Consider the following 129,659-nt stretch of genomic DNA (forward strand, 5'->3'; position numbering starts at 1 on the left):
CCTTCCACCAGCCATTTTGGTTAAGCCTATAGGCACCTAAAAGGGCAGCTTCCTCAATAAAAAGGTGGAGAGGAAGCATATTCAGGAGTATTTCCAGAGAAGCGCTTGGGGCTGTTCTCATGGCTCCTGTAATGCCGACACAAGCCAGCCTTTGCAGAGTGCGGAGATCAAACTGCACAGTCCTTAAAGTAACTCTTGGCCACCAGACCACAGCTGCATAAGACAGGATAGGTCTGATGATCATGGTGTACAGCCAGTACACCATGATCATCAGCCCCAGGTCTTGCTAACTGCACTTCTAGTTCTCCAAAATAACATTTTGCCCCTCTTGACTATGTAGTCAAGGTGTGGTTTCCATGTTAGTTTGCTATCCAGGATGACCCCGAGGTACTTCACCTCGGTGCTCTCCACTAGGTCCTTTCCAAATAAGGAAATACCCTCAAACATACCTTTTATCCTTCTACGAGTAAAAGGAACCAAGACAGTTTTATTAGGATTAACCATGAGGTTGACCTCCCTGCACCAGCTCTCAACTGATGCTAGGGCCCACCTCATTACGTCCTTCACTGTTGCCGGGAATTTCCCAGTAATGATGATAGCAATATCATCGGCGTAACCGAAACAGCGGAATCCTCCCCTGTTCAACCTCCGAACGAGTTCATCCACCACCAGGCACCACAGAAGGGGAGAAAGAACGCCCCCCTGTGGGCAACCACGACTGGTGGAGACCATAAGGGAGTCACCCAGCAAGGAGGATACCACTTTTCGGTCAGTTAACATAGATTTGATCCAAAGGCACAATGTGTCATTGATACCAAACCTTTTCGAATCCTTAAGTATGACTGCACTGGAGACCTTATCAAAGGCTCCCTCAATATCAAGAAAAACTGCTAACGCAATTTCCTTGTGCTCAATTGCTTTTTCCAGGCAGCTGCTGATACCATGCAGGGCGGTCTCAGTAGACCTGCCCTTCTGGTAAGCATGCTGCGCAGCCGACAGAGGAGAGTTGCAAAGAACCTCCTCCCTAATTTTTAGGAGAAAAGAGGTAAGACTAATTGGCCTAAATGCCTTAGCTTCCAGGTAATCAGATTTACCAGGCTTAGGTATGAAGATCGCTTGAGAAAGCTTCCAGGTGCTAGTTAAATGCCCTAGAGCAATACAAGCCCTGTAGATTATCAGCAACATAGGGCATAGAATATCAATGCCCTCCTGTAAGAGGATAGGAAAAATCCCATCCGGTCCCGGGGACTTACAGGGTTTAAATGACTTTACAGCCCATATAAGTCTGGAATGCGTGGCGACCTTATTCGCCACTGCCCAATCTTCCCTTTTGGTTCGATTGATCCTCAAAGGGCGATTGTCAGTGTTACCATTGCTAGTGAGTTTAGAGTCCGGAAAGTGTACATCTAACATATGTGTCAGAGTGTCCTTACCGGACGTGGAAAAACTACCATCTTTCAACTTAATGGTGTCAAGATGCTTAGTATTATCGTGTGCCAAAATTTTCATTAATTTGGCCGAACTGGGAACATCCGCTATGTTCTCACAGAAGTCTCTCCATGAAGCCTTCTTGGCATCGCGGATAGACTTGTGGTAGGTGGTGAGGGTGCGTTTATAGGCATCCCAATCACCCTCCTTCTTTGCCCTATTAAAGAGCCTACGAGTTTCCTTGCGCAGCCTGCCAATCTCGTTGTTCCACCAAGGCACTAGCCTTGGCCGGTTGGCAGGCTTAGCCGGACAGTTGCGGTGATAGGAGTCGATAATGGACTGCTGAACGCGTTCAACAGCCAAATCAAAATCCAACACCGATGACAGCCGTGGCTTATCACCCTTTAGGAAGAAATTTAAGTCTTCCCTGTAACCGGACCAATCTGTGCCCCTAGGGTTACGAATAGTGGCACAAGCCCATACAGGTTTGACCAGAATATTGAAGCAAATGTGTCTGTGATCCGACAAAGACGGTTCGTTAGACACATGCCAGTTCTTGATTTTATCCGCGACATTTACTGTACACAGTGTGAGATCAATGACCTCACTTCTGTTAGAAGTAACAAAAGTTGGTACATTGTTCTTATTCAAAATGCGAAGTCTGGTACTAACCAGATATTTCATTAAGTCGTTACCACGCTGGTTGCAGTCTGAGCTGCCCCAGATTTCGTGGTGCGCATTAGCATCGCAACCGATGACTAGCCTCCTCCCTGAACCCTCACAGTAGCTGACCAATCTGGTCACCCCTGTGAGGGAGGGGGGAGAGCATCGTCGTATGGTAGGTATGCCGATGCCATAGTAACCTCCCCACCTTCCGTGATGAGCTTTACCGTGGCAATATCCCTGGAGGTGTGCACTGAGAGCGGAAGGGCATGAATGCCTTGCGAACCACCTACAGAGAACTGCAGTGGCTGCCTTGCAGTGGTACAAATTAATTTGCAGCACCTTTACACTCATCTTGGTTTAAGGTGAGCTCGGTTGCAGGCCTTAGATGTCTATTCAGACACAGTGGTGGTTGTGTTTGTGGAAACCCCAACACACCCACCGGTCTGACTTACATCCCTAGCCTGCCCCCCTGTTGCACCCTCCAGTGGTACAACCTCTTTGATCTCGTCGGTGTCCGACAAAGCAAAGGCCTTTAGCTCCTCCACGAGATTATCTTCCATTGGAATGTCCTCTCCGGAGTCCCCGCCAGCCAGAGCCTCATCTTCCATCCTTGAGATCTCCAAGACAGAGGGTTCGACTGAACCACCCTCCTTTACAGGATCCACCGGAGCTGTCGGGTCAGGTTCATGAAGTATCTTAAAGATACCACTGTCCAGACCCGTTAAGGCTCGTTGTCCTGCCTCCTTGATAGCCTTAACCGACTCTCCGTCCACCTGGAAGATCCAGCGGATGGCAGTCGGCTCATCGGCTTTATTTACGACCTTCCAACATTGCGTATTTAGCGCGTTGTTGTAGGTCCTGAGTCTACGAAGGAGGACATTGCCATCCTTGGTGTAGAGGTCCTTGGTGCGGAAGGCTACCTTGAAAGGTTTCGGTAGGTCGACGGCCTTCATTACTGAAAGCCGTGACCCCCCGAAGACCAATTCCTTCTGGTCAAATCCTCCCACCAACCAATCCGCTGTAAACGCATCCTTACAGAGGTAGTGAATGGCGCCCCCAACCAGCTGAAAGTTCCCAAAACGAGGTAGAGGGTCTCCCGAAGGTGACCCATCTATCCGCTTCAGGACCTCACGCTGGATGGTGCCCATTTCCTCTGCGGATATGGTCTTCACAGGATAGCCTTCTTTAACGATGGCCATCTTTGTGGAGCTTAAGGTTTCGCTATAGGTTTGGTCGTGAGACTTCACCTTTTTGGAAACCTGAGACTGGGAATCGGGGGAGTCATTTTCCCTGGAACGTTTTAAAAGTGATGGCGGGGGGTCGTCCTTACCAGGGACCTCCTCCTGCATCAATCTTTCCCTGCGGCGTCGATTCCGCTTTTGAGTTTTACTGAGGGGTTTATCCCCCTTGAACCCTTGCTTCACCGACTGGGTCTTGCCAGAGACAGACTCTTGAAGGCTAGGCCGGGTTCTTGTAGGGGAAAGTCACCCCTCCAGGTTAGAAACAGGGGGGGTAACATCCGAAGATGAACCCGCCCCTTGCTTTGGGTTGGGTCCTTTCGAACCCTCCCCTTGCTTAAGGCCGGGTTCTTTCGAACCCTTGCCCGGTTTTTGGTTTTTTTGTTTGTTATTTTGTGTTTCCATTTTGGTCCCACGAGAAAAGAGGAAAGTAAAAAGTCACCGCCCTGAATCCTCTGTCCGGACGGAAGGCTAAAATACAACGGGGTGTCGCCTGGTGCCCCGAGGGGATCGTTCACGATACCGTATTTACGCTTCCCCGATACCACTCAGCCCTCAGCACGATACCTCACATCTTAGCTTAAGGAAGAAGCAGAGCCTTAGTTGGCCAGCATGAAGGGTTTCCCCTCCACCTGTTACTCCCTTCCACCACGAAGAGGTACAAGGTTGCAGTTTATGGAAGGGAGGGATGATAGATAGATATATCTATATAGATGAACTAGAACTAATTGCCTAGGCCTACGAACACCTAAATCCGCCACTGGCTGTACGAGACTTCAACGACAATGGAGATGTCAATACCAGGTTCCGTGGAGCAGCTAGGTCGTCAAAACCTCTCAAGGAAGACGTCGTTCTGGCTTACTTTACTGTGTATTCTCAAGCAAGCGTTAGAGGCGCAAGTGACGATCTTGGTTTGTCAAGGTACTACGTGTGGAAAACTCTTCGCAATCACCACTTCCATCCGTTTTGAGCGACCCTCCACCAAGCTCTGCATGAAGGAGATACGGAACGTCGATATGATTTCTGTAACTGGCTATTTTTTCTCAATCAACTTCTGGTGACCAACAAGTGTTCCTTGGCTAGATATGGGCCTTTTAACAGACAAAATAACCACATATGGAGTGATGACAATCCCCACTGGGGTTTTCCTCACCATCACCAGCAACAATTTAAACTAAATTTTTGGGCAGGTTTGCTCGGGGATCGAGTTATCAGCCCAACCTTTCTTCCAATTCGTCTAAATGGACAAAATTACTTGGAGCTTTTTCAGAACGAAGTAGCAAGCGCTTTAGAGGGCGTTCCGCTGGTTACTTACAGGTGACTAAGGTACCAACATGACGGTGTGCCACCTCATCAAAGTTTTGTGGAGCATCTGAACAACGATTTCCCTCAGAGTTGGATTGGTCAAACGGTCCCGTTCAATGGCCTCCGAGGTCTCCAGACCTAACGCCGATGGACTTTTTCTTGTGGGGTTTCGCCTGTGGGGTTTCGCATCGAAGTTTTACGACAACGAATCATTGAAGCCTTCGGACTTCGCACTCCTGATATGATTGCACACTCGTTTAGGAGAAATAATAGAACCTCACTTGTAAATTTTGTGCATTTGAGTAAATACAAATATCCTTTTGTTTAAAAAAATGAACTATTTAAGCCATTTTTTACATTTTACAAAAATCTGAAAACTATTGGCTTCTCTGACGAGCTTTTTTTTCCATCCACTCATATCTCCGTGAAAAATTGGTCTTTTTCAAACAAACCAACTTTATTGTACATCTCCGATAATTCCCTACAACTTTCTCCTTGAAGGTTTTCTTCTAGCATTTTCCCGCCCAAAAAATTAATTTTTTAAAAACTTGAAAATATGTATAGTGACTGATTGGTTAGCCGAGAAAAGCGTGTATCACCCCAAAACACACACTTAAAATCTAAGGGGTAAACTGCTCTGGCTAGGAGAAATCGCTAAATAGCCGCCAATTATTTCATTTCGAACAAACGTCGATTTCAGGCCACCTTATGTAGACTATTTATCTCTTAAATAAAGACAGCAGTCGGTTTATTTGTAGTATTACATTGGAAAAATGGTATGAAAAACTGATAACAAAAAATATATTACGAATGAAATAATGGTAGTTAATATTTCATTTTAAAACGCTTCCTGACTTGACAAGAGGAGCCGGGTTCGATACCAACTTGTGGCACTGGGTGAAAACTCGGATCTACTCCTTCTTCGTTGAGTTTGCAAGTTCTTTCCCCACCGGTTAAGGAGTTTTCCCGAGTTCTTCTGTTTATCTTTTCCATAGAACTTGTAGAGGTTAACGGTAATAGTTAGTGTTGGCTCGCGTGGCATGAAGGGCTTGTCATCACCTCCTACGCATTGTAACCCGGCCACCTTTTTAAAAGGCATTATAAGTCGCTAGATGACTTGGGCCTAAGGTGGTGCCTTGGGTATTAGCCTTACAATTGATTATTATTAAAACTGGATGACGCTTTAAATCTAAGTTTTACAAGGCACGGATGTAAAAGGGTATTAAAAATATTTGTTTTCTAATTACGACGTCCGTATTGAACTTAAAACTAAAACTTTTATTACAAAACTAAACTCCAATCAGTTACCCTTTACAGTTTACATTGAGCCAACGCGAGATGTTCATAAACCTCAATATTTTCGTATTCACCAAACACAAATCGTCAAGCCAATGTTACCATAAAATGTTCTTAGGGACGTAACTATGTTTTTGGTAAAACTACGTTTAATTCATGTACCATTAAGCTACGTCTAAACCAGTACAGATTGTTATTAAAAGATATTTACCTAGTTACATTGACTAAGAACTTCCGTAACCTATATTTACTAAAAACATTTTCGCTTTAATTGTAATTGCAGAGGGTCGAGAGTTTACTTGATGAGTTGCAACTCCCAACGAATCTTGGAAGAATTTTTGGAACACTAAAAATTGAAATCAAGTGGCATCGCTAGGATTTTAATCTTGGTGGGGGACCTAATTTGGGGTACCATTTTATGATGGTGGTGTAATTCTCGGAGACCAATCAAAATTTGTGTTATAGTTTTTGTTGCTTTACTTTCGAACTACCGTAAAGTACGTAATTGTTTTCATTTTTGATCGAAAATAACTAGGAATTTAAAGAAAGGACTATATTATGAAGTACTGTGATTAATGAGGTAGAAACTAAATCAAAAAATCTTCTGTTAATACGCGTTATGACTTGTTTTTAACATAATTAGAGCCAATCACACCACTTTTCTGCTAAACCGGTTGGGGAAAATGTGAAATTTGGTTAATCACCATAAATATGGAACCTTATATTCAATATAAAAATAATTATATCTATAAGCTGAACTATAATTGCAAATGGTAGGCGAAGTTATTGTAGGAATGTATATCTTACAGCTTGGAAATGTATTTAAACTTATTCAAATAATCCATTTTATCTTCGATTTATATTGAAATCTCTAGCATCATAGTTTTGAAATCTTCTTCTCCGAAATATAAAAGTTAATATTTTTTATAATTTACTTTTTTTAAGGTACTTGTGGAAATTTTTGAGGGTAAAGGTGCTGGATTTGGAGGCGGGCTACTCTTGCCCTTCCACAACAACTTTCTTAAAGACGCCACTGTAAGATCGTTTTAGGGGTGGGGTGATAATTTATGCTATTTCTCAAGTGTACAATCTCAAATATTGTCAGTACAAATAACGAGACAAATAAAATTTATCATCAGAACATTTTATTTTGAGTTTCATACAGAGATTCGGCAAATTTTATTTCCCAAAGAGGACTGCAGAGCTCTACTTTGCCTGTATCGAACGCTCAAAGGTCGTCCATTAGTCACTGGTAACTTTGTCTCCTTACGTTTCAACACCGAGATAAATCATATTTTTTAGTACGTAGTACTAGCCGCTTCGTGGAATATGTAAAGTCCATGCAGACATATTCAAAGTACATGTGTACTCGGTCAAAGTTATTCTATATCAGAGGTGCCCAAATTTCCAAATTTTCAAGGTCGACATCGCCATTTCAAGGTCAAAATCGCCCTGTTTATAGCAGTTACTTTTATTATAATATCAGTACATTTTCAAGATTAATATTTTGAAGGTCATGATCGCCATTTTCAAGGTTGACATCCCCATTTGCAAGATCTAATTTGCCATTTACTGAAGATCGTCCATTTGGACACCCAGGTTGTATATAAAGAGCAGAGCCAAAACTAGTACAGAATTTAATTAAGAGTACCTTTAGGTTATACAAGTGATTACCAAAATTTTAAATTAACTACCTATACATTTGATTGATATCTTCCAGTGAAGCTTTCAATTTCATACTTAAAATATATCATATTTATTTGGTTGATTTATTATTTCATTCAACTGAAATATGGGAACTGAATTTTGAATCGAGGTTAATTTGGAGAGCAATTAGCACGAATTTCGTTCTTTGTCTCTTTTGGAGTCTTTACTCTCAGGTGCTGCCGGTGTTGCCCACGGCTGCAACTTGGCCGATCCGAATAAAACGAATATAATGATTCCGGCGGCGCAGATGGCTCCAGAGCTGTAGAAGACGTAACTCCACTGTGTTAAACTTGACGCTTTATCTTCCAGAATAAATCCGACAACTAACGGCGCTACCACTCCAGTTGACGCCGCGTACGTGTTTATAATGCCAAATATGGTTCCTAATTATAACAAAGGATCAATATTAGCAAATCGATTCGCAAATCTGAGAGAAGTTAATGATTGGAGTGTATTTTTAAATAGGACTCTCTCTGTAAAATATCGTATAAATATTTGCAAACCCACTTTAAAAACGTGTTAATTCGCAGATTTTAGTGGGTCAAATTTCCCATGAAATTTACTCATTTCTAAAGACTTTTTCCCAATGTAATAGCTATAGAAAGTCAGTATTTGAGGTATATCTCCTTGCACTATTTGGATAAATCAGAAGGGGCCTGCGAAAGTTTAATTCTTGTAACATTAGCTGTCGAGTAGTGAGATGGATACTTCTTTTCAAGATAAACTTCTTAACGTATAATAGAAACCCCTATAGTTTAACTTTGTATGCGATTTCGCCGGTAAATTATGGCCACTGCCGTATTTCTTTCAATTTCAATTATTGAAATATATTATGCCTATTGCAAAACTTGTTCTATAAGTGAAAAGGGGGCTTATTTATGAATTTGTCGTATGTCGATTTAAAATCCTCGATGTTGACGAAATAAAATATAGGTATAAATTAGCGTAGTGGTAACGTTGTGGGGTCACGTGAATCATTGAGGTTCAACACCTAAGGTTGTTTTGAGTACGTTTTCTTTACTCCTACGTTCGTACATTTATTTATAGTTTTTCACGACTTCGCTGATGTTTACATCGCCATAAAGAAATATGTATTTTCGGATATAGTTTAATATTCAACATTTAACTGAAAATGCGCATATTTTCTGATACCACATTTCAATGACTCTAGTGCCTTTTTAGAGTTATATTTCACGGACATACTATCGCTTTAAACCAGTGTTCACGCGAGTTTCACTCAATCAAACCGACTTACTTAAAGTTTAGTGTGACCGTGGCTATCGAGCCAAAACCTCACTTATAAGCCTTTATAAAGTGTGAGAGCTGCATGAAAAAAGTTTTTAAACCATTTACCTCGGTAACTTTGTGAATGGACGGTGGTCAGATTGATATCTTTTTTTCGGTTACGGAATGGGTATTTAGGGGCTTGGAGATGCATTTTCCCTAAGTTTAATCGGGAATGGTAGGGAATGGATGGGCATGAGAAAATTGATGTCAAATGAAATGGCAATGCTTGGAAGACGAATATTTGAAGTGACATGGTATGAGAATGGAAGTTGTTTCAGTGGGTAATGGGTAACGTTTTTTTCTTCAAATGCAGCTCTCTACTAAGGTGTATTGATTGGACTAGTGTTGGGAATTTCAAATGATCGTTTTACCAGAAAATACTGGAGCCATGTCGGAGGGTGCTGGATAGTCCCCGCCACAATTGAATCCAGACATGAACAGAGCCAGTCCGAGCATTACAATTACGGACGTTGGATCGCAACCGAAAAGTGGAATAAGAACCATGAATAATCCCATTCCGATCAAGGCTGAAAACCAATCATACGTTGAGAATATAAATAAAATTAGCATTCATTTAATAAATGTATTGACGCAAAATTAACATACATTACTATTATTCAACAATATACGCTACACTCAACAAGCGAATTTTTAAAATAACCCGACACTAGGTTTATCAGAAAAACTTGCTTGTTGATACTCTTCCGATACATAATCAGATACGAATTAAAAGGTTGTTACGCGTACCCATAATGTGGTGCTATTGATGCTAAAAAAAGCGCCCCTTGAAAAGGTAACACAAGTATTTGAAGAGAGAGATTTATCACCCAAAAAAAATTAAATAGAGGGGTGAGCCACCCCTGTTTAATTCTAACAAATTATTAACCAAACGATACATTTCTATACTTTCAAATTCTTTGTTAAATATGTATTATATATTTTATCAGAAGCTTCAAAAATATATCATACTATGGAAAGATCACGAAAATGGCCTATCGGTTTAGGCTAATAAAATTAATCATTTACCTTCACGGGCTCAACGAGCATTACGTTTTGTGCTAATTTCCAACATCACATCAATCAAGGCTCAAAATTTACCTAGTATATTACTTCAATTAATCGGCTAGGCTAATACCCAAGGCACCACCCTAGGCCCAAGTCATCTAGCGACTTTTGATGCTATTTTAAAGATGTAGAATGTAAAATTTACACTGCGTAGGGCTTACCTTTTAATAACTTATATTTTATCAATTAAATAGTATTATAAAATCAACACATGACGGCCTTCCCAAATATGTTTTGGAAAATCAACGGGAGCGTGCGTAGGGACATATGTTTTTAGCGAATAATATTAGAAAGACAAGTAAATGAATACTTCTCTCGAAAGATATATATTATAAACTTCTGATAATATATAAAAATATCCCTAAATGATATTCATATAGGCTTCACACTAGGTACAAAGAGTCAGAAACTTACAAAATGCTTGAAATATTTTTCGAGTGGGATCCGAAGTTAAAATATTCTTTTTCTGAACCAGATCGGACAAATAACCAGCCAACACGCCGCACATACTTTTCATCGCGTAAAGTAAGGCATTTATCATCCCATTCTGCAAGAAAAACAAAGTGTATCACGACCTTAAACCTAATTTATATTTAATATTGCCATTGACAGGAATAGCTAAGATCAACGCTGCGTATAGCAAATACGGTTTAATTGCGTGTGTATCGATGAGTACGTACCGCTTCTACGGAAAAATGCAAGACATCGTCAAGATAAGCTGGAATCTTGGTTAAAACGACGTGATAGGCGTAGTACGAAGACATTTTGGAAATTGATAATGCAAACACTGGCACTGATGTTAATATCGCCTTCCATGGCACTGGCGGATTCTAAATTGTAAAAGGTCATCGAGTCAGATTTATTATAGATTGGTATAGTAAATCATGTAGACATTTGTCCTCAATATCCAGAAAATCTACCACTAAACAAATATATCTTAATCTCTGATTATTTCATTCTATAGTGGGCAGTTGTTTGAAAATATAACACTTTTTTTGCCTTTCTTCCTTCCACTCCCAACCAAATTCCTGACTACACCACTGGTTACTTACAAGGAGAGTACCCGAGGTGTTTATGGCCGATTTTTTCAAACATTTTCGGTTGCCATGGCAAATCGAATGGGTAGTGCAACGTCTCCTTTTGGGAAATTTCACATCTTATATAGACTTTGCCCGACTTTGAATAAAATCGCCAATAAACACCTCGGGTACTCTCCTTGTTAGTTCAAATATCAACTTCCGCTTCGGTTTAATGTTTTATTGTAATAAATATAGCCTTCAATAATAGAACTCACTTCTTCAGTAGATCGCGAGCCTCGTCCCTTCTGAATGCGAGTAAGCTCTTTCTCCGAGACCCACGGATGAATGTCCGGCTTGTCCGAAACGAAAACGAACAGAGCGACGCAAAACAAACAGCCAACTCCGCCTGAATCATTTCAAATCCAAATATACGAAAATAAGTTGAGGTTCAAAGCAACGCGTCAATGTTTAATAAAGAAAAGCGACAGTACCAAATAAGTAGAATACCGACGGCCAACCTCCGGCAAAGCCGTGGTCACACAGGTACCCCGCTATTGGCATGGCAAATATATTGCCCACGTGATTTCCAGTCATGATGATGGCCAAATGAGTAGAAACTTCTTGCTGGGTGTACCAGAATGGAACGAAGCAATATATAGCGGGAACGGCCAAACCCTGTACATTCCACATTTAGTTAGTAATTATTTGAATTATTTATGTCACGAAGGTGAATCCGAGTTTACCTGAAATATCCCAATCAGTACTCTCAACCCCACCAGCAACGCGATGTGAGCGTTGGCAGCCACGGGTGTCAGCAATGTTAAGATGGAAGACAGAAGTATTCCGCCGCCGTAAACGAGTCTCGGCCCAAATCGTTCAGAAAGTCGTCCACCGAGGAGCTGAGTTGAAAGATAACCGTAATAGAATGCTCCTAAAATGGTTCCTTGTTCCGCCGGGCTCCAATCAAATGAACCTTGTTCCCCGAGCTATTACCGGCCAAACAAATCAGTCTTAAACCACCAGTATTTTTAGGAATTTTCGTAAAAATAAAGTATTCATTGGTTACGCTTCACGATGATAACGCAAACTAAATTTTAACCATTATCTAAAGTAATCGAAAGCGGATATTGAGGTCACTCACCAGAATCTCATTTGATTCAATGTCTCCATCGATCCCAATTGAAGTGTCATCCTCACTGGGGCAGATATCTGCACTATTATTTAACGAGTGTAGAAACGCTTTCGAAGCATTGGTCTCTTTTATCATGGCCACTATGGCGATGTTCAAGTTCACTCTCAGAGCGTACACGAAAGCGCTTCCAACGAAGAGCAAAAACGTCAGAACGAATCGAGCTTGAATCCGATCTAGATATTAACAAGTTGGGTGGGAAAAGTTTTACTTTTGAGATCATAATACCATATTAGTATAAGCAGAATAACTATAAAATAATTAGCTATTCGATCAATGCCAAATTTCATTTAAAAATATATGTCTGGTCTTCATGAACGACGATAATAACTAGAGATTATAATTCTTTCGGTTTTATAGTAATTTGTTTTGTGTTAAAATTAAACATTTGGGCCTATGATATTTAAGTCATATTTATGACAAATGAAAGGCAAGTGTTTAATACAAAAGATATTGAAGTTTAATTGGTTGTTAAATGCTAAATTAAAGTCTTTTTAGGCTTTTGACAATAAGTTTTATTTGATTGAAGTTATTTTTAAAACAATATCTTTGTATAAAATAATTTTAAAAGTTTAGTGTTAGGATGTCAATTTTGAACATTAACTATTGTAGAATGTCAAATCTTAAATATTAGTAAAATGGCACATTACTACAAAACAATTTAGTCAAAATAATGCACTAAAGAGATTCAATCAGCACGCGGGTGGGAAATGAGGTATTCACGTAAATACACGTTTATTTTATTCTTATTTTGTTTTGTAACATTTATTACAACCTATTAACGGTATTTGAAGACAAAAAATCAAATTAATAACTAAAAGTCGAAAACGTAGACCTTATCTCCTAGTTTACCCTACAAGATTTATTGGACGGGAATAATACATCTACTTTAGAAATAATTCAAGAGAGCTATTAATAGATGTACTATAATAAATTTTATCTTCCATTAGAACCAGCTCGCGGAATTTATCACGAGTGTTTTACAACCATAGTTACACCGTCTACAAATTTACATAATCTGTAAATTTCCATGTTTTGAAGAATGCTTTTAAAAATTTCCGCGATAGTGAAATAAAAAGATAAAACGGAAATTTTATGGCACTTTCCCTCCGGCCTCTTTCAGAGTAAAACCGCGACCTTACTACGACTGAGCAATGTCAAATACTTTTTCCAAGTTCAAAACAACAATTAAATTTACAACACCCCTATTAAAATGTTTTCCCACTTGATAATGGCCATTTATACCGTAATTGATGGATTGTAAAATCACATGATTATATTCCTTTAGGTGGGTATTAACCTGTTATGACTGGGTATCCATCACGTATATCAAAAAAAAAGATAAAGGATGTTATTTCTCAAATAAGGTCTATGACACTAACCTATAATGAGCTTCTATTCCACTGTTTCAATTTAAATTAATTAATAAAATGTTTTTCAAGATAAAAACAAAAACACTATCACATTGAGACTTAATTTGTTTTACTTATTTGAAATATGTCGTCAGAAATATATGATTGAATTAGACAGATTAATCCCGCGGCAGCAAACGAGTAGGGGTAGCGTGAAGGATTGCGTTCTTCATAAGCAAGAGACGCGTTAAGCCTTAACCCGCTCATTTTCTGAAAAATGCTTGAACCCTTTTTAAAAACGTTCGCGTAACCAATTTTGAAAATAAATACATTTTAGTGCAATTTTCTAATTATCTAAATAATTTTCAAAAATGAGTGATTTAACGTAGCCAGTAGCATAGAGAGAATTTTCAATCGGGTAATGCACACAATTGAAAAAAATAGTTGTACAAACAACCACACGTTACAGGGGGCACTTGCCCTGGTTACGCCACTGAATGTAGGTTCACCATTATATACACTGATTATGAAATTTATAATCAATTTCACTTAATTTTAATGATTGGGATATTACTAACATGAAACATTAACAACTAATAAACCTTAGATCTCTACATTAAAACACATAACAATTTGATTTTCACAATCTCCCCCTAAACGACACATTTCCAAGAAATTTCAAAACGGCTGGATTTGTTGAAATTTGTTTGATAAATAACTACCAATATAGAGATGGTTCACTCAAGCTCTGAAGGAAAAAAACAATGGAAAAAACCGTGTTAAATTAGATAGAAAAATCAAGCGTTTTCGGTCCTTTAGAGTCGCTCTTATACGTTTTTCAGACCAAAAATTAGAGAGTTTCAGCAAAACCATTTCTAGGCGTTTAAACGAACGTCTGCAGGGTTTAGGAGATTGGTAGATGTTCGAATAAACGCCTAGAAATGGGTTTGCTGAAACTCTCTATTAACCTAAAACGGACGATTTTAATATGTAAATTAATTTGACTTATGAGCTTGCAAAATCCACGTTAACTATAGTAATTGTTGTACAAATGTTTCAAGAATGCGACCTAACTGACTGACAATTATTCTAGATATTGATTGGTCGGTATGCAACTAAACTCAAAAAACCTACCATAAAAAGTAAAAAAAATGACTAGGAGCGGGATTTAAAGTACATCAACATTTCCATAAACAGCGTTTCTGAATACAGCGTTTCTCAAATTATCGATTTTGAAACAGCGGTTTTGGTCAAGACAGCGGTTTCTTAAAATTTATATGAATTGACTATGGAAAATGTATAACATACATATGAACTTCAGGGGTTAGGTTAGGTTAGGTTAGGTTAGGTAAGTTTGCAATACTAACTATCGGCAGAAACCATTAGGTAATTAAATTTGCCGAAATTCCAGAAAAATATGTATTACAATAGGCCTATATTATTAGTGCTATAGAAAGCAGCGCCGTTTTGGGAAACGCTGTTTCGACAAAATACGGTTTTGAGAACCGCCGCTTTGACAAAGCTCCGTTTGAACAATTTGTTGTTTTGGGAAACGCTGTATAAAGAAACGCTGTTATGACAAAGCACCGTTTGAACAATTTGTTGTTTTGGGAAACGCTGTATAAAGAAACGCTGTTATGACAAAGCGCCGTTTGAACAATTTGTTGTTTTGGGAAACGCTGTATAAAGAAACGCTGTTATGACAAAGCGCCGTTTGAACAATTTGTTGTTTTGGGAAACGCTGTATAAAGAAACGCTGTTATGACAAAGCGCTATTTTGACAAAACGCTGATTTGAAAAACGCTGTTTTGGAAAATGCTGATTAAACAAATGCTGTTTAGGAAAGCGCTGTAGTCCCTAAAAATCGCGACAATAGAAGAAAACTCCTACTATACTTTCTATTTTAAAGTAATAACAACGACTTTATAACTAAATTCGATTTGTTCTCTCAAATAATAATTAATGGGTACTTTATTAGTGATATCACTTAAAGGGCTTTCTCCAAAAAATTTCAAAAAAAATCAAACGTTGCTTTTTTTTAATTTTCTATGGAAGGAATTGATTGTAGATTTCCATAGATCGATTTGAAATGCAACAACTCTCATATCCAATATTATAATTTAACAAACAGAACCATTTCTCAAAACTCGCACGCTTTAAAGGAAATATAATGTAAGACAGTCTTTTTATTTACAAAAAACCGTGTCCAATAGGAAAAGTAGACTTTTCCAATGTGATATTCTTTACTTTTGATATAAATATCAATAGTATCGGAAACCTAATCAAAACTTTAGTCTTTAAGACTAGAGCTGGGTTTCCAAAGGTACTTGAAAATTAAAACCAAAACGGACTTGAGTGGTTCACCGATCCTCGTCTTTGGAAATTTTCCATTGCACCACAAACAAATCATCGGCAGAAGACCGCATTTGTCGTATTTAAAGCCCCTTTGGAAACCTATTTTTACGACAGGTGCATATAAAAGACCTGTTTTTTTAAACGTTTGTCGCCGGTTGACAATCTTCCTTGTAATTCTAAGCAAATCCTAACCACTTATTGATATCTCCGCGCGTGCGACCTCTAATTATTAAGCGAAAGTGCGCTATACGACTCTAATTACTTAGTGCATATATAACATTTGTTTATTTTTTCGATAAGACAATCGCCTAATGGTTTGACGTTGGAAATCGTTGTTAAGATTACGCGCTTTTTAAACGCTTAAAGTATTTATCGTTTTCACGGATAAAAATCAAAGAAAAAATGAACTCAGAAATATATAATATATCTTGGAAGAAGTATTTATCTTCATAACGATATTTTCTCGAAATTTGTACCTCCCTTCTTTTTTTAAATTTAGTTGGGTAGAAAAATCATCACTTTATGAACTGAGGGGGCGAAATTCATCATAAACCGCTTTTGTATTAATATACCAATGGGAAAATTTAGTTAATCATTAAGTAATCATTAGCATTCAGTGTAATTTTTAGAAACGCGAATAACACACGCGGTAAATTTTGGCCGACAATTCGTTGTATGCTTCCGCAGTTTCACATTTTTGCCTTTAATCGATATATATTATATACTTCTGGTTTAAAATATATAATGCAAATACCATTACAAAACCAAGGTGGTCATGAAAGCTATTGGACCAAATTACTTCATTTGCTTTAAAAATAAAAACAGAGATTCACAAAGTAATAGCTTGATGCGTTTAGCAGGCGGGCCCTTTTGTTTGCAAATAAGATTAAAACGAACTAATAATCTTTAATAATTTAGTATTTATCAAAAAAATCTGTGGCTGTGTTCACAGATTCGGCGCATTTACTTTTGTCTTTATTGTTTGGTTTAATTTTGCGGTCCAACATATTCAGTGACTGTAATTAGTGACAGTTGCGCTTTCCTTGGTTTTCCAATGGTCGAACAGAATCGTTATGTATTTTCGTTTTGGATTGATTTACCTTTCCATGTAGACGATGAATCCAATAAATTGGATTGCGAATTTTCTTTGTTTAAACCACGAGTCGCTCCGTTTTGAAACGCTTTCATTTTGATCAGCTTCTAACAGCAAAAGAAAGCTTACCGCTTCGGGGAAGGTCCTTTTATAATTTCGCGGTGGCAGTAAAACTCATAAAGTCCGTCGATAAGAATCATAATATACAATTCAACTTATATTTCCGTTTATCGGTTTATCACTGCGTGACCTAATATATTGCAACGTCTCGGGGTAGTATAAAATGTACCGTCGTGGAACAATTAATATTTAACAATCGCGTTCCCTTTTTATATAATATTTTGTATTATAATCACGAAGACTATTACGAGTTCAAATTGACATACCAGCGAATACGTGCTTTATCCGCGAGCAGCTGACGAGAAACCAAGATTATTCCGTGGAACCTAGCCAAAACAATTGGCATCACCAGAAGAGCATTTTGACGGAGCAGTCACTCGTTAACATTTTGTAAACTTGAGTATTAAATTTTCTACAAAACACTCTGCGCTTTCACCCTTTTTTTCATTGATAACTACCGAGTTCTCTTACTATTTCGGTCATTTCCAGTGATTTCCTACGTTAATTACTTAAATGACTTACCCTTCAGTAAATTTACTTTTGGATCACTTTTGAAGAACATTAAATGGAGAATAAATTAAGACTTTCGATGGCTGATCATCGAAAAATAATGCTTTTGTTTGTCACTAGAAAGGGTGAACTTTTGGGTGGAAAAGTCTCGAATTCTACCACCTTAGGACCCTTTTCTATGGGAGTTACGCTTAGCTTAGTGGAACACTCTGCTAAACAATTCAGCCATAACGTCCCATACCAGAGCGCAGTTTTTTCTGAGTGGGAACTAAATTAATAACAGCAATTGTAAAAACTAGTTATACTGCTTTAAAAGGGTTATTATAAGAAGGGGTCGCTTTCGTTGACCTCACCACTCAAAAAGCGTTAAATATTTTATTAGTCGCTTTCATACCAGCTATATACTGCGACGGAATGGCGAAAATTTCCGATATTCAACCCAAACAGAGAATATATACATATCACAAATCGTCATCTACCGTAAAATCTACCACACATTGCAATACACCCATCAAAATGAAAAAGCAGTATAAATTACAATTACTTTATATAATTTAAATTAGTCATAGTTTCATTTAAATGTTTAGCTTAAAAATGAACAGTCACGTTATTTACTTCACAGCGCGAGAGTTTAGCCGAGAACTTTGACTAAAACTGAGATTATAACGACACTATCAAATTGAAAGGGGTTAGTCAATTGATTGGAATCACGGTAGCAAGTTTATGAATTAGTACAGGAGAATAAGATAGATTATATTGAAAGAAGTGCCTCTTTTTAACCCAGGAATATCTAACATTTTCTAAGCGCGAAAGTAGACTTACAAAATGGTAGCCAATATTAATCTTCGCAATTGCGACGTCTGGGATGAAATCAGGGCCAAATTAAGACCTTTAGAGACCCTAAGCACTTACATGTACGTATAACGAAGTATACCTTCTGCTCAAGTATTTCTATATAAAAGATGATATCACGTTTACATCACGTGAAACTTCTTTATATGCGTCGATACTTTTATTGAAAATTAAGCGAGAGTAATGCTCATTTTCACATGTTTAACCAAATGTAGACCAACATTTTAAAATTATTGGAGCCAATGCGCGTCGAAAGTTACTGTGAAAACGTCACCCCATCGACCATAAAATTCCCAGGATTTTAATTTGCGGGATTATATAATGAAATAGCTTTACGAACGATAATAGAGAGACTAAACAGCCTAGCTTATGAACGCGAACGTTGATACTGCCGCAATGTTCAGCGAGCGTTTCGTCACGTTAACTTGGTAGTGCCGTTAATCAAGGTAATCAGAAGTTGCCGCTTAAACTTCTAAAAGGCTTTGCTTAGCCTCCGTCATCTTCATATCTTCGAGTGCGGCAATTGTAAAATTGGCGCATAGATCCCCACCTTCAAATTACTAAAAGTCATTGGTTAAAGTTTTTACAATGACTGATAATATTTTATGGCCAAGAGGTAAATTCTTTGTCATTTGACAAGCCACAGGTTTTGAATGAAAGCAGAAGTAAATGAAAAATTATATTTAAAAGATGAAGCGGCATTTTCCATATCACGATACACCAGAAAGAAACAAAATATTTGCATAACCCACTCATGCAAGTAATGAGACGCGTTGCAATCAGGGAAAAAGCGACACCAATGTTTTGGGGCGCTGATGCGATAAGTCAAATGGCTTATTTTTATTACTGTGGTTTATTTGCTTCACATATTAAGGAAAATATGTGAAAATCATGCCAAAGCCAAACCAGAAAGCTATAACGCTTCAAAATATTTAGAGATTTTCGAATAAAATGTAATCTAATATGGGCTACAGTCAGTAACAGTCGACGTCGGATAAAATCCGGTTTCTAAGAAAAGAATACGATGAGCTCTGTAACGTATGAAGTTACTGTACGATTTGTTTCGAAGTTTGGTATATAAAACTAGTGAAAAATAATAATAATAATTACATAAAGTAGTATTGTAAGTTGGGAAAGATTCCGCGGAAAATGACAGGGGCCTTTTTTCCGGAAAATTTCCGTATTTTTCCGAAAAAATAAAAACAAGTTTTCATTCCATGATTAGACTAATATATTGTTTGCAAATTTAAATAAAGCGGCATTTTCAACTAATTTTTTCGAATATAAGAGTAAAACTAAACCTTTAGACTAGTTTAAACTGATTAACAATGTAACACTTTTAATGTTTTGTAGTATGTTTACTGATCTTAGACATTTTATATCGATAAAAAGTTAAAAACATTAAAAACCCTTTAAAAGTAATTTATGTTTCAATTTTTCATTTTTCCGATTTGCGGAAAATTTCCGCAATTGCTTATAGGGGATATTGGATATCCCCTTGGGCCTTGGCTGATGCGACCAATCCCTCATCCAGATAGTCCAGCTCAATAGAGGTAGGTTTGATCGCTGCTTCAGAAAGAGTAGAAGTTGCATCGAAAGACGTAACGGATTACTCAACTCTCTGTGGCGAGCATTGAGTGATTATGAAGGCAATTTTTTGTATACCCCTAAAACGTTCTGCTCATTTGTACACGCTGGTGCCATCTTGTATAACTTCTATCTCGACGAGGGTGTGGAAATGCCCAATTTAAATATTGGTTTATCAATGTTCTATTCCTCGATTTATGTCAATTGCTCTTCGAAAAGTTTTGAAATAAACATTTTTCATAAAAAACCAAAGGATGTGGTTCATTTTTTACAAGTAAAAATGGGTAAAAAATTAGACTTTTAATCAAAAAGACCGCTAATTCCACTGTTTAAAAAGACATTCAAAAATGGAGGCCTATTATCAACAATGTATACGAATAAAAAATAGCAAAACCTAGGGTTGATGAAAAGTAACTGAAACATTTAATGAAACAATAAGTTTGTAGTAAGTACAGTAGGATAAAGCTTAAGTGCGATATGTGAACTATAATGAAAATGATGAAGTTGATTATGATAAAAATCTGAAAATGATAAAGGTAATTGTTTTATACCCTATAAAGGTATTAACCTGTGAATAAACCTACTAATTATTTCCCATTTAAAACAGAATTACCCGGTGTTTCTTTGGATGGTTAGCCTTTCATCTGAAAATAATAAAAATAACAATATATGAGTCAGTTAACAATCTTACGAGCGAGGTCAAAAAAACGCGTTCTTTCATAAATTGCGCCTAAAAGGTAAGAAACGTGATCAGGCACTTACCACATGGACTAATCAATACAAGGACGGAAGGCAGAGTAAGAGTTCTCATAGAAAGCCGCGGCCAACACTTGTTAAATGTTTTGCCCCATTTTTACCCACTTCACTGTAGTTTATGCTTAGTCAAAAAGGAAACAGATTGCCGTTGGTCGTCTGCTATATACCCTGGCTGTCGAAAGGCCCTAACTCTGCTCTAACGGATAAACGGTTTCAAGTTGTCTTTAATTACAGAAATACGGCTGAAATATTATATTTTAATAGTTTGATTGAAATTCTAGTTTAAAATATGAGGAACAAGTTATGTGTCTACCCCACTTGCAAAAGTGACTCAAGATATTATTATAAAGAGTACATGAAAAATATTTCCTTTGTGCCTTTCCCCAAGCCTAAGATAAATTTTGAAAAGTGCCAAAAATGGATAAATTGGTTAAATCGAAGCGACTATCCTTTAAGCAGAATTAATAACAATACCTACTTGTGTTCAATAAATTTTGTGGAAAAAAATGGGCCTTCTAAACAATTTCCCGACCCTATTCATGATCATTCGGTAAGCATTACGTTTATTATTTTAAAATGTCTTTTCTAAATAATTAAACATAATTGGTTTTTCATTGTTTAGGAGTAGGTATCAATTCTGAGGCAAAACACTGCAGCTACAGTAATAATGATGATTACTATAATATCTTTGGTAAGTAATTTACCATAATGGGTTTTTGTTGTTTAGGACTCGGAGTATGTATCAGCTTCGAAGCAAAACAAGGAGGCTACAACGACGTTAATACATCATGATCATTCGGTATTTGTAATGTGTACTAAACTATCCCTTACGAAAATGACTTGATCCAATTTTGGACATTGGATCCAATTTGTATCAAGCTATATCCTGAAGGGATCAAATAAGGATCAACTATTTCTTGATCAAATAATCTTTATCAAATTAGGATCCAAAAAATCTTTAAACTAAGAACTGGATCCAAATTTGATCAAAATTGGTTTGATCCAATAGCATTGGATCCAAATTTAGATCCAAATTAATTTGATCAAATAAAATTGTATCAAATTTAGATCCAAAAAAATATTAACTAAGAATTGGATCCAAGTTTGATCCAAATTAATTTGATCAAATAAAATTGTATCAAATTTGGATCCAAAAATCTTTCAAGTAAGAATTGGATCCAAGTTTGATCCAAATTAATTTGATCAAATAAAATTGTATCAAATTTGGATCCAATTGATATTTCGCCGGGACACTTTCTTGGAATCGTGTATGGAATATTGTACGGTGTCGTCATGTACCGCCAGCGGTTAGAAACACTGAGAATAACTTAAGCCGGTGGCTTAAATATATTATTTCTAAAATAGATGACGGCACCGTATAATGATAAATGACAGCCGCCGTAAGGGTTTCTAGAAATTGGTCCCAACCTAGACACCATAGCGGATATCAATTGAGTGTTCAAGAATCTAGAGTATATATTCCTAAGTCAATGGTATAAACATGATTAAAGAAGGCGATAGGAGATTAGATGACTACTTTTTATGTCTGACGAGACCGCCAGAACAATATCGATCTCAGTAAATATATATATTTTTTTCAATAGTTAAATTTATCGAACAACTGGCAACATTTCGATAAAACTCTACAGCATAGAAATCAGAATGTAACTAGAACGATTTTTGCAATGGACCCCGCGCCGATTTGAAACTGGCGGATTAGTCAGTAACGCCCAAGGTTAGTAAAAAATGCTATAAAAGGTAGCCTCGTTTGGGTGGTTTTGGTTTACGCATCGTCTTATTTTAAGTCTGTTCCCTGCCTTCTACACTCTAGTCGGTTCTCTAATAGTTAGCCTTCCCAAAGTTACAGTGACGTCACTCGGTTCTGGCCAATTACATTTGTTTGTTTTATATACTCTACCATCTAAGCGCAACCAGGTGTAAAAACAAGGGATTTGGGTGGGGATATAATTCATTGATTTTGTTAATTATTGTTATATTTACCTCAATTATTTTCGTTTACCGCGTTTTGAGCACTTAGAGCACGTGATGTACGTGCCATCTTTTGGTCAGTTTCTTCATTTTAGGCCAAAGTAGACGTCTTTTGGCAGGTTTTGTAGGTTTCCTAGCTTTTTGGCCTAAAGATTAGATTTTCTTTATAGTTTCTTATCGTTTCTTGGCATGATTTGTTATGTATGTAACCAATTTTTCCTAAAAGTTTGATAATTCCCGTCCTTTTGGCTATGGTTAATTGTTACATGTGCTACACTGTGAGTGACTCTCACAGCTAAGTGAAAAGTGTAGTATCTGCTAATAAGGTGATTTAATTACAACTCATGCCACCAAAATTACCTTTTTTTCAAAGTATCTCTTTGGGTCCCAATTTGATCCAAATCTCTTTGAATGCCAACTGGATTCAAATTTCATCGAATTAAGAGCTGATCCAAATCTAATTGGATCAAGACCGGATCCAAATATCATTAGATCCAGTCGGGTTCCAAATCTCATTGGATCCCAATTTGATCCAATCTCATGGGATCCCACTTTGATCCAATCTCAATGGATTCCAATATGTATAAAATTGTGATATATATTGGATCTCAACTTAGGAAATTGGATCAAATTGTGATATACATTGGATCCCAATTTACGAAATTGGATCCAATTGGCATTCAAATTTCATAAAATCTATCCTTACTTGATCCAATTTGGATCCCAATTTGATATAAATTGGATCCTAAATTTTATCGAGAGGTCTTAAAGTAAAAACAAAATTGGATCCAACTGTAATTGGATCTCCGTTTGATCTGTCCAATTTTTGATCACATTTGGATCCAATAAATTAAATCAAATTTGGATCAAATTATGATCCTCCATTTTCGTAAGGGATCTTATTAGGTTATTTAACATATTAGGTTTTTCCTTGTTTATTAGTACACAGCAATTATGATGCAAAACACCGAAGCTACAGCGCCACTAACACCCACTGTAAATGGTAACAAGCAAGCTCCGCAAGTGGAACAAATAAATATAGCGACAGCCGACTATATTTCTACATCCATGACTCCAAGATCATTTGGCACTACTGAAGATAACAGTGACCGTTAGTGAATTGCAAAACGATAATGTTTGTGCCACAAATTTAAAAGATTTAGTTCAAAGTGTCTCTTTCCCCGTTGGATGGGCAATTTGTCAAGTCGTAAATGGTATCAAATTCTAGAAGTTTAAAAAAGGCTCGGATGTTGTTATATCCCCTGCAGCACAAAAGAATTGTTTCAGAGTCGGGCCGACGTCGACGAATTATTAAAAATCTGTGGTCGGCCGACTGTCGGCCGACCGTACTATTTTGAGTCGAAATGTCCTACCCGAAAAAGGGCCTACCTTTAACGTTTGACTGTATGCCAACTTAAAAAAGTAATCCCATGTAGCAATTTGAAGTCGGGCCGACGTCGACAAAAAAGGTCGATCAGCATGGTCGGCCGACAGTTGGCCGACCTTCCTTTTTTTAGTCGAAATGTCCTAGCCGCATATGGGGCCGACAAATATTGTCCTAGTAGAATAATGGTCGGCCGACCGTCGATCGACTAGATAATTTTACTTAATATGGATATATAACCGACTCTTAAATGACTACTGGCCGAATCTGAAATAACTCTGAGCCGACTTCAAGTAGACAGTTTAGCGACTCCGAAACGACGTAGGGCCGACGACCAATTTAACCGTATTTCCGACTCGACCAAAAAAATGTACCAATAGTTCTTTCTATAAAATTGGGGGGCAAGAAAATGGGGTTATGGAAAGCATGTACCCGACGCGTCACGAACGACGTCAAAAGCCGCGTTTGCCAGAAAATTTTTAAAACTCGACCAAATGTGACCAAATTCTTAGAAAACTTTCTAAGCGGCTTAGCGGGGTATTTCAATTTTTTGCCTGTTATAGTAGAGTAGACGAGTAGTAAATGACGTTTTCGTGACGTGTCGGGACTCATCTCTAACAAGCTGGGCAAGCATAAAAAATTTATAGAAAGAGCTGTGTTTGTGTTGGTAACATCTTTCTATTAGTTTGTATACATAAATCAACGATTTATCGTAATTTCAGATTCAATCCAAGCAGTTTAAGAGGTAGAAAATGTTTTAGCAGTGCTCGCAGAACATTCCCTCGATTTGAATTAACAATATATTTCCCTAAAATATTTAATTACACGAATATGACCTACTTGAGTTAAGAGATTTTTGAAAAAGCATACATTTTCAGGTTGAATATATGATCTTTTTCGACAAAATAGAGTAAAGAAAAGAAATTATTTAAAAAACTGTTTTAATTTGTTTTATTAAATCGCTAATTTTCACAGTTCTGCGCGATTAATTTAAAAATAAACTGTTGGATATAAGTCGACCATTAGTCGTGTTATAAATGTGCAATGGCTTTTTCAAGTCACGACAGCAATTACAATTTAAGGTCCACGTTCGGACTCTAATTAATAGTTGCATTGATAAGACTTATTGGGTCGGTAAGTGGTCCAATCTATTAGGTCACCATACCGACTTTAAAAGGGATAAAAAACGTACTTGCCTGCAATTATCGCAAAAACGTTTACGACTTTTAGAGTCGGCATTTGGACTAGGACCGAAAAGCGACTTTGCGACCAAAGCCCGAGCCTAAATCAACTCTCTGTAATTAAGGCGCGGCGTTACAGGGTTAACAGACTTACCAAAGATTGTCAAAACACGTGGAATAAAAGTGAATACTCATATTTTATTCTATGTGTTGGTTGGGTTCGAGTAACAATCTTTTAAACATTGGCGGCTATTTTCCAAGATGGCGGACAATCCTATTAGAATTGATTCCGGTGTCTTGGTTTTTCGTATAAACCCTCTAGCATCAGAATCGATACGCAATAGAAATATGCAATTTTAGGCAGTCGGCCCGACGACGTTTTGGAGTCGGTTAACCATCACATTAATAGTCGTTATAGAGTCACGGTTTGAAATTGGGCCGACTGTGGCCCAACGTCGTTCTGGAGTAAGAAACAGGTACATTTTTAGTCGGCACAGAGTCATGCTTTAAAGGCCAGCCGACCATAACTCCCTAGGGCATTTCGCCTGAAAGACCAAAGGTCGGCCGACCGTCGGCCAGCCTAGCCATTTGAGGGCTTTGTCCGACGTCGGCCCGAATTAAATGTGCTACAGGGCATAATAAGAAAGTTTGTTTCTTATTTACTATCTGAATTTCGTTACTCTTATAAATTAATACTAAACTTGGTAAGGTCGTTTTTGAGTCGGCAAGTAGTCCAAAATATTAGGTCACCATACCGACCTTAAAAGGGATCAAAAGCGTACTTACGTGAAATTATCTCAAAAAGGTTTAAGACTTTTAGAGTCGGCATTTGGACCAGGACCGAAAAGCGACTATTCGACTAAAGCCCGACCCTAAATCGACTCTTTGTGCTACAGGGGGCCGGCAGTATTTAATGAAGTAGCTATGATGACTTGAAAAATGGGTTCCCTTGTTCTGGAGTAACTTCTGCTTGTTTGCAAATGTTTTTCCACAAATTTCCAAATACTTGTCCGCTTTTATGGAGTTAATCGTTTTCACCTTTTTCTTAGACACGTACTGGTCATTGTAATACTTTGATATATGACTGTAAATCTTCTGGAAGAACTGAAATCCTTCTTGGTTTGGATATTTTAGTCCATTTCTATTTTGTTGGTCAATGCAGTCTCTCAGTTTGTTATCAATATTTTCAGTTTCCATTTCTCTCAGCGCTGCTCCTAGTTTTTGATTCTCATTGGATTTAGAAGGTTTCAACAGTTTATTAATCACTGACATAATATAAAATATTACTATTTTCTATCCCGGCATTTTTCTCTTGAACATCTTCCCTCGTTACGCTTCTAGCATTCAACATTAAACTGTTGTACAGGGGAAAAAGAAAATTTTTAACACCAGTTTATTTTTCAACATCAGTTAATTCAACGACATTATCACTATCTTTTTGAACGATATCAATTAAACTAGACAAGAATATAGATTTGTGTTTGTCATATACATTGTTTTCCCTCGTACTAGTGAAAACACCTTTGTACAATTGTTTCAACCCAACATATATTTGAGATTCCTTTTGTATTGAATTCACCCATGAAAAAATGTCCTTCTTTTTATCATCGTCACATAATGTCTTTAAAATATTTAAAGAAACAATGGCTTGATCCCAAGCTGGATCAAAAATTCTGTCATAAGATATCACTGTAAGAATAAAAATAAAACCAGTCATATACTATGGCAAACGCAGGGCCAGTTGCGTAACTAGGAACTTCGAGGTCCCCCACAAAAAATGTCTCGGGGGGGGTGGCCTTTTTTCCTTAATCATAAACTTTTGGGGGCCCCTCTGCGCTGCAGGGTTAGCGGCAGTGCTGTTTACACCACAGAGCAGGACTTACTGTTATATTTGTGATGAAACTCACCAGACACTATTTGATTCTTTAAAGGTTCCATTTTATTTCGTGTCACTTTTTTATTAGCTGTCTCTTCGTTCAGTACATTTATTAAATAAGTTTTTAATAAACTTTGTTCTTCAGGTACTTTGGAATGAAAAGTAGAATCTATGTAGTGATGATTGAATTATATTACAAGCGGCATAAACAGTTATAACATAATAAACATTATTACCATTAGGTATATCGTCGAATATGTTTACAGAGGATTTCTTCATATTCTCAAGATGTTTGTCTGTGTCAGGTACATTTTCACATTCAGTATCAGAAACATTTGCTAGTAGATTACTCCAACTCAAGTTTTTAAATTCATCACCTTCCAAAGGAATTCAATGATTTTATAATTTATATATAATTTATCTTCTAAGCCTTGGAAAACATTATCTTACCAATATTAGAAACGCCCAAATCTGTTTTATTTCTCTTTTTTTCGGGTGAAATAGAGATCAAAGTTTCGTATGTATACGAAGAAAAATCCATGTTTCTAAATATAAGACTTAATATAAATTTAATTAAAAGAAATTAACCTTACACAGCGCGCCATGCTTGCTTTTCAACTTGACTAGAATTCCCCTACCCCCTTTAGATTCATCCCCCTTGACTCATTTTGCCGTTAGTTCCAGAAAACGCCGCCAGAGCGCACATTTAACAATCGCTGTCCACGAAAACTTATCTGCCTTCCGTCCCTGTATTGATTAGTCCATGCTTACCACGTTATAGCTTATCACGTCCAAAATCGAGCTCTCCCATTGGTCCGTGACCTGGGGATAAAATTTCGACAAAATAACAGCGTCGACGATTAACAGGCATCACTAAAACATCTCAGCACCGCGATTGCGATTGCAAAATAAACAGTTCGCTAAATCTGAATCGCAAAATAGCGATCCTGTTAAAATTAACACGAATCGCAAAACGTCTCTGCCCCAGGCCCTAAATCGTTAAAAAGTGTGTTCTCTTTTATTGCTGTCGTATAAGAGGTTTTACCGAACCTTATTTACAGCAATTATTTAATTATTTCAAAGATTAGAAATAAACAACATTGTTTTCCTTAAATTATTTTTTTCAAACAATCATTCTTAAGATCAGACCATTATGCTTACAGTTTTCTGACAAAATAGCTATTGCCTCCTACTACAAACTTGTTTTTTTTTCCTCGAGATCTCATAGCTAAAGTGACAAATTGGCCTACTCAGACCGAACCAACGTTATTAGTAAGTTTTCGAGGATGCTCTACAATGTTATCGTTGAATCTTTTCAACTAGCACCTATCGGTAAAAATAAATTGCAAACCGTGAAAACGTTATCGATTTTTCTGAAATTTACAAAATATCGGCTTCCCTACGTAAAACGTAATTCCTGAAAATTTCAGTTTCTATACTATATAGTTTTTGAGAAAAATGCCCGGATCACGAAATTTGGAGCACCCTGTATAATAGGAGTTTATTGTACAGGAAATACCCTCGTACCAGCCACTCCGGTGTTCCCATGTTTTGAAAGAGCAGCGACGGTTAAAAATTCCACCCCCTTTATTTTACCGTAATAATTACACGATCATCTTCAGCTAATAAAATATATTTCCAATAGATTATCCGAGTAGTCCAGGTAAAAACAGGGGAGTACCGAAGAGGTGCGATGAGGGGGGTAAACCGTTGATTTGCTGACTCAATCCCAAGCAAAGGGGGATGCTGGTGAAAGGTTTCAGAGTTAAATTGTTGTTCTGTATCAAGATTAAACCTACCTTTTTGAAAATTCCTTACAAGGTCCAGATCAGAAATATAAAACAAGTTATCGGATCTGGTCGTTAAAATGTACTTCCTCCCCTTGAAGACAGCGTTGCCAAACGTACGATAATAATCGTACACGTCGATAATTTCGAGCTAATTTTTGGGACGCACGATAATTTCAACGGCGTACTTTATATTTTTCAATAATTCAGCTTGGCGTACGATACGGTACCATTATTTTTAATTTGGCTCAAAAACAGTTAAAAATTCAAATTTTTAAACGTAAGTTTTCAATCGTTCGAACAAAATATTAAAGAATTTAGTATCACAAGATTAACCTTAGTATTTCACACCAAATTCAAATTTACCGCCAAATTTCAGTCGTATGATAATTTTTTTTCTGAAATCGATAATTTTTGGTCTCTGGTACAATATTTTGATACGCTGTTTGTAGGGAAACGTGCACGAGCTTTTATAACGAAAATTTGAGCACACACAATCGAGTTGATGTGTTAAAGGCCGACTACATAAATCTTCGGTTTACTCTGTCTTTCACTGGAAGTCAGCTGACTGCATGGCACACGTGAATTGCAGTCAGCCGACTTCCAGTGAAAGACAGAGTAAACCGAAGATTTATGTAGTCGGCCTTTAAGTATCAGATCAAATTGAAACCCCGGTGTGGCCCTTTAAGGCCTTAAGGGTCATTTAGTTTGGTCACGAAGTTTGTCCAACTAATTGGGAAGAAGAACAGCAGTGTGAAAAGCGAACGTTGGTACTCTTTTCAGGAGACCAACTTCATTCTGGTTATGGTAAGTGACCGATTTTTGGGTGAACAATGTTTTCGAGACATTAAACTCAATTTAAGCAATGAAATTGAGTTATTAAGTGGCATCACTGACTTGAAAACCTTTGACCCGTCATCTGCTTAGTGTACATAATACTGCTATTATTGAATCAGCAGTTAGAACATATGGTTTTTGTCTAAAGTACTGTTCAGTCTGTGTAAATTTACTGGTGTCAAATTAGTGGTTTTTATCCGATATGCCAATTAATTGGTCGACTTTCGCTGGTCACACTTTTCCACCAAACAATGCGCGTATATCCAATTTTTGTTAGTCGAAATAGCAGGACATTTCGTGACCAAAACGAGTCTAGGTGGCGTTACAGACCAATTAAAAAGTCATAAGAACGTTTTTTTCTTAAGTAAACTTATCAAATTATTAGCAAACGATGCAAAAATTATATTAAAATGCAAGTATCATCTATACTATATTCCTTCTGTCTGTCTGTCTGTCTTGTCTATACTATATTCCTAAGTGTCTTCTGTCGGTCTGTCTTGCGTCTGTTTCTCTATAGACGTCCGAGCCGTTCAACCTAGGACCTCCAAATTTCTCACAGCTATTCTTATGGCGCAAAGGCAGCGAGTCGCACTAGTTTCATCGATTTCCAATTTGGGTTAAAATAATTAATTAAATAATGTTTGTATATATATATATATATATATATATATATATATATATATATATATATATATATACACAAACATCAGATTTTATTTATATAGATTCAAAATATGCAAATGAATGTTATTATTTAAGAGTTTTGGTAATTTATTCTAAGCTAAATTAATATGAAATTATTTATTTTACTTATTAACAGCCACGGGCTTTATAAAGGCAAATATATAAATTCCAGGTACAAGTAAAATTTTAAAATAACAAATAGTAGCTAAAATGAAGAAGAATCAGATTTCACGTCGTCTGCTTCTTTTAAATGATCTGAATAACATCGGGCGTGGCATCCGTGTCCATTATTTGGTTTCCGGCGGATTTCCCCACGGCTGAAGTTTAGCGGATCCGCATAAAACAAAGATGACAATACCGACAATGCAGAGACCTCCTGATACGTAAAATACGTAGCTCCACTGCGTCAAACTAGTTACCTTGAAACCAAATTATAAATGTTTAAATTTTGGTAAATTTATATTACACACTTTATATGTACTGAATACGTAATGTGGTAGCTTTGAATATTTTTTATTTAAAAAAAGTCGAGGTTTAAAAATATTTTGGCACTTTAGATGACATCAAAGTTTATTGTTGTTAATTTTCCGGAAAAATAAAATGCGGAAAATTTTCCGCAAATCGGAAAAATAAAAAATTATAACACAAATTACTTTTTAAAGGTTTTTAATGTTTTTAACTTTTTATTAGTGTTGTAAGTCGGAAAATGACCGAGACCTCTTTACCGGAAAATTTCCGTATTTTTCCGAAAAAAATAAAAAAATGTTTTCATTCCATGATTAGTCTAATAAATTATTTACAAATTTAAATAAAGCGGTATTTTCGCCTATTTTTTTCGAATAATAAAGTAAAACTAAACCTCTAGACTAGTTTAAACTGATTAAGAATGTAACACTATTAATGTTTGGTAGTATGTTTACCGATATTAGACATTTCATATCGATAAAAAGTTAAAAACATTAAAAACCTTTAAAAAGTAATTTGTGTTTAAATTTTTTATTTTTCCGATTTGCGGAAAATTTTCCGCATTTTATTTTTCCGGAAAATTAACAACACTACATTTTATCGATATGAAATGTCTAATATCAGTAAACATACTAGAAACATTAATAGTGACAATTACCTTTGAGTCATTGAAAGAAGTGTTGATGTCTCAACTTAACTTTACACGTAAATAAAACTTACGTTGTCTTGTAAAATGAGACCAACTGCTAGTGGCGCTAAAACCCCCGTTGCAGCAGCGAATGTGTTAATAATTCCGAATATTGTTCCTAAAATCGAAAAGAAGAAATTGAGCAAGCGCATTTTCGTTCGGAAAATCTCCTGCTACTTAAACTCGCGCTTTTCGATAAGTATAAAGAAATATATATTTTTTTAATACGGTCTGATATTTGAGTAGGTAAGTTGGTTTCCTTGTATCATTATCAACTCAATAACAACTTAGCTTAAAATTTTGGACACTCGAGAAAATAACGTAAAACTCTTTGTCTTCGGTATATTTTTTTAAATTGTGGCCTAAAGCGGTCTCTCTCATTGGAGATATGAACGTAAACTGATTTCATTGCAGCCCAAATAAAAGTTTAGTTCTCTAGATTCAAGGTCCATTCGTGTGTGAATTGTAAAACATTGTGCCTAAAAGTATAATATAATAATACTTTCTTGTCAGGATAGAGAAAGTGAAATACACTTATTGGGCTCCTGAGTACGCACTTATATTACGTACACCAGGCATTCAAAAACAATATTAACATAAAACAAAATAATACAAAACAAGATTACCAACACAAGACAGAGATATAGATAAAATATAAACAAAGGGGGCAAGGGGTTGATGAGACGGGAAATAATACGGATAATAAGAAAACTAAGCGGAACAGTACAAAAATTATGGACAGACAAGAACATGTGAATTGGGGAAACTAAAGAGATTAGGCGGTAAATAGTACAACACACTATACAATAATATTATTTAATATAAAACTAATTCGATTTTTACAAGGGGGAAATGGCGAATCACTAGAAGCAAAAGTAACATAAGACCCAAAAGTGTGTCAACTCTACCTTTGCGCCCGTTAAAATATTTACTGAGAGCTAGTCTCACAACAGACTACATAACCTACTAGTTGGAATAGTACTAGCAACTTTATATTTAGTCTATGGTCTGCCGGGATTTTATCTTTTCGATTTATTCTCCCGTAGACATACGTTCTAAAACGCCTCACTCAGCGGCGCTGAAGTGGAGGAAATTTAAAATTTTGATGACGTATTTTCAACCCGCTCTTCCACTCCCTCTTTTTACTTCGCGACAAGCTCCCATTAAACATTATACCATACTGACACACTTTTGGGTCTTATGTCGCGTTTGCTAGAAGGTCCGGCCCCAAAACTTGTCCAAACGTGATTTAAAAGAACCAACACGTATGGCACGTCTTAATTTCCCAAAACAAATGTTTCTAATACTTTATTTCAGCAATGAGTCTAAATTATAACGTTGCTGAGGCTTAACAACTTTTAGCAAGTGGTTTCTGGAAATCCGAACCTAAAATAAAGCTTCGGAAAATAACGATGAATCATATCGCATGCATGGGAATAATCAGACGATTATAAACACTTGCCTCGGTTTTGACGGTAATAATTTTTTTTAGTTGGTAGCTAATGCGGTAATTTGGCCAACCATATTATAGCTTGTTCGCAGGGGCGTGACGATTATCATGTTCCGAAGCTTTCACTGACTCAATAGCTCCGCGTCGAACGAACTGGCCCCTTTCTATGCGGACCCCTATTTTCGCAGTTTGCCAGTTTCAGCGCCAGGTAAATGGCCCTACAGATTAAATTGAGGAGGCGATTTAAAATCTATTTTTGTAAAATTAAAAGTAGGCTATAGCCGACCCCTGGCGCCGCCAGTGTACCCCGTTGCTCCGCCTTAAGCACTACAGCGGCCTACGAGACTAATCAGGCCGGGACCAAAGTGCGTTTTGCGAAACAACGTTCGGCCAGTGAGACAGCCATCGTGACTGCCTCACATATAGCAAACAAATGCCCTCATCATGGCCCAACAAAAGGCGACACCATGGGCTGCCGGGAACCCACCCTCGCACAGCTGAGGACTAGAGTGACTTATTCATCCACCGCAAACTACCCTCCCCAGTAGAGTATAGAATGCCGAGTATGGAACACCCCTGAGGTTCCAGTGACCCAGCGTTCCAAGCCCAACGACCCAGAACGCTGGGTGGGTATAGAGCCCCCCAAAGGCTCCAGTAACCCCATCAACCCACAGTGATTAAAGTGATTGCCGCAACTGTTAACAGTAAACGCGTTCACCTGAATAAGCCGGTGCCATGTCAGCTGGAGCGGGGTAGTCGCCTCCGCAATTAAAACCGGAAACGAATTGCGCCAAAGCGAGTAAGGCCACTACTGAGGTGACGTCACAGCCGATCAATGGTATTACCGCCGTGAAAACACCCATTCCAATTAAGGCTGAAAACAAAGAATATAATTTATGGATCAATGTACTTCGCAAATTGCCTATTTTTTTATTTATTTCGTATACCCAAAAGAATTTCTTAAGGTAAAACTCCAAATCATTCTATTTAATTTAGTTCAGTTACTGTGACTTTGGACTAAATAATATAGGGTCTTTTTGGTACCACTGAATTTGTATAGCAAAAGCAAGAACATTTTTTCCTATCCCTCGATCGAAAAACAAATAGGCGTAACAGCGATTCAGAAGGGGCGGGCATCTTTAAAAAATAAAAGATTAATTCTAATTTTTAAACATAGCCATTCCTTGTAATAACTTTGCACTTGCGCAGAGTGCGTTACGCATTTTTCTAGTCGGAGGAAGGATCGGTGTTTGACGGTTTTAGGGGTTACTCTAAAGCCTTAACCCCACTTCGAATGTTAGTTTCCACCATTTAAATTGAGATAAAATGCTTATGAAAGTGAGATTTAAGTGAGATGCTAGTTGGTTTATCATTTATAGAGTAGCTATATCTTTATAAAGCGTGGAAATTATTACAAACGGGGATAAGTGAGGAAACCTGCAGATCACCGAGCCTATTTTCTTAATAGAGTGAATGAGAAAAATTACTTCGCCTCGAACAGGAATCGAACCCGCGACTTTTGGCGTTGGGACGGTACCCCAAAGTTAGTATGTTCGATTCCTGCCCAAGGTGAACTGATTTTCTTTGTCAGTCTGGTATAGAAATATGAGCAGTGTTTTCTCAAATACCGTTTTGGTATATTCCCATTCGATCGAAATCCCATTCGACCGAATTCAATATGTTTCCGAAATATAGCCCAAAAGGCGGATTCGGTTCATTGGGACCTTTTGTTTTGTTTTTTACTTCTGCCCCGAGATATAGCAGGGTACGCAAAAAACGTTATACCTAAACAAAATTGCTACAGGTGTACTAACGGTAAGGTTAGGTTAGGTTAGGTTAGTCTCTCACTTCCCTAGGGTGGCGCGCTTTTATAAATATATTTATGCTTTGAACTTTTTATTTATATCAAGAATACAATAATTCGAACAATTTCATTTTTTAATGTGAATGGTTAAGTTTTTAGCAATTGCGTCGAGTAACGCTAACGCGACTTCTTCATTCGAACCCTCCTTTGTGAGCTATTTTCTCCATTTTAGCTAACTGGCTCCAATAAGACTATCAACTCTTATTTATATAAGAAGTAAACCTATTTAAAAAACGTCTCATAAAAACGAAATTTGATGTACTATAAAAAATAATATAAACGTGCAAAATTGGGCTGTAAACCGCACAATTGGGATATTTTCGATCGATTGGGACTCAATGTTAAATCGTTTTCGAACGAATGGGATTTCGGTCGAATGGGACCCAAGCACAGTTTTAGTTATGTATTTGTATATGCAGTTCAGGTTCTTCATTCTGTTTGATTGTCCAAATTAACTCCCCAAATAAATATCCGAACTGCTTCGATGTATTAAATTGATATTTAATTGTTACCTATTCCCTCGAACAGCTTTCTTGTGGGATCAGTTGTTAAAATATTTCTCCTGAGAACCAGATCAGCCAGAAACCCGGCGAGTACACCACTCACGCTCTTACAAATGTACAGTATGGAATTTATCAAGCCATTCTGCGAAACAAATAGAAATAAATCAAATTACGCATTTCAACAAAAATGTTCTTTTTTGACACTCCCTCCCCTTCCTAACGAGGATTAAAAATTGGACCAAACCCCTAAATTACCTATCAAATACTCAAACACTCCTCAATGGTAATATCACCTTAAAATTATTAAAGAAAATTTAAAAATAATACTATTTATTTATTGTTTTCCCTCTAGAAAATTAATTATATTATTAAAAATAATAAAAACAAGAACTGAATTGTGAGTGTAAGTTAAAATAACTGATATTTTAAGTTACGAATGAAAACTATGATAATTTGAGAGACTTCTACCTCCCCCTTGTAACTTTAGTCACTCTTTAACAAACCCACTACCTCCTTATTGAGTTATGTAATTTGTGAACGACTCTAAAGTTACAGTCTACGACTATCCGTAGTATGCTCGTGATCTGTGACGTGAAATAATGTCATGACGACGTATGAATGACCATAGCATAATCACTCATAAGTATTCCATAAAAGCATTTTCTTTAATGGAATCTTGTTCACGCAATATGACGTAAATTTCGTCACTTCCAACTCCGTGACGAAAAACGCGTCATCAAATTTATAGAAGGGAAAGCAATAGGCCTTTCTATAAAGTAACATTGGCCTTCTTGTTTAGATGTATCGGGCGCGTCACTCGTGACGTAGAAGTAACGTTTCACTATGATAGCCAATTAAAATGGACAAGTCGCCCTTTTTATAAAGATCTAACCTTCAAAACTGAACTGAACTGCTACGTATCTCGTGACGAAAGCTATACATAAAAACATGTTCGGCAAGCGTAATGACTTTATAGAAAGGCTTATTTTGAACACGCGCAGATTTGCTCGCTCTTTCTGGCTTTGACAATCTGTATGGTTTAGCTCGCGCATGCATGCTAACATTTTCAATTGCACAAGGATTATAAGAATTTTCCATTTTTGGGTCCACTTATTGTATTTTCCATGTAAAACCAAGTCTCATTGAATTTTTTCTATGGAAATGTTATACAAAAGCATCCTTATGTGTGATTATGTTACATATGATATGACTTTACAATCAAGCACTCGATAGGGCGAAACTGTACAAATAATGTCACATATCTCATTAGGAGAAAAATAATTATTTAACTTACCGATTCCACAGAGAAATTTAATACTCCGTCGAGATAGGCTGGAATTCTAGTCAACACTACGTGATAGGCAAAGGATAAACTCATTTTCGCCATGGCCAATGAAAACACTGGCATTGATAATAAAATTTGCTTCCACGGAATTGGAGGATTCTAAATTAAAAACAGAACCCCGAAAGTAAAACATATGATATGTCTTTCAAAAACTTGGCACTTTAAACGAACTAGAATTTGACCATTCTACAGCTAAATGGTGTATTAGTAGTAACGTAAGTAACATAATAAATTAAGTATGACACCTGTGGCGATTTTTTCTGCGTCCTTTCTTTACAGTGACGTCCAAAAATATCGAAATTACGCAAAATTAAATCTGACATTTACTTCAACCAAATTATTACGATTTATTGAATCATAAGATAAATTTAATTATCAAAGAAATTTTGTGCTATTAATCTGTAGAAAAAAAACGTTCATGTAACTTAGACACCGTTCAGTAGCTAAATGTATGGGAAGTTGTTCCTGGTTGGGGTCACGGAGTGGTTAGCACTTTCGTTTCGCAGCCAGAGGAGCTGGCTTTAATTTAACCTTGTGGCACTGGCTGAAAACTCGGAACAACTCCTTCGGCGTTGAGTTGGCGAGATCTCTCCCCACTGGTTAACGGGGAAGTCTTCGGTTTCCCTTTCCATAAAATCTTAATAATAATAATATGAATTATAATGTCATGAAGGGATTTCCACCACCCTACAAGAACCGGCCACCTAAATTATGGCATTAAAAGTTACTAGATGACTTAGGCCTAAGGTTGTGGATAATTGATTATTATTACTTCACAGCTTCAAACTAAAACTCCAAGTTTAATTCAGTACGTCTTCAAAGCACTGTGCAAATTTAGACCTAGCCGGTTCGTAACGTCTGTTTTTTACATAAGTAATATCCTATGTAACATAATAACTCATAAGTATGCCTCTGTATAACATTTCCATTGAAATAAATTCAATGAGACCCAAAAATGCAAAAATGCTTATAATCCTTGCGCTATTGAAAAGGTTACCATGGAAATGAAATCATGTGATCACGAGGCACGAACTAAACTTGACATGGGCAAAGCCAGAAACGCGCGAGTAATTCTCACTAACTTCCGTTTTGTATCAGTAAAGTTGATGACGCGTATTTCGTCACGGAGTTGTAAGTGACGTAATTTACGTCATATCCCGTGAACAAGGTTTCATTAACGAAAATGCTTTTATGGCATACTTATGAGTGATTATGTTACATATGGTAATATATAGTATCAATAATAACTGATTTTCGAAGCTATTGCTCAATCGTGCTTTAGTTAAGCACAGAGCCCCCTAGTGCCTAATTATACCGAAGTTGAAATACACTATTACCAAGAATGATAATATATGATTATGTTCAGTGGCGTAGACAAGGGGGGGTGTTTCCGGGTCCAGACCCCCCTTCGGTCTACCTTTGACTGAACTAAATTTCCACCCTCTTCTCGACCCCCCTCTTAACATTCACATACTTCGACCCCCCCTTGACGAAATTCTGGCTACGCCACTGATTATGTTCGATTGCAAGTCCATGTCAAAAATGTTTGGGTCATAAAATTAGTAAAACAATTGGGGGAGTCATAATAATTGTTATTATGTTACTCAGCTAATAATAATGTGAAGTTTGGTACGCGATACTGTTAGTGTAAGAAACTAAACTTAGTAATGAGATTTCCAATTAAGTATATGGTACTGATGGCGTTTGGTTAACATACCTTTTCATTACTTTGAGAGCCCCTTCCTTTACGTATCAGGGTAAGTTCTTTCGGAGATATCCACGAATGATCATCAGGTTTGTCCGCTACAAATACCAACAGAAGTATACAAAACAAGCAGCCTGCTGTGCCTACAATACAAGAAACAAATTACTCAAATTCAAATTTCCTAGAAAACAGATGTAAATATAGAGCGGTTGCAGTTCATACAGATTTATTAAGGGAGAACATCCTTTCTCAAGGGTAACACCATTACAGACCTATTTTTAAATAAATGCAATTTTACCAGATGGTGCCATCAGTCTGAAAATTTATAGATTATAAATTATCTAAACTTCTTAAATTTTCCCGCATTTCTGTTTTATGGGAAAATTTTCGTTTGGTTAAAGGTCCTCTCCAAATATCTTCCAAATTCACTGAAACTATACACTCTTTTTCGCGGTATTTTCCTGGGCACGTCCATGGTTGGTTTTCCTCCTTTCAGCCCCATCCTCCATTACGAGAACCCAAACAGTGGATGCTAGACTCCCCGCTGAGGGCAGACGCAATGGCCGACGAGCGGGAGGCAAGTAAGAGGGGTCAAATAATGGCGCGAAAAAGAGTGTATAGATACGATCCGCAACCGGTCTACAAAAACCAGTAAATGTTTGCTTGATACCAAATAAATAGAAAACCGATGGCCATCCTCCTAGGAAACCGTGGTCGCACAAATATCCGGCAATGGGCATCGCCACGATCGTCCCGAAGTGGTTTCCGCTCATGATGATACCCAGATGAGTGGACAGCTCTTTGGTTGTGTACCAGTACGGTAAAAACGAATATATAGCCGGAAATGATATGCCCTTTTTTTCGAAAAACAAAAAACAAATTTCACACAAATATCAAGATAAATGCAATACATACTCCTATCAATAGAAGTAAATGAACCTAAGCTAATCGCATCTTTCTGAGAGGTGTGACCTGTGTTCGTTGCCATGGTAACATATTTATTAATAATAATGAGTAATTATCAAACGGTATTTATGGGCAAAAATACATATTTTATAAATTAGGTATTTAATGAATTTTGACAACAATCCATCTTCACCAACCTTAATTTAACTTTGATCGAAAGCTTTTTTATTGATATATTTTTGATGTTATCATAAGTCACACAATATTTTTAAGTATGACACAAAACGACATTGACTCACGAGTATGTCCCAGAGCGACTATGAAACGAAAAGTTTCTGAAAATAAAACTATAGCCACAAATGAGAAATTTATTAATGTGTAAACCAAGACCAACGTTTTGGGGGGAAAACTAAGCTTTATTAGGGAAACAAACGAAGTACTTGTGCCAATTGGACTTTCCTGCAATCTTATTTTACTGTTTTCTTAATAAACGAATTTCTGTTATAGTCAATTTTTAAATAATTTATTATTATTATTTTCAATTTAAATAATTATCGACTCGAGGGCGTGCTCTCTATGTTTAATAACTATAGTAAGTGATGTAAAAAACACTTACACGTGACCTCCCGTATTTCATAGAAACAGCTATAGGCTTTTTCTGCTACATAAACATAAGTCTGGTCGTGGAGATTTTTTTGGTATCGTTACCTGGCAGTACTAAAGATTGGAAACAACTCGTGAAGCGCCTAATGTTATCAGTCATTATCAACGATATGAATTATATCGTCATTCGTGAAAGATATTATTAGTAGAAAATTTAGATAATAGGAAGTGTCACTCTTAACTATTATGTTACTTGAAGTCTTAAAATAATTAATATAATTTTAAACATTATCCTAGGGTTTTTTTAAATTTCAGTTTTTAGATATACACAAAGGTGAAACTCCTAAAAAATACATCGTCATTTTGGCAAAATCCCAGCTCATTCAAGATGCTCTGACTTCGCTCCGGAAATACATAGCTCCATAAGTAAATGAAAGAGAGTTACCAGAACTCTACATTTCCTAGACTGGAGGAAGTTTCACCCACGACTATCTTTCAATTCAAATTTCACGTGCTACAAGTCAGATGAAGTCGAAGATTACTATCGCCACCTAACGACTAAGATTTCATAACATTTTCAGTTTCGAATTAATTGTCGCGCTTACCCAGCGAAAACTATTCAGGGAAGGAATATTTATAAGCAAGAACAGATCAGAGCAAATGAGAACAAACAAGCAAGTATTAATTCGTTGATGTCATAATCGCCATCTGTGAGTCAATAATACTATAAAACTTACAAACCAAGGTTCGTAAAAATGCTTGCCGCACTGCTTACAAACAGCCATATGAATTATATTATAAATTACCATAATTTTATAACTATTTAATAATGGTTGTATAATATTGGACCGAATCCCGTTTTACCGAATCCCATTGAACCGAAAAGTATTTTCGTTTATAGCCCAACATGGCGGGATTCAGTTGAATGGAAAATTTAAATCTGGTTCGTTTTCACTTCGGGTAGGTTAGTTCAGGTTGGGTTAGGTTAGGTTAGGTTAGTTCAGGTTGGGTTGGGTTGGCTTAGGTTAGGTTAGGTTAGGTTAGGTTAGATTAAGTTGGGTTAGGTTAGATATGGTAGGTAACTATTTCACGTCGGGTCTTATCAAGGTTATTTTCCAAAATTAAACCCGGAAAATATAAAATTTCAAGGGAAAAAGGTCTAAAAATACACGTCGGTACGAAATAATAAATATTTAAGACATAGTTTAGTCCAAATTAGATATACTATCATCACGTAACCTACGATAGATAAATGTGTATAACTAACGGTATATTGAATGAAAACCGCGCAAAACGCGGTTTTCGGTCGATTGGAATTTGGTTGAATGGTACATTCGGACGAATGGGATTTTGGTCCAATGGTAAACAATCTTTAATAATATATAATATTTTTGAATATTTATCATTTAAAATTTTCATAGTGATATAATTTATATAATATTAATATTTGACTTGACAAATGTAATTTTTTTTGACCTCAAACCATGTCTTCAAGGTCCTTTAAAATTTATCTCGAGAACCATTAGAGATACAGTCAGTTTCAATTAGAAACGTGATCCCCTTCACATTTTAAGTGTAAATAACTTTGGTTCTTCCTTATTTGACCAATAACAAGTCGAAAACATTTAGGCAAAAACATGAAGGTCATGATGAAAATAATGTACCAGAGACTCATGCTAGAGTATGAAAATTTGTTAGATATATACTCATCTGATAGAGCGTCTTTAGAATTTGCAAACTCGGATGACCTTAAACTCACGGTTCAAGGTCATTCACAGTTTATCTCGGGAACCAATGGATTTAGAGAAATGGTTCCAATTTAAAAAGTATGTAAATTGAAATTTTAGGTCTATTTCTTCTCAGTTGCTTCGATCCGTTGTTGATATACGAATCTTTAGTAAGTACCTGACAAAGGCCGATTAGAATCCTGAGAGTGACCAGAGCTATGATGTGCGTTTCGGCTGCTATGGGTGTTAGCAACGTTAAAATAGACGAGAAGAGAATGCCGGCTCCGAAGACGAATCTTGGCCCAAATCGGTGAGCCAGGCGACCACCGATCATCTGCGTGGCCATATATCCGTAGTAAAATCCACCCAAAACGGTCGCTTGCTCGTCCAGGCTCCATTCAAACGTCCCTCTACGTCCAAGCTGAAAATATATACCAAACAATATACCGATCCATATTTTACAAGAAAGAAGCTGGAGGAGAAGCTCCTTTCACAGAGGTAACGCGTCTAAGGGAACATTTAAATACCCCAAGTCTTACCAGATGGCGCGGACAGTCCGAAATGCAGAGATTTTAAATTAATTAAAACCGCGAAATATATTATTTTTCGGTGTTTCTTTTGATTCAGAATATTTTCTGAGTTGAATAATTTCAGAAGTTGATTTGTAATAAAACAATAGATTATCAGCGTTTTCGGTTTACATAGAGTGACGTAGTGGCTATCGTTAGAAGCTAACAAACTGCTGGATTTTCAATTTGCTAAGCAGACGCTTTCCGATTAATCACCTGCTTTATAATAATAATCAGCTATGCTAATGCCCAAGGCACCACCTTAGGCCCAAGTCATCTAGCGACTTATAATTCCTTAAACAGGTGTCCGGGTTACAATGCTTAGGAGGGTGGTGACAAGCCCTGCATGCCACGTGAGCCAACAGCTCCCTACACTAACTATTACCGTTAACCTATACAAGTTTTCATGGAAAAGGGAAACCAAAGAACTCTGGGGAAAACTCCATAAACTAGTGAGGAGGTAATTTGCAAACTCTACGCGGAAGAAGTGATTCCGAGTTTTCAGCCAGTGCCACAAGCTCCTATTCCTGCGAGGCGAAAGTGCTAACCCTAGTAAACCCACAGTTTATGAAATTCTCATGTTAGCTCAGTGTAAACTAAAAAGGCTAATTCCATTCCCGCCAAAAAAAGAAAAATGGTTCCATCTAGTATAAATAAAAGCATTAGCATCGAACATCTAAGGGGTGCGCTTTACATGTTTGTTTCCCCGTAAGCATTTTTCAATGAATCTAAATCACAAAATTCGGGACCAGGAAGTGTGCATTCGATAAACAAGCGTATGTGACATATTGGAAGTCTAAAACTTAAAGGTACTCAGAATCGTTTGAAATATTCTGGGGCGAATTTCATGCTTTTGAAAACACGTGACTATTTAGCTGTTGCACTTTAAAAATTCAAACGATTCTGTGGCCCTTTAAAAAGAGACAAACATCTGACAATGTTAGCTAAGCGTGGGGGGGGGGGCATAGGTGATTATTTTTTGGAATTACCGGAATTTCGTGGGTGACATTGTTATTTGAATCCGAGGATTCGTCCTTAGATTCTTTGGCGCATGTATCTTCGTCGAATGAGTCGCTGTTGTTGTATTGGTTCACTATCGACGTATTCCTGTGCGTCACCATTGCAACGATGGTTATGTTTATGTTTACTCTCAACGCGTAAATGAAAGCGCAGCCAAAAAATAAAAGGACTGTCAAGAGATATCGAGCTTGCAATTGACATCGATCTGAAAAAGATAATAAACTGCAAATTGGGTGTGTGAAACACGAAATAATTTTTAGTTCAAACGTTGTCTTCAAAATCACGTTGCTTCATTTAATAATAAAATTACGTTTTAAGCTATTTCAGTTTATATATGTTCTATAAGAATTTAGATGGAACGGATCAGAACGTAAAGAATGCAACCGGGTTCATTTCAAAAAACGAATTTCTCAATAAACCGAGTTCGACAGTCCGCGGGGGGAAATTTCTTTCCCCCTATCTTGTAATAAAGTCGTCTGTTCCGTCGTCCACCCTTTAATCGTGGAAGATAGGGGAGAGAGAATTTTCACCCCTCACTTTCAGGATCAACTTACACTTATTAATTCACGTAGAGACATAACTAAGGGTCGGAGGCTTCCCCACAATCATTTGGTTCAATTGACAAATCGAGGTTCCGTGGGAAAAACTATAGAAAATATAGAAAAGGAATAGAAACGTGGCACATTAATCGTCTGGGGTACTTAAGGCGTTTTAACTTCCGGTACTGTTATGACCAGAGCCTCTAGTACATGACGACTAGTTTCGGAATATGTCCAGAGGCATCATCAGTTCAAACCTGCTGAATCGGCCTTATCCATAAGACAGACTAGACAAAGTGAGTTGGGCCTACGAAAATGTTTAGGTTAAATTAGGGCCTACGAAGGTCCGAAAAAAACGGTTAATGAGGTTTTTGACTAAGGCCTACTGAAGGGCAAAAACGGCCCAGATGATGATGCCTCTGAACATATGGAGAAGCTATTCATTGTGTACTAGAATTAGTACTCTTCATTTTTATTTTATTGTAGAATAAAAGTTTTTACTGTGTAATTAAAGTAGTTTCCGTATTTCATTTTAGTTATAGCTATATTCCCCTATATATTTCTATGTGAAAACTAAATTTTTGAAATTTGAGAAAGTCCGCCAGCACCTGAGCCTCTTGATAGTTTTACTAGAGTTGCCGGAGTACCTGTATCTTAAAACCTTGTTTTAAAATATACGAGCTGTCACGTATAATTTACTTACCCTTGGCCGTGTCGTGTGAATCTAAATCCACTAAATTAGTTTTAGAGTAAGATTCTGGATTTATTTTGTACGATTTGGATATAGCCATTTTTTCAAAATATTTACAAAATTGAGCGTCTGAACGTAAACTTGTTCAATCGAATAATACCGAAAGTGAAGAAATCATTTCGAGCGTGGATTATTAACAGCCACACAGCAGATAATTGGATTTTATGGGTCATTAAATTCAGCGGCTGTCACTTTTAAAGCGATTACGCCCACCTACCACAGGCTTACCGTTGATAATACATTTAAATTTATGAGGTGATAGATATGTTTCGCACTTTGAAACTGATAGTGATAGACGCGTTAAGTAAGAAAACTGCGCATCAAGCTTTATCAAGGTCGAAGAGTTACTGGAAGCTAACATCTGTATAGTCGCTATAGCCAGTGGGCAGGACTGATATGTAAAAAGCTGGGCCTAACTTTCTTCCAGTAAGGTGGTAGACCGAGCTGTCCGACATTCATATAGATCCGGACAAGTTATTTTCAAAATCTCGAAATCAGTCTAAAAAAACTGAAATCAACGCGATAATCGTAGTGTTGCCGTTTAGAACCGGAGGAACCGGAACCGAACCGAAATTCCCGGTTCGGTTCCGGTTCCAAGAAATGGGAACAGAAGCCACTTCGGTTCGGTTCCGGTTCCATGTAGAACGGAACCGGATACTTTTCGAATACTATTACTTTTGAAAAAGTCGCGAAAAAGAATAAATAAACCACTGACAACAGTGACCAGTGACAAGGACTATTATGTATATTGTCTCAATTGGAAGGAAAACCCGTTGTATTTAGAAATCACTTAATTTCGTTTTGTACTAACTGTTGGTTTTTATTTCGCCGCGTTTTCTATGTTATTTCCAAATAGGTGGAAATAAGCGAAAATAGCTTTACAGTTTTCTCCCCAATTTTTGTTTCGGTTTTCGGTTAGGTTCGGTTCCGGTTCCAATTTGTCTTGATCGGTTCGGTTCCGGTTCCACTAAGTCGGTTCTCGGTTCGGTTTCGCTTCTTGAAGGAACCGGAACCGAACCGAATCGCGGCAACCCTAGATCGATAATCGTGCTCAAAATCAGTACACAAAATTTGCATCAACTTCGCCTTCCCCCTCCCCTCCCAATGAAACACTCTTCGCTACACCCCTTTTTATGACCCGTTCTAATCTTGATCTAACCTCGTCTCGGGGGCCCTACCTTTTAACAAAATCCAGGCTTTTATAGGCTTAGCTTACTCAGCCTATTGGTTAATCCGCCATTCAATTTCTATCTGTATTTGTTCACTAAATTGACGTAACGGAACTTTTTTGATTTACAACTTTCAAATTTATGTATTATACTTTATTTTTAGCATCCTAAAATATTTCACAGCGAGGGATGCCAGTTTGAAATGTGAATTAAAATTTAAAATTGCTTTTAAATAAAATAATCGGTAGAAATCGTAATACACTTTCAATTCAATGAAATTGATTTAAATAATTTTTTAATAAAATCAGTCACATGAATTAATAAAGTCATAGATTTAAATTATCTATAAAACTTAACTGAATTTAGAAAAATTAACAAAATAAATTTAGTAGCAAACCAAATTACAAATTTGATAAAATAAAAAAAACCTTACTACTATAGAAACTCTGTTCTCTGGAAGGACTAATTTTTAAATTCAACATTATAAATTTTGGGATACATCAATTTCCAGATAAACAGCGTTTCATACCAAGTTTCCGTATAGGAAATCATTCGGTGATTTCCGAATTCTCCCTCTACTAATATTTATTTAAATATCCGTTACGTATTTTCGTATATATAACTAGGTCAAGTTCGGGATCTCCTAACACAGTAGTGCAGTTCGTCTATAGAGAATATGTCACCGGTTGACCAAGTTAAGCGCTTGATTTTGAATTTTTTCGTGCTACTGTTTCTCAAACAGAATCTTCACGTCGACAGTGTCTATTTCCACGATTTGTACCCGAACGATGAGCCGGATATGGTTGAAAACCTAGATTTTAGTTTTCAAAAAAATCCGTCAAAAATGGAGACGAAGCGAGTGAAAGAATATTTGACCGATAGAATGAAATTGGCTAGAGTCCCGGGAGGTCTCAAAGACGACGTTGTGGTGCCGAAAGTAATGATAGAATTGTACGAGAAAATGAAGAAAACATCATGCAATGGAAAAATCATTATCACGGTGCAACCTCAAGGTAAAATGCCGGTTTATTTATATTGAACTTTGGGATCTTTAAATTGGGACTAATTTATGCCTACGAGGCTTCGATTCCAATCAACTTCAATTATTTGATACGGGCTTTAAGCTTCGTCTACAGAAATAAAAAACGCTACCTCAAATAGTCGTGACAAACAAGTAATTTCTTCTCTTTATTGTCAGAATTATTATCAGATTAGGTTCCTTCCAAATTCCCAAAATTATTACTACAAAAATATTTAAACGAGTTTTACAAATTATGAATGCGATTCAATAATTGACTGTTATTTAGCCAGTGTATTTTTACACATGACGCTACAGAATAACGTATTTTGGGAAGCAGGAAGGTAGATCAGAGTTCGGTTTAGGAAATGGAGGTGTCAGCTGAAATTCGTCCCCAATTTTTAAAACAGTTTTAATTTACAAAAATTCCTAACGGAGAAATTTCTTACGATCAGAAACCTGGGAGTCACACGCATCAACAAATTGGTTCGCGACGTCCTAGGAAATTTCATTATCGGGTAGAAATTCTAAATGTGTAAACGCGGTTTATAGCCCCCTATAAATTGAGCACGTATTGAATACTATCTGAGACTGCGAGCAAAATTGTTCAAGGCGATTTCAATTCTTTCAGAGTTTACAACAAATGGCGATTATTGTGTCCTGGAATTTTCAAACTTTGACGAGTCGGAGCAGCTAATCGACTTGAAGAAAGTTTACCGCGCCGAATTGCGGATGCAATTCAGTAAAACACGCGTCAAGCCCGAAAACATTTTCATCCATCATGAAAGGATCTTCAACGAGGTGCATTCCAACAGAGAGATGTCGAGGTCCGGGACCATCACCCCACCCCTACCGCTGTACGAAAGTTCGATTGCCCTGGACATAGAAGAAGACCAAGCTCGAGAAGAACACACGTGGAACATTACTCAAATTGTCATGGAAAACGATATTTCTCGAAATCCTTTAATGTTCTCCGGACAATTTCGAGAAATTCCGGTTTTACAGGACTTGCCTAAATTCCACCGCGGCTTCATCATTCTCTACCAGGGCACCGAGAAAAGATGTAGCGCAACTTCGACGATCAAGAGAGTCAGGTCCAAAAGGAACCACCGAATTAGGAACAAGAACGCCACGACGCAAATGTGCCAGCGAAATGGTCTCTACGTCGATTTTGAGGTCAGTGAGATATTTTCATTACATTATACCGAGTGTTTCTCGACTGAGGCAGTGTTAATTTTACATTCTTCCTCACATTTTCGTCGGTTGTGTTTGGCGATAAATTCGCTCCCATATACATGTATTGGATACTTCTATCCTAAGAGAAATAATCAGAGTGACCACAGAAAACTAAAAAAAAAACTTTATAGGAGAATCTTTTAGTCGATTTATGGGATTTTATAGAAGATATTGTTCGGAAAGTATAGGATAAATTCCATTAACGTATGACAGGAATTTAGTTTAATAATTGATTATTTCTAAATATTTAAAAAATTATTTTTGATATCAAAAGATATTTGTGACTGGTGAAGGCGGTAAAATTTCACAACTATAGGGCAAATATGAAAATAGTGTAGGAATAAAAGTTATTATATCTTTTAGGATAGCACCCCCTATATTTAGATTGGTTACTTCTATCTTAAAAGATATATTGGTTACTTCTATCTTAAAAGATATATTGGTTACTTCTATCTTAAAAGATATATTGGTTACTTCTATCTTAAAAGATAAATTGGTTACTTCTATCTTAAAAGATGAAATGAATACTTCTATCTTAAAAGATGGAATGAATACTTCTATCTTAAAAGATGAAATGAATACTTCAATCTTAAAAGATGGAATGAATACTTCTATCTTAAAAGATGAAATGAATACTTCTTTCTAAAAGGTGGAATTAATACTTCTTTTCTAAAAGATATCATTAATACTTCTATTATAAAAGATATCATTAATACTTCTATTCTAAAAGATATCATTAATATTTATATGCTAAAATATATCATTAATATTTCTATTCTAAAAGATTTCATTAATATTTCTATTCTAAAAGATATCATTAATATTTATATTCTAAAAGATATCATTAATACTTCTATTCTAAAAGATATCATTAATACTTCTATTCTAAAAGATAGCATTAATACTTCTATTCTAAAAGATATCATTAATACTTCTATTCTAAAAGATATCATTAATACTTCTTTTCTAAAAGATTATACACAGGCTTATAAGAATTTGAAATTTGTCAAAATCTGATAACAAACTTAAATCGTCCAATTTCTACCCGATAGGAAATTGGGTGGCACAACTGGATAATAGCACCGGCGGGATACCGAGCGTACTTTTGTTCTGGAAACTGCCCTTTCGCGAACGCCGGACACCTCAATGGTACAAACCACGCCATCATTCAATCGTTGATGAACACCCACCGTTCCAACGTCCCGCCAGCCTCGTGCGCACCGGCCAAACTCAGCAGCATCACCATGCTGTACCTCGATCACGAAAACAACGTTGTTTTGCGACAGTACCCGGATATGGTTGTTGAGTCGTGCGCGTGTCGTTAAATTGCCGAAGTAATTACCTTTCGAATTATTAATATAAAATGTCTTATGTTTTCTTTCATATAAAGAAAATGTTTTTATGGTAAATTGTATTTCCGAAACATTGTTCCTGTATTTTAATTTATTCTTATAGTTTTAACACTTAGTATTATATCTTTCATTTTACACTTGTATTTTGTTTAATTATGGTATTCCTAATAAAATTATTTTAGCATTTCAATATATTCTGTTATAAGATGTTACAGATAAGAGCAACAACTACTAAAAATATACATAAATAACGTTACTGGTCATAAAACGATCTCATACGAGAAGCGCAAGCTATCTATTAGCACGGCTAACTTTGTTAGAAGTGCGAAACCCAAGTCGGCCTTCATAAAAACAGAAGCCCTTCTTGGATGTACCCCTTTTGAACTTGATTTTTAAAACGATGGTCAAGCCGTTATTTGACTACGGCGATATACTATATCATTCAGCCTCTGTCGCTAATGTAAATCGCCTTCAAGTGTTACAAAACCGTGCGGCTAAAACTATCCTGGGTTTATCAAGACGCTCCTCTGCCACGGCGGCTCGTCATTCAGTTAACTGGCTAACCCTCAAACAAGAGTATCTACTTCACATGTACATTTTTATGTTTAAAATACAAAATAATCTAGTTCCTGAATATCTTCGTGACCATTTTCAACCAATATCTAACCGTCATCAATACAATACAAAAGTCTCCAAATATGGCTACCAAGTTCCTCTCATGGCCCCTACGCTTCGAAATTCTAGTGTGCGATGCCGCGGTATTAAACTGTGGAATGATCTTTCTCGTGTGATTATTGACACCTCTGCTACTTTCAATCAGTTTCGTACTTCTATACTAAATTTACTCCACGACACTCCAATAGTTTAATTATTTTTTGTTCTTGTTTATTTAAAATTATCTCTGTATATATTTAAAAATGTATTGTTGTTCATGTGGACCCAACTGGAAAGCAGTTAAAAAACTGAGTTGTATATCCTAATAAAGCTATTTATTATTATTATAAGAGACCGAAACCACCGTTGGACTGGGAATGAGAACTAACAAGGAGACTACCCGAGGTGTTACTCACCGATTTGGTTCAAACTCGGGGATTTAGTAGACCTTTATGTAACTTCCGTTTTGCCATGGCAACCAAAATTGTTTTTGATAACTAAATCGAAACTTTTCTTTACGGGATTTAACATGGAAAAATCTTAAAATAACACGGTCCCCCCTATGAAATATTTGAATAAATTAAACATATTATTGTAACAATATCTTATTCAAAAGAAGGTTTTACCCAATTTTGTTTCCATTTACCAAATTTTGTTCGTATTTACCCCAATTTAATCGCATTTACCCAAAATCTAAATGTTCTAACCTAAATTTACGTTACCCAAAATGACCCGAATTTCACCAAAAATAAAAAATAAAATCTTCATTTGAATAAGATATTGTTACAACAAAATGTTTATTTTTTTCAAATATTTCAAGATATTTTAAGATTTTTCCCGTGTTAAATCCCGTAAAGAAAAGTTTAGATTTAGTTGTCAAAAACATTTTTGGTTGCCATGGAAAAACGGAAGCCCATTGAAATTTTTCCCTTGGGGAAATTTCAAGTTACATGAAGGTCTACTAAATTCCCGAGTTTGAACAAAATCGGTTGGTAGCACCTCGGGTCGTCGTCTTGTAAGTTAAACGCGAAAAAGTAAGAGGAGACCAGCCTTTAGGGGAAACTAAGATTTATTAGGGAAAACGGCATGGTACTTCGGTCTATAGTCCTTCTGGGCGAATACAAAACTTAGGACTAACGACAAAAACAATTTCAAAGTTAAAATGTTTAAATAAAAGCGCGAGACGTCAGACTTTAAAACGCGACGACAAAGAGGCTCTAAAATACTAGAACAGGACTGTCATATATGGGATAAATTTGCATTAACACGTCAGGGAAAAGTCAGGGAATTTCATTTTAAAAAGGGCATAAGAAATCAGGCAAAGGAAACGGAATTTTAAGAATTTGTAAAAAGTCAGGGAATTCAATTTTATCATGACACCTTTTTGAAGGTGTTTTTACTCTAGTTATCTGACAAATTCTATGATTATTATTTAGTTCCTTTAAAATTTTGCTATTTTTTTAACGTTGCAATAATACTTTTGTACTGAAATGTAGGTTTATTTCAATTTATTAACTTAAAACATAAAGCTAAAAGTTGTCTAATTTTGGTTTTTTCAAAGTCAGTGAAAATCTCTTTAAATGGTCAGAGAAAACAGGGAATAGTCAGGGAATTTGAATCTGAAAATATTATGGCAAGCCTGATTAAGTTTGACGAAGAAATAGAGAGGAAAAGAGGGTAAGAAAACAAATAAGAAAAGAAATTCATCAAATGCATAGCAACCAACCTCTACCCGACGACCAAACAACAAACGATAATCATCTAGGCTGTCCTCAAATAAATGCAGGTGCTTTTATATTATCCTAGTTTATTAACAAGCGATCCTTGGTATTAGCATATGTAACATAATTACTCATAAGTATGCCACTGTACCTTTATTCCATTCAAAAATCTTCACTAACGGTTTGTTTCACCACGAACCAGTAAAAAAGTGGACTACGTTAGATTTTAACCTTTTTATTCATCCTAGTAATTTGTTTGTGCGGATGAAGTTAAATTATGAGTAATTTAGAAAAATTAAAGGTTGGGGAAAATGACCAATAAGTGATCGCTTTCCAAAAATGGAACAAGTCGTCGAAGTGGGATATTCCACCAGCGTTATTAAAACCCAAATCGAGCCTAGAAGAGTTAGGCCTAGGCTAAAAAGAATCTGTAAAGACTGAAAGACTCCAACCTTGTAGATGCGCCAGAAAAGCTCAACCTGAATTTCAACTATTTTTTCCAATAAACCTGCTTCTTTTATTTGACAATGCAAATTTATTTTAGAACGTGAGTCTCCGAGAACTTCATTAATTTGCAAATTAATTACATTAACAGAACTTGACACTATATTGTAGTTCATTTTAGCTCCTAAGCCTTGGTTGTTCAAACCGGTTTGTTTACTAAAATAATGGCCGTCGGTTTATCAGACGTAGAGCTAATTATACGACGGCATAATCGGCATTTGAGATTCGATGACGTCAAATATTACGTAGGGTACGGATGACGCAATATCTGTGAAACAAACCGATAGTGAAGAAATAGAGCTAGTGGCATACTTATGAGTAATTATGTTACATATGGTATTAGGAAACCTTAGTTTCCAGTCAACCATTCCAGATTAATTATTAACTCAAACAGTGTCCCATGGCTTATGCTATAGACGATGATGATACTGAATAAGTTTCCGATAAATCTAATTTTTTTAATTCTAAGAATTACACTATTTATAACTTTTTTAGGATATTTGCGTTTTTAAATTTGTCTTTAAAAAATAATAAAATATCTTCTAAACTATTTAAATATCAAACTGAAATGAACAAAAAGCGACAGCCCTACTTTTGCGCCTTTTGAAATATCTACTTAGAAATAGTCTCACCCTATTCTACAAAGCTAACTATAAAGGGCAATGTACTGCCAATGTTCTCTTCGGTCTATGTACTATTGTTTCTCTTCTGTAAACGCATAAAGATACGTTCTAAAACGCCACCATAAAAATCGGAGAAATAACTAGAACGCTCATTCGAATGGCGGGATGCGCGCCGATTAGAAGTGGAGCCTTGACCGTGCTTTTTACATGGTGGATGACGAAAGTATCGCCATCTCGGTCGTACCTTGGAAGTTCATTTACTTAAATGTTCAGGCCTTCTTTATATATAATGAAGGCACCCATATAAATTATTATTGAAAAGCGTTATTGATTCATCGGGGTAGTTTTCATTTCCCCTAACCCCAGCGTTCAACGAATTTAGCTCGCATGCAAAGAGCAGAAATTTTGGCAAAAATTAAAAGTAAATTAAGGAAATAATGAAGAGTGACGTACCACCAAACGTTTTAGTTGTGAACCCTAGCAGCTAATTCACCTTGTTTTCGTTGATGTCATTCGATAGATCGTAACGAATTTAGAACGTAATAAAAATCGCAGTCATAAGTCATTTCAAACACCAGTTGCAATTAGTTGGAAAAGACCATGTTTAAACGCGATTTTTTTATGTGGATAACCATAATTTTTCCAACGTTGATTAGTAAAGGTTACAATTAGTCCATTTAATATTATTTTTTAAGTTCCCCTTCGCAACCTTTGGAGAAAGTTGTGCGTTTCATAAAATTGGTTGTTTATACCACATAGCATGTGTAACTTACAGCTCGTTATCAATATTTCGTAGTAGTTAAGCTCACCTCTGAAAATATTAGGTATACCTTTGCTTATGATATGTAGAAATGTTTTTATTAATAAAGGAATAAAAGTTATTTATCATGTATTTCAGAGAGTTCCCTTACAACCTTATAAGAATTATACGATTAACCATATGCCTATAATATTGTTCCATAAGTTTGTCACTTTGGGAAATATTTTACTGAGAGCTAGAAACGGAGGCTACGTGTGACGCGTTAGCGAGAGGACACAAAACGGCGACGAAGCCCGTAATGCCGTCTGTCTTGTGAATAGCTCCCAGTAAAACCATGGATGAAAGAGAAGGATAGCCGACTCCCCCGTTTTGTTGTAAGGTAGCCGGCAGCACTGCGAACATTAGTTATCCGCAAGTTATCCAGATGGCACTATTTTTATTTTAGTTTGCTTTTAAAAAATTGGCGGTAAATTTGAAAACTTATATATATAGATTTGAATGATACAATCGAGATTAGATAGAAATAAACTTATTTAGCTTTATATATGAGTTAGTTTATTATACATAGATCTGAATGAAACAAGCGAGATTAGATAGAAATAAATTGTTTTAGCTTTATATATGAGTTAGTTTAGAAAGTTTGCGGAAATGAGAGTCTCTTTTAGACCTTGGTGGTGTTTCATTTTTCATCTTCTCTTTTTCTCTTTTTTTCTTTTCATTTTCTTTCCTTTTTTTCTCTTTCTCTTCAAATAACCACCTGTTTTTTAGGCGAATATCATGGTGAATTCGCAAACGGATGTAGAGTTTGATGAGTTTTACTTTGGTGTCTAAACACATTTCGGGGAAGCTAATTTTATTTTGAGCATCAAAAATGTTTTTAGCTAGTCCTTCTTCCCACATAAATTGGGCGTAACTTTTCATATAACAACTTTCCATTTTTTCCACAGTGTTATAGAAGTCTTCGGTCACTAGAGTTAATTTTCCAACATCACTACCTTCTTCCGCACGATGTGCTTTTAGCACCGTAAGAGTTTCACGAGTTGATGTAATTGTTTTTGTTGGTTTAATAATAGCACTTTTGCAAATGTTGCAATTATGCAATGGAACAATTTTTTTGGCCATATAGCCAGAGATGTAAGTTACTACGTTAGCATACTTTCCCTCTTCAGACTGCGGAATGTTAATATCAGAAATGGAAATTTCTTCTGGTCCGAAAAAAGGTACTTTCTCTACCGAAAATGAAGTTGGCTGATTTTTTGATTTGGTACTTAACAAGTCAACCAAAAAATCATTAGCCAAATCCGAAGAACCACTGCAGTTTGCTGAAGAGGGGACTTGAAACAGTGAAGACGCCATAACTTTCCTAAGATGGAGACGAAACAATTGCGGAGTTGGGTTATCAGCGCAGCCACCCAGTCTTCTAATTTTGCCGAATGTGTTCTCCAAGACGTCTTGACTAATTCTTGATGTCAAAACAAATTCAAGTCCTTCTTCTATAAGGTTTTCAGATAGTTGAATTGTGCAAGAGAGGGTGGTTTTCCAACCCTGAAGCACAGGTGGCTGCCTATCACAGTCAAATTTTAAATTGTCAAACCAATTTAATTTTTCATTAAGGTAGTTAAGATGTTTGGAGTTTTTCGTTATGGCTGACCTAAATTCTTTCACATCATATTTTCTCCTTGAATTGAGACAGTCAAACAATTTGTCTAACTCTGCTACTAGGTTTGATGTATTTTGGGCTTGAATTGGTAGTTTTTTGTTAATCACAAAAACATTAGGCTCATTGCAAATGAGTGACTAAACAATTGCGTGGCCAATTTAACTTTCATTTTTGTAAAAGCTGTTACATTTAAATGTTTAAGTGTAAGTTTTGGAGCTATTCTTAGGGGTTCACGTGAATCAAGGTAAAAAAATCTCTACACATCTGTCCAAGATGCTCTGAAATTGTTAAATATGACATCATATTTCTTAAAATTGGTCCTAAATCCTTTTATGAGATGCGATGGATCATGCATACAATAAACCTTGCAATTATCTACATATATAAAAGGCGTTTTCTCATTTACATTCAGTCGTTGATACACGCTACGTTTGTTGGACCCTTGATCGCAAACTACCACCTTGACTAAGTTTTTCAATAAATAAATCATGAAGAACGTCTTTCTGCATAGGTCCTTTTGTCAAAAAATAACTGACTGGTTGCTTCCAACTTTATTCGATTCCGGAAATCAAGAAAAGAGTAGCATGATTTGCAAAGTCCTTTCCTCTTTTGCCATTCCCCAAATCAGAAAATCCCTCTATCAGATCATCGCCCTCATTAAAAGTTAACCCTTCTTTCAGCGATATCTCATCAAAAGTTAATATTGCCAGTTTTTCTTTTTCAATCATGCATTTGACTTTTTTCTCTAATACATCCCAAAATTCTTTGATAATTCCAGGCTTACAAGGAATATTTTTCAGCCATGTCTTCAACGAAGATTGGGTAGGCAACAAAAAAATCTTTCTAAACAGGACGTAGGCCTTTGGCCCATGATAATGCAATGTTAGGGAAAGTTTTTTTTTCTTTGGGTGTCCAACGTCGGCCCTTGGGTTTTTTGGAAGCGGCTCTTAATTGCATTTCGAAGAAGTCGGCTCCTGGTTTGGGAAGAATTTTCCTGATTTCAGATATTAATTGTGTTTTGGGAACTTTGCGAGTAGAAATTTTTTTAAGAAGCCTCCAATTTCTATGATACTGCTTCTGTAATAAAAATTTTAACTTCTTTTTTCGTGGCGTGTCTATGTTCGAGTTTGTTGCTTTCTTAATAATACTAGTTGTTGGGGTTGAAAATAATTTCCTACGTGGTTTTTTGATACATCGATTTTCAAGTTTTGAAGCATTCTTTCTCTTTTTTCCACTTACAAGGAGACGACCCGAGGTGTTACACACCGATTTTGTTCAAACTCGGGGCATTGGTAGACCTTCATGTAACTTGAAAATTCCTAAAGGGAATTTATTCAATGGGCAACGGTTTTGCCATGGCAACGAAAAATGTTTTTGACAACATCAAATGGAAATTTTCCCATTGAAAATAACATGGGATTTTGACCGATTCCAAGGGGGGAGGGACCCTGTGAAAGATTTTAAAAAATTGAAAAAAATTTAAAATGCCAAAATTATAAAAAAATTTATAAAAATTGACGAAAAAAATTGGTCACATTTTTATCAATTTTTTAAATTTTTTTCACAGGGAAATCGGTCAAAATCCCATGTTATTTTATGTTGTCAAAAACATTTTTCGTTGCCATGGCAAACCCGTTGCCCATTGAACAAAATCCCTTTAGAATTTTTCAAGTTACATTAAGGTCTACCAATTCCCCGAGTTTGAACAAAATCGGTGTGTAACACCTAGGGTAGTCTCCTTGTTAGTGAGACTCCCTCTCTATTTTGATCACTAGTTTGTTTCAGAACTGGCGTTGAAATAGCAACTGAACCTAGCATTAAAAATTTATCGAACAATTAGGCTTAGCATTTTCGTAGTCTACATGCCGTTTACCACTGGTTGTTAGTCTCTTTTCATCCATTATAAATTGAGCACCAATAGATAAATCACTAGTCATCACTGGGGTTGAACAACGCATGGGAGTTAGGCTCTGTATTGGGGTTGAACTTTGCAAAAGAGTTGGTTTTTGACTTGGCGCAAGTGTTCTTCGTAATGAGATGAGTCCTCTTTGATCAGTGTCTACCGGAGTTATACTTTTTGCAAGCATTAGTTTTGGTGCAGGTTGAGCTAGAGTTTTCATTATAAAACCTTTCTACTTTTACTTTTCAACAAGAAAGTAACTTCACCTCTTTTCAATAGAAGACCAACATGGTCTTCACTAATCACCACTGGGGTTAAACTTTTCACTGGTGTGGCACTGGCACTTTTCACTAGCGTGGCACTTTCCACTGGCGTGGCACTTTTCACTGGCGTGGCACTTTTCACTGGCGTGGCACTTTTCACTGGCGTGGCACTTTTCATTAGCGTGGCACTTTTCACTAGAGTGGCACTTTTCACTAGAGTGACACTTTCCAATGGTGTTGCACTATCCAATGGTGTTACACTTACACTGTGTACGGGAGTTACACTATGCACAGAGGTGACATTTTGCAATGGGGTAACCCTAGGCACTGATCCAGCAAAAAAAAGGTGTCAATTATACCACTTACATACTTATAATAGGAATGTGAAATTCTAATTCTCATTTTGAATAACCATTTACGTCCTCTGGTACAGTGTTCCAAAGTAATCTTTTTGCAGAAAGGAACTGACACGGTTTAAAATGTTCACTACAGATTTTCCACTGTTTATTATATAGGCATATTCCTCTTGTCCCAATAGTTCTTCTCTTCCTGCATTTTTCAACCACTGCTCACTTCTATCAAATTATGTAAACAAAATAATGACAGACCAAGGCTAAGCTAAAATAACAATTTAATTAATAATATTACCTTTTAGTATCCTTTGGGAAATTAAAAAAAGACACTCCAGGCTTCTTTCTAGCTTGAGCATTGTTACAATTTGCATAACAACATACTTTGCCGCTATAATATTTTAAATTTTCCCATTTCTCAACTAATTCTCTATTACTATCCGCCATTACGAAAATTTCTAAAAATTGAGCACGTGATGAGAGTTTATCCGCAAGTTCGACAGGGGGCGATCGCATCGCCTTCCAAAAAAAATCTTTAACGTCTCAAAGGTGGAGTTGGCTATCCTTCTCTTTCATCCATGGTAAAACTTTTGCATGTGAAGAATAACAAGCGTCACACTTATGTAACAATATTATACACTTATGGATTAACCCAACTAGCTAGATCTCGGACAGTCTTTCTCAGCTAGTAAATATATATTTCTAAACATGAATTTATCTAAAAATTTCATTAATTACTGATGTAATGTTTAAAGAGGCAAAGTTAATTAAAATTTTACCTAGTTTTGCGCGATTTTAAACATATACCACCTGTTTTAGAACAATTGGTTGGTTTTTGGGCAGTATTCGTGAGTCAACAAGACTGAGGCGTATGGGATAATTACCGGATCGCGGCTATGCAAAAACCTTCCTTTAGGCCTAGGCCTGCCTGGCTAATACAGTTTTAGTTAAGTGGTTTATTTAGAATGTTTAACACTTACCTGTGAAAAGAAAAATTTTGTTTGAGTAATTACTCTTACAAGATTTATTAACACAGTTTCAAGATATTGCTAATTTTTTAATAAAAACCGCTTTTCAAATTATCAAAAAACGCGTGTGCCCACGTTTCAATAAAACGCGTTAATCGACTAGCTTGAAACCGCCATTTTATTTTGGTATTTTTGGCGAGATAGCTTTTAGTTAGACGTGGTGGAGATGGCGTTACTGTCGTACGCTAGTCAATGAAAACCACAGGCTTAAGGTACGGTTCTAATCCGCCCGCACCGAAATATTATAAAAATCGTTCTAGTTATTTCTCCGATTTCTATGGGTCTGAGCATGGACTAATCAACTAACGTTAGTTGATTAGTCCATGGTCTGAGCGTTTGGGGTCAGACATTGAGTTGGTAATAAATAGAGGTACAAATAAATCTGGCTAGCGCGGGACCAATTTCGTTCAATATGGAGACTTTTTAAACTATATCGTTCAACCGTGGCGGCATCTGTCTCTAGTGGTGGCAACTATATTGCAATTGAATTTTTGCGCGAATCATATAACTTTACAAAATATAGATGGCGCTACCGCCCAATTATAAAGATGAATATCGTACAGTCTTCTCAGAACAGGTCCCGCGTAACCATGGCAACCGAAATGGTAATTGTAATTCTAGCAGTATTATTCCCAATTCAATGGGGTCAGAGTGGGCGCCAAATTTCAGTGTAGAGCTTCCTTTATATTTATCTATTAATCAGCGAGATGTTTATGAATCCAAATTTGAAGTGAATTAAGATCGAGAGTATCTCGAGTTGAAACTGAGTGGAGCTTAGAAATGAGCGCTTCATTTAGCCACAGACTGAGCAAGAGAAGAGCAAAATTATAATTTTCACATGTAAACTCATCACAAAAAACTTATAATATCGATTTTTTTAAGCTTATTTTTAACAATTTCATAAAATTTTGGTAGTTTTACAATATATTTTGTTAAATAAATTAAGAAAATAAAATTACCTGAAAATGTCATTGGTTTAAAAAAGCTGTTACTAGTTTTCAATGATCGGTGAGCTTTTAGATGATAATCTATTATTTTTTATAATATGATTTCAAAATCGGACGAATTGGAAAGCACGTGCTTTCTTCAAAAAATTGAGTTGGAGAAGAAATGAGCAATCTGAAACACAATTGTTCTGAGTATGAAATAGAATCAGTATCTGAACCGCACTTGAGAGATAACTGCATAGAAATCGGATAACAAACTAGAGCGCTTAATCGAAAGGCTGGCAGCCCACCGATTAGATTCTTGGCTAAAACGACCGTAACACCATCTATGCCGCGCGCACGAAGCTTATTGAGTGGAGCGAGCAAAGCGAGCATAGCTCTCTTAGCAGTGAGTTCAATGGGAAAGTTTTGTCCGTCTGTCCGTCCGTCCGTCCGTTAGTAAGTTTCAAAGGAGGGGGGGCGCACGATAAAGAGGCATGGTATGAGCCACGGGTTGCGAGAGAGAGAGAACGCGAGAGGGTATGGGGGTGCTAGACGGGGATAGGAACGGTCGTCCGTTAGTAAGTTTCAAAGGAGGAGGGGCGGAAGAGAAAGAGGAATGGTATGAGCCACGGGTTGCGAGAGGGTAGAGGGGGGGGGCGCTCGGCGGGGATAGGAGTGAGTTGTACGGGAACGTTTTGTAGAGAAGTGGAGGGGGGTGTAGGCTCTGATAATTCGCAGAAATTTCGCAATATCTCGAAAACAGTAATTGATGAGGGGAATCCCTTCGAGGGTTTTTTTAATTGAGAGATAGGGAAACTGGCAATGGTACTATATTTCCACCGATACTCGCGAGTATTTAACCGAGTTGCCACTTTGTGTGCTTGTTAATTTTCCAACATACTCAGGTCCGTCGTTATAAAACAATCTGATACCGATCCCACCAGTCACCGTTTCGTTTAAAAAGGGGCCACTTGTACTCGTAAGCAATGGACGCTTCAATAAAAGATACTCGGTTTTTACTCCCCTCTCCAAATTCATCTGGGAAGGAACTATTTCCGGTCGGTCGGTTAAACGGTTAGAATCGCTAGCCAAAAAGTCATATATAAGCCATTTGGAGACGCGTTTTTGCCCTCATGAGAATTTATATAATATATTTTAAGGTAAAATATATAATGTTACTAAATCTAATTATAAGAAGATAATATTATTATTATTAACATCCTCTTATGGTATAAATAATCAAAATTATACGGAATATTTTTATATTACCGGGCAATTTTAAGGCTTCTCATGGAGACAGAGTTAATTCATTTCGTATAAAATCTTCTTTCGGAAAAAGATGTAATAATTCCTTTAGAACTAAACGTACTACTTTTGCAATACGGTACTCGGTAGGCAATAAGTGTTTCCTTTTAACGATATAACCTTTTTTGGCATGTTAAGGCTTAGCAAAAAACCGATGTTATGTTCGAGAAAAGTTTCCAGCTTTCTAATATTTCAACAAGCACTATATAAATAGTAACTTATGAGTCCTGGCTGTCGAAAATATTAATTCTTGGCAATTTCTGGGAAGATGTTTTATTTAAGCGCCTATTCCCACTGCAACTTGCTTACGCAATCAGCATTCATCGTTCCCAGGGCTTAACACTTGAGCAAGCAGTTGTTGATCTCGGACCCAACGAATTCGCTCTCGACATGGCATACGTTGCCGTTTCGCGCGTAAGAACATTGGACGGCATAATTTTCGATCCCGGATTTAACGTAGAACGACTTTTGAAAGTCAATAGTAAGACCGGGCTAGCTTTCAAAAAAAAAAGAACTGGAGAGGCTGAAACTACTATGATATGTATGTCATAAAAATAAAAGTTATTACCTTAATTTCTTTAAATGTGTGTTCAATATTTGAATTATTTATATTGTCGCTAGCTCGTTCCGCTAAGGTTATTGTCAAAAATACCCGTTGGGGTTTTGTGACGCCCTAGTTTTATTTAGTGATCAGGTCTACTTTGTAACGTAGACACTGATGCAAATAACCATTTACAGGTGTTACAGGCTACGTTCAGCGGACTCAGCGGAAAATTGTTAGACGCGTTTCGGGTACAACGTTAAAACCGTGAATACGACACAACGATTGCTTGTAGTTAAAATGCTCATAGAATATTTTTTGTAGGATATAACCGGGACCTAATGTTTGTAATTGGGTTTATAGTCGTATATACAATACTAACGTAGATATTCGAGGTAAACCATTACTGTGCACTGGTTTCCCCCATAACCATTGCGCGTAAAACAACTATTTCTAACAGTAACCTGTGAAAAGATATCTTTTTGTTTGAGTAATTACTCCTAAAATATTTAATTACGCAATTTTGAACCATTCTTCATTTTGTATTAAAAAAACTAGCTTTCTATGATTTGAAAGAAACGCGTTTTCTAGTGCATTCTTAGCGATTGGAAATTATGGTAATAATAAGATATGTTTTCTTTTGTGTATTTACTTTTACACGAATTAATTACGCAATTTTGAGCAATTCATCAACTTTAATTAAACATAAGTCACTTTAAAGATTTCAAAAAAACCGCGTTAGCGGCGAGCTAAAGTCGGCCATTTAATCTTTGGCGAAATAGACTGTTAGTTCACCAGTGCGGCGCCGATGCCTTAACTTTCGTTGCCAGCCAAACGAAAAGCATGGGCCAAAGGCAGGGTTCTTTAAAAGTTCTAATCGGACCACGCGACAAAATTTCAAAAATCGGTCTAGTTTGTTTTACGATTTCTATGGATAACTGTCAGAATAACATGAGCAGCTTTGAGGCGGAAGTAAGTAGTTTTGTGTTTCTGGGGGAAAATAAGAGATGGCGCTGAAACACGTCTCTTGTTGGTGTTGTCAGAAAAATATTATTATTTCAATTTCACGTGATTTGGTTAAACTCATTGTACTGTTAAAGTTGAGAGCAGCGCGCGCACATTTAAAAAACGTACTCGCGCTGAAATATAAGGAAGTCGCTCATCAAGACCGTAGCGACTTCACGCGTCAGTTAGGCAGGCTAACTACTCAAAAATACGGTTTTAATTGAATATAAAATTAGTTCCTTGGGCTAGCGGTGTCATTTTCAAGCGTAAACTAGATTTATGTCAAACCTATGGATAGCAGTTTTAATTTTAAAAATTTGTCCACGTACTCTAGTTAAGATTGTTTCAAGGCCGCCAGTTTCCAAATATTATAGTTTGTAAAATATTTAAAATTAAATATTAAAAATAAGTTCGAATATAAATCTTCCATCATTGACTAGTTAAGGTTTCTAACCAAATTATGCAAAAAACCAAGGTTTAATATCTTAATCATTGTAGAATTAGGGAGTGTCGTTACGTAAGAACGTCTTATATCTAGAGTTATTGCAGACTTCCACCTTAAGCAAATCACGGACTGTATATTTTAGAGGACCGGTATTCCCGAGGTATTTTACGCCCCGTTCACCGATCAGGCTGACGGGAGTCGCTCAAGGTCATAAAAGAAACTAAAGAGCGTGTCATTCGGTCGGCCAGATTTCCAGATAACATGCGGGGAGGGGGGTCTATCTCTATGCGTGGTACAAATGACCTTGACGGACTCTCTCTCTCTAGTTCGAAGTGATTGATGCTCGGAGAAACCAAAATTCTACAGGGGAAGGCTACGCTTTACTCGTCCTCTAAAATTTACAGTCCATGAGCAAACGAAAAGATGTTTTAACGCTTCATGGAAGCTACAGCTTCTATTCCTCTTCTATATTTTCCTTGCTTACGCCGAATCCTAGTGGCTGTGACGTCATGATTTAATTATCGTGATGGTGAGTAATCATGACATTTCGTTGTTATTTGAGGGATACATTTTTCGCTTTCTAAGGTTCAAGAATAAACTTTTTTAATAGGAACACGTTTATCAAAGAAATAGTATCAGTGTTTTGGTCTAGGAAAATAATTATGCCCCTTTTTGGTTCTGGCACACTTTTTGATGTAGAAGTTGGTAAGTTGTGATTAACCAGGGTTAAACCTAAGCCTTGGTGTGATTTTTAATTTATTTATTGTGATTTTTATAAAGATTTTTGTACATTTTTGCACCCATAAAAAGATGAATTCATCCTGATTTTGTATGTTATAAAGATATGAAAATTACACAGCTTTTCTCAAAATTTTATCCTTGCAGTTTAGTTTTAATAAGATAGGTATTGCAAATAGTATTATAAATATTGTATTCAAGGCTTTCAAGGTGGCTAAAGCAAGAAAGATGAGAATCACTGTTGGGCTGTTGTGATAAATTATTAAAAATAGCAACAGCTATGGATGGGGAAACGAAAACTTTATAAGTGAATATATAAAGGAACTCAGGTTAAAACTAAGTAGGGCCTCAGCTGATAATCCTAGACCAAAAGACAACTTAACACTTTTCGCCTAGAAGGCTTATTGGGCTAAGTATATACTTGTATAAAGTTAAGTCTCCTCCAAAATTTTTGGTCTTTAGTTTTCACAAAGTTTAAAGTTTATTGCATACATGCATGTCCGTTCAGCAAATTAAGCTGTTTGCCATCACTACGTGAAATATTTTAAGCTACCGTAATGGGTAATTTTTCATGATAAAGTAGCCTTGATGGTGTAAAAAGCCATTCAAATAATGCTGGAGCTGATTTAGAAAAAGGACTGTTAAAATGCTAATGCTATTTCAAGCTTTTAGTAAAATATATATCAGCTTGCTGTTGAAGTGTCACAATATTGATGTAATGAGACATCCTAATCATGTTTATGTAACTATGCCTGCTTAAAATGTATGGGAGCCCTTTCTTGCCTCACAATCGAAAAATAACATTTCTATCTAGACCCCTGATACTTTTAGCATTCTTGGTATACTTAACGCTTTTAGTACAACACTTAACTTAATCAAATATTTTTTGATGCTGTTTTATAGGAGAGCCTACATCTTTGGTTTTTCTTCCACTTTAGAAAAAGTTACCAGTGAAAATAATATCTCGGAAGACTGGAGCCAAATATTAGATATTTGTGATAAAGTTTCTTGTACACCGAATGGACCCAAAGAGTGTTTACGTTCCATTGTAAAGAGATTAAACAACAACGTGCCTCATGTTGTTCTACATTCGCTAACCGTAAGTTCATCACTTCTTGTTAGTTCTACTCTAAACTCAGTAAACTGCGAACTATTTTTTAAAGATAATTAGCAAAATCATGGTGTATTATAAAATGGTTTATCAGGCATTCTTCATGAGTTGGGATTTCTAAATTGAGGAAAAAAGTATTACGTAAAATATCGTAATACTTCAGGGATAAGTCAAGGATTTTATTAGACAAGGAATTTTGCATCACAGAGAATATGCCCAATATAGTTCACAAAAAACTAAGCCTCTTCTCTTGGGAGAGATATTTGTGGTAGTATTAAGGCCCATACAAGGTTTGGGATCCCCATAAGATCATTAGTTATATATTGAGATATTTTTTCATGGTAATTAGTGTTCTTCAGATCCGTGGAAATTGAAAAAAATATCAACATTTTCATAGCACAATTATAACATTCCAAAATATTAGTTTTATTATTTGGAAGAATATCGCAGTTACGCAGGTGATGTTGGATTGAAATAAATCATTGAATTACTCATTTGGTCACCTAGCTTATCAAGATTTTTTCTTTAAATCACCTATTACACTTCAATGTATTTATGAAAAGGGAACAAAGAAGACCATTTCACACCAAACTAAATTGATTTTAGCTTTTAAATGCTAATTAATTTTTAAATAGTATTTAAATTTGAGTTTATAATAATACTATTTTACTCTAATCATTAATAAATTTGTCAAGAAAATGAGGCATAAAATGTGAAAAATTAATTTAATCTCATTTTGGTTTATCTATCTATTTATATTGGATTTGTTTTGGTGAAATTGTTTTCTTAACCACTTAATTGGTCTATTTTGGGGATGAATAGTATCTTAACGATGCACTGTATGATTTTATTGAAGAGGCTGATATAAGTGTTTTTGATATGAAAAAGAGACCAATCGAGCTTGAGTGTAAATGTCATTAAAGCATTTTAGCAGATTCTACCATGCCCCCCCCCCCCCCACCCATAAATCCATCCTGGGTGCACCACTGCACAGTGTTTTGAAGCAAACTTTTTGTGACAAAATTAAATATCAACTCAATATAATAAATGTATATATATTTTAAATTGTTGTTTTAAGTTGTATCCGAAAATATAAATTATATTTCGCTACCTGCCACCAGAGGGCCAAACGTTCCCTACATTGAATTCCATTGAATTTCTTTTTGCAAGCGTGTATAGAATTATTTTATGCATAAATTTAATGGTTGGTGAAATTCGCTTGAACAGATCTTCTGTAAAATGCAATCAAATGGCAAATTTTTACCGAAATATGGCTTTTTCTAAATACTTTTTATCCAAAAGTTGCAAGTTGTTGCCAAATATTTCATCACTGTCCTGTAGAACCGTTCCCGTAGGATAACTTACGGCAAACAAGGTGTATAGAGACAACATGAATTAGCTATTTCAAGAAATATTTTTCAACGTGATAAAACTTGATATATCTTAAAAACTTGGAGGTGATTTTTAGTAAGTTATCCTACGGGAACGGTTCTACAAGACTGATGAAATATTTGGCAACAACTTGCCGTATTTTGGTAAAAAATTGGCCTTTTGATTGCATTTTACAGAAGATCTGTTCAAGCGAATTTCACCAACCATTAAATTTATGTATAACATAATTCTATACACGCTTGCAAAAAGAAATTCAATGGAATTCAATGTAGGGAACATTTGGCCCTCTGGTGGCAGGTATCGAAACATAATTTATATTTTCGGATACAACTTAAAACAACAATTTAAAATATATATACATTTATTATATTGAGTTGATATTTAATTAAATTTTGTCAGTTAAAGTCTGTTTCGAAACACTGTACACTGGTATCAACTTAGACTTTATTTGTGAGCTAAGAAAAAAAGTTTTATGGTTTGGCTAGTTTAAATATTTTATCTTAAAGAAGTACTTCAAGGAAAGTCATTGGGATCAAATTAAAATATATTCCAAAATATTTGTGGAAATTTTAAACTCAAATTTTGATTTGTTGATTGCTCAATTCAAAAGCCCCTGGTGACTTCCTTCTTCTTAAACTTCAATAGTTTTTTCCAGTTTGTGTGCATCATTTATTATAATAAATAAAACGAGAGAGAGATATATATATATATATATATATAATACACATGAATGTAACCAGAAATACATGAACCGAAATTATCAGCGAACCAATTTTTCTCGGGCGGCAATTTCCCCGTGTGACAGGGGAGGGTTAAATAGGGAGGCCTTGTTAATTTTCCGCCTCCCGCGACTACAGAGATAATTTCGAATGCACCACGGGTAACTAGACCGCCATCTAGTGAGGCTAAGATAAATTATTTCATCGAAGAAAATCGTGAGCAACGTGGTCTGCAAACCTAGGCTTAGCCGTGTTTTGTTTTTGATAGAGGTCAGTGGAACTGTGGAACGCGGTAGCTGCAGCTAAAAGTAAATAAATTTAAACCTTTTTAACTTTTCTTACCAGACCATTTATGTATGTAAGAACAGAGAAATACTTAAGTTTTATTAGAATTAGAAAATATACAAATTACTTAATGGAGCTACTTAAGATATATGAAACCCAGATAAAAATATTTAGGCCTGCAGTAGTAAAGAATATGGGAAGACCAAAGAAACAGAAGGCTACGGAAGAAGAAGAAACTGAAATAAACCACGAGAAAAGAGCTAGTAGAAATAAGAAATAAAAATGATGATTTCGTTTACGAGTAAGGCTACATTTACGTTGCTATTCAGTTTTATATTTCAAATAAAACAAGTACAATTATTTTAACAAAATAATACAAATATTTATTGTTTATAATTCTTAACGTAGTCAAGTTAGTCTAGTTTTTATTAGTCGTTAACTGGGCTTCATTAATTAATAACAACTGATTACGATATTTGTTTGAGCTATTCTTTCCTTGGACGTTGCTTCTAAAGGTGACAGCCTTTCTTCCACTGACACATGAATCACTTGTAATTTTTCCCCAGCAGCATATTTCATTTATTTGTTTTTCGAGAAACTTTCGCTCGGCCGTCGCCAGGTAGCGTATTCAAACCTTCGCCGCGGAGGTGGGGAGGTTCTCTTTTCGAGGAGGGGAAGGGAGCACGCGGCCACTAAGGTGGGGGAAAACGGGGAACTTGCCTCCCGTGTTAGAGGAATAGGACGCTGATAATTTCGGTTCATGTATTTCTGATGTAACTATAAAAAGTTTTCTTTTTTTAGTTGTTGGACGCTTGTGTCAATAATTGTGGTAAACCTTTCCACTTGGAAGTTTGTTCAAGAGAATTTGAAGCCGAACTCAAGAAACTACTTTTAAAGGTATTCTCCTTTAGAGGCAGATTTTTATATTTTTACTTCACAAAATGAAAAGGGTAATGAAAACATTTTACACTTTATGATGACTTAATGCATTAGTACTCATTACTTTACCAGCTACTAATTTTTTTCATTAAATTCCTATTTAATTAATTGGGTATTGATAACCAGCACTGCTGTATGCTTAGTGCTAATTTTTATTACATTTTGTTGTCTCAGTGCGGTAATGCATCAGATATGCTTTTTAAATATTGTGGGGAAATATAAAAATTAAAACTAATAGTGGACTTATTATGCAAGTATTCAAATTAAAATCCCAAATCTCTTTTATAAACACAATTGGTCAGTCTATGAACAATTTTTAAATGTGGTAATTGAAAAAAAAATTTCAAATTGTAATGCTAGGCTCATCGCAAAGTAGTAGAGAAGTTAAAAGTCTTGATAAAGAAGTGGGCTGAAGAAGATTTCAAGAACGATCCTCAACTTAGGTAATAAATTCTTAATTTTATAATTTTTAATATAGTTAACTATATGTAAGTTTGAGGGCATTGGAAAGACCAAAAAAGCAAAAATCCATCCAAAAAAACTCTAGTGATCGTATGGGGACCCCAACCCCGACCCGGTAAGTCTGGTATCCCCGGGGTTTTCAACCCAGCCCCGATTCAGGTCGGGTTATTAAATATTTTGGTCGGGGTTTTTGTTCAAATCCAAAAAAAAATTGTAAAAACGCCAGAAAAACGGAAGGAAGGGGCAAGCCAGCCTATTCTCTCGTTCAAAGGTACACAGGTCGCGTCACACTTGCCAGGCTCGCCTTTCATTCACTGTTGTTTTGATTTCGTTTTTGGTTTTACTTTTTAAATAGATATGCTACTTTTGAATGAGTTTTGTCACTTTAGTAGTTAGAAAAAGCTTATATATAAAAATTCCAAAAAACTGCGACTTAACCTGGTTTTTTTCTCTTCCCGACCCCGATTTTAAATGTAACCCCGTATGATCACTATTTAATTTCTCTGTACTGATTGATGGAGCTACACAACATAAAGGGGAATTCCTGCTTCCATTTATTGGCAACACAATGCAAATTGCATTGGAACATGGCAACGTGCTTGCATCACAATGTTATTAAGCAGGAACCCTTTGGTGTTGTGTAGAGCCATCTCTAGTATAGTCAAAGTGAAAATGTTCATTTAAGAGGAATTAGTATTTAAACAACCACCATTTTCTTTGCTTTTAATTAATTTTGAGGTGTACATATTATTGTTTTACCTTTTTTTTCTCTACAAAATTTTCCACAAATTTCGTTGCATGCAGATGACTTTGAGGTGTGAGAAAAGTAAAACTAATTTTATAATTTTTTTTAGTTTAATTCCATCATTATACAGCAAATTAAAAGGTGGAGGCCTTGATTTTTCACCAACTGAGATGGTGAGTAAAACTAAAACTAAAATATCTTACTTGTGTAGGAAATTAATTGTTATTGAATTTTATTTTGGCCATGGTTTAAATTTACTGTATAATAATAATTCATCCCAATTCATTTAGCCAAAGTCAGCTACTGCAACAGCTTTGCCGAAGGATCCTAATGTTGTGACTAGCCAGCAAGAAGAGGATGATATAGCTAAAGGTAAATGCTGTGAAATATAAGGTAGTAGGTTTAATGTGAATAATTTAAAATTTTGCAGTTGTTCGGTAGGAATTGGAATTTCAGATATAAGAATGTATTTAGTTATACTTAAGGAGAATGACTATGTTGAAATGATCTGCAGTCATCATGGCTGAATTTTTCCCTGGAGTCAACGTTGTGCACTCTAATTGTGTTGGAAGATGTCGGTTTTAGGGAACCGAGGGAATGCCATATTTTCAAGCATGAGGGGCGCTTGGGAAAAAACTTCGTTGCAACATAGTCATTCTCCCTAAGCATAAATAATACATTCCTAATATTACCTAACCTTAAAAAAAAAGTATAATGACTAGAATAGAATAAGAGTTTTTTTTACCAAGACAGCACAAAATGCACCAACTATTTGGCTAAAATGCCTCACACAAAATTAGCCATACAGGTTAAAAGTAATACAAAAAAAAACTTTTACAGTGTCAAATGAAATTTAATTAGATTCTAATTGTGATCAATCAATTAATGTTATATTATTTTGGTTAATCTGTATGATCAGGAATTCATACCTCAAACTTGGAATGGTTATCCGGCCGTATTCCCTATGGTAAGATCTCGGGGATCGTTTTCAGTGACGTCTATGAGAAAAAAAATCGCCCCCTCGCACGCGTCTCCCCTCTTTAGGAGTTTTTACCCCGCGCAATCTCCCGTTTTTACAAGTGTAGTTTTTTGTTGGTCGATTCCCCGGCCATTTCGAAATTTAGGGTTTGAAACCCCACCATTGATAGCGACGGGTCAGCTCGCTCTCCCGACCTCTCCATGTGGAAGGATTAAGTCTGGCATTGTTATCGCTGTCAAAATTGTCAGCAGTTACAATGCCCCTGAGAACCGCGAAGTCCGAATTACGAGGTGACCGTCGCTATCAATACGGGGATAGCGAAGGGAAAAGCAAAAAGATGTATGAACCCTTTTTCGACACTGGGGGATGAAATTATCTGAAACTAGGATTTAATACCATGGAAAATCGTATGAGAAAACACGTATGCTCTGACGTCAAAATGATGGAAAAAAACGATCCCCTAGATAAAGACGGAAATCGGGCGAGATAACCATTCCAAGTTAGAGGTATGAATTCCTGGTATGATCAACTTGTAAAATGCAATACAGGGTGTTTCAAAATTGATGGTTGCTGTTTTGGAGTTGTGAAACAATTCTATTTATGCAACGTAACTACATCAATTAAGTTTTATTTCATTCATAACAATAGACCTGCGGGAATAGACTTAGCATATTATAGATGAAATATTATCGTGCTTCCTTTTAAAATTAGTTTTTTTATAATGAACTCTTCGTTCTGACTACTGCAACGGATGCCCTAATGTATGAAACCGAACTTACCCTAGGCATAGTGGCTTTTGCCACTAGGACAGCCTGACACTCCTATTCCTACAGTATTATTTATTATTTTAGTTATCACCACTCCAGAGAGATGGCGCCAGAGAGGCGAGAACCGCCTTAACACCCAGGGGGGCTACTCTATATTAGCTCTAGTCAGAGCCGGCAAGGGGGCGTATATTTTTTTGGCTTCTTGACTCAACGGTCAGTCGGCAGCCGCCGGAGTAGCTCGCCAGATGTTCCATGGCAGCACTGTTCCTTTTCTGTAAGATTTATATTTTTGCCGTGGTAGTTATCCCTGCCACTAGTTATCACAAGCCTGATCTCACCAGCAATTAAAATGGCTCTCTCCTCTCTGGTAATGTTAATTGTTAATTTTTTTCACTGCTTTTGACTATGAAATAAGCATCCGTTGATAGTTTAAGATAAGCTAGTTCCACTTGTAATTCTTTTCGGCCCCCAAATAAAGACTTTATTTATTGATATAAGGTAATTTTATTTCAATCGAAGCCGATTCGGTTTTCCCTTGACTGAACATCTGTACCATAGCCAAAACATGGTTTCTTTAGGGTTAATAACACTTATTTTTCCGACGCTGTCTTAGACATTTACTTTACAGTTTAACAATTGTAGAGTACTTAGCGAATGAATGCACAAATATGTTATTAGTTTTAGGTTACTGCGAAGGAAATTTTGCGATTGTGTTGCAGTTTACGTCTACTTATTCCCAAGTAGACTACATCTGGATCATCATGTAATTTCAAGAGTTCATGCAAGGTTATGAGACATGGGAAGCGATACAGTTCCAGGTTTTAGCTATGGGCAGCCACAGAAGACCAGCCGAAGTGGTGGAAGACCCTACTCTCAGAATATTAAACATTCCTCACATGGGCGTTTGATGCGCAAAACTTGCACCCCTACCGTCATCAAAGAGTTGAACAATTGCTTCCATGGCACTCCACGACAAAGCATTTTCTGCCAGTGGCTTCAAGAGCATGAGTGGATGAGTCTTTCCATTGACTTATTCGGTGGGCTGATGAGAAAGAGTGTACTCAACTTGTTTAACATGTCCCATTGTGCTCGTTATTCAAAATGGGAGTTTCCAAGAGGAATGGAGAAGTAAATGTATGGGCAGGCATGTTAGGTGACACTCTTGTTGGTCATTTCACCCTTCCATTTTGACTGAACTCGGATCACTCCATGAACTTCAAGATGTTCTGGACGACAAGCCACTGTATGATCGCTTGCGGCTCTTGTTTCAGCAAGATGGTGCGCCACCCCACTTTGGTCGCCAAGGGCGGGCACATCTAGATAGAACATCAGTTAAAGATGGTTGGTTGAGCATGACCTTTCGTCATGGCCATAGATATCCTGACCTTTCGCGACTCTACTTTTTTCTTTGCAGTGCGTGAAAGATTTGGTTCACGCAATTGAAGTGCCTGTTGAAGAAACGTAATGGAAGGATTTTTGATGGTTTTAACATTATCAGGGCAAACGGCGAAACTCTAGGTTCTTGTTATTGTATAGTAAACCGAACACAATTAAGCCTAGAAAACACAGGTAGACATTTCCAATAGTTTCTTTAGGGTGCTATACAATTTGTTTCTGTTCATAGCATATTAACTTCTTTGACGTTACATTCAAATTGCTTACATATTTTTTTATTTAACCAATAAACATTTTAATTATTTTAGTGTTGAAGTTTTACGAACCTAGTGATTTTTAGGAGTAAAATTACTCATTTCGCAGCTAAACAAATTGTGGGCTTCACTTTGGATTTTAAATGTTTTATAACGGAAATAAATTTTCGACTCCTATGGAGGACTTTAGAATCTTCTGTGTGTGAAGTCGTTGCCTCCCAAATTAAAGGGTTAAAACAGATACTTTATTAATCTTAAAGAAAAAATGTTTTAGTGGTTGAGCGGTCGGTAACCAGATCAAAGATAATTTTTCTTTATTAGAAGCGAAGTTTATTGCAGCATGCCTATGGTTATGAATGAAATAAAATATCATTGATGGCGTTATTTTGTTGGTTACGTTGCTTAAATAGGGGGAAAACATTCATACTGGAATTGTTTCACAGCTCCAAAATGATGGGCCATAGGACAAAATGTCATGGAACACTTTAGATAATAAACCACCTTTAGAATCCATAGACTTTCGTTCTTACTACAATTTTTGGAACACCCTGTAAAAAGGTACACGAACAATTTTAAAACCTGTTCCGTTTGTTAATTGAATAGTATGTGAAGTATATGTAGTAAAAAAATGTTGTATGTACAACTCTAGAGATGCAGTCTACTTCATTATGAAAATAATTTAAAATGTTTTATAATCAAATACAATTCTAACCATATCCGCCAACATAACAATTTAAACTTTATGCTATAAATGAAGATGCTATGGAATTATATTATATTATACTTTTCTTAAAGCAGAAATTAAAGGAAAAGGAATTGCAAAATAACGCAAGAATTAATTTGACACTAGTTAAAATGCTGCAAATATTTAATAAAGTGAAGATTTTTAGAAATACATTTTTATTTAGATCAGGTTTAATACAGCAGATCAGCCTTTTATGAAGTGATTTTGACTTTATTTATTGAATGCATTTCTTTGGGTAATTCTGAACTATTTAATTATTAAGCTATTGAACTGTCGCTGAAAGAATCTGAGACCTCTAAACCTGTCAGTTCTGGTGGTGGTAGTTTATATCCTTCTGCCAGATCATCTCCAACTAACTCAAGTCCTTATCATGCTGATAATGGCTCATCTACAAAAGAAAAGGAATCGAAGAAAGTTAGAGCTCTGTATGATTTTGAAGCCGCTGAAGATAATGAATTAACTTTCAAAGCTGGTGAAATTGTATTGGTCCTAGATTCTAGGTGAGTTTACTTTTTTTCTTACTGCTCTGGTTATAGGAAGGCAATTTAATAAAATTATTGTACAAAAATGGTACCCCGAGGGTGTAATTTTAAGTTGTCTAAATTGCCATTAGGACTGGCTTGCCTGGCCCTGTTTCAGCAGTAACCCTTAGACCACAATTCATACGCTATTTGGGCAAGCATTATATCTTATCTAATAGGGATTTGCGTTGCACTAAATTGGTGCCTGACTAAATGTTACTATTTATGTTGGATATCCAATGCCTTATTCATTTATTTAACTTTCAGTGATAAAAACTGGTGGAAAGGATCAAACCATCGTGGAGAAGGCCTTTTCCCTGCAAATTTTGTAACAAGTGATCTAGAAGCTGAACCAGAACCTGGTAAGTTAAATAGTGAGAGCGCATGGTGATAAATTGTTCGGAATTAGTATACAGCCCTGAAAATTGATATACACGTGCCGTGAACTATACTTACTCTTTACTACCTAATTTTGGTTTTCCAAAACCTCCTGGAAAAAATTTGAGCAAAAACATTCTTGTTGCCAAGGGTGCGTGCATCTTCGTTTGTGTGTTTTTAAAATTGTATTCTAAGTTGCCCCTCATCTCCGCAACTTTGCGAATTAAAAAATGGTAAATCGCTTGTAGCTCGGGTGGTAAAGGTGGTAAAGTTATGTATTTTATGATTATACGTGTCATAGTACTACTTAAAACTTGATATGGAACCACATCGATGTATTTTTACTTTTTTCTTAAATTTCTAGGTTTTCATTAAATATTGAGTATTACGTCTACCCAATAAATTAAAAAAAATCAAATTCAACTGAAATTGTCTGTTTATTACATACTTGATGCAATATTATTTTTTTAAATAAACAAATTACAATTATTATAAATTTATAATTATAAAACAAATATGAAAATATTGAAATAATTCTTTTGCATTAAGGGAAACCCTTACTTGAACATATTCTACGGGTAAGACATAGAATTTCGTTCACACGTGCATTTGAGGTTAGCCTTCACGCATTTGCAGGTGGTGCAGTTAAATGTTTTGCAAATCTGAAGAAAGAGAGAAAAAAATTAAATATCTCCATGTGGTTCCATACCATGTTTTAGTAGTACTATGACACGTATCACCATAAAAAAATTAACTTTACCACCTTTACCACCCGAACTATATGCGATTTACTACTTTTCCCTATAGAGAAAAAGATAAAATCGTTAAAAACGTCAAGTAAAAAAAATCTCAGTGTGGTTCCATATAAGGTTTTAAGCAGTACTATGACACTTATCACTATAAAAAATTTATGACTCTACCACCTTTATCACCTGAGCTACACGCGATTTACCATTTTTTCTTATAAAGATAAAGGTAAAAACAATATCTCTATGTAGTTCCATATCAGGTTTTAAACAGTACTATGACACGTATCACCATAAAAAATTCTTGACTTTACCAAACAAGCAACACGCGATTTACCACTTTTTATGCGTAAAGTTTCTAAGATGAGGTGCAACTTAGAATACATATTTTAAAACACACAAACGAAGATGGGCGGGTCCTCGGCAACCAGCGCGTTTTTTGCGTATAAATTTTTTCCAGTAGTGTTTTTTGAAAATTAAAAATTAGGTAGTTGAGAGTATATTTCAAGGCATGTGTTAATCAATTTTCAGAGCTGTATACCAATTCCGAACAATTCTAGTGTTTTTTTGTAACCATGCGCTCTCACTTCTCACTAAAACAGTTTTACAGATATTTTTATCTAATTTCCTTTGTTCTCTTTTAGTAAAAGTTGAAAAGAAGAGTGTGCAGTTCAATGAAGAAGTTAAAGTGAAAACATTAGAAACTGCTCAGCTTGATGTTGAAATTGATGAAGTATGAAAATTTGTCATTAAATTTGCTCTATTAGGCACTTGAAAACTATAAGTTTCTATTTTATCTGCACTTGCTATGAAATTCTTTGTAAATAATTTTTTTAGTGATTAGAGAAACAATTAAGACAATTAGCGCTTAAAACTGTTTTTAACCACTTCAATTCTCTGCCAGAAAATTTTAATAATATTAATGGGAAATGAGAACAATAATGACTTATCCTTAGAAACAAGTTATCCTCCATTAGAAACTCCTTATACCAGGCACACTTTCAAATAGCTGGTTTAAAGGCTTTAAAAGTCGCTCGATGACTTAGGCCTAAGGTGGTGCCTTGGGTATTAGCCTAGCTGATTATTATTATTATTATTATTAGCTATGTTACATATACACTATTGTAGTAACAATAACTGATATTACATTATATTTGTGCAGGAAAAAATTGACAGGGTTTTGCATATGATGCATGAAGCTGATCCTACTGGAGAGCTGTCTGATGACGAAGATCTTCTTGCATTAGAAGGTATTATATTGCTTGTATAATATTTCTTAATTAATTTAATGCAACAGCAGTTTATTTAAAAATTTGTCTGAAGTTCTGTGCTATCTTACTCTTTTTTAAATTATAGCGAAAATATTCATTAAGTTACCTTTAAACCTTTGATTTAGAATGTATTCAGTAGGGGTGTGCGAGCACTAGCTTAAATCGAGTACTGGACTCTTAACTCCAGAAACTCGCCAAACTTGAGTTTAAAATTTATCCAAGGTTATACTCGATAAGCAGTTTTCGTATTAAAGAGTTTCAGGGCTATGCGAGCACTCCTTCAAACCAATTACTCAAATCGAGTTGGAGTACACAGATCAAAAATGAAAAACTCTCAGAGCTCTCGTTCTTATAAAGTTTCAAATATATTACGTCATAACTCCACCAATTAGGGCTCACAAAAAACATTACTCTTTGAGAATGTTAAGACTCGAGCGCTTGAAGTTTAGAAAAGGGGGTTATTTTAAGACTCGAGCGCTTGAAACCTAGAAAAGGGGGTTATTTTAAGACTCGAGCGCTTGAAGCTTAGGAAAGGGGGTTATTTTAAGACTCGAGCGCTTGAAGCTTAGGAAAGGGGGTTATTTTAAGACTCAAACATTACTCATTAGTCATAAATTAATACTCGCACACCCCTAGTATTCACTGCACTATTCAGGCTTATATGGATGAATGTCATTAGTCTCCGGTACCATCCTTGCAAATGAATGCCACCAAAAATCTTAATGCAGACCAACTTCTCCAAAGAATGCAAGGATGAGATTCAAATATCTATCTTCCATATAACACCTTAATAGTTTCTTGATTTAATTGCATAAAAATTTGTTATCTCTATGGAACCCATCAAAAATTTTAATATACTGAAATTTAATCCGTGTTCAAAGAAAACCTTAAAAGAGGTGCCACCTGTCCCATTTACAATATGAGACAACTTTATATAGGCTTCAGAAATTTCAACCAATGGGTCCATTATGTACTATTGCAAACCCGCTCTCTGCAATATCATATTTGGAGCTATCAAGGTACTGCACATGAGCCCCCTGGCTTTATTAAGAGACTACGCATACGTCATTGGGATCTACCGTGAAAGAAGTAAACATTATGCTAAAGAGCTAAGAAAAAACCTAGTTCTCCAAGAGCTCCATTAAGTTGGCCCCCCCTCTCTACAATTTTAAAAACTTTCATTTGCGATCGAATGCGACCTCGATGCGACGTTATGCGAAACTAAAAAAAAAAGATGCGACATAATTGTTAGGTTGGAATAATTAAAACAAAAGGGGGGCTAACTTAATGACAGCCCCCCCACTTTCAACTATCAACCCGGAAACACAACCAATAGAATGCGACGTTATGCGACACCCTTACTTTCGAATGCGACATCTTAGTTAACGAGATAATCGCTTTCGTAAGGGGGGGGGCTAACTTAACGTGAGCCCCCCCTATAACAGTTGAGGCCTCCAAACACCTTTATTCGATTGCGACCTCAATGCGACGTTATGCGACACCCTTACTTTCGAATGCGACATCTTATTTAACGAGATAATCGCTTTCGTAAGTGGGGGGGCTAACTTAACGCGAGCCCCCCCTATAACAGTTGAGGCCTCCAAACACCTTTATTCGATTGCGACCTCAATGCGACGTTATGCGACACCCTTACTTTCGAATGCGACATCTTAGTTAACGAGATAATCGCTTTCGTAAGTGGGGGGGCTAACTTAACGTGAGCCCCCCTATAACAGTTGAGGCCTCCAAACACCTTTATTCGATTGCGACCTCAATGCGACGTTATGCGACACCCTTACTTTCGAATGCGACATCCTTACTTTCGAATGCGACATCTTAGTTAACGAGATAATCACTATCGTAAGTGGGCAGGGCTAACTTAACGCAAATGAATGGGCCGCCATGTTAAATGAATGCAAATGAATGCGACCTCATGTTAAATGAATGCAAATGAATGCGACCTCATGTTAAATGAATGCAAATGAATGCGACCTCATGTTAAATGAATGCAAATGAATGCGACCTCATTTTAAATGAATGCAAATGAATGCGACCTCATTTTAAATGAATGCAAATGAATGCGACGCCATTTTAAATGAATGCAAATGAATGCGACGCCATTTTAAATGAATGCAAATGAATGCGACGTCAATGCGAAGCAATGCGACACCATAATTATCGAAATAATCACCGCTATTCGAATGCGACAGCCGTGTTAACGAGATAATCGATTGAACCAGATCGAGAATCATCAAATATAAATACGGAAACACAGGTCGATTAAGTTGGCCCCCCCTTTTTTGATTTCCCAGAAAATTTCTCTATCAATTTTATGCACCCACAATGCGACAGCAAGTGAAAGAGATGTGACTTAACCATTATCGAGATATAATTAAAATTAAAAGGGGGCTAAATTAACGTCAGCCCCCATAATTTCGTTATTCAACCAGAACAGAATATCATAGCCACTACATGGCAATGCGAAGAAATGCGACAGATATAATTTTGATTGCGAAAAATAGTTTATGAGAAAATTAATAGAGAAAGTGGGGGGGGCTAACTTAACAGTAACCCCCCATATTAATTCATAATTTTAATTAACCTTAATATAAAGAGACGTCAATGCGAATTAATGCGACACTATTTTTAACGAATGCGACAAATTAGGTTATGAGATAATAGACAAATGAAAAAAAGGGCTAATTTAATGGCAGCCCCCCCCCCCCGAAATATAAAAAATAAGTTCTATAAAAAAAATGAAGTCGTCAACGCGGACCAAAGCGACAACCATTTATCCAAATGCGACATCAATAAAAATAGTTCTTCCTAACCAGATTGTTATGTGACCAATAATAGATAAAAAAGGGGGCTAATTTAATGGCAGCCCCCAAATTTTATATTTATAATTTGTAATTAAAAATAAATTACGTCGTTAACGCCAACCAATGCGACAATCATTTTTCCAAATGCGACATCAATAGAAATAGTTCTTCCTAACCAGATTGGAATATGACCAATAATAGATAAAAAAGGGGGCTAGTTAAACGGCAGCCCCCAAAATATAATGAAAAATTTAAAAAAAAATAATTTGCGAGTGTAACGCTAATTAACACGACAATCGTTTTTTCAAATGCGACATCCATAGAAAGAGTATTTCCTATCCAGAATTTTTTTTATCAGATTTAGAAAAAAAAACAATCTAAGGAGACGGCGATCAATTTAATGCAACACTGTTTTACACGAATTCAACAAATTAGGTAAAGTAAAAAGCTAATTTATTGGTAGCCTCAGAATATTAAAAATTTAAAAAAAATTAATTATGTTTTTAACGTGGACTAATGCGACAACACCTTTATTAATTGTGACAATATTTCATACCTGCGAAACTGACTACTAAATGCACTCCATTTATGTTTTAAAAGCGATAGTTTTATTCAAGAAAACTGATAGTAGCGACTGCGTATGATTACGAATCATCTCTTTTTGATAGCGACATCTGGGTGACTGCTTGAGACATAATTTTAATGAATGGGACATCATTTTAAGTGAATGCGACATCAATATAAATGAATGCGACATCAATATAAATGAATGCGACATCAATATATATGAATGCGACCTCATTTAAATGGACTGCGACCTTATTTTAAATTAATGCGACAATTTTAATGTGAAACCTTAAAATTAATGCGACATCAATATAAATGATTCCGACATCAATATAAATGAATTAGACCTCATTTTAAATTAATGTGACCTTATTTTAAATGATTGCGACCTCATTTTAAATGAATGCTACCTCATTTTAAATGAATGCGACCTCATTTCAAATGAATGCGACATTATTGAAATAATTGCAATATAATTAGCATTGAATGCGATATAATTTGAATTGAATGCGATATAATTTTTAAATAATGTGACTTTAATTTAACGCGGGACCATATTTATGTCATCAAACCGCAATTGTACGACGTAAATAAATTCTATTGAGGGTGTTAAAGATAAGTTTGTCAAATATTAAGAGGAGTGGCGTAGACAAGGGGTTTCTGTGTCCAACGCCCCACCCCTTTTCAGCCAACCTTTTTCTGTTTTATATATCAACTCCTCCTTAACATTGACACTCGTCGACACCTTTGACGTATTTCCGGCTACGTCACAGATAAGGAGCTGTTTTCTATGGATCCTAATGAGTTGAACTTGTCTAATGAACATGAGTTGTAAAGTGCTTTGTTTCAGAGATTTGGGTTCCTAAAAAATTACTTGGAAAACCCAACACAGCCTTAATACTGATAATCGGTATTCTTCCTTAAACCAATTTTGATTTCATAAAGTGATTAGATATTTTTTATCAGTGAAATGAAATACTTTAATATGTGGCAAAAAATCATTATTGTACCTTTAGAAGTAATGTAATTCTGAAGAGGGATTCATGTTTTTTAAAATTAAACGCTCCAAAATAGTTATTTCCGTTTCGATGTCAATTTGAATGGCTATAAAATCACCGCCATTTTGTAATCCCTCAAGTCATTTTGTACCGCCTCCTTGCTAGAGGTCGGCGGAACAAATAAATTAACCGCAACAATTTCAATTAATCATTAAAATTAGTATTATCTGTTTTATACGAATAAACAACGATTTAACATGCACAATTTATAATTTTTTTCGAATATTTCTGAATAATTCTCGGTTATGGATAAATATTAACAATCGTATAATTTCTTATTCAAACGCCGACCTCTACTCCTTGCAGAGACCCTCTCAAAGATCAAATGGTTGTTCATCACAAAATCAAACTAAGACGCTGCAGTCGCTCAGAAGTGAAAATAAGAAAACTATAAAAAATAATTAAAAAACGACCGCTTTATGTTTTTAGCGTGGTTTTCGCTTGACGATTCCCCTGCAATATTACGAGATTATAAAGAACGATCTAAAATAAAATAGTGGATATTACTTTAAATTTAAATTGGGGCCCAGTTATTAACTGTTAGAAGGCCCAGAAAGTTGATATGGTGAAGCCCCAACCCCCCTGGAAGTTGGGCCAAATTTGTATATAAAAATACTTGAAACATTTTAAAATACTAGCACCACCTCTGGTTGCCCGTTTTTTGTGACAAACAAATTTATTCCGTTAGCCACAATAATGTTGTAACTTTACAATGCCTTTAATTAAATCGCTATTTAAAAAATGAACCAGGCTTAAATGAAAAACTCATTCACATTCATTTAAAATGAGGTCGCATTCATTTAAAATAGGGTCACATTCATTTAAAATGAGGTCGCATTCATTTAAAATGAGGTCGCATTCATATATATTGATGTCGCATTCATTTATATTGATGTCGCATTCATTTATATTGATGTCGCATTCATTTATATTGATGTCGCATTCATTTATATTGATGTCGCATTCACTTAAAATGATGTCCCATTCATTAAAATTATGTCTCAAGCAGTCACCCAGATGTCGCTATCAAAAAGAGATGATTCGTAATCATACGCAGTCGCTACTATCAGTTTTCTTGAATAAAACTATCGCTTTTAAAACATAAATGGAGTGCATTTAGTAGTCAGTTTCGCAGCTATGAAATATTGTCACAATTAATAAAGGTGTTGTCGCATTAGTCCACGTTAAAAACATAATTAATTTTTTTTTAAATTTTTAATATTCTGAGGCTACCAATAAATTAGCTTTTTACTTTACCTAATTTGTTGAATTCGTGTAAAACAGTGTTGCATTAAATTGATCGCCGTCTCCTTAGATTGTTTTTGTTTTCTAAATCTGATAAAAAAAATTCTGGTTAGGAAATACTCTTTCTATGGATGTCGCATTTGAAAAAACGATTGTCGTGTTAATTAGCGTTACACTCGCAAATTATTTTTTTTTTAATTTTTCATTATATTTTGGGGGCTGCCGTTTAACTAGCCCCCTTTTTTATCTATTATTGGTCATATTCCAATCTGGTTAGGAAGAACTATTTTTATTGATGTCGCATTTGGATAAATGGTTGTCGCTTTGGTCCGCGTTGACGACTTCATTTTTTTTATAGAACTTATTTTTTATATTTCGGGGGGGGGCTGCCATTAAATTAGCCCCCTTTTTTCATTTGTCTATTATCTCATAACCTAATTTGTCGCATTCGTTAAAAATAGTGTCGCATTAATTCGCATTGACGTCTCTTTATATTAAGGTTAATTAAAATTATGAATTAATATGGGGGGTTACTGTTAAGTTAGCCCCCCCCACTTTCTCTATTAATTTTCTCATAAACTATTTTTCGCAATCAAAATTATATCTGTCGCATTTCTTCGCATTGCCATGTAGTGGCTATGATATTCTGTTCTGGTTGAATAACGAAATTATGGGGGCTGACGTTAATTTAGCCCCCTTTTAATTTTAATTATATCTCGATAATGGTTAAGTCACATCTCTTTCACTTGCTGTCGCATTGTGGGTGCATAAAATTGATAGAGAAATTTTCTGGGAAATCAAAAAAGGGGGGGCCAACTTAATCGACCTGTGTTTCCGTATTTATATTTGATGATTCTCGATCTGGTTCAATCGATTATCTCGTTAACACGGCTGTCGCATTCGAATAGCGGTGATTATTTCGATAATTATGGTGTCGCATTGCTTCGCATTGACGTCGCATTCATTTGCATTCATTTAAAATGGCGTCGCATTCATTTGCATTCATTTAAAATGGCGTCGCATTCATTTGCATTCATTTAAAATGAGGTCGCATTCATTTGCATTCATTTAAAATGAGGTCGCATTCATTTGCATTCATTTAACATGAGGTCGCATTCATTTGCATTCATTTAACATGAGGTCGCATTCATTTGCATTCATTTAACATGAGGTCGCATTCATTTGCATTCATTTAACATGGCGGCCCATTCATTTGCGTTAAGTTAGCCCTGCCCACTTACGATAGTGATTATCTCGTTAACTAAGATGTCGCATTCGAAAGTAAGGATGTCGCATTCGAAAGTAAGGGTGTCGCATAACGTCGCATTGAGGTCGCAATCGAATAAAGGTGTTTGGAGGCCTCAACTGTTATAGGGGGGGCTCGCGTTAAGTTAGCCCCCCCACTTACGAAAGCGATTATCTCGTTAAATAAGATGTCGCATTCGAAAGTAAGGGTGTCGCATAACGTCGCATTGAGGTCGCAATCGAATAAAGGTGTTTGGAGGCCTCAACTGTTATAGGGGGGCTCGCGTTAAGTTAGCCCCCCCACTTACGATAGCGATTATCTCGTTAAATAAGCTGTCGCATTCGAAAGTAAGGGTGTCGCATAACGTCGCATTGAGGTCGCAATCGAATAAAGGTTTGGAGGCCCCAACTGTTATAGGGGGGGCTCGCGTTAAGTTAGCCCCCCCACTTACGAAAGCGATTATCTCGTTAACTAAGATGTCGCATTCGAAAGTAAGGGTGTCGCATAACGTCGCATTGAGGTCGCAATCGAATAAAGGTGTTTGGAGGCCTCAACTGTTATAGGGGGGGCTCGCGTTAAGTTAGCCCCCCACTTACGATAGCGATTATCTCGTTAAATAAGCTGTCGCATTCGAAAGTAAGGGTGTCGCATAACGTCGCATTGAGGTCGCAATCGAATAAAGGTGTTTGGAGGCCTCAACTGTTATAGGGGGGGCTCGCGTTAAGTTAGCCCCCCCACTTACGAAAGCGATTATCTCGTTAACTAAGATGTCGCATTCGAAAGTAAGGGTGTTGCATAACGTCGCATTGAGGTCGCATTCTATTGGTTGTGTTTCCGGGTTGATAGTTGAAAGTGGGGGGGCTGTCATTAAGTTAGCCCCCCCTTTTGTTTTAATTATTTCAACTTAACAATTATGTCGCATCTTTTTTTTTAGTTTCGCATAACGTCGCATCGAGGTCGCATTCGATCGCAAATGAAAGTTTTTAAAATTGTAGAGAGGGGGGGGCCAACTTAATGGAGCTTTCTCCAAGGATTATAAAAGAAGTAGCTCTGCAGTCTTTAGATAGATACTATTAGTGGAAATCAGTTTGGATTTGAAATAAGCATTGGGAATTTAATAAGCGTCATATTTATGATTATATGAATAATGATAATGGTTAATAAACACCATTCTAGTAAAATGTAAACCGCATTTAATAATTTCGGTTTTAATTACTGAACAATGGAAAGCCACCAATGAGGGTTACATCTACATGTTTACGCTTGAATAAATTACGTATGTAGTTTTCCCCTTTTTGACACAGTACTAATGTAAATATTTTTTTTTACTATTTTGAAATTTTAGAGAACTGTATGGCTCAAAGTCCTTTAATAGATCAAGAGCTGGAAAAGATTGATAGAGGACACGCAGCTCTAACCAGTCTCAATCAACGTTTGGTTGATGCTTTAAATATGTATCATAGTTTAATGAAAGACACCATTAGAATGCCTTCTGGGCCTATACAAGGACAGTATGGGCCTTATATGCCTGGCCACGGTGTATCAAACGCACCAACAACGCAAATGGGACCCCCAAATGTTATTTACAATTTACCTACACCTCAAAACGCTTTCATTATTTCGAATCCAACATCAGGGCTGCCATCTCAAGGACAGTATTTACCTGATCAGCAGCATTTTGTGCCACAGCAAATACAGCAGAGTGGCCCTGGCTCACCAGCAACTCACACTTCAAACCCCGTTCCTCAACAGCTTATCTCAAGAGAACAAAATTTTTCGCCACCCACTGTTCAAAACCATCAACAGCCACCAAGTACGTGAAACATTTTAGCTAATTAATTTGGAACTATATTTCTCAATTTTTTGTTAATAAAATGAAATCAGTGGTGATTTTAATCTTTTTTTAAAATTACTTTGATTTAAATTAACCATTTTGTCTATTGCAGATATAACTGGAGGGGCAAACATGCCTCCAACTTCCATAACATCGCCTGTTGGAACCCATGCTCCAAATCATGGACTATTTAACAGGTAAATTTTTTTATTAAAATTAATATTAATGCTAACATTAGATAAAATAATTTAATTAAATAAAAGTGTGTGAGTACTCTTAAATGTTTTGCGTTGGTAATATTTTGTAAGTGGGTAATGTAAATTAAATACCATTTTACTGAAGGAAACCAGTGAAAATGAACAATATTAATAAAAATGCTGCGTTTAAGCTTAAATAAAAACTGGCTTAATATCAACACACCAATGCATGTCCGATTATTATTTTTTGGATACTTTAGACGATACTGAACATTCCTGTGTCCGAATTATTTTGTGGAAATAAAAATCGGCGGAGATAATAATTTTTGAAAATTAACGATAGCTTTGCTTTTCCGTTTGTGGTGTAGTAGGATACGAAATTTTACATTTGTGGAATATTGGGTGGAGAAAAGTATATTCTACTTTTTCTTGATAATATGTCCTCTAGGTCACAATGCTAGACGGCCCATCGTGATAGCAAGAATGGGGTTGGGGTGGCGCTGTGCCCCCTAGCACGAGAGAGAAGCGAACGTTTGGCGCTGTCAGGCTCCAACACTTAGTTTATGATTATATTTTGGTATTGTGAAAACAATTGGAAAACCATTGAAATTGTAAAAAGAGAACGCTGGTAACGTGGGCAATGTTTTCCTTTAATTGCATATTTATTTCTTTTAAGCCCATCGCGTATCCTACTTCACCTACAAAAATTAAGCGGACCGAATTTTACTGAAAAGTAACGCTAAAAAACGTTAATTTTACAAAACTGCGAATTTTCATTTCCGTAAATGTTCAGTATAATCTAGAGTATCCAAAAAAAAATTAAAAATTGGACATGCGTTGGTGTGTTGATATTTTGCCAAAACTGTATAGAAGCTGTCCCACATTTTTTAATTTATCAAACAGTATTCTAATTTTAGACAAATAAACTTGGCCCTGGATCTCAAGTCAGTTAATAAGTGCTTTTCGATCCCAAATAGCAGTTTTTGAATAATATTTTGTGAAATATAATTATTCTTGAATAAGATTATATGCAAAGTATATAATCATAAATTAATGTGCATTATTTTCACTTAACCTTTATCAGTGGTTCTTATAACTGGTAATTTTTTCCTTATTAGAGAGCCCCAAAATCTGTATTGAAAAATATGCCAGCCAAAACAGAGCAACTTAAATTGCTAGACAAACGATTATACCACTTAAGGGCCACTAGGCGCAGTGTGCTTTTGGGACCACTTTTGTTTCCCCACCTTGAAACCTAGCACAATTATACATTTTGCGCCCGCCCTTGCAAGGGCTGTGCCTAGCCTTAAATCACGTCTGTGTATTGCCGTATAACTCTACCAGGTATTGAATGCTATACATATAAAAACAGCATGGAGGTAGCATGAGAGAACTGCACTAAACATTTAAGTAATTTGAAATGTTCAAAGTCTTGAGCACTTTTTTTCAACCCTTCCATTATTGTCACACCATGCCTTCTTGTCTTTAACTTCTGATTTTCCTCCAATTTTCTAGGTGATGGATGGTTCCAAAACAACAATACTGTACTAATCATTAAAATCTTTTGTTCAATTAGTATTTAATTTTTAAAACCAGTATCTCAAATATTAGTATTAATTGGAATATAAGTTGCAATGTTTTTACAAATCAAATGACGGTAGTGTTCTTACTCTAATACTAGAACTGAATGTATTTAATTTTTCAAAATTTTTGCGGTCCAAAAATAATAAACCAAATATAATTAAAGGAAACAATGTATCATGCTTCTCATGTGAAAAGGCATAAAGATTAACATATCATACTTGCGAAATTAGAAATTAAGTAACGCGAATTGCAGTTTTTAGAGTGCGTAGAGACTTCTTTTTTCTAACACAAGTTTAACAATTTTCTCATTAAAGTTACCCAATTTCACTAAGCTCTCGTAATTTAAGTATCAAAATTTAAGTTAAGAATACTTACATAAATTTATTCATTATTCATACTTTCTATTGGATCAGGGCAAAATTTAATTTCAATACTACCATGTTTGGTCTATAATATCATGGCAAATTTTTAACACTCAAGATGTTGCGCTACACCAATGACTTGCACCATTAATTCAGTTCCATTTTTCTTTTGTAATCTGTATTTTTGATGGAAAAAAGGGGGTTGAGATTAGCACCTAAACTTACAGAAAATATGCTTTTTTGTTCAATTTAAATATTCCTGTAAAATTAACATATTAAGACTAAATAACATTTTAGTTTGAAAAATTTGAAATGAGCTATATAATCTTGGTTTTAAAAATATTGCAAAGAAAATTGGAATGTGGAGTTAGAAATTTTAAAAGAAAGCAACAAGTAAAACTAGCAGTAATAGGTTATATTGTCTTTTGATAGCTAGTTTTTAATTGCAGGCTATCGTATTTCTTTAACTAGCAAATGTGACTTGAGTAAACTATCGATCTTTGAAAATCATTTATTTATAATTATACAATCAAGTCTCAATTTTTATTCTAGAATGTGACTATATAATAATTTTTTTTCAATTTGTTTAGTGTCCCTCCACTTGGGACTGGTTTTGGCAGTAACATTCCCCACCCTAATCAAAGTGTCAACGTAGGTCCGATGTATAACAACAACAATCTTCACCATAGTCTTGGACATGGAGGTTCAATAAATATGTCGTCCAATTTTCCACCTTTACAACACCCTCAATCTCTAAAACAACAACCATTATTATGAAAAAGCAATGAAAGTTGACAAAGGAATTGCTACCTACATGATATTCCTTTGTACACTTTATAAGGCATAGTAAAAGCAATTTGTGTAAACATTTTATTAAATTCTTTTATATTATAGGGAACAAATATTATTTGGATATTTGTTTGTAATTGTAGTGTAAATTTGTGTGATGTAATAATCTATTGTACATAAGGTCTTTTTGCTACAGCTGAAATTAGAAATTACCTTCAATATTTTATGCAAAATTAACTTCATTTTCACATAAAATTCAAGTGCTGCAGATTGAAATTTCATGTTAAAATATTGCGATTTCAAGTTTTGTAATTAATTTGAAATATTAAAATTTGAATTATATATTTCATTATAAACTAAAATTATAAACTTGTATTTAATTAAAATCTTTTAGCATACATGTATTAGTATATAATTTTACAAATGAACTTGTGGTGTATAAAGCCAATAAATTAAAGATTCCATTGAATTCCATTTATAGGGTACTGGGAAAGATAATGTAGGATATTTTAGATTTTCAATTATTGTTTAGTTTGTGTGACTTAAGTCATGTAAATAAAATTTGTAATTAGAATGTTATTAATTTCATTCAATAAGATGTACTCAAAATAATTTATTATACGGCTGGTTTGTGTATCTGCCATTGGTTTTATTACTTAGCTACAACCTCAAGAATAATTTTAAAAACATTAATCATTCAAGCTCAAGATGTATGATAGGCTTATGTGCATTATTGTATTGTTGATAAATTAAAACTTATTTCGTTGAAACTGCATATTAAAGACCCGTGAAATGGAATATCCCTTAATTATACATCAATTATGTCTTTAAACGCTATACTCATATGTACAAAGAAATTAGGAGACCCGTAAGTTTTTTAACTATCATACCATTTTTCAAATGGTTCCTATTAATGACTTAAAAAATGGTACAGACAAAAATTAGCATGGGGTCATGGTGTAGTGTACTTTGATGGATATAGGGGTAAAGCAATTTAGGCAATTTACAATAGATCACATAATTTAAAGAAATATTCAACCAACAACCACCAAGTTTTACAATTTATCTGGAGTTTAGGGTAGTGATTGTGTTTTGATAAATCACCTCTTGGGTTTTAATTGATGCATATGGGTAGTGTAGCAATAAGAGTGGCTCACTCTGAAAATTTAGCTTTTCTGTTCTAAATTTTTCCCCCTTATTCATTTTTAAGCTTTGTATACTGACCCCTCTGATGAATTTTAGGCTACACTACTAATGCACATAAGATCAGCACTTTCGTGTACCCTTGAATTGGAACATAAATTGTATGAGCTGTAAGGTGTACAACCCACTTAAGTATTTAAATTTTTTATTACAGTTTTTCATAATAGAAATCAATATGCCTGTGGCTTTCGTGGCAATTGTTTGAATAAGCTTGTCCTAAAACCAAGTAAGAGCAATATGCCCTTGACAGCGGATTTGGGATATCTTAATCTTCCAGACAATAAATTCAGCGAATGGACCAGTATCAATAAGAAGCAATGTTTAGAAATATACTCCATTTATCAATGTCACTGATCTTTTTCTATTGCTCCTGTTATCAATCCAGCGCAGCAAAGAGTTTAAAGACAGAAAAATTGGCCACGTAGTGTTCCATGTAAGACAATAAAAGGACCTTTCTCTAAAACTTTTCCATAGCCCAATTTTATTACGCTACTACAAGAAATGACTACTTTAAACAAACTATAGCAACTGTCACCTACAGGGTGTCCACTAAAATATGATCCAGTGTCAATAATTGAAAAGCTATTTTTCTTAGGAATTTGATATTTTCAGATCCTATAGCAAGCGCAGGGGGTCATTAAAAACAAAACTTAATGACCTTGAACCATGTCCTCAAGTTCATTCAAAAAACTTGAGAACCGTTCGGTTTAGAGACTGTTCCAATTAGAATGGTGTGCACCAGCCCATTGGGGTCTCCAGGTGCATATTCTGCCTACATAAGAACACGCCACCAACAGAAGTTAAGACGGATTGACTGCCTGATAAAGATCATATAACTTTCAGCAAAGGCTTAAAAATTGACCACTTAAATGTTGCAAGGTTGCCTCAACATATAACTGATGTTGCTTATTATTTAAATAAATATTCTAATCACATTCTTGGCCTGTCAGACGTGGCTCTCAAAATTTATTCATGATGTAGCCGTAAATATTCCAAACTACAACTTCATTAGGAAGGATCGCAAAATTAGGTCTGGAATTAATCTGGAGGAGGACTCTGTATCTACTTTAAATATCATATCTATTTGTTTTAAATGAAACCGAAAACTCCTATCTAGAAACTATTAGGATAAGTCTCCACAAGAAAAACTGTAAACGTTTAGTCATTGGAATTTGTTATCATCCTCCTAATGGGAGTTATGCAAGTTGCCACTTAAATCTATAAAACTCAACCTCAAATATTGCTAGGTAAATAATAAAATTATATTTCTCGGGGATTTCAATGCAAACCTACTTAAAACTACAGACTCACAACTCTCACATGCACGTAGCAAGAAGTCAGCAACATATGGGTTTCATCAGTTGATATCCGATGCAACCAGAATCAAGGAGAAAACTTGCACTGTAATTGATCACATTATACCAATTTAACCTCAAGAATAAAGCAAATATTTAGCATTACGTTAGGTGTTTTTTTTTCGCTTGTTCCGGGATTTTGGAGTAGGGTAAGAAGAGTAACGCTATGATGTCATTTTACTCCGATTTTGTGGTGGTGAATAATTGTCTTGAGTGAAAACGTATTTCCAAAATGGCTGCCTGTGGCCTTTTTAGCAGATAAGTTCTGGTTAGCAGACAACAAAATCCTATTTACTCTTTTGACACCTCCTTTTCAGGAGTAAAAAGAGTAGCCCTTTTACTCCGGAACCAGCAAATAGTTTATGGGGCGGAGTAGTAATTATCATCCCCGGAACTGGCGAATAAAACGTTTTAGGTTAAAAAGAGTACACTTTTACTCTGAGAACAGGCAAAAAGAAACCGCTTATTGGGGATTTCAGATCATTACCTAACTGTATGTATTCGTAAAATCAATTGCCCCAAAATTGGGAAAAGGCTTGTGAAAGACAGAAATTATAAGAAAGCAGTGTTGTTTGTTTTGTTGGGGAATTTGTTCAATGGGCAACCGTTTTGCCATGGCAACGAAAAATGTTTTTGACAACAACAAAATAACATGGGATTCTGAACGTTTCCGAGGGCCCCCCCCCTGTGAAAAATTTTTTAACAAATTTAAAAATTTCAAAAATTGAAAAAATAGATATAAATTGACAAAAAAAAAACATAAAAACTGATCAACTTTTGATCAATTTGAGGTCAAAATCCCATGTTATTTTTAATGGAAAAATTTAATATTTTGTGTTGTCAAAAACATTTTTCGTTGCCATGGCAAAACGGTTGCCCATTGAATAAATTCCCTTTAGGATTTTTCATGATACATGAAGGTCTACCAATCCCCCGGGTTTGAACAAAATCGGTGGGTTACACTTCGGGATGTCTCCTTGTAAGTAAGGGGCACTATGCTGACTTACCTATATTAAAATATATAAATTTCTTTGATAAAGCAGTGATGTGATTCGACACATATCTTAAAAATAGAAAACATTATGTTGTTGTTGGTGGAGAGATCTCTGGCGAAACAAACATAACAAGAGGAGTCCCGCATTGAAGTATACTGGGACCTACGCTCTTTAATACTTATAGAAGTGATATAAATCAGTACCTAAGTGTATCAAACATGTTACTAAGAAAACTAATAGCAGGCTGGGTATCTTGAGGCCATTGTATACATCACTTGGCACTGACGTTCTAAATTTGTTATATCAAACCTATTTTCACAATATGGAGGTATATTTTTTACAACTCCGCAAAGGAGTCTTATTTACAAAAAATTCAAGTAGCCCATAACAATGGTGCCCACTTTTTCGCTAAAAAGAAGAAACACTCCTCAGCAACAGATTCAAGAGGACATACACTCTAAAGATTTATATACCGCTGTACCGTAAGTTGAAAAGGATAAAATGAATTAAATAGCATATTTATAAATTTACCTGACATAAAATTGAAAGAGAAGTTAACATTAAGTTTTACAAAATTAGCGGAACCACAAACAAGGGACGGCCCACCCTTACCAAAAAATAAGTTGGATTTTAGTTGGTATACACATTTTAGTTGATATTAACTTGGTTTTAAGTAGGCTCAAGTTGTCAGCATATTTCAATGAACTAGTTAAAGGGGTAATAAGTTGTTATTAATTTGGCAGGAAAATACTTTTTCTTTTTTATGTTTGTAATTAGTTGGTTTAAAGTTTGGTTTTAATTAATATTTAGTTTGTATTTGTCACAAATACTAACTTAAAACCAAGTTTTAAGTAGTTCCTAGACAACTTATTTTTTGATGAGGGCAGCAAAGACCGCAGGGAAGACAGAACCCGACCACACGAGGAGACACCAGAAGCGCAACAGCCGATGAAGTTTATTACCTATTAATTTGACAGTTAGAAAATTTAATGAATTATAATCAAAGTATATATTTGATGATGGTTTTTTTTAGAATTTGATGGATGAATCTCGAAGACAACTAAAAGATTCACGAGCACGTCTCGAAGATAGCGCATTGGTAAGATCTGTTGGCTTGAAGGGCTTGCCACCACTCTCCTATGCATTGTAATCCAGCCACCTGTTGAAAGGCATTAAAAGTCACTCAATGACTTGGGCCTAAAGTGGTGCCTCAGGTATTAGACTAGCTGATAATTATTATTATTATTATTATTAAAACAACTGTATAAAATATCATTGCCATCATGTACAAGGTGTCGAAAAACCGATGTCCAGATAATTTATTTGATCAACTAAGAAAGGAATATATGATACAGAGCTTTCAAACCCATGGATCTGATCTCAATTTCTATGTCGTTCAACTATACACAGTCATAGGATTAAACCAAATAACGAAAACACTTATATTCAAATGTACAAAAACCTTCGAAATGTAGTGACTACACACTTACGTAACTCAAAGAAGTCTTTCTTTAAGAAAAAACTCAAAAATAAAGGTAATATCTCTGGAACATGGAATTCTTTGCGGCAGTATGTCAAAAAACCAAATACCCTCCCTACTGTAATCACTGATCAAAATGGAACCTCTTATCATGACGCCATGAATATTGCCAATGCCTTTAACACCCATTTTACTGAAGCTGCCAAAAAATGTCTAAATGAACATCTACCAGCTAATTTTAATCGCATCTCTATCAGATCGACTACTGAGCGTAATCTCTTGACAGAAAGATTCTCTTTTTCTGAAATAGACCTGCCGTGGTAAAGCTATTAAAACGTATTTTCTCAAAGAAGGCCCCTGGTCCTGACCCGATTCCACCTAAAATCCTAAAGGCAAACGGCCCTGTCCTTGCACCATACCTACAAACCATTATAAATCACTCTTTCTCTACTTCTACTTACCCTGAAGAATGGAAATGTGAATGTGTTATCCCTATCTACAAGAGCGGGGACCCCACCAATCCAGACAACTACCGACCGATTGCAATCCCACTTTGTGCTTCTAAGACCCTGGAATGGGCTGCGCATGACCAGCTAATACCGTACGTAACTACAAACAAATACCTGTACCAAAACCAATCCGGCTTTTGACCTTGTTGAGTGTACTTAGCTATTCGACTAAATGGAAATATTTAACAGTTAACATGGCAGCACTGCCGAGTGTTTTTTTCTTTACCTGTTTGTTAAGAAGTTCAGCCTGGTTAGTCTGCCTTGAGCTTATGATGTATTAAGATGTAGTTAATTTTAACCCGTTTTATTTATTAAACACTTTATTATTCTTAATGATTATGTCTTTATTTACTGAGTTTAGTTTATATTATCAGTGAGTTAGTTTAACATCGTAGCAGAGCGTGGTTAGTTCCAAGGGTTAGTGTTTAGGGTTTCAGTTGGCGTTTAAGAAGACGTTTTTTCAAGATGGTGGATCACTTGGAGCAAGATTCAAATTATTTATCATTCAAGAAGTTAAATGATGTTAATTATGAGAGATGGAAGTTAGATATGAGAATGGCATTGTTAGATTGTGGATTATGGGGTATTGTTGCTAGGACTGATGTTGTTGGGAGCACAGCAACACCTGAAGAGAGGGAGCGGCATTTATTTAGATCACAGAAAGCTTTAGCAAGAATATCCCTGGCTGTTGATGATCAACATAAACGAATAGTAGCACAATATGATTCAGCTATAAAGGTTTGGAGGGCATTAGCTGACATCTATGAACCCAAGTCTAGAGCCCGCATTGCAGCACTTAGATCAGAATTTGTGAGTTTGTGTTATAATCCACCTGAATCAATGTCTGTATTTTTGGCAAGAATTATAAGCGTGGCCGAGCAATTGGAATTAGCTGGAAAGAAGTTGAGTGACGATGAAGTAGCTTACCAGATGATACATCGACTCCCAAAGCAATATGAAAATACTGTGGTCCGTGCCTACGCCCTTGATGATAAAGACTTTACAACTGATAAAGTGAAGAGTTTACTCTTTTCCGAATATGAAAGGCAAAAAAGAGTTGCAAATGAAGAAGCTGGAGAAACCGTAACCCAGTCTGGGTATGCGTCCTCAGCACAACCAAGTAAGAGGAATTTTAGTAATTCTAACAGAGGTGGAAGAAAAGATTATAATGGAAATAGAAGACATGAAGTCATCTGTTTTAATTGTAACAAGTCGGGACATTTTGCAAAAGACTGTAAAGATAACGATACTAATCAAGAAAAATGTTCAAATTGCCATAGAATGGGGCATATTGCAAGGTTCTGTAGAACAAATTCTAGAACCCAACATAGAAATAATGGAAGGGGAAGTTATAGAGGCCAACATTTTCAATCTAAGACAAAGTCATTTTATGCCTCCGCACGTTTATCTGTAGAGGAAGATAAGGATTCTTGGGTTTATGATTCCGCTGCAACATACCATTTTTGCAACAAGCGGGATTGGCTTTATAACTATAGAGAAATTGACTCCTATTGACATAGCGCAAGATCAAGCTAAGGCAATAGGTAGAGGTGATGTAGCATTGATGGTAAAAACCCAAAGGGGTGAAGAATTAGTTTACCTTAGGGATGTTATTTATGCGCCATATACTCAAGAAATTTGTTGTCTGCTAGGAGGATTGACGAAAGTGAATTTAAGGCGGTGATAAATAATATTACTATAAAAGTATATGATGGGCCAAATAATTTTTGTATGATATCCCACTTAAATGACAATATTTTATATTGTCTTGAAGCATATGTACGTACAGATTTGGAAACCATTCCTCCGGATGAAAGGTATAGGCAGACAAGTTATAATAATCAAGAAAGCTTAACCAGTCAAGCAAATGAATTGGTCTTATGGCTTAAGCGTTTAGGACATCCGAGTGTACAGAGAATGATAAATTTGGTGAAGAATAAAATGGTAAATGGTTTACCAGAATTAAAGGGAAATATGGAGATTTGTAACTCCTTTAGAATATCAAAAGCGACAAAGGCCCCAGCCATAGGTAAAGATTGCATAACTACAAAGGCAGTTTTAGAACTTGTTCATAGTGATGTTTGGGGAAATGCACCTGTAGCCTCACAGGGAGGCGCACGGTATTTTGTTTCGTTTATTGACGATTTTTCAAGAAGAGCCAGTATTTACACCTTGCAAAGTAAAGATGAGGTCTTCCAGAAATTTTTACTTTATAAAAATTGGGCAGAGAGACAGACAGGCAAAAGGCTTCAGAGGCTTCGTACTGATAACGGTATGGAGTACTGTGCTGGTTATTTTGAAGATAATTTGAAGAGAGATGGTATTCACATGGAGCGAACAAATACCTATAGTTCTGAAATGAATGGAGTAGCCGAAAGGTATAACAGGACGATAATGGATAGCACCCGCAAATTAATAGAAGATGCACAGTTACCTCAAGAACTTTGGGGGGAGGCTCTTCATGCAAGCGTATATATGTTAAATCGCCTACCACATTAAAAAATTCCTGAAATAGTACCAGAAGAGAAATGGTCAGGATATAAACCATCAGTGAAGCATATGAAGAGATATGGCTGCTTGGCATTTACTTATATTCCAAAACCTCACAGAAGTAAATTATCAAATAGAGCTAAATTAGGAGTGATGGTGGGCTATGCGAATCAGACTAAAGGCTATAGAGTTTGGTATCCAAGGGAGCGCAGAGTTATTGAGACTAAGCATGTAACATTTAACGAGGATAAGCTTGGCGTAAAGGAGTTAAATGAAACGAAAGAAGAGATTTATAACTATGTTTATAATGATTATTGGCCTAGGATACAAAATTGTGAGGAGAAAGATGAAAGTGAAGTAGTCAATGAAAGACATGTAGTTCCTGAGAGGGAAGTTGAGTCAGTTACTCAAGAGTTACAGAGTAAGCCAGTTATAGTCCAACCAGATACTACGCCATATTATGTTCTTAGAAAAACTCATGTCCCAAGAGGGTGGAGAAGAGAAGAAAAAACACGACAAAAAGGAGCAACCAAAGGCAGAATTGATGTGTATTATTATGATGACCAAAAAGTGAGAATTCGCTCCGAAGCTGAATTACTGGATTATTTTGAAGAAAAGGGTCTAGAAGTTGATATTTCACAGTTTTCATTCAAACCATTACTAAAAGCACAAGTTAATATATCAGCCGAGAACATGGAGGTCCACTGCGTAGAAGTTCCAGAGATGTTTGAAGAGGCGGTAAATAGTCCCGAATCAGAACATTGGAATGATGCAATGACAGCTGAATTGGATACAATTAAAGAACGTGAAGTATACGAATTGGTACCAAAACCAGACAATAGGAAAATAGTAGGTAGTCGCTGGGTATACGCCTTGAAAAAGAATTCAGAAGGAGAAATTGTAAAATATAAAGCACGTTTAGTCGCTCAAGGTTTTTCACAACAATATGGATTGGATTATCATCATGTATATGCACCTGTGGTCAACTTTAGTCTTATACGCCTATTTATTTTTATATTTGCTATTTGTATGGGCTGGCATCATAGACATTTCGATGTGAAATGTGCTTATTTATATGGCGAGCTAGAAGAGAATATATACATGTCCCAACCTAAAGGTTTTTTATTTCCTGGTAAAGAAGATCATGTTTGGTTACTTAGAAAAGCTTTATACGGCCTAAAACAGAGCGGTCGTCAGTGGTTCAATGAACTTGATAAAACTTTAATTGGAGGTGGAATGAAGAAATTACTTGGATGTAACTGTATATACCATTTTGGGTTGGATGGAATTATAATAGTTTATGTTGATGATATCATTGTTTTAACCCGTAATCAGAATGTTATGGCAAACATACGTAGAATACTGAAAGAAAATTTTGAAATAGTCGACCTAGGAGAATTAAGAAATTTCTTAGGAGTGGAGTTTGATTTTTCTGAAAAAGGGAAACTAAGGATTCATCAGCGTAGTTATATAGAGAAGATCACCAAAGATTTCGCTATTGTAGAAGATGATAGATTGGGAACACCATTACCACCTGGTATAATCCTAACTAATCAGGATTCGTCAGATGACCCACAAATTGAAACAGCATATAGAAAGATTATTGGCATATTGTTATATCTTTCCCAACGAACTCGTCCAGATATTGCATATGTGGTTTCCCACCTAGCAAGATTTCAATCAAGGCCAGGAGAAAAGCATTATAACTATGCCTTACATGTTTTGAAATACGTTTGCTCAACAAAAGATTATTGCTTAAATTATAGCTCAATAAATATTTTGAAAATCAATGCGTTCAGTGATGCTTCATGGGGTTCCGACATTGATGACAGAAAGTCCACAACTGGATATATTGTCCAAATTGGAAAGAACTCTATTTTATGGCGGTCTACCAAACAGGACTCAGTTGCGCAGTCAACAATGGAATCTGAATATATGGCAGTATCCGAAGCTTCAAAGGAAATAATCTGGTTGGATCGTATTAATCAAGAAATTTTACCACTGTGTCAGAATGAGCTTAATTATCAAAGCCCGGTTATCCAGTGTGACAACCAGTCAGCGATTTGTTTTTCCGAGAACTGTATAGAGAATAACAGAACTAAACATATAGACATTAGATACCATTGTGTTAGAGACTATATTTCCAAACATTTGTTCACAATAGTTTGTAAGAACCAACGACAATTTGGCAGATTTATTTACTAAAATATTACCAAGAAGAAAATTCTATATTTTTCTAATGATGTTAAATTTGAAATAATCAAGTTAATTATAGAATATCTAAGTAAGAGGGAGTGTTGAGTGTACTTAGCTATTCGACTAAATGGAAATATTAAACAGTTAACATGGCAGCACTGCCGAGCGTTTTTATCTTTACCTGTTTGTTAAGAAGTTCGCCTGGTTAGTCTGCCTTGAGCTTATGATGTATTAAGATGTAGTTAATTTTAACCCGTTTTATTTATTAAAAACTTTATTATTCTTAATGATTATGTCTTTATTTACTGAGTTTAGTTTATATTATCAGTGAGTTAGTTTAACAGACCTGGCCACTCCACAATCACTTATGCCCTCTTTCTACTAGACACCGTAATCTCTAGGCTATCCTACGGACACATAGTTGGTGTGGTATTCATAAACCACCGGAAAGCGTTCGACACTGTCGATCATTCAATCCTTGTTGAAGTGGGTTAAATAATTAAACTATCGTATCCATAACAATAACAGTTTAATTCGTTAATAATAACAAAACATGATGGTATAAAACAACACTGACAATTAAGCGGCCTCTCATGTGGGCTAGAGTTAGAGAGAGAGTGAGCAGAGTAGAATTAGAATGTGTGCATTTTGTACAGGCGCCCCCTAGTGGCGATATATAGTAAATGTTAAAGTTTAGGGCTCCCCCTTTATCACTCCCCCTCTTTAACATTCACAGCATAAAGTTATAATAAGTTAACCGTTACTCTATATCAATCATGAATATTCAATAAATTTAAACAATGTACAAAAGCAGTTTTGTTGAGGGATTTCGTTAAGATATCTGCAACATTATCTGAGGTTTTTACATATTGTAAGGTAAAATTGTCTTTATCAATATTTTCTCTTATGAAATGGTATCGCAAGTCAATATGCTTAGTGCGTTGGTTTTCGATACTATTTTTGGTAAACGCGATGGCTGATTGGTTGTCACATAATACTAGGGGTTTGTCAATATGTACATTAAAAGTTTTAAGCTCATTGATAATCGGCTGCAACCATAAAAGTTCCTTTATAGCCTCAGTCAAAGCAACATACTCAGCCTCTGTCGTAGAGAGTGCCACGGACTTCTGTTTCATGGATCTCCATGACACTGGTGTTTTTCCAAGATAAGCAACATAACCGCAATGAGAACGTCTGGTATCTCTATCTGCTCCCCAATCGCTATCACTGTATATCACCAACTCTGGATTTTTCATACCATGATAAACTAGTCCATGATTTGCTGTTGTGATTAGATAGTGCGTTAGTTGACTTAGTCTATACCAATGAGTATGTCCAGGATTTGAGTTGAATTGCGATAATGCAATTACTTAAAATAGAATGTCCGGGCGCGTCCTCTGTGCGACGAACATTGAACTTCCAACCAAAGCACGATACGGAACATTTTTCATGAGAGCCATATCTTCTTCCGTGACAGGACAATCCTGTTTTGTCAATATGGTATTATGTACCATTGGTAAGCTCACCGGTTGTTCCAGGCATATTCCAAATTTCATCCCTATTTTGTTGATATAGGATGTTTGATGTAACTTTAAGGTTCCTTCCTTGAACTCGAACATGACTCCTAATAGTTTACGAATTGGTCCCAGACATTTTATGTGGTACTTTGTAGACAATATATCATGAGTTTCTTGAATGCAGCTGTTATCTTTCGCCAACACTATGAGGTCGTCAACATAAACCATAAGGATAATTTTGAAAGGTATATAATAAATACAATTTGTGCCTCTCAACTTATAAAAACCCAAGTCAGTGAAACTTTTGTCAAGTTCTCGAAACCACTGTCTGCCACTTTGTGGTAAGCCATAGAGTGACTTTTGGAGGATTAGACAATATTGAGTAGGATCTCCCTTAGTATACCCTGGCACCTGTTTCATATATACGGGTTTATCAAGGTTGCCATACAAATATGCATTTGTCACATCCATGTGACTATGCACCCATCCGAAACACATGACAAATAGTGAAATAAATTGTCTGGAGAAAAGACTTCATCATAATCGACGCCTTCAATTAATCCAAATCCTTGTGCCACAATCCGGGCTTTATATCGGACGATTTCTCCATTATGGTCCTTTTTCAATGCATAGACCCATCGGCATCCCATTATTTTACCACTTGGTTTCTTGACTATTTCTGCTACCTGTCGTTCTTCGAGGGTCTTCATTTCTTGATCCATGGCTTTTTGCCATTCATTCTTTTGAGGTGAAGTGAGAGCTTCTTCATAATTTGTGGGTATCTTAACTTCCATATAACAAGCTTCAAATACCTCTGCTACATCTGCCGGAGTAATACCAGATAGCATCATTGATCAAAAACATTTAAGTCATAATTCATCTTATTTTGCTGCATGTATCGTGTTACATCAGGCTTTGATCGGAGCTGAATACCATCTGGGTCGTAATAATATACGTCTCTCTGACCTGCTGTTGACCCTGATTTACGGGTTCTAATTTCTCTTGTCCAACCCGGTGGTAATCCAATAACTGGTTGCCTCCCTGTACGCTCCATGGTTATTTGAACTGGATTTTCTGTATTGTTGTCAATTATATCAATTTGTACTGGTTCCACTTCTGGCTTCACTTCCATTGGTATTTCAAGTTCCTCCTCAATTGGCCAAAATACCAGATCTCTCTCATCTTGGGTAGTATATCGAATATTGTCAATACCAATCTTGCTTTCTGCAAATGTAACGTGTTTCGACTCTATTACGGTTCTTTCTTCAGGCAACCATATTCGATACCCTCTTGTATTTATGGCATATCCGACGAGCACACCAGGCTTTGCTCTTCTCTGAAATTTATTTTTACGGCGTTGTGGTGGAACGTGTAGAAATGCTAAACATCCAATGCGTTTCAGGAATCTCGCCAGAGCTCTAGAGGTACTTGATTCCCCAACTTTGCATGTCTGGAGCGATTCTTCAGTGACACAGCAGTGTGTACTAACTCAGCCCATAAGAAATGTGGCAATTTGGCATCGTCCATTAGCGCTCTGACTGTATTAAGCAGAGTTCGATTGATGCGCTCTGCGACGCCATTCATTTGAGGGGAATACGTATTGGTGCGTTCATGTTTGATCCCAGCATCTTTACAATATCTTGTGAACCGATCTGCTAAATACTCCAGTCCATTATCAGTTTTCAGCGCTTTGATTGTAAACTCTGTTTGATTCTCCACATCCGCTTTAAATTCCTTGAACCTATCAAATGCTTCGCTTTTATGCTTCATCATGTATACCTTTGTATATCGGCTTTTATCATCGATAAACGTTATGTAGTACACAGCTCCACCTAATGAAGTAACGGGTGACGGGCCCCAAACATCAGAGTGAACAAGTTGTAATAGTTCTGTACTTCATATATTCCGCTAACCTTCTCGCTCCAGTCCGGTGAAGCGGTTATTGATACATTTTCTACTATCTCCTGCTCTTCATCTACATCTTGAGGTCCATCCGGTAAGACAACAGCTTTGACAGAGTAGAAATTGGCATTGGTTAAAGGCGCTTCAAAACCGAAAACTCCATTCGGAAAGTATGTAGTAAAACGTGGGTTCTCTATTATGGACTTGAAACCAGCTTGATCAATGAGGCGGCCAGATATCAGGTTTCTGCGCATCCCGGGTGCGTGCATTACTCCTCGTAACTTAAATATATTCTTGTCCATTTGCAACCATATATCTCCACGACCAATGACATCAGACTTGCCTTCTCCCATGGCTGCTTCCGTAACAAAAGGTGAGTAGGTGTGGAACCAATCTCTACATCGACAAAAATGGTGAGTTGCAGCGGAATCAACTATCCATTCATTTGTACTTGTATCTGTTATAAGGGCTGACGCAATGAAAGCTCCTCTGCTTCCCTTTTTTGTTTGCAGTCTATCATCTTTCTTATTCTCTTTTGGTTGAGACATTTTATTTCTGCAATCTGTGGCTCGATGTCCCCATATATGGCAGCTATTGCATCGACCTTGAAATCTTCTACCTGGCTTTGTGTTGCCAAAATCTTTCTTCACTTGCGCTGAGAAAGCATTCGATGCTTGCGATGAAGTTTCGTGTAAAGTCTGCCGGCTATGTTCTGCAATGAGTTGATTCTTTATTACGTTTGGTACGAACTTTGCATCAGGAGCATCGTATATAATTGAGACTAAACTTTGATAGGACTCGGGCAAAGATCCAATCATTTGGTATGAAACTTCCTTATCAGCTACAGTCTCCCCTGCTTCCTCTAATTGCCGTCTTGCATAATAAATTCGACCAATAAAAGCTGGCATTCCTTCACCATCTTGATATTCTATGTTGTAGAATTGTTTTCGTAGCATGCCAACGCGGGCTCTGGAAATTGGTTCAAAAGCGGTTTGTAATGCTTTCCACACGCCTGCTGCTGTTTTCTCGCCCTCTATCAGGCTTCTAAGGTCTTCAGACAATCCAAGGGCGATAGTAGAATAAGCCTTTGCTTCTCTCAGTTTATATTTCTGTTGTACCTCAGCTGCCGCTGTTGCTCCTGGTGGAGATTCTGTTTGGTCCACAATCTCCCATAATCCTTGATTTTTCAGCAGCATTCCCATCTCAAACCGCCAGCTCCGATAATTATTAATTGATTGTAATTTCCTGACTTGCCCCAACATCGTTAAGCTGCCGTCCGCCATTTTTCTTTATTCTACGTAACTGCGTTGTTATTAAACCAGGCCTTTGCTGATGTTGTCGTCACACTCTTCTGTTTGTTAATTTAACCCTTTGACTCCCCAGCAGAGAAGCCATTTGTTGAAGTGCGTTAAATAATTAAACTATCGTATCCATAACAATAACAGTTTAATTCGTTAATAATAACAAAACATGATGGTATAAAACAACACTGACAATTAAGCGGCCTCTCATGTGGGCTAGAGTTAGAGAGAGAGTGAGCAGAGTAGAATTAGAATGTGTGCATTTTGTACAGGCGCCCCCTAGTGGCGATATATAGTAAATGTTAAAGTTTAGGGCTCCCCCTTTATCAATCCTATTAAAAGACCTTAAACTATTGGACTTCTCTGATGACGCTCTCTCTTGGTTCAATACGTATCTCAGAGGCAGAACGCAAAAGGTTGGTATCGGCAACCACTCATCTACAAGCCTACCTACCAGGTATGGAGTACCTCAGGGAAGTATCCTGGGCTCCCTACTTTTCTCAATCTATATCAACAAAGCCCATCTTGCAATCACCGAGGAGGGTCTGTCTCCTCATGTTATATGCCAATGACCATGCAATGCTCTCTTCAAGCCCCAACCCACAGGATCTTATTGCTATTCTTGACGAAAATACCCTCAACCTGCAAAACTATCTACTAAGCGTGTCTTAAATCATTCTAAAACTTTTTTCATGCTATTTCACAAAAAAAACTATGACACTCTTCCTAACTCAAAAATCCAGCGTGTGAAACCATTTAAATATATTGGACTGGAACTTTATGAAAATCTGACATGGGGTCCGCACATCATTAATACGTATTAAAAGGTTAATAAACGATCCTGGATCATCAGATCTCTTCGACCAAATCTTGATACTCTTACAATACACTCAATTATACAGCCCCTACTCGACTACGGGGATATTCTCTACGGTACGGCAACTGCTACAAAACTTGACAAACTTCAAACTCAACAAAATGCTATCTGTAAATCCATTCTCAGTCAACCAAGGCGTTCCTCTGCTACCACTGCTCGTAACACTATATCGGTTCTCACTCTCAAGCTGCGACGAGACAACCACATGGCAATCTTTATGCACCTCATTACAACAGCTCGAACTCCTGATTATATTACCGAACTCTTTCGAATACCTGCTTCACTTCATACCCACTACACAAGAGGATGTCAGAACACCTTCCATGTTGAAAGTTTAGAGACTAGCCTACGTACTCTATCAATCAAATGCAGAGGCATAAAACTGTACCTCTTCATGGTGTAGCCAACTTAGTCAGTGGCAGCCATATTTGTTAGTAGGCCAAATGGCCAAAACCCCTTATCTTATCAGGCCTAACTCCCAAGGGCACCGGTGGTGGCGCCAGTGTGGGAGTTAGTATAAAAGGAGGTAGGAGAGAGGCATTAAGAGCATTCAAGCAGAACTGTAGAGTCAGTGGTTAGAAGCAGTCAGGAAATAGTATGGGAGTGGTTAACTCCCAGCTAGCCCACTAGTCAGTTGTAGTTGGTCCCCCAGTGGCTGCCTGGTTGCATTCTCTTCCCTTGGTGGGAATATCTAAGAAATACTAGTATCTCATTATAATAGGATAATTATTGTATAGTTCGCTCTAAGGCCTCCGAAGGCACGTTACCCAACCTTCAAGAGAAAGAGTGGCTATAATGGTGGAAGGGAGTAACAGGTGGAGGGGCAACCCTTCATGCTGGCCAACTAAGGCTCTGCTTCTTCCTTAAGCTAAGGTGTGAGGTATCGTGCTGAGGGCTGAGTGGTACTGGGGAAGTGAAAATATGGTATCGTGAACGATCCCCTCGGGGAACCAGGCGACACCCCGTTGTATTTTAGCCTTCCGCCTGGACAGAGGATTAAGGGCGGTGACCTTCTACTTTCCTCTTTTCTCGTGGGATCTTTTATGAATTCCAATAACAAAAAAAAAAACCAAACAAAAACCATCGGGCAAGGGTCTGTCTTTGAGAGCACCTTGCTCTAGCCAGGGGAAGGGTGTATCTCAGGATACTACCCTCCCTTCCACAAGTTCAGGTCGTGGGTCTGTCTTGGAAGATACTGAGCCCATGGTGCTAGGGTCTGCCTCCGGTAGTACCCAGCATCAGAAGCCAGAGTCTACCAAAAACAGTACCCCGACGGAGGGAAGCAAGGTAAGTGCTTCAAATGCCCGTACTCGCAAGAGGAACAGGCGTCGTAAGACAAACAAGAAGGAGGTAGACGACTCTTCAAAGGGTAACTCCTCTTCAAACAAGAGAACAAGGGAGTCGGACCAAGACTCTCCAAGTTCTCAACAACAGGCTGCCAAAAAGTCCAAGCCACTGACCTTCAGCGAAGCTGTGGGCTCGATGTGGATGGCCATCATAAAAGAAGGCTTTCCCTCGAACGGCTTAACCGAGGCAGAAATGGGCGCCATCCAGCTTGGAGTTCTGGAGAGGATAGACGGGGTACCCTCGGGTAACCCTCTTCCTCAATTCCTGCAATTCCAGCTGAAAGGAGGTGCTCTGGTTTACCTGTGCAAGGATGACTTCACAGGTAAATGGTTAAGTCAGGAGTTCGACCGTAACGAACAGGTAGGAACAATGAACCAACTTTTGTTACTCGTAATAGAAGTGAGGTCATTGATCTCACGCTGTGCACAGAAAATGTCGCAGCGCTAATTAATGACTGGCATGTGTCCAGTGAACCATCACTGTCGGATCACAGTCACATCTGCTATAAAGTCAGGATGAATGTGGTTCCGGTTTATACCGAACTTCGCAATCCCAGGCGAACCAATTGGCCTGGTTTTAGGGATGATCTAAATCTTCATCTGAAGGATGATAAGCCTAGGCTGTCATCGGTGCTGGATTTTGTTTTGGCTGTTGATCGCATGCAACATGCCATTATCGACTCCTACCACCACAACTGTCCGGTGAAGTCTGCCAACCAACCAAGGTTAGTTCCTTGGTGGAACCATGAGATTGGCAAACTTCGCAAAGAAACTAGGAGGCTTTTTAACCAAGCCAAAAGGTCGGTTGATTGGGTTGCATACAAGCACACCCTCACTGCGTACCATAAGGCCATCCGCGAGGCCAAGAGCGACTCGAGGCCAAGAGCGACTCGTGGAGGAGTTTCTGTGAAAATATCTCTGATATTCCCAGCACGGCCAAGTTAATGAAAATTATGGCCAACGATAAGACTAAACATCTTGACACTATTAAGTTGAAAGAAGGTAGCCATTCTTCGTCGGGTAAGGAGACTCTAACTCATATGTTAGATGTACACTTTCCTGACTCCAGAATTACGAACAGTACTGATTCTGACCCCCTTCCCTTTAGGATTGCACGTACCAAAAGGGAGGATTGGGCAGTGGCAAACAAAATTGTCACGCACTTCAGACTTATCTGGGCAATAAAGTCTTTTAAGCCCTATAAGTCTCCGGGGCCGGATGGGATAATTCCCATTCTGCTGCAAGATAGCATTGATATCTATAGGGCTTGCATTGCCCTTGGATATATTCCTAGCACCTGGAAACTTTCTAGGGTGATTTTTATACCAAAGCCGGGGAAATCTAATTATCTCGAGGCTAAGGCCTTCAGGCCAATCAGTTTGACTTCTTTTTTTCTAAAGATTCTGGAGAAATTGGTAGACAACTATATCAGGGGGGAGGTTATTTCTCATTCTCCTCTCTCAACGGCTCAGTATGCTTACCAAAAAGGTAAATCTACTGAGACTGCCCTTCATGGCATAACTAATTGCATTGAAAGGGCTATCAACTATAAGGAAATAGCGTTAGCAGTTTTCCTTGATATAGAGGGCGCCTTCGATAAGGTGTTCAGCGCAGTCATCATGAAGGCTGCAAAGCGCTTTGACAGTAATGACACTGTGTCTCTGGATCGAAGCTATGCTGACGAATCGTGTGGTGGTATCCTCTCTGCTTGGTGAATCCCTTATGATCGCCACCAGCCGTGGTTGCCCGCAGGGTGGTGTTTTATCACCTCTGCTGTGGTGCCTGGTTGTGGATGAGCTTTTGGTGAGGCTAAACAGGGATGGGTGTCGCTGCTTCGGCTATGCCGACGACATCGCCATCATCTTTACGGGTAAGTTCCCCAATACTATTAGCGATTTAGTGAGAAGGGCTCTTGCATCAGTAGAAAACTGGTGCAGGGAAGTTGATCTTACGGTTAATCCTAATAAAACGGTTCTTGTTCCTTTTACTCGAAAAAGGCTGCAAAACTCTTTTAATAATATCTCCTTATTTGGGACTATTTTGAGCGAAAGCACGGAGGTGAAGTACCTTGGAGTTATTCTTGACAACATGATCATCAGACCATTGCTCTCTTATGCTGCAGTGGTCTGGTGGCCTAGAGTCCAAATTAAGACTGTGCAGAGTGATCTGCGCACCCTTCAAAGGCTGGCTTGTGTCAGCATCACAGGAGCTATGAGAACAGCCCCAAGTGCTTCTCTAGAAATTCTCCTGAACATTCTTCCTCTTCATCTTTTTATAGAAGAAGCTGCTGCCATGGGAGCCTATAGGCTCAACCAGAATGGTTGGTGGAAGGCGAATATTTGGGTTAATAGCCACACTAAGATCTATCGGGACATTTCATGTCAGTTACCTGTCTACCTAATGGGTTCTGATATGATGGCTACGAAGCTGCATTTTAGTAAGTCTTTCAATACTTATTATCCAAGCCGTATGGAGTGGGCCAACCATAGTACCCTCGGGGCCAGAGGAGAAATCGTCTGGTCCCTTACCAAAAAATAAGTTGGCTAAAAACCACTTAGGAAAACTTGTTTTTCAACTTGGTTTTCAGTTTATATTTGGGACAAATGCCTACTTAACAATAACTTAAATCCTCTTTATTAATCAACTTATTTCCAACTAAACCAGAATCAACATTTACACTTAACTACTTAAAAGCAACTTAAATCCTACTAGGGAAACATCTAAAAACCAACTTAAAAATATTATGTAATTTCCTGACTACTAAAAATCAACTAATTATAAACTTAGCAAAAGCAGTATTTTCCTACCAACTGAATAACAACTTATTACCCCTTTAATAGTAACTTGAAATATGCTGACAACTTGAGCCTACTTAATACCAACTCAATATCAACTAATAATGTGTATACAAACTAAATACAAACTGAAGTCCAACTTATTTTTTGGTAAGGGGTTTACCGATGGGTCTAAGACCCGCTCTGGATCTGGTTCGGGTATGTATTGTCTTACTAGCAATCTCGGCTTCTTTGAAAGCCTTGGTGTTTATTCTAGCGTTTTTCAGGCGGAAATTGCCGCTATCTGCTTCTGTGTTGACTTTTGTCTCAAAAAGAAGCTTCATGGCAAGGTTATCCAAATTTATTCGGATAGTCAGGCAGCCCTCAAGGCTCTCAACCAGTTTCAGGTTTCTTCAAAACTGGTGTTCAGCTGTTTGAATCTCCTCTCGGAGCTTGGTACCAACAATAAAGTTCAACTCTATTGGGTTCCTGGCCATCTGGGTACTATGGTAATGAGAAGGCTGATGTCCTGGCCAAGAAGGGGGCAGAGGCTGGGTTCTTTGGTCCCGAACCTGCCGTTCCTATCCCCTCTGGCATAGTTCGCGGCCTTATCTCTAACTCCATGACGGACCGTCAACTCAAGCTTTGGCTTGAGATGGATGGCCAAAGGCAATCTAAAGAGTTTATCTCTGGCCCCTCTAGGCAGAGAGCTAAGGAGCTGCTCAGGCTGGTCGTTGGCCTACTTACAGGTCACTGTCTCCTTAACAGACACCTTTACCTGATTGGAAACAGCGATGATACAATCTGTAGGGCTTGTCAGGTTGAGGAGGAAACCGCCTCTCATGTGCTTTGTAGGTGCGATTACTACGCGGCCCAAAGATTCGAGCATCTTGGTATGCATCAACTGGAAACTTCTGATTTCTACACTATATCGGCCAAAAGGATTCTCCGTTTTGTGTCGGATATCAGGCTTTTTAAGTCTTAAGGTTCGGGGTTGCACAATGGACCTCTGGTCGAAGTGTGCGAATGGGTCCTTAGCCCTTCACCCCTTTCACTAATAATAATAATAATAATACGTACTATGACTAATACTTGTGAACTCAAGTATGCAATCCGCTAAAACAGTGTTAACTAATTAATTTAATTTTTAATCTGCATATAATGTAGGATTTAACTAATTTATTGTTTTTTATTCTGTCTTGTTATCTACAGACTTTGTATATTTAACCGGGACCCCCTTGAAAATCAGCTTTGCTGAAGGGGATACCCCTTAATAAAGACCATTTTATTATTATTATTATAGACATTTCTTATAACCAAAAGCACTATGCACCATGGAACAACTACATGTATGTGGAATAATTTACATCCAACAATCAAACAAATTAAATCTTACAAACAATTTTGGGACGAGGTTACTAAATTTATCCTAACTACACCAGGTTATATTTTGTGATAAGCGTGTTTACTTTAATAAATTTTAGTTATACCTTTAATTTAATTCACTTTATATGGACCTCTTTGTAAATCAGACCGGACTAAATGACTTTTATTATTATCATCATCGCATTTTGTGCAAGTGGCTCTGAACCGATGTAAATTGCCCAATAGGAAGCCATAAAAATGTCCCAGAGATCATGTTTAGGTGTCAATAACTTGTACTACAGCATCAACATTTTCAGAACAAATTTTCTCTGGCAAGATCTTATGCTATTAAAATTTGCCTTCAAGGTCATTCAAAATGTTTATCAAAAACCGATAGGTTTTGAAAAGTCGGTTCTACTATAAGCCATATTCTATTAAGTTTTTGCAGTGGTAATGTAAGTTTTTTAAACCCTACACTTTGTAAATTGTTTTCTCCCGAGCTCTGGAATATTTCATGATCATTGTGGTGGCCAAATACAATGACGAACACAGAACAAAAACTGGTGTGCCTCTTTTTATCAAAACACAAAGGCCAAATGGATTCATCATGTAACCTTTTTCTTCTACAATCCTCTTTATAATATTTAAAAAGTTCATTGACCAACCTTTCCATTAATATTTACTTTACTGAACATAAAATAGTTTTCTTGTCAATGTATGATTTTTAGACATGGGTGAACCAATTAAAATTAATCAGTAGGTATTTTAGTATGTTTGATTTATATTTTCTTGAGTATAGAGTGGTTAATACTGTGAAAGTTGGTGCTGCAGGGTTAGGCTCATTAACTTTATTACTTACAAAAATCAACAATTTCCTAAAAATGCTTTAATGCTGTTAACTTAATATTGATGAGCTAGTGTTTACCTGTTCCAATGTGCATGTACCTTTTATTCACAGTAAACCAAACAAAAATGTCAGAAATTTATTTTATAAAACTTGAATAAAATTATTTAAATACAACAGTATCAAGCATTGCGCCTAAACACTGAACAATATTGTTCGTCATTAAGGCATCCACATGTTCTTCTAAATGTCTTTTGGGATCCTGAAAAGAAACAAACATGAAAAACCAGTTTGAGATATTCAAGAATGTCATATTAAGACCAGGATAAATTTTATTAGTGATGGTCATCAACCGATATGATATCGTGATTTCGCGGATTTATCAGTTTGCGTCTAAATTACCAATTTTTCCCGAGATTTTACAACCAATATCTTCAAAAACAAGGCAAATGGCGCCACTATTCTTGCCCTTTGGCTTTGATAACTTATTGGAAAATATCAGTATTGGTAGAAATCTGTTAAACATCAGCATCAGTTGGATATCGATATTAGTTAAATTACGATATCAGCCAACACTAAATTTTATCTATTATAATAAAGGTATGCTCAGTTTAATTTTTAAAATTTTCTATATCAATTATGGCAATTAAATCATACAAAACTCAGGAGTCTAAGCAAAAACGACATATCAAAGAAAAAAATCCAAACCATTGAATGAAAAACTGTACCACAAACTACCAATGCTTATCATGGCTTTTGTAAATCTTAAGTTAATATACTTCACCTGTTTTCCAACGTTTTTGATAGCAAGTTGTTCAGGTGTCATCTTATCTTCATCTTCAAGACTCTGAAAAAATAAACTTATTAGTTCATTACATTTTTTAAATTACTCGAAAAGGTAAAGTCCATAATAAAAAGGGGCAAAAAATGCTAAACCCTAACAAATCTAAAGTAATGATTTAACTTACGAAATACTCTAAACCAAATAGATCTTTGAAAATAAAATTAAAACGCAAAACTCGGACCAAATAGATAGTCAAAAACAAATTAAACTGGAATTAAAATAGTCAGAATTTCCAGAGGTCAACCGGTCTTGCCCTATTTGGAGCTCATCAGAACTGCGCAGGGAATCTGGCTTGCCACTAACTAGACCAAAAAGAGAAGCTAACCCTAAACATAAAAATTTTGTAACTCGTTGGGTAGCAACGGAGAGCCAAGTAGTGGGATATTGGTGGAAAATGAAATGTATGATAAGTTAATGTTAATAAAAACCACAAATGGACTAAAATGCAATGCCCTACAATTTTGAAACGCATTATCTCTAAAAATAGCATTTTGAGATAAATTGATTTTTTTTAATTGACCTATTTAAGAATTACGTTTTTGCGCATGACACTACCTTAACATTGTGATCTATAGCTGGCATGTTTACCTGCTTTTATTCCCTAACATGGCGGCGTATATTCACATGCAAAATAAATTTTAAGATCCACCAAACCTTTTAAAAAAAAACAATACTATGTACAGTATTTAGGTTTAAAAGGCTGGGGCTGCACAAATGGACCTCTGGTCGAAGTGCTAGGTTGGGTCTAACCCAACCACTCCTACTCTTACTAATAATAATAATAATAATAATAATAATAGGTAACTGAAAACTAGTTGTCAGGGGGCTTCTTTTAGTCAGCAATCTAAATTGGACAAAATTAAGTAAATCTCAGAATAATTTGACATAATGCATTTTGTAAGTTTATATTTGGCTAAAACTCTTGGCAGAAATGCATTATGTGGTATAATAATACTGAGTAATGGCCATTGTGACTGTTACCCTGAAGAAATTAAGAGCAGACGAAATCATACGAAATGAAGACTCATTGGTTAATAATGACATGAGTTTCTTAAAATTTACGACGGTCGTTAATGCATTTCTGCAGAGTAATTTCAAAACTTTTCAATTTTAATGCTTTTTTGCATTTTCACACCTTGGAAACTAGACCAGATAGAAAAAAACGGTCTTCAAATTTAGAATCAGCGCCCTAACATTAGTATGAGGAGCATTCAAGCTCAAAAATGGTCGATAATGCGTTTCTTGAAGAGGTATAGTCCATAGTAAAAAAGGGCAAAAAAAAACTAAATCCTAACAAATTTAAAGGTCTTCGAGAATAAAATTATATCATTTTTTAAACCAAGATATAAAAGATGAAATATCTGAAAATTTCAGAATTGAAATAATACCCCCCAAATGAATCTAATAACAAAATACATTGTCTAAATATTATCAACAATTTAAATAAATTTTAAAACTTTAGGATTAAATATGCATCAATAGAGTGAATTGTGTAAAACCACTTCAAATACGTAAACTATAGCCCTTCTGCATTTCCTCTCATTGAAAATTAAATAAAGAACCATTTCTTGTGGTAACTAAAATTTCATAAATACGTCAACTAATAAAAATATGTTAGTTATATTGGTATATAGATAATTTAATGATATTATCTTACTTTGTTATAGGCCTTGGCTAAATCTAACATTTCATGAACAGATTTGTCATTTAAATCACAATGTTCGGTATAATCTTGTAAGGTGAGACCATCCATCCAGCTCTTCTTATGAAGATTTAAAAGCATCTAAAAATTTAAAAACCATTATCAACATTAGTGATATGAGGTAATGATCACTGTTATCCAATAAAAAACATTCAGTGCTAACAACTCAAAATGTGTTTAAGCTAGGAATTTTTAATTTTGAGGGGATATAGAACACGCATGGGTAACTTGACAACGGAAATTTTTATTGAACCATGTCTTCAAGCTAGGTCATTCAAAATTTATCTCAAGAACCACTAAAGATACAAATTTGGTTTCAATTAGAAAAGGGTTCCCCATGACATTAAAAGTCTAAATAGATTGGACAAAACCTAATTTGACCAATAACAAGTAGAGGAATTTTAGACAAAACAAGAAGGTTGTGATGAAAATAATGTTACTAGAGACATGGTTGAAGGGCTAATAACTCTAAATGTGCTCATTCTAGAGTCTCAAAATTGGCTTGACGTACTCATTTGGTCTTTAGAATTTGAAAACTCTGATCAAATGGATCCAATTTGGAAAGTTTTCATCATGGCGGTTTGCATCGGGTTAAAGACATTTAGACTTAAAATTTTAATTTACACTTTTTTAATTAGAACCATTTCTCAAAATCATTGGTTCTTGAGATAAACTTTGAATGAACTTCAACCATGTGTTAAAGGTCATCCAAGTTTACAAATTCTCAAGGCCCTAACCAGATAAGAATGCCTAGCCAATTTTGATACTTGAGCATGAGTACATTTCGAGTTATTAGACCTTCAACCTGATCTCTGGTACATTATTTTCATCACAATGTTCTTGTTGTGTCTAAATCCCTCGACTTCATATTGTTCAAATTAGGTTTATCTATTTAGACCTAAAATTGGACACTGAACACTTTTCTAATTGAAATTAACAATGTATCTCTAATGGTTCTAGAGAAAATATTTAAATGACCTTAAAGATGGTTCAAGGTAATTAAAATTTTCCATTTCAAATGAGTTAAGTGACCTGAAAATTTCAAATCCGTACAAAATTAAATCTCGACTTATTAGCACTGGAACCTTTTTTTGTTTACACCCTGTATAGTTTCAATGTAGAATATAAAATGTTGAATTTGGACCAGTATAAAAGAACACATTTATCAAAGTGTTGCTTTTGTCACTTTTTGGGTATTTTCAAATGTACTCATTCTCATTTTCAAGTTAGTTTGTCAAATGAGTAATAATTAGATAGTTAACTCTAAATAGCTTTAAACTTGTGATAAAACATTTCAGGAATGTGGATTCCGTAGGGACCTCCAGCAGCATTCTTTAGGAATGAGGGGATAACCGTTTACCAAGGCTTATCTGTCCGGTTTTTGTTTCGGTTAATAAAAAAAATTTAATAATAATAATAATTTCTTTATTTGCCTTGGCAAAAAGGATATCTTAGTTCAGTTTAAAACTGTTTTACAATGAGGGCTCGTATATATTAAATTACAATATAAATTACATGAAATGGGCAATGAAATACTTTACATAATTAGTTATTTCTGTTTTAAAAGAGTTCAGACTAGTTATAATTTTTAGTTTGGTTGGTAATTTATTCCATATTTGTTTTGCACATTTTTCAACTTTTGTATTGGAAGGTGTTCTCTAAAATAGATGTAAATCCCACCTTCTGAGTTTCTTTCTCTGTCTTTACGGATGATTTTATACACATCACCATTTTCGTTGCTTAGCCAGGTTTCCGAAATATATCGTAGTTATAAGATCGGACTATGTTAATCACATCACCAAAGTATATATATATATATATATACTTTGGTGATGTGATATATATATATGAGCAATATGTAGTCCTTTCTGTTTTGAGTACAGAATTTTCAGAACTGTTTTTAGAAAAACCGTAATCGGTTCGAAATTCTTTTTGGGGCTTATAAAGAAATCGATAATTTCGGTTATCGATTTATTACTCTGAATTATTTTTTAAGTTGGTTACTCAATTTCAGTTTTTTTTCTGATCATTTGAATTTCTTAATAAATATCCGAATAAAAATAAATAAAGAGTATCAGAGTTATTTTAACAGCTGAAGTCAATTTTCAACTGCAAATAGGAGGGAGCTGAGAGGTAGAGAAGGAGCCCATCCAAAGTGACGTCAGAGGTTTTTTTAAAACACTTTGGGCGGCTACTTTGGAAGGAAAAAAGGCAGCCAATTAGAGGGGGAAGCAGCGTGTTTGAGATAATTTATAGTTTTACTTTGTCCTCTCTAATTATCTCTCACCAGTTCCATGTAGACAGAAACTGCCTTTTTATCAATCCATCTCCCTAAGACAGTGAAACCTTTTTAATTAGGCTAATGTCTATTTCCTCGTTTGAAGAAAGCTTTTTTTTTAGTATGATGTCAGATGAAACCTCAGCTAATAATTAGGTTAATAGTTAATCGTTTAGTATTCTAATAAAAAATTATAAAAATCTATTTGTATTTGAAAAAAAATGATTAATCGATTAGGAAACCAAAATTTCTAAAAATTTAAGCCAATAACTATAATTTGAAATTCAACTGTTATTCGACATCCGAACCTGTACCAAAATACATTATCCACACATTCCTAGCATTCTTCCCAGGCAAGCAAAGTGTTTAAGAAATGCAGTATGCTAAAAGTTCTATAAAATCAAATAAGGCTATAAAATTTAGGCTCAAAAACTGACAAAGTCCACTTGTGCCTCCTGCACTTGAGCGTGTAATAATCGTGTTGTAAAAATATTATGGTTTTTAATCTCAGTATTAAAATTTTATTTAAACTAAACTAGGTCGTCGCAAAAACTGAAAACGGCATTTTCAACAAGGCTTTGAGCGGAGCGAGCTGCAAATCCAGTGGTTAATTAAGCTTAGATTAATTAAACCCAAGTAGAGAAAGAAAAGCGAAAGAAATAATTTAGTTTACCAAAGATTACTGTTTATTTGGTAAAGATAAAACAAAATAAAAATCGAAAATATCTGAACACAGCTATTGCATATCTTATTTGAAACTTGGCTTATGTGGTAATATCGCAGGATCTTAAGCCTTTCAAGTTCTGTTTTTTTGGCAGATAATCCACTCTAATGGTTAACGCTCAATAACTGAAATAATCTTACCTTCTGCTCCAATTCATTCTTTCTATAGTTTATGGATATTGAGTAGTAATGGCGATTCAAACCATGAATTAAAGCCTGTAATAAATGGAATGTTTAAATTTCCAGTAAAAATTTATGTTACATTACACATTCTAATTTCAGTAATATCGATTAATAAAAAGCCTTCAACAACATAATGAACTTATTTAATAATATGGGTTTGGTCTCAGGAAAGGTTGTTTTTTTCTGGGTCATTTAAGTGTTTCCTAGTACTTCTCACACTAAGATAAATAGATTGAATATTCTAATGGAAGATTTCATATTGGTATATTAGGAGAAACAAAGTAATGTTAAAAACAATTTGTATGTATTTTTTTTTCTTAATACTCTTATAATGCATTTCTTGCAAATATGTAAAATATATTCTCAATTTTAATGCTTAAATTAATTCTCTTGGACCCCCTTGGTAATAAGCTATGCTGAAGGGGATATCCTCGTCTGTTGGAATAATTCCAGACAGTAAAGCCTTTTATTGTTATTTGTTTTAAAATTAAAGGAACCAATTTCACAAATAAATGGTACCAGGGGTTCTGATTTTGGTTGGCGTAAGCGCTAAATAGAAATATACCTGAATAGATGGTTTTGCAAGATGCCCCAGGTTAGAAGTTGTTTGTCGAGGTTCTTGTCCTAATACCATTGTATTTGGATTTATTAATCGAAAAGCATCAATCACAACCTAAATGATTCAAAATGAGAAAAACACAACACGGCACTAACAACCGCAGCATAAAAGCCATACCTTTCCTTTAACACTTTGAATTGGATCTACAACAACTGCAACAGCCCTTTCAGAGAGAGCTTCGAAACTTTGTTGAGTATTAATATCAACACCGGATAGCCAACATCCAAATCCAGGGTGAGAATGGTACCACCCTACAACCATTTCTGGTCTAAGTAAATGAAATAGAAAATTTTAACAGCGGGAATTAATTAGTTTTAGTGGGAAACTGTATATGTATACACTTGGAATGTCTAAAGAAGACTATAGTCGCACTGATGATTCATAGAAAAGAGCGTGGTTTACAACGGGTGTGTTAAGCTAAACCATGTATTTGATATCAAGACTTTTTTAGAATATCAGTTCACTTACCTTCTCTGCTCTTTTTAAACCATCTACAGTACCGCCTAGAACAAAGCGGCGCTTATGGGGGGGGGAAACATGAGCTAGGGCTGCTGCCAGACCCCCGCTTCGCTTTAAGCGAGCGCTTGCTTAGTGAACTTTGTTCTAGGCAGTACTGAAAATACGCGGTTTTTAGTGGAACTAGATCAGTTTCGTGAAAAACATGACAAATTTTGCACAACATTTCGAGTGTCTTACATTCAACATAGTTTAAGCCTGTCCTAAGATTATGAATTAGCATAATTTTCTTTAACACTGTAATTTAGTTTTAATCTGTACATGATCCAAAAAGTACAAAGATTTCTGAAATTAATGTAAGGTAATGTCATTGAACTAATAGCGAGGGGCAGTTCACTTCAATGATTAAGTTTGCACCCTTGATGGATTAAATCCAATTAAATAATGATTAAGATGATTAAATGGATCAAATCACTATTAAATCGAGTTAGTAATTAGGCCAATTAAATCGCGAATTGGCTAATTTTAATTAATATTATATTAATGTACAGTTCGTCGCAAAAAAAACCAGGGTGAGTTTGCTTCCCTGCGTCCGTTGATACAGGGTTTTAGAAAAAAATTCTAACGTAACGCGCAGAAAACGTCCATGCATAACTAAATAAATAGCAAATGTTTGACCAATATGGTTAAGTTTTTGGAAACTCTTGGTTGGAATTCCAAATGGCCTAAAAATGACAGTTACTGTTAATTAGTTTAGGAAAGACGAGGTCTGAAGTTTCGAAACGTGATTGTCTCTAAATTATTATTATTTTTAGTGAAAGGGGTGAAGGGCTAAGGACATGCCCGTTCACGCACTTTGACCAGAGGTCCATTGTGCAACCACGAACCTTAAGACTTAAAAAGCCCGATATCCGACACAAAATGGAAAATCCTCTTGGCCGGCATACCTAGATGCTCGAATCTTTGGGCCGCGTAATAATCACACCTGCAAAGCACATGAGAGGCGGATTCCTCCTCAGCCTGACATGCCCTACAGATTGGATCATCACCGATTCCAATCAGGTAAAGATGTCTGTTAAGGAGACAGTAACCTGTTAGTAGGCCAACGACCAACCTGATATTAGATTTGGAAAGCGAGAGCAACTCCTTAGCTCTCTGCCTAGAGGGGCCAGAGATAAACTCTTTAGCCTGCCTTTGGCCATCCATCTCAAGCCAAAGCTTGAGTTGACGGTCAGTCATGGAGTTGGAGATAAGGCCGCAAACTATGCTAGAGGGGATAGGAATGGCAGGTTCAGGACCAAAGAACCCAGCTCCGAGGAGACTCAAACAGCTATAAACCAGTTTTGAAGAGACATGAAACTGGTTGAGAGCCTTGAGGACAGCTTGACTATCCGAATAAATTTGGATAACCTTGCCTCATATGAAGCTTCTTTTAAAGACAAAAGTCAATACAGAAGCAGATAGCGGCAATTTCCACCTGAAAAAGACTAGCATAAACACCAAGGCTTTCAAAGAAGCCAAGATTGCTAGTAAGACAATACATCCCCGAACCAGAGCCAGAGTGGGTCTTAGACCCATCGGTAAACCAGACAATTTCTCCTCTGGCCCTGAGGGTACTATGATTGGCCCACTCCGTACGGCTTGGAATATAAGTATTGAAAGGCTTACTAAAATGTAACTTCATAGCCATCCTATCAGAACCCATTAGGTAGACAGGTAGCTGACTTGAAATTTCCCGGTAGATCTTGGTGTGGCTATTATCCCAAATATTCGCCTTGCACCAACCATTCTGATTGAGCCTATAGGCTCCCATAGCAGCAGCTTCCTCTTTAAAAAGATGAAGAGGTAGAAAGTTCAGGAGAATTTCTAGAGAAGCACTTGGGGCTGTTCTCATAGCTCCTGTGATGCTGACACAAGCCAGCCTTTGCAGATCGCTCTGCAAATTCTTAATTCGGACTCTAGGCCACCAGACCACTGCAGCGTAAGAGAGCAATGGTCTGATGATCATGGTGTACAGCCAGAAGACCACTTTAGGGCTAAGCCCCCCCATGACCAGCTAACTGCACTTCTGGTTCTCCAGAGTAACATCTTGGCATCTTAACTATAGAGTCAAGGTGAGGCTTCCACGTTAGTTTGTTGTCAAGAATAACACCAAGGTACTTCACCTCCGTGCTTTCGCTCAAGATAGTCCCAAATAAGGAGATATCATTAAAAGAGTTTTGCAACCTTTTACAAGTAAAAGGATCAAGAACCGTTTTATTAGGATTAACCATAAGATCAACTTTCCTGCACCAGTTTTCCACTGATGCAAGGGCTCTTCTTACTAAATTGCTAATAGTGTTGGGGAACTTTCCCGTAAAGATGATGGTGATATCATCGGCATAGCCGAAGCAGCAGCACCCATCCCTGTTTAGCCTCACCAAAAGTTCATCCACAATTAACTAATATAACACTGTCTCAATAAATGAAAACGCAAAAGCAAATTTTTCCAAATTGACTTTAATTGGATTTCACAGTTAACATAAGATTATCAGCATGAAAATATATGACAGCAAATATAAAGTTCTTAATATTGACACCAATAACCGTCCGCAGCCACTACTGAGTGCATATGTTTAGGAAGACTGCCACAGATTCTCGAAGAATTAATGGTCCTCAGATAAGACATCTCAAGCACGTTGCACTGCCACCCGCAGTTTGTCTTGGTTTCAGACATGTCGAATATCAAGAGATTTCTTCAACATTTCTCATGTTTTCAATTGGGCTCATGTCGGGTCCTCGACGTGGTCAGTTCATTAACTCTATGTCTGGCCAGAGACGGAACCAACACTTGACGACTCTTTAAGTGCGAATGGGTGAATTATCCTGCCGAAAAATGAAACAACAGCTGGGATAATGGTTGATTTTAAGCTTTAAAAATATCTTATTTGCTAACCAAACCTTTTTTTAAATGATAGTTTGTCTTTTTTGGTTTCTGGAACTTCCGGATTAAAGGAGGATTTTAACATAAATTAAGAACTATATTCGTTAAGTTCAGTGTCTCAAGTGATATCGATATGGCTCCTCATCTAACTGTTTTCCAGAAGGGTCGATTAATTACTTTACATGGTTTCGGCTGGTCTACGGCAGCAATCGCGTTGGTTATCGTTTTAGCCGTAAAACTGTTCACAGATGGATTGACAGGTAAAATTGTTTTTGATTATTCGCCCTAACTTAAACTATTTGCTAGGTTTGAAGCCGAAGAAGTTTCTGGGCGCTCCAACTCAAACACACTAGAGGAAGGAGACGCTATCGTTGAGCTCGCCGAAGATGGTCCGTTTAAGAGTGTTCGAAGTATAAAAGATAATCTGGGGTTAGCGGTGGGTATAAATTTACTCGATTAATTATCTCTGACTTTATACCAATTCGGCTGCCTTGCAAGTCCATCGTGACAGTCACCAGGCGCTTAAAATCAAGAGGAATATATTCTTGAATGACAGCCTATAACCATTTGCATTGGACAGTTGTGTTAAAAATTGAGACGGTAAGGGTCCTGGTCCTTAGACGGTAAGGGTCCTGGTCCTTAGACGGTAAGGGTCCTGGTCCTTAGACGGTAAGGGTCCTGGTCCTTAGACGGTAAGGGTCCTGGTCCTTAGACCGAAAGGAAGACGTTTTGACAGGGAGTTAGTCTCTGAATGTCGGCGCAGTGGAAGATTTTCCGTTCCAATCCACGGTATCGTTCCGGCAACACGCCTTGCAGCTCTGACCAAAGTTGATGGCTACCTCAATGGTCAACAATACTGTGACATCTTGGAATGCGTAGTTCTCAACGACGTCTTCGAGACCGGTAATTAGTTAAGGGACTGGTCACGTAGAGGACCCGATATGAGCCCAATTGAAAACATGTGTGGTGTTGAAGAAATCTGTTGATGTTCAACATGTCTGAAACCAAGACGAACTGTGGGTGGCAATGCAACATGCTTGAGATGACTTATCTAAGGACCCTCAATTCCTCTAGAATCTATGGCAGTCTTCCTAAACATATGCACTAGGTATTGGCTGCGGACGGTTATTAATGTCAATATTAAGAACGATTTCATTTGCTGTCATATTTTCATGCTGATAATCTTATGTGAAATCCAATTGAAGTCAATTTGGAAAAATTTGCTTTTGCTTTTTCACCCCCATTTCGAAACTTCAGATCTCATCTTTCTAAACTAACAGTTACTGTCATTTTTAGGCCATTTGGGTGTTTTTATATTGAATTCCAACCAAGAGTTTCCAAAAACTTAACTTTGAACATTTGCTATTTATTTAGTTATGTATGGACGTTTCCACGCGGTAGAATATTTTCCTTTTTTTGCGACCAACTGTACATCTTGAAAGGAATTCTAAGTAGACCCATTGGCTAGTGACACCTCCAAAATAGTCTTGCTTGTATATTTAATATATATGTGCGTTATGTAAAATCATTGTACACCTCTTCCTTCCTTGGTCAAAACAAAAAACACTTACTGATATATTACTAATAATAAAGATCGAATTTAAATTGTATAAATGTTTTAGATGTGTACTTTTAACTTTGAGGATAAAAAAACGTAAGTCAAATATTATCCTTGATCTGTCTAGCGAAGAAATTAATTAAAAGGATTAATTTTGCACAATGGTTTGATCCACTTAATAGAGCATAACCCTATTTTCAATAGCTTAAAACTAATAGCACACAGAACTACAAAAAGATAACTATACTAACATGGTCAAACAATAAACACTACCTTAAGCCAAAGAACTTACCGTCCTGTTTGCTTAAGCATGTCCAACATTTTTGCTTGAAATACAGGGTCAACAGCTTCAACACTTACACCCTACATAAAAAAAATAAATGTCTTAAAGATTTCTTACCTAATTTAAAGAGTAATTGTCCAAAATTCAAATAGGTTAAGATTTGTCCAATAATTAATAGATCCTTAAGTACTAAAAACATTGATAAGACTATCTTTAATATTAAAAACACCAATTGGGTGCTTGCTCAGTGTCGTAGCCATCCGTCATATCTAAGCCCCGCCTTGAAACGGCCGCCATGACATTAGTTTCACGTCACAGATCACGTGGTTAAACGCCACGTGCTCCTGCGAAAAAATCACGTGACCACCATGGGAGTCTTAAAGCATGGACAACCTATACCCATTACCATGGCAACAAACACAAGCCACACCAACGAGCAAGCTAGGAATAGTATTTATTAATGATGTAAAATCAACGCACAGCGATAACATGTAAGATTGTAAATTTTCCATACACATTCTCCTCACACGTTTTTTGAACAGGATTAACTTGTTTATTTACATCTAAACTTGAAACTTCTGATCTGAAGTGGGTTATTTACTTTGCAACTATCAGATCTATGGTCATATAAATCACCAAAACATAAATTGTGTTATTGTTTTCATATTAAGCTTCATGTTTTTAACCATTTTAGACATAAATATGAAATTTCCAAATACAACGGTTAAATATTAAGTTCGGTGGCAAAAAAAAAGAAAAATGAGCATACTTTTCATCCCCCCGACCCCTCACTCGGCCTTGGCAGAGGCGGGCAGAGTCAACTGTAAATTTAGCACTTTATTGACTTTACACACATTTTGTCACCGAACTTTGGAGCCCCTTTATAATATAAAAACTTCACTTACTGTTCCAGATTGTGGCATAGCAAATACATCAATAACTCTTACTGTATAATCATCCACAAACTCTCCCAACATCAAACCCATTACTTCCATGGGAACTCCAGCTCTTCCATGTTTAAGCATCTACATTAACCAGTTTTAAAATTAATTATTCATGGTCAGAATTTTGTTCCAAATAAATAAGGTATTACCAAGTCAAATCAACAAAACAAAAATCATTTTAGTTACAGATCTTGGGTTAATATCAACACAACAATGCATGAACGATATTGAACATTTATGCGTCAAAATTATTTTCGTTTTAATTAACATTCCGTGGTATAGTAGGATACACTAAATTTTCCGTTTTGAGCAATATTTGGTGGTGACAAAGTATTTTCCGTTTTTTCTTTAAATATGTCCTCTAGGTAGTGATGCTAGACGGCCCATCGTGATTAGGAAGAATGGAGTTGGGGCACACCCATTCTCCGATTGTGGTATAGTAGGATACACTAAATTTTCCGTTTGAGGAATATTGGATGGGAACAAAGTATATTCTATTTTTTCTTGGCTAGACGGCCATCATGATTAACAAGAATGGAGTTGAGGTGGCGTCGTGTGCCCCCAGCACGAGAGCATTGGGTTGCCGAGACGCGTTACAAGTTTTACCATAGAGGTAGACAGGTATTTGGCGGAGTAGCAAGGGAAACAAAAGCGTTTTTTGTGGTCCTGGTCAGTAAAAGGAATGCTGCCACTTTAGTCCCTTTAATTGAAACCTGGGTTAAACCAGGGTCAATAATTTACACTGAAAAGTTACGCTGCTCTTGAATACGATCCCGATTTCAGGCACTTTTCCGTGAACCATTCCCTTCACTTCAGAGATCCTGAAACTGGGGTCCACACGAATCGCATACAATGACTTTGGGCTCACGCTAAAAGGGCCCTTCCTCCTTCTGGTTGAAGGAAACGTTTTATCCCTGGATATTTGGCAGCAGTCTGTTCTGCAGTCGCGCAAAATGTCTCGGGGAAAATTGGTTCTTAGCATTTTTAAGGCAGCAAAATTGTTTTGACACAGAAATGTTCAACATCGTTTAAAGTAAAAAAAAATTTAAAAAAATCTGACATGCGTTGGTGTGTTGATATTTTGCCTAAACACATTTTGCACACCACTTTTTGGTCATAACAATAAAAAACATGGGGCTTGCTGATGGTATATAAAACATTTATAAACAAAACAATTTGAGCCTACCTTTAAAAGAGCCAGTGAAGAAATATAGACTTGCTCTGCAGTGTCAACCGCAGGACCATCACTGGGTGGAGGTGCCTAATAAAAATTTCTACATGTAGTTTCACCACCATTATAAATAATCCCTCCTTTATTATTAAAAACTGTTGTGTAAAGCAGCCATAGTCTCTATGCTGTCCAACCTGGACACCCCTACTCAGTAATCACAGTTTCATGTGACACATCCTCCCTATACTTTTTATACAGAGAAAAAACTAAATTAAAAGAAGTGCATCAGTCGAAGCTACAAAGTGGTAGTAAAGTGCATACAGTTTATATATAGTACACACTACTTTCTCTACTCAAATTAATTTAGAATTAATCTCCCTAAACATTGCTGTTGTTTCTCAGGGTAAAAACTAAAATTGAAGCTCTGACACTCAGTCCATGCAACAGTGAACTGAAAACAAACAAGATAATGAGCCTACCACTGGAAAAAGGATAGTTCTAAAAAATTAAGAGTTATATTAAGGATATATTAGGTTAAGCTTCACCAACAATCTAATTTGTTGAGATCTCCATTTCATAGTCTAGTACTTTCTATACAAATAATTCAAAGATTTAAATATCTTACCTGACCTAAACCAGCAAGCCCTCCTCCAAGTCTCAATAACCTGTCCATACCTCTTATCTTTTAAATAACGAACTAATATTTTATGTTTTATAGCACTGTGCCTCTGTTAAATCCGTTCAAACACAAAGCTAAGCCTCGGGAGTCGGATATGACACTTCAAAATCTGTCAAATCACGCCAGCCATGGGCTAGGGAAAAATAAAGCGGGCTGAAAAGAAGTAAAATTTCTCCAAAGACTAAAACTTCTTTCATTTGGATTGGAATAATTTACCCTTCATATTGCATGTGGTTCTTCCACGGACTGTAAATTTTAGAGGACCGGTATTTCCGAGGTATTTTACGCCCCGTTCACCGATCAGGCTGACGGGAGTCGCTCAAGGTCATAAAAAAAAACTAAAGCGCGTGTCTTTCGGTCGGCCAGATTTCCAGATAACATGCGGGGGGGGTCTATCTCTATGCGTGGTACAAATGACCTTGATGGACTCTCTCTCTCTAGTTCGAAGTGATTGATGCTCGGGGAAACCAAAATTCTACAGGAGAAGGCTACGCTTTACTCGTCCTCTAAAATTTACAGTCCATGGTTCTTCCGTAGACATCAAAATAAACTATTCCTATTAGACATAATATTTTTTTAAGATCTGAGTTTAATTAGGGGCTCCAAATTCTACTTTGCACAGGCCACAGGGCCCCCAATAGTGTTAATCCGGCCCTGAAAGATCCAAATTAGGACATTTCGGTGCTTGCTTTTTTCAGTTTGTAGAGCTATAAAAAACGAAGTAGAAAATACCCACTTTTTGAGATAATAACTAAACTAAAAAGCGGTGCTTAGTTCGATAAACGAAAAGACAAATTAATTAGACCATAAGTGGCATAATTATATTATATTATAATAATAAGTGGGTAATTATGCCACTTATGATAAGACTTAACTTTCCACCTGGAAAATAGGGTAAAGGACGCGAACCCTTTCTTTTTTCAATAAAATAGAAACCAAAATATAATATTCCGACGATAGTTAACTTATTGGTCTTTCAGTTTGTAATAGGCGTTTCAATAAATGGCGCTCTCTTTTTCTACTCCTACGCGCATGCGCGAGAGTCACTGAATCAAATAGTCACGTGTTTAAATTTTTAGTTTTCTTTCTTTCAGGAGGCGCATGCGAAATTGTACGAGCCCTTCTATATTGAACTGTATAGTGTATAACAAAATTAAGCTCCGTTGGAAATTGATTGGACGAATATTTGATTTGAGATACTGAAATGATCTCTTTAAAGGTTCAAATTACCTTTACTCTCTGCTGGAATGGTCACATCCACACAATCTTTGCGAAGGCTTCTGGTGTTCTAGGCACACTTCGTTGGCATCTGTGTCAAATATAGGGCTTTAACCGGTTTTCCTTTATACTGCTTAAGCTGTCATCAAGGTTCGGGCAGCATTGTTTCACAGGGGGCAAGACACTCGTGAAAGAAGAAGAGTCGAGTACGCCAGCTCTGTCTGGTTACGCGCCGAACTGCTCGTTTTGTGCGCCACACAGAGTTGCCAGATGGGCGGTTTTCCGCCCAAATTGGGCTGCTTTGCGGAGGCTGTTGCGGGGGAAAAACCTTTGGGCGGGAGGCAGTTTTTTGGGCTGGTTCCCAAAATTCGAGGCGAAGTAACGGGGTACCGGTTTTCCCCCTTTCAACCTCATCCTTCATAACGGGAATCAACGTTCCTAGAAAATATAAGCTGGACCCAGCTTTGCAAAGTGTGATGTTTTCAATAATTTTCCAAAATTATTTTCAAATAACGCGCCAATTCCCGTTCTATAGCATAAATTGGTAATTTTTCTTGGGCGGGAATTTGGGCTCTTTTGGGGTTAATCCGATTTTGGCTTGTGCGGGAATTTGGGCTTGTTTTAAAGTTGGTTTGTGCGAGATCTAAAATATTATTCTGGCAACTCTGGCGCCACATTCCCTTCTACAACCGTACCTAGATTATCTCCGAGGCCATCAGCTTTCTTAAATGGCCGTCGCTAACAGGGCGTCGGAAGAGGAGACGTCTAATCAGGCTTTCCCATATAGTTTACAGTTCAACACCGAACCTCAAAAATCTTGAAGTTTATCTAGCTCATTCCTCCCTCAGAGTATCAAAGACTCTAATGCTTTATAAATGGACCCACCAAATTTTATGAAATCCTTTGTAAATCTCACTTTCTTTGTGTATATATTTTTTTTTGTGTTTGTTATGTATGACCACGTGTTATCTTGGATTAATAATATGTTACTGGATATAGCACTACAGCGTTCGGTAAGGCATTTAAGAGCGTCTCTCAAAAGCGGGTTCAAGTCGTCTGCTAAAGCGCGGGCGGGACAGAATTTTTCCCGGCGAAAAGTGTGACAAACTCTTTGGCGCAGGCGCGAGATTTCGAAAACAACGGTTTTAAATTTAGTACGCGTTTCTTGGATTTCAGCTGAGGTCTTACAGTATTCTTTTTTTAATTGACTTAAATGGGAAGAATTAAACATTGCGCTTATCCAAAATGCAATAGTGACTCTAGATATGGCCACAAACCCCATATGTGTGGTGTAACATTTATACCTCATAGGTGTCCCAACAATTCATTATATTAAATAAAAGCCAAGATAAAACTCAAAATAAAAATTAAACTAAATCTAACCGCTCATACCGAAGTAACCGAACCACAACGTAAACCACGTCCGCGTGGTAAAATTTGTATCACCAAAACAAGGAGTTACAATGTTTTGGCGCTAGATGGCGCTGGGTGTTACCGGCGAACTTTGAGAGACGCCTAAAAATCGTATTGCTACATCCAGTAACATATTATTAATCCAAGGTGTTATAGACAACCTTTACCTTTTTCATGGCAAATAAACTTGAAACTTGAAAACTTAAGCCATAGACTAAGAATCTTTCTTAGTCTATGCTTAAACTATATTATTGTGGCTGGTAAATAAATAAAAAAAATCATAATAAAAATAAATAATAATAAAAATAAATAATAATAAAAATAAAAATAAATATATATATATATATATATTTATTTTTATTTTTATTATTATTTATTTTTATTTTTTTACCAGCCACAATAATATAGTTTATATTATATATATATGCTGTATACTCATATTGGCTGTCAGTTTCATATTGTTTTCTTTTGTATGTATATTTCGTGTTTCAGGGCTCAGTAGAAAAAATCCAGCGCCGTGCTCTCCGCTTCGCTGCCAGCGTTGACTTCTCGTGGTGTACCTCCATTACGAGGGTTCTTCATAACTATAAGTGGAACACTATGAATGCGTGCCGCCACCGTCTGAAGAGGCTTGTCATTGTCAACAGTGTCGTGCATCGCGCTTCTGGTGCCCTTGCTCCACTTTCGACGGTCATTTCCGATTGGCATCGCCTCCCCCGAGGGAATCCTGTAGCCTAAATGGTCCTCCCGGGTTTCCGTCTCACCGTTCGGAAACATTCGTTTCTCCCCTCCTCCGTCCAGGAGTGGAATTCCCTTCCGGAACACCTGAAGGACATTCCAAGTCGCGTGCAATTCCGGAAGGCGCTTTCCTCGTTCATGCACCTGTACGAGTAATGCTTCCCTGTCTCGACGTGATGGGTTATTAACGACTGGAATGGTCTGCCTTTAAGGCCCGTTTGGACAAGTGTCATCGTTGGTGCTAACACGGTCTCATAGGGGGAACTATTTCACTTTCTATTCCTGACTAATAAAATATTATTATCATTTTAGGATTAGTTATTCAAAGCTCTATGGTGTCAGCAAAATGGCCTAGAAGGCTTAGAGGCGACACCAGCGTTGCCATATGTACTATAATTATGGTACAAATACCATATTTTTACATAATATTATAAATGGTACTATTATTTTGAGAGCGTACTATATAGTACCCAAATGTACCATATTTCCAACCTATTGTACTATAATGGTACTATTTTTATATTTCGTTTGTTTCTACTACTAAAATAATAAGAATTTCTTATTAACTATACATAAAATCGTCACCTGAAAGCAAAAACCACGTAAACTAATTAAAAGTACAGTTAAATTTACGTAGTTTTTGCTTTCACGTGACGAAATATTAACATTGTCGGGTTGTAGCGAAGAAAATTAGCATTTTCACCGGTCTTGTAAAAAGAAATTTTCATTTTAAAACTCCTCGGGTCATCAGGACTATTTTCAACGCCTTCATACTCCCGTTGATAGACTTTGCTTCCCCGATTTGGTCTCCCTATTTAAAAAGGGATTTGAGCCTAATCAACAAGTCAATAAACAAACTGACCAAACTAGTACCCGCCCTACTTGACCAATCCGCCGCCTACAGACGACACTTTTTACGCATACCCACTCTTGAGGATCGCCGTGGTGAAACTGACTTAGGAGAGGTGTACTCCATATTATCTGGACGAAGTGTACTCCGAGAATCGGATTTTTTCACGTGACAAACCTCAACAATAACTAGAGGGCACGATCGTAAACTCTTTGTGCCTCGTGTAAATAAATCTTATCGAAAACATCATTTCTCTAATAGAACAATATCCAACTGGAATCACCTTCCTCAAAAGACTGTGTCTTTAAAATCAAAAAAAAATCCTGAATCATTTACGTCACCCCTCTGAGCGCTTATAAGCAGCCCCTGGCGGCTTTGGTGCCATTGAATTGGGAATAATACTGCTAGAATTACAACTACGATTTCGGTTGCCATGGTTACGCGGGACCTGCTCTGAGATGACTGTACGAATTTCATCTTTATAATTAGGCGGTAGCGCCATCTATATTTTGTAAAGTTATATGGCTAAAGATAAATAATTATTAGCTAACTCACCGTAGCTTGTGTTAAAAAGGATTGTGTTGACAGAATAAAATTATTTTTAAACAACT

The 129,659-nt window shown here is 36.5% G+C and overlaps 6 protein-coding genes across 8 annotated transcripts; 3 read left to right on the forward strand and 3 right to left on the reverse strand.

Moving 5' to 3' along the window:
* Positions 1 to 7,072: 7,072 nt before the first annotated feature.
* LOC149942938 (putative transporter slc-17.2) lies at positions 7,073 to 17,101 on the reverse strand. The gene is made up of 9 exons (XM_090177581.1): positions 17,008 to 17,101; positions 12,153 to 12,376; positions 11,755 to 11,997; positions 11,503 to 11,686; positions 11,287 to 11,417; positions 10,673 to 10,822; positions 10,407 to 10,539; positions 9,299 to 9,454; positions 7,073 to 8,023 (listed from the first exon to the last, which is right to left on the reverse strand). The coding sequence occupies exons 1-9, from the start codon at positions 17,093 to 17,095 to the stop codon at positions 7,767 to 7,769; spliced, it is 1,566 nt and encodes a 521-aa protein (XP_090033707.1). The 5' UTR covers positions 17,096 to 17,101; the 3' UTR covers positions 7,073 to 7,766.
* A 13,545-nt stretch (positions 17,102 to 30,646) lies between these two features.
* LOC149942939 (sialin-like) lies at positions 30,647 to 44,801 on the reverse strand. Of its 2 annotated transcripts, XM_090177908.1 has the most exons (10): positions 44,651 to 44,799; positions 43,378 to 43,613; positions 41,998 to 42,240; positions 39,254 to 39,437; positions 38,596 to 38,726; positions 36,828 to 36,977; positions 35,543 to 35,675; positions 33,885 to 34,040; positions 31,749 to 31,834; positions 30,647 to 30,982 (listed from the first exon to the last, which is right to left on the reverse strand). In XM_090177908.1, the coding sequence occupies exons 1-10, from the start codon at positions 44,736 to 44,738 to the stop codon at positions 30,851 to 30,853; spliced, it is 1,539 nt and encodes a 512-aa protein (XP_090034034.1). In that variant the 5' UTR covers positions 44,739 to 44,799; the 3' UTR covers positions 30,647 to 30,850. The 2 variants fall into 2 exon arrangements, with proteins under 2 accessions (XP_090034034.1, XP_090034035.1); XM_090177909.1 differs by lacking the exon at positions 33,885 to 34,040 and having other exon boundaries at positions 44,651 to 44,801.
* Positions 44,802 to 46,543: 1,742 nt separating this feature from the next.
* On the forward strand, positions 46,544 to 49,446 carry LOC149942940 (uncharacterized). Its single transcript, XM_090179550.1, has 3 exons — positions 46,544 to 46,880; positions 47,517 to 48,061; positions 49,174 to 49,446. Exons 1-3 carry the CDS (start codon positions 46,544 to 46,546, stop codon positions 49,444 to 49,446), a joined length of 1,155 nt encoding a protein of 384 aa, XP_090035676.1.
* Positions 49,447 to 63,671: 14,225 nt separating this feature from the next.
* Stam (signal transducing adaptor molecule) lies at positions 63,672 to 88,813 on the forward strand. 2 transcript variants are annotated; one of them, XM_090177616.1, is made up of 14 exons: positions 63,672 to 63,690; positions 63,772 to 63,866; positions 64,838 to 64,998; positions 68,208 to 68,303; positions 68,706 to 68,788; positions 69,662 to 69,725; positions 69,843 to 69,924; positions 73,955 to 74,192; positions 74,481 to 74,575; positions 75,982 to 76,070; positions 76,500 to 76,587; positions 84,892 to 85,359; positions 85,493 to 85,577; positions 88,114 to 88,813. In XM_090177616.1, the coding sequence occupies exons 2-14, from the start codon at positions 63,824 to 63,826 to the stop codon at positions 88,298 to 88,300; spliced, it is 1,779 nt and encodes a 592-aa protein (XP_090033742.1). In that variant the 5' UTR covers positions 63,672 to 63,690; positions 63,772 to 63,823; the 3' UTR covers positions 88,301 to 88,813. The 2 variants fall into 2 exon arrangements, with proteins under 2 accessions (XP_090033742.1, XP_090033743.1); XM_090177617.1 differs by lacking the exons at positions 63,672 to 63,690; positions 88,114 to 88,813 and adding an exon at positions 87,093 to 87,138 and having other exon boundaries at positions 63,730 to 63,866.
* A 5,506-nt stretch (positions 88,814 to 94,319) lies between these two features.
* LOC149942942 (uncharacterized) lies at positions 94,320 to 96,353 on the forward strand. The gene is made up of 4 exons (XM_090179551.1): positions 94,320 to 94,974; positions 95,033 to 95,202; positions 95,269 to 95,398; positions 95,644 to 96,353. Exons 1-4 carry the CDS (start codon positions 94,320 to 94,322, stop codon positions 96,351 to 96,353), a joined length of 1,665 nt encoding a protein of 554 aa, XP_090035677.1.
* Positions 96,354 to 110,591: 14,238 nt separating this feature from the next.
* Rpn11 (regulatory particle non-ATPase 11) lies at positions 110,592 to 124,974 on the reverse strand. The gene is made up of 10 exons (XM_090176983.1): positions 124,776 to 124,974; positions 124,166 to 124,240; positions 122,941 to 123,060; positions 122,045 to 122,115; positions 116,933 to 117,083; positions 116,762 to 116,869; positions 116,155 to 116,229; positions 112,968 to 113,093; positions 111,251 to 111,313; positions 110,592 to 110,728 (listed from the first exon to the last, which is right to left on the reverse strand). The coding sequence occupies exons 1-10, from the start codon at positions 124,821 to 124,823 to the stop codon at positions 110,630 to 110,632; spliced, it is 936 nt and encodes a 311-aa protein (XP_090033109.1). The 5' UTR covers positions 124,824 to 124,974; the 3' UTR covers positions 110,592 to 110,629.
* Between the last annotated feature and the right edge of the window lie 4,685 nt (positions 124,975 to 129,659).

Source organism: Leiobunum rupestre, chromosome 6, assembly GCF_980474605.1.
Source record: "Leiobunum rupestre chromosome 6, qqLeiRupe1.1.hap1, whole genome shotgun sequence".
NCBI lineage: Eukaryota > Metazoa > Arthropoda > Arachnida > Opiliones > Sclerosomatidae > Leiobunum > Leiobunum rupestre.

What these genes read in the sequence shown, in the direction of transcription:
- LOC149942940 (XM_090179550.1), top strand. Translation starts at nt 46,544, where the DNA reads ATGTCACCGGTTGACCAAGTTAAGCGCTTGATTTTGAATTTTTTCGTG. An exon ending in TATCACGGTGCAACCTCAAG is followed by an intron (nt 46,881 to 47,516) that starts GTAAAATGCCGG and finishes CAATTCTTTCAG; the next exon opens with AGTTTACAACAAATGGCGAT. An exon ending in GTCTCTACGTCGATTTTGAG is followed by an intron (nt 48,062 to 49,173) that starts GTCAGTGAGATA and finishes TCTACCCGATAG; the next exon opens with GAAATTGGGTGGCACAACTG.
- Stam (XM_090177616.1), top strand. Translation starts at nt 63,824, where the DNA reads ATGCCCCTTTTTGGTTCTGGCACACTTTTTGATGTAGAAGTTG. An exon ending in TTGATGTTGAAATTGATGAA is followed by an intron (nt 76,071 to 76,499) that starts GTATGAAAATTT and finishes ATATTTGTGCAG; the next exon opens with GAAAAAATTGACAGGGTTTT. An exon ending in AGATCTTCTTGCATTAGAAG is followed by an intron (nt 76,588 to 84,891) that starts GTATTATATTGC and finishes TTGAAATTTTAG; the next exon opens with AGAACTGTATGGCTCAAAGT.
- Rpn11 (XM_090176983.1), bottom strand. Translation starts at nt 124,823, where the DNA reads ATGGACAGGTTATTGAGACTTGGAGGAGGGCTTGCTGGTTTAGGTCAG. An exon ending in AGAATGAATTGGAGCAGAAG is followed by an intron (nt 113,094 to 116,154) that starts GTAAGATTATTT and finishes TTAAATTTTTAG; the next exon opens with ATGCTTTTAAATCTTCATAA. An exon ending in TAGCCAAGGCCTATAACAAA is followed by an intron (nt 111,314 to 112,967) that starts GTAAGATAATAT and finishes TTATTTTTTCAG; the next exon opens with AGTCTTGAAGATGAAGATAA.
- LOC149942942 (XM_090179551.1), top strand. Translation starts at nt 94,320, where the DNA reads ATGGTGGATCACTTGGAGCAAGATTCAAATTATTTATCATTCAAGAAG. An exon ending in TAGAAATAATGGAAGGGGAA is followed by an intron (nt 95,203 to 95,268) that starts GTTATAGAGGCC and finishes GTTTATCTGTAG; the next exon opens with AGGAAGATAAGGATTCTTGG. An exon ending in AGATCAAGCTAAGGCAATAG is followed by an intron (nt 95,399 to 95,643) that starts GTAGAGGTGATG and finishes ATGTACGTACAG; the next exon opens with ATTTGGAAACCATTCCTCCG.
- LOC149942939 (XM_090177908.1), bottom strand. Translation starts at nt 44,738, where the DNA reads ATGGCTATATCCAAATCGTACAAAATAAATCCAGAATCTTACTCTAAA. An exon ending in TAAATTTCTCTGTGGAATCG is followed by an intron (nt 35,676 to 36,827) that starts GTAAGTTAAATA and finishes TTTGTTTCGCAG; the next exon opens with AATGGCTTGATAAATTCCAT. An exon ending in CATGGCACCGGCTTATTCAG is followed by an intron (nt 31,835 to 33,884) that starts GTGAACGCGTTT and finishes TTTCGATTTTAG; the next exon opens with GAACAATATTCGGAATTATT.
- LOC149942938 (XM_090177581.1), bottom strand. Translation starts at nt 17,095, where the DNA reads ATGAAAGCGTTTCAAAACGGAGCGACTCGTGGTTTAAACAAAGAAAAT. An exon ending in TTCATCGTCTACATGGAAAG is followed by an intron (nt 12,377 to 17,007) that starts GTAAATCAATCC and finishes GTTAATATCTAG; the next exon opens with ATCGGATTCAAGCTCGATTC. An exon ending in TACTGATTGGGATATTTCAG is followed by an intron (nt 11,687 to 11,754) that starts GTAAACTCGGAT and finishes TGGAATGTACAG; the next exon opens with GGTTTGGCCGTTCCCGCTAT.